Consider the following 144179-nt stretch of genomic DNA (forward strand, 5'->3'; position numbering starts at 1 on the left):
ACCATACAGCCTTGAAAAAAAAGACATGGGGAGAAGCCACTGGTCTTCTTCTGGCTGAAAATCAACTGGATAAAAAGGTTTCTGCGTGATCACATTTTTAGATTACCATCTTCTAATATTTTTTTACATAAATCAAAGGTAGCTAAACCTTTAGAACCGGTACTTCAAAATAATCCAGGTTACTTTAAATATTACTAGAAGTATTTGGTGGTTTTGGGTTTTTTTTTCTCTAAATGAATGCTCTTTAGCACAAATTTCATTAATACCTTTGTCATCAAATTATAGGGATCAGTAACCTCTGCTGAAGAAAAGTCAAGTCCGGATGAGAAACTAATGAATCTGCACTGGGGGGCATTAACCTCATTGCTGTAGTTTGCTGGAGCCTGAGTAGGGCCCAGCTCAGCAGCCTCGCTAAGGATTGGCTGACTAAAACAAGCCCTGCAATATGGGATGTGAAACAAGTCAGGAAAACATCCTTTACAAGGCTGCATGGAATACAGGCTATTCCCCTGGATGATTTGCCATCATTAACCATTTCATTAGTATGGCACCCTGCAGGGCCTGTGAGTGCCCACGAGCCCTCTCCACTGCTGCACAGCCACCAGGGAATGTTCTACATGAAATGTGTGCTGAGGCTGTGCCATGTGCGGCTTTTCAGCGTTTTCTCCTCAATAGAACATTTTCTCTGAAAACCTTTTTTGCTTAAGTTCCTGGAAAGAATTAGAGGGTGTTTTGTTTTTTCCTTTTCATAGAAGACAAGTTCCAAAGTGACAATTTCATTCTTGCAGTGGGTAAAAGGAGTTTGAACTTGCCCTCATAACTGAGTACTTTAGGGCAGTGTTCAAAAACTTTTGAGATAAAGATATAGATACAGATGATAGAGATAAGAGCTTTTCCAGACGTTTCAAAAGACTTAAGGAGGTTTTCAGAGATCACATGCAGGAGATATCTACTCACTGGCAATGAAATAACAGCCTCTCTTCTCCTGCTGTTTGCAACTGATACAGACTAAACCCCTTTCCCTCTTTCTCTAATGTCCCTTATATTCTTTTATACCTATATTACAAAAGAAAGCAAAATTCTTTCCAGTACAAGCCATAGGTGGATGATACACTTTTAACTGTCCTTGCTGGGAACGTCAAAGCAGGCAGTGCAATCCTTCTTACTTGAGCAATAGGAATAAACCCTTGTTAGATAGTTTGCTGATTCCTAGATGATCTCCTAGAAAAGATAAATTGTCAACTTTCTCCACTTCCAGTCACTGACATATTTGCCTATATCAAATGAGAATAAATGGAAAAATAATGATTAAAAATCAGACATCAGTGTTCTAGCATAGAAGGCAAGCAAAATATAACCTATGACAAAGTAGATCCCACATGTTTATAGTGCAACTTCTGGCCAAATTCCACTGGATGACACTGACAGCCTGGTGTTTCAAATCCATGTTCAGTACATGTGTGATTCATTTGTTTCATCTATATGGGGTTCTGAATTTTTATTATGAATTAACAACATATTTCCAGTAAGAAATAAATAACTAGTTATAACAAAAGTAATCCTAATTTGTGACAGGGTAGAAATGGAGGTGAGGAATTCTGACTCTTTGTCTATCAAGTCAGTAAAATTAGCCAATTAGACAAAAATGACAGGAAATCAGAAGGAACTAAATCCCTACTTGTGTCCAGGAAGGAATTGCACTGCTAGAAGCCCTGCTCATGTAACTGAGACCCTGAGCCACTAGAGAACTCAGCGTCTTTCTCTGGTTCACAGCTCCAGCTTTCCCCCCCTCTTTCCATGACTGTTTTATTTCTGGTCTGTGCACAGCAGCCGTGTTAACCAATTTGTAAGGTGGAAACTGCTCTTTTCCATGAAGAAGCCAATTCAAAGAGCAAAGAGCTGGGTAAGACTGGAGTTCTGGCCCACACTAAGCCACTCACCCTGCATTCCTCCTGCTGTCCTGGTGTTATGAATTCGAGAGTTATGGAGAATAAGGTTCTTGAAGCATCAGAACAAATATTCTTGATTCCAGAGGGTATCTATCTACTTCATTAGATCACATGGATAACACACATCTGTACTGAGCTCTCACTGACATCACTGTACTTCCTGTGTGGTAGCAAAGTTCTCAGGGCTGCTCTTGGGCTCATACACTGTATTAGTCGCTCAGAGGTATTCAGACTGATGGAAACCTCTAAGTATTCCCAAGACAGCACTGGAGACAGAGACAAGACCATTTCTGTAAACCATTGTGGGACAGAAGCAGAAAATATGTTATTTTAGAAAAAGCTGAATCTGGTGGTTCAAGAAAAACAGTAACAGCTTTTAAAGCAAAATTGCCAAAGTGAAATAACACATTACCATCATTCAGATTTGGTTCTTCCTCACAATTTTGATGGAAATACCACTTCAGGTGCAAATCTCCCAATGAGGGCAAAACGTTATCATCAACAAGCTTCTCCTGTATAGTACATTTCCATAAATACAGATAAATCCTGGTGAAATTAGTCACTCTAAACATACAGTACAGAGTGAAGAGGAGAATTTGACCCACAAATCTGCTTCTCAGATTTAATTACTTTTGCAGTCATGAAGAGAATATGATGGTGAAAAGGACAGCAAAGAAGTATCCAGGTACCTCTGCAGCTATTTCTGCTCCCGAGCCTGTAATGTTTCTACTGCATTCTGCACTTCCTTAGGTCACTGAGAGGCACAAATCTGCACATCATATCCTGTCCTGATCTCAGAAAGATTAAATTAAGGGTCACTCCCTGCCATAAAATACCTGCCTTTCACAATTCCATCTCTTTTCCGTCACTATGATTAATTTATTTCAAGGCAGCAAATAAGTACAAAACATTTTGCTTCAAATCTACAAAAGATGTGGGATTTTCCTGAGGAAAACCAAGCCGTGCAGTACCACCACTGTTGATTAAAAACACAACACCTACCATCCAATGCAGTTTATGACTTATCCCTTCTGTGGCAGGAGGGACATTATTTTGATAGTGGAGGTGATAAATTATGGAAAGAAATTTAAATCTTTCATCCAAACCTTTCAGATGTATCCTAAAAAACCCCCATCAGTTCTTCATTGATTTTCCTTTTTCTTTGGAGATTGCATTTGTGAGTTGCAGCTCATCCTTAACTAATAAAATTTTACTTAGACACAAGGTAATTGTAGCATGAAACATTTAAATTGATGAGATGAGAATAAAAAGTTAACAAAATTTAAATATTTTGGCTTCTCAAGACCAAATTATCTTTTCAATCACATTTAGAATCTGCTTTACAACTCCCGAAGTGAGAACTTCTGGCTCAATAGCCAAAAATACAGATTTATGGGAATGGAGCATAATTTCATGAATATTGTTGCTTATATGAAAAATCCTCCAGACTAGTAAGCAAAGTCACAGGTTTATCCATCAAATGAAAATCTATAACGTCTTGGCTAGCAGTAGCATTATGTAGCAGGCTGATATTATCTGAGATAGCTATCTGGTGGAAAGAAAGTGTCTTTCTACAGGAATATTCTTGGTGTCCACAAGACCTCTGTTTTACAAGCACATTCCCAAAGCACTAGAAAGTTAGGGTAAGAGACAGGTTTCCTCAGTGGGATTCCTGTCTCTGGGCACCAGTAGCTTTTTCTTCCAGACAGGATTACCCTGTGGGAGTTGCATGAACTTTCTTTGAAGGACACAACTTTTGCTTCAGAATAGCTCAGACTGTTCTGAGCTGCAGGTATTTTGAAAATAAAACTAGGTTTCCATACAAGGTTAAAACTATTCCCTGAGCCCTCTCCCACATCAGATTGCAGGAGCTGGACACTACTGTGCTATCAATACAGTCAGTATATTTTTCAGGAGCAAAATACAAACATTGAGTTAGAACACTTAATATAAGTTTGCTAAGTACTTTTACTTCCTTTCTTGGTCATGGTTCTGAGAGTGTTTGTTTAAATGAGGAGGAAAATGAATAGATTCCCCAGACTTCCCTCCACTGCCAGCAAATACAGAGCTCACCGTCGTCCTTTGCATAACATGTGGTAAAAGGAGAAAAATTAGATTCCCCTGTTAAAATACTCGCTGTCTCTCACTACTTTGCTTTTTACTTTTCCTATAAATGGATACTTATGGCCACTTCAGTTTGTACTGACTTTTGTAGAGACTTTGAGAAACATCTTTGGTCTAAATTCTGTGCTCTCATGAGCTGGCATTAATCCTGAGCTTTCCTACCAGCCTGACAGCAATGCTGAGGAGGAGTGTGCTGTGGGACTGGCCTGAGGGTCACAGCTTTTACTGGGGAGGTTTAGTCAACCACAGCTAAAGTGTGGTGTTGAGAAGAGAAGGATGCCACTGCAGCCCCCCCTTTGTGCTGGGCTGTGCAGCTGCCTGCATTGGCACATTAAAGGCTCTTTGAAGAGTGAGCTGTGCACTGTGCTCTGTGGGTAACGATCTCGGCCCCAGCACTGACAGATCAATTCCTTTCAAAGCACATTAAAACTCTCACATGCAAATAAAAAAGCTTCTGTCTTTAACTTCTGGGATATATACCTTCCAAGAAGGAATTTTAATGCAATGTGCATGTATTATTTCCTACCAGGTTCATGGAGATACACTTTACAGAGATAAAGACAACAGTATTAACTATGCATTAACCTCATATCCCTTTTGTATGAATTTCTGTGTCATCCTGGTGTGTCAGACATCTGTGAACAATTCTGCCAAAGCTCTGGAAGCTGGCTAGAACTACCAGGCACCAGGGAAAGCATCTGTGCTCAGGACAGCAGGGTGAATGAATGGTGCTTCTCCTCTGCCTGTGGACCCCAGGCCATGCCAGCTGTTTGACAGGATGAATTGGAAGGCAGATCAATGAGACGCTTTGTGACAGAGGCCATGGCACACTCCCAAACCAGTTTTTCTCCTTTCACTCCCCTGCTTTTATGCACTGCTCATATTGCTTCAGTTATTTAACTTCTTTAACCTGATAAACATTAATAAAGAAGAAGCAAGTTCTCCTTCCAGCACTGAATTTTTTAATCATTTCTTTAGGCAGTGAGCTTACAGTCTGTTCCTTTGCCAGGGTCAGACAGCTCAGATTACACAGCCACCTTCCTGCATTAGCACCCAAGGATTTATGGAGAAAGTTTCTATTCTGCTTTGTAGTCAGTGAAAATCAACAGGACTGGCAGCACAACCAGCTTTGTTGTAATGACCTGTTCTGAAGGGAACATTGTTGTTGATTACTCAAATGTTTTTACCTTTAATGGTTTTCTTTAAATTGCTTCATTTCATTGTGTTGCACTTAGCTCACTGGAGCTCACTAATCTGCTCCACTGAGGAAAAAAAGTATCAGTCGTATTTTTCTCATTTTTGAAATAAAAAAAGACAAGGTTGAATTCAAACTACCCATTTTGCCAACAAGGAAGAACATAAATATTAACAAAGCTTATCTCATCATTTTGAAGGCCTTTTCTTCTCTATTTACAGCTCCTTTTATTTGAGCTCCATGAACATTTGGGTGGGCAAAGCTGTGTTAGCATGAACAATACACAGAGAATTTCAGGCCTGTAACAGAGAGTTGCTATCTCCGAATTAGATTCTTGATTATATAAACCACATTTTGACAGCCTTAGAGTTGCCTTTTAAAGGTCAAGACATTCAGCCAGGGAACAGAGACACCCTGTACAAAACACAAAGGCCTGGTCCGTGTCCCAAGGACCTTTTTAAGCAGCACAGGTCTGTGAGCAGAACACAGCGAGATCAAAAGGGGAGCAACAAACCAGAAGCAGCAGCATGGTCAGATAATGATGGCTGCTGCTATTGACTTGTGTCTGAGTGCTGCCAAAGAAGAGTTTCCTGAGGGAGATGTGAACAGGAGAGGGTATTTTGCTCTTGCACTAGAGTGTAAGGTATTTGCAAGCACTGGTGATGATAAGAGCAAGAACAAAAGGGAATATGGTGAAATGTGGTGAGGACACCAGACACACCAGAAAAGAACTTGACTCTAGAGCTGGAAGCTGGAAGGTCGATGTGCAGAGGGACATTTCTCCAATTTCTTCCAAAAGAATCTAAAACTAAGAGGGCAAAATTAGGCAAGGTAACAAAGTTATGCGGTCTCCACACTCTTCTTGCAAGTAAGGTGTGTAAGCTCAATGTTAGCAGGGGAAAAGGAGCAAGAGAGCAGACAGAGTCCAGCCTGAAGCAAGAGAGCTGCTTGCTCTGGGAGCAACAGAATAAACCCAGCTGCATTTTTTTCTATTTGTATTTTGTGGCTGCCAGGTTTTTACTATCAATTATGTTAATATTAATCATATTAACACCTTCCTGGGACTGTGCAGAGCTCCAGTTGAAGCTCCAGCACCAGCAGGCTGCTGGTTCTCTGCTGCCTGGATGCTGTCCCTTCCTGAGATGGCCACTGACACCCTGACTCTTGATGAAGGCATGAAAACGGTGTCTCAACAGGACACCTATTTTTTTGGAGGTGCTCACAGTACTTTGCTATATTTATCTTTCCACTAGATGTGCTTGATGCTGGCTAGTGAATTTGGAGGGTCCTGGAGTTACAAGGAACTGATAGATAGTCAAAGACACAGATAAACACACAAACTGAAAGATATTCCAGCTATTTCACCCCCATCTTTTTTTTAATTACGTTGTAGTAAGAGCTTCAGAAATTATTTTATTTTATATTACTATTCATGAGCACAACTCTTCTGAAACAGCAAGAATCCTGGGGGAATTATAAAAAAAAAAAAAAGAAGAAGAAGAAGAAAGAAGCTCTGTTTTTGAATGAGGGAGGCTGTTTCAACCCAAAGCTTTCCTACTGAGATGTGAAGGGACCAAACTGTCCTAGAGCTTTGAGCTACTTGGAATGAAAAGCAGCTGGAACATGCAGGGACCCCTGAAGCAAGTAAGGCCTGTTAGCAAATGGAAACAATAGCACTGTGCATGTTTCAGCTCCATGCTCAGCTGGGCTGGATCTGTGGTAAAATCTACTTTCTGCAAGCTTTTGTGGCTGGAAAGCACTTGGGAGAACTTGCAGCGTTCACTTTCAATTTTACCAGCTTGTTTAAGAACAACTTGTATTCATTTCCTTTCCTTATTAGTAACTATAAACATTATAGAAGTCCAGTTCCTGTTCCTTTTGTTTCTATAGATATATTTATATCCTTTTTTTGTTATACACTTTGCATTCTAAATAATTCAACCTTCAGCAAGCAATAGAATTACAAAATTACAGGAATGCTAAAATTTGTTTTCCCTTTTGCAATATTAAACTCCATGTATCAGTTAAAACGAATATTAGTTCATAGAAAATCAACATCTTTCAACCTCACAAAAAATTCAAAACCACCAAGAAGATTGATTTAGTTTTGTGTTGTTTTTCTCCTTTTGATGGTTTTCATTATGTACAGTTCTGTATTCCCTTACCTCCCCCAAGTACTTTTAAGTAGCAAAACAAGGTCAGACTTTTATTCACACACAGAGATCAAGAAATTAAGAGTCAGCCACTAAGTATTTAGAAGGAAGAGCTGTGATTTATCTCCTACAAACGAACAAAAATATTTTCCCTAAGACAGAAATGCTGGAAGGATAAATCAATCCACATCTGAAAGACAGAGAGCAGATTAAAAGAAGACATAAATGTATCAAAAGAGCTACTCTGGTCAATTGGCAATGACATGTTTGGTTTGCTTTACACTGAAAGAATCTGTGGTGGCAAATGCTTCCCGATTTACTCTAGGTTTTCAGGGCCTTAAAGTAAAAGTAGAGGAAAAGATGGGATTTAGGGGACTGAAGTAGCTGTTTTCCTGTTAATATAGAATGCAGTCCTGTCAATACAAGTTTAATCAGCTGCAAGGTTTTCCTCACAAAACCCATAATTCAGCTGTCACAGAAAAAATAGATGTTGGCAGCTCTAATCAAAAGGCACACACTGCAAATTCTGATAACACAGTATAAATGAATCTGAAGTCTGTATAAATGTACTCAAGTCCAGTACTGCAATACTTCTCTGCCCATGCTTTTACCTTGTAATGTCACTATACTGGAAGTGTGTAGGCAGCATAAAATTCTCATAAAACCCAGAAACTTTTCTACATCTATTAACAAAGGAAAGCAAAATGGCAGAGATACTATGTCCCCCACACACAAAATCCTGCTTTTCAGTCCATTTTGCACCTCTGTCACCCAGTCTCACATGGAAAGGAGGAAAACAGCAGGGAATATCTATGTGCTCAGTGCAGGATGAACTGAGGAGTCAGGCTGCAGCCCTCAAGCACTCAGCTGTCCTCACAGGCTGGCCCATGCTGTGTCACTTTTCATTTCCTCAGGGGTGCTCGTATTTCTATTTGAGCCATGAGAACACCACACAAATTTGTTTCCACATAAACATTTTGCTCTGGAAATAAATAAAATTAAAATAAATTCAATAAACTCAAATTAAAAACTGGGTTTTTTTCAAGGCTCTATAAAGAGACCAGGCGTAGAAGCCAGAAATCAGGAATGTCAGGCACAACTGGTAGCTCACAAGCAGCTGGAAGAAGTTTTAGGCTCATCAAGAGCCTCCTTAATATTGTTCCATATTGAAACACTTTAGCAAAATTATGTGCTTATTTCCATCCTGCTGCCCCCATATTCCTCACTCTTTCTGGCAGCTTTCTTCTCACACAGTTTGATTCTGCCCTGCTTTAAAATCTGCAGTGAATGCCTAAAAATGCGGTGCCACAGCAGTGCACAGGCAGGGCTGAACCAGTTGCCTGGTTTTGGGGCTGAATGGCTGAGGTTCTCCTTCACCATGAACCCAGGGCAGCAGATTAGGCAGCCACCAGTGAGGTACACGCTGTTTTCAGATGCTCACATCATCCATTTGGGAGCAGAGGTGCCAAATGAAGTCTGCCACACTGTTGACACAACTCCTCCTGCCTCTCCTAGGACCTGGTGTAAGCTGCCAGAAGTGAGTGTGTAACCCTCATGGCTGTAGAAAAATAGATTAAAAATCAGCTCCCTGGTGATTCTGAAGACTAAATGTAATACTAAAACCGAGGCACTCATTTGATGTAATTTCAGCTGTGATAGAAACTTTTTCTATAACTGACGTGAAATCCCATAAACTTTCTATTTTGCTATAGCTACCTATAGTACAGTACCAGTGACAACTATCGCTGTCCTCACTGATCTAATGGAGGGACAAAAATTAATAAAAAAGCTCATGGATGATGCAAATGATATTTGGATTCCAACAAAAATGGATTTAATTCATCCCTTGCATTGGTTTTACAGCCTCACATGAAGTACCAACTATGCTAAAGGCTGCAGAAACACATGGCCATGGAAAGCCCCTGCCTCAGCAACCTGCCAGTGATGAAATGTAAGTAGCAATCTCAGAAATTGTGATAAGTACCACAATGATTGTGATAAGTACCACATTTGGCTCCAAATGTGAAACCAAAAAATTCTCATAAAATTCTCATAAAATTCTCATAAAACACAGAAACTCTTCTACAACATTAACAAAGGAAAGCAAAATCGCAGAGAGATATTATGTCCCCCACACACAAAATCCTGAATTTCAGTCTATTTTTCACCTTTGTCACTCAGTCTCACATGGAACCAAATGTGAAAAGCTAGGTACTTAGCACAATTTGGACCCTCCAGCTCTTGTAATACTCACTAATTTCCTCAGAAATACAGCTTCACTTCTCCAGGAAGGCAGGGTGATGCTGACCCTATGCTATTTGATGGGAGAATCTAAAAATCCATTTCATTGTTTTGCTCTAATAGTTTTCTTCTCTTATTTACCAGAGAGAAACTAGTTACCACATATTGAAGGGTTTTGAAAGCCCCAGGTGCTCACATCAGCCAAAGCTTTAAAAAAAAGAGATGAGAAGGAATGAACAGGCATTTCATTTCCCCACAATGAACTGTAGGGAAAAGCTCTCCATGAGCCTGCTGATGATTTGGGATCAGCAGTGGTACATTGTGAATACTCTCATTCAGATTCCCTTGGCCAAACAAACGTCAACACCACAGATGTCTCTAGGGATAGGTATGAAAAGTGAAGGAGAACATGGAAGGATCCTGACTATGCCATACCCCTCCAAAAAAGAAATCAAAGGGCATAGTCAGAAATGGACACACTCCTGTTTAACAACCTCTTTTCAGTCGGGCCGTTCTCATACATTTTCTTCTTGAGTATAATTAAAATTCTATACAAACCCTCCATATTCATTTAGCAGTGCTGCAGTGAGCCTTAGTTACAAACTAATCTTTTATACATTTCCCTTTCACATTGTTCAGAACAGTGAAAATTTAGTGGTTGTCCCTTTAGGTTATAATATCAATGTTATACATAAATAAACTCTATTCACTGTATTTACTGTTCCATTTTTTTGTTGCTCTTCCACAATGAGAGATTAACATTTTCCTTCAATACCAGAATATGTCTGTGCATTCCTAAAATCTCCTAAAAACAACTTTTATGTCCACTGCATAATACTTCACCAGCTTTGTGCCCCTAAAATATTCCTCATGCCATCCATTAAAGAAGAAATTCCTATGTTCACTACTAAGATTCCAAAATATCAGAACTAAAATAATAGCAGTTTAACAGGTATGAACCCTAAACTTAAACACTAAAAGATAAAATTAAAAAGAACCAAACTGAGCAAAAGATGTCTTGAAATTCCACATAAGATCCCCAAGACAGAGGAGAAACAAGCATTGTTCCATTATTTAATAAGGAAATTGCAGATCATTTTGCCTGACATCAACATCAGGGAAACTGATGGAGAGGCTGGTACAGGAAGAAATCAGTGTACAATGAAAGGATGATAGTACAATTAACGCCGGTCTACACAGAAAATTAGTTTTGTCAGGAATAAAAAAACCTGCCTATTTTCCCGTGAGACCATGAATTAGTTTGATAAAGTAAACTCCTGTAAGATTTCATTAGGGCTTTGGCTCACAAGTCTACAGGGCTTTTGATGAAAGCCCCAGCAATGTATACTATCAGTCTGGTCCACACTAAATGGACCCAAATCATACTGAATGATCTGAACAAAAAATACAAAATTATTGATGGAAAAAGCTGTGAATTACAAAAAGTTATAGAGATATAAATAACATGAAGGGCAGACCCTTAATATAGACCAATTCAGAATACTTAGTGCAGTCTGGGCTATATTTTAACATAGAGAAATCTACGTTGTTCATTAAAGGGACAAATAAAATCTCATTTAAAAGACAGGAAATTATTTTTGAAAAGGAGTTACTGTGAAAGAAAGAAATAGTACTAATAGGCCCAAGCAGACACATTCCCAGGGCAAAGTATAGGCAAAATTATTCTTATTGCCCAAGGTGGAATAAACCATGACACATGAGCTGGTGCTACTACACCTCTCTGGTTTCAAAAAGATCATTACTGGAGAATGTCCTGAAGAAAGAGCTCCAGAAACCCGAGGGTTTTACTGAGAGAAATTATACTTATTTGTGATGATAGGGGGCCTTCAGAAACTCCAGTTGTTACATTAATGTGTGAGAAGTTCAACAGAGAATTGTGGTATATGAGTACAGAAACAGAAGAGTGAATGCCCAAATTGCAGTGGTATATACTTGAAAAAACCCTGACTAATTTTTCATTTATATCATTTGCCACTGAGTCTCCATCTCCAAACAACCACAACTAGAAAACAAGCCCCTTATAATTTGACTCCATATTATCTGTTAGACTAGGTATAAACCAAATACTTCAATTTGAAATCACAATTACTAGTAAAAGTAATAGTAAGAGCAACTGCTAATTGAAAATTACTAAGTAATAGCTAAGAAGCTCTTTAAAAATAAGCTAAGTACCATTGTAAATGAAGAAGGAGTTTGATATGCCACTGACAAGGGCCTGGAATGAATCTGCCCTACACATTTCCTACTTACCCTCCATCTCCCAAGGAAAATCCACCAAACCCTATGCATACATTATCCACCTACATTTTCACCAACCTGCATCAAATCCAATTATTGCCCAGTGATCAAACCCTATCACAGACCAGTGTCCTTCAGCAACCCTGCACTCAGCTTGGCCAAGTACACATTACATGACAGGCACAGAATTCAGCTTGATAAATTGGAGATGTATTGCAAGCACAGGATGAAATTAAAAATGTTCAAGAGCAAGAAAATGCAGTTAGGCAGAGGTAAACATACAGGCAGCACCTGAGTACATGGCAAGTGTATAAAAAAAGGGAACAGAGAGTACAGAAGTCAACAATATCAGGCTGTTGCCAAGAAGGCATGAGCAAGGGTGATGGTATTAGCAGGAACAGAGCTTGCAAGGAACCCAAAATATGCCTTCCACTTAATTGGGATTTGATCTGTGTTCAGATGGATTACTTATTCCTAGCTTGGTGAGATACTGCAGGAATGGGAGAGACGATCTAGGGAATGCCCAAAGAGAAAATGAATGATCAGAGGGCTGGAAAGCATGATGATCAAGGAAAAACTGAAAGATGTGACACTACTTAGGTTAAAGGAGAGAAGGCTGAAAAAAAGAGAGAGACTTGCTAACAGCTTTCCAACTTATCCTGAGATTTCCAATAGAAATCAGAAAAAGTTAAAATTTGAGCATATTGATAGATTTACATATCAAATGCTAATATGTCAAACTCAAATCCTAACTTACATTTTTCAGGAGATAAAGTCTGACAGTGTTTTCCAGACAAATATCTATGCATTACAAACAGCATTGAGAAGCTGCTGCTTTCCTGATGTGAACAATAATTTTGCCTGGTACTTTGATAGACGCAAATGCTCTATCACATTTAAATCAAAATAGGAGGAAGCTACTGTTTTCCATGGCTTCCTGTAGGACATATGCACTGTTATCCCAGAGGAGAGGGCAGGTTATGCAATTGCTGAGCAGCTCTGGGGAAACATTTCCAGCAATTATTTGGAAAGGACTGAGAGAATAAATTTATAAGACTTCTCATCATTTAGTGTTTTCATCACTACATAACTATTAGATGTTAAATGAATTGAATTTTGGTTATTATTTCACTCTCCTTATGCAACAGAATGGAAGGAGAATGGAAACTTGCCTCACTAGTATTAGGATTCTTCCACTGCATGTGTGTGAAAGCGCTGGCTAATAAAGAAGTGAAATAGTTTCCTCTGCCTTATCATATTCTAGCCTTACTGGCCATATAGTACAGTCCTAAATTTGATTTAGGAGCCAAAATGGACCAACTGTTTTCCAGATTTAAGAGATCGTAGAAAGACAGCCAATTCCCACTTCATAGCAAATATAAATGCTGCTCCAATTCATCTAATGAATAAGTCAGGCAAGTTAACAATGTTGACATCTGAAATGTTATTTTTTTCTCTTTTAAAGGGAAATGAAATAGAATTATATTACTTTCAAATAGATTTAAATAAATATAGAGTTCTTTGAGCATAAATTATCACATAAATATGTTTCCTCTGGTTACATACTTCCTTATTTATTCTTACTAATTATCGTGAGTTCGCAGAATTTCTAATTTATGTGCCTTGAGCATACAGAAAACAACCCCACTTTTTTATCTCCTTACATGACAATATTTGCAAAACATCATATTAAAGATTTCAGCCAAATCATTTTTCCATCCACTAGTCCCGCAATAGCATGGCCTACTGACGGAAAAGCTTCCTGGCTTCAACACTGAGCTGCTCTCAAGCAGCTTCTAAACTTGAACTGGACATTTTTATTTGCGTGACATTACTACAAGCCCTTCTCAGGTTTAGAGCTACTCCACATCAATTCTATCCTCTGAGCTCTGGAAACAAACTGGAAAGCTGGGCGAGAGCTAAGATACACGGAGCTTTTTCAGAGCACTTTGGAAGCCAAAATTATGGAAGACTTTTTCCACTTTGACCATTCATTCTTTGTTATGCTTGGCCTTCATCCCCTCCTGTCACCTTAAAAATGAAAACAACATGTTCATTATTATTCATGGAAATTCATCCGATACAAGGAAGGCATCCCTTCCCCCCTCCCCCCCCCCCCCCCAGCTGTTCAGTTTTTATTTCTTTTGGGAAAGACTATGCTATTCTTTGCTTGGGTAGCAACCCTTTGAGCTGTTGCTTTGCCACTGAGTTCACCAGGATCATCAGGAAGATGATCATCTGCATTGGCTTCACTGATTCTTATCTGCAGGCTGAATAGGGGCCCCAGCAGCTGCAGCCGCAGGTCCCAGTTCCTTGTGGCATCGAGTACAGGGATGCTGGGTGCACCTCAGCTGGCCTGGTATTTAATGTGACATGTTTACAGTGCTCCTTGGTGCTCCTCTGTTCCTGACTGGGGCCTACTGGATGTTACCACAGGATAAATGCTTATTTCTATTAGTGCTACTCCTAATTACATGAAATGAGATGCTATCTATTGCAGCTGACATAATTGCATTGACCATTACCTTGTTATTCTCCTACGAGACAGAGAGAAAATACTATCCTACTTTTTAAATACCAGTAATTAAATTATATATTTGTATTTCTCCTTTTGTAAACAAACTCTTTCTGCCTCTTTACAAAGAAGATATTTCCATGTGTTTGGTCCTTCTGCAACTGCTTTTTGAGACTGGATGAGCAGTACCATGATCAATATTCCATACGAGACCATTCAGGGAATGGCACTTCAGTTACTTATAAAATCTGCATTCTATAATTGCATGTTTTACATTGCTATTATACTTAAGCATTTTAACACAGTGTCATTTTCCAAAACTTCTGCCTAGCTTAGGAGCTTTAACTGCCATGTCTACTGTAACCTCAGAACTCTTTTTCTGAAATGGTTAATGCAGAAATCTATGATTTACACAACGGGTTTATTTTATTTTTTAACCTAACATACCACTCTTTCCAGGTTTTGGCACTAAACATCTGTTTCATTTATTGCCATGTTGTCTGTTTATGCAGTTTGCTTGGTAATTCTGCATTTCTCTGCTGAAGGCAAAGATTTGTCTTTGCCTTGAACAGCAGCTTGACTCGTGCTGCGTGTAACTGGCTTATGCTTTATCTTCACATTTGCTCTCTGGTCACCACGCACAACATTTCCCCTGAGATCCCCTTTACAGCGGAGTAATGTTCACTTAAAACCTCCCTTTCTGTGTGCCTCATATTACACACAAACTCTCACAGCCAAAAGATACATGTGTCCAAGTCAGTGCTACACACAGATGTGACACAAAGACACAGAAGATAAAACTTTTCCCTCGAGCTCATGGACAGGCTCTGAATCCCTTTGCTGTGAAGGTCCTGCTGCAGCCCCTTCTCAAGCTGCAGAACCCCACTTCTCTACATACAGGAGACAGATCTCCGTATCAGAAGTCTACATACACCTGAAAGGGGGTTAAGAGCAGCAGAAAATATTTCATACACTCGCTCTCAATTAACTACAGAGGAAAATAATTTGCAAGACTCTGTAGATTCCCCTCCCCTGAAACATTCTGCTATTTGTTATCTTACCTTCAAAGACACTGCACGTGTGGCAGCACAGGAAGCCCCAGATATGCATTAGCCTTTGTGAAAGGTGCATTGTGAATGCAGAGGATAATTTGTTATAAATGTGCACATGCGCATCATAGAATGGAACTACAATACATGAAAGTGGTGCTCAGTGTTAACCAAAATTGCAGTCCCAGCTGTCTAATTTTGAGAAAGTAGGAGCATCCTCAAAGCCAGGCTGTGCTTTTTCGGAGCCTAAAAGGGATCTAACAGCCGCACTGTAGGCATGAACGACTGCAAAACCAGGGGTTTAGTACTCGTATCCAGGCTGAGGTCTGTCAGAGATCACATATTGACACCCGACAGCGGCAGCCTCTAAAGCGACACTCGATTTGTCAAAAAGACACTTTTTCGAAGCAGGCGGGGCCGCGGTGGAGGTGGAGCCGGCTCTGCCCGCTGCGGGACCGGCAGCCGGGCCGGAGATGCGCTGGGGTGCCGCGGGCCGGGCTTCCTGCTGCCCGCACACCTGGGAGCGGGGCGTGGGCGGGGGCCGGGAGCTCGGGGTACCGCAGCTGTAAAGCGGGCCGGGCCGGGCTAGGCCGGCAGCCGCGGCGGCGGGAGCATGGAGCGCTGCTCTCCCCCCGCGCCGGAGCAGGAAGCGGTGGAAGCGTGGCTGGACGATCACGGCGACTTCACCCGCTCTTACTTTGTTAGAAAAGCTACGAGGTAAGACCGGAGCGGCGGCGGATAGAGGTAGTTCCTTTTTTACAGGAAAACCTCGCTCTTTTCCATTTCACTTTGCTGCCTCCAAAGAAAATAAAAAGAAGCGACTCTTACCCCACCCCCGCCGTCCCCGATCTCGAAAGAGCAAGAACTGAAACCACCACGCAGCAGCTCCGTCCGGCTGCCACCGAAGGGCACATGCGGCGCTTCCCCGCCGGCTCTCCCCTTCAGCCCCCGGTTCGCGGCCGCTCTGCGGCGGGGAGCGCCCGCCCGGCACCGCGAGCTGCTCGGGAGAGCTGCCCCAGCCCCGGAGTTCCCCGTACTGTGCTTTTACTTATTTATTTTGTGTTCTCCTCGGTTCAAAACAGACACGGTCAACTTCTCGTGAGTAGTGAGCAACTGTGCATTTCCCCGCCCTGCGAAGTAGGTAGAAGCCCCAAAGAGCATCTGATGTCTTTGGGGAGGGCGGGTTATGTCAGTGCTCAGTCATCTCAAAACAAAGGGCTGCTCTTCAAGGGCTCCGTCACCCTGTGAGTTCATCACCTTTTTTGACACAAGGGCGGCCCCCGGAACGAGGGCCACGGGTTAAGCGCTGGTGAGCCGAGCGCAGAGTATTGGAGACCGGAGCTCCGCCCGAGGAGGGGGCTCAGGAGCCCGTCCAGTGGGGAGAGCGCCTCTGGGACGCTGCGCCTTCCCCCGGGAGGGAGGCGGGGGTGCAGCCCGGGCAGGGAGGGGATCGCTGCCCGGATGAGCGGGGCGCAGCCCGGGCAGGCAGAGATCGCTGCCCGGGGAGCGGGCGCGCTGCCGGCAGGGGGCGGCGCGGGGCCGGCGGGCGCCGCCGCTGCTCGGGGGCGGCCGCTCCGCGCTCGCCCCTTCTCGGTGCCGGTTCTTACGAAGAACCCAATATTGAGGACCTGAAGAGCTCGTCTGGGCATTTCCCCCCCTTGACTTGACATGCTGCCTTTTGGAGATAAGACGAGGTATTTGCTCATTGTTGTCACACACTTCAGGAGCGGGACTTCAAGTCGATTTGGAGTAAATTCGGCTATTTTTAGAAGTGGAGTCAGGTTTCCATTTTGAATATTTTCCGATAAACAAAGCCGTGGGGATGCAGAGCCCGGGCGATCTGCACTCCCACGGTATATCTTAGCAGGAGCTCGGGTTAGTAAGTCCTGCGGTTGGCTCCTCGGACACGGCGTCTCCGCGGGCTCGCTGCGCTCCCGCTCCCGAGCCGCTCGCACCATCTGCTCGCCGCTGCTGATTTGCTTCTTCCCCGAGTCACTTGGCGGGGATGGATGCATTTTGAATGAGGTTTTGCTGCTGCTGCTCCTCTCTGCATGGGATGGGGCGGTAAGAAGAGAAATCCCCATTAATAATTGACTCGCAGAGAGCTAGAAAGCTTCAGGGGTCACCTGCTTGCTTGTGACCATCTGTCAGGCAGTCCCCTTTCTTCTGCTGTTGCTTTCTTAGGTTCATTTATGAGGGGAAAAAAAAAGCCTTTAATATGTCTTGTAAATGTTGATTTTTTTAAGGCTGTACATTGGTGCAGGATGCATAGATGGAAGTCGTTAACCTTGGTGTTTGCTTTCCAGAACACCAGTGCATGGTGTGGCACTGAAGGGCAGCTTGTTTGCCCAGCAAATTGGGTGCTAGCAGCATTGAGAAGTAGCATTTTCCTAGTTCAGCCTATCACACTTCCTTTGGAAACTGGATGTAGTATTGAGCAAATAGGAATGCTAATTAATAGTAACCACTGTGTCAGATTTTTTTTCCCCATGGGCAGGACGGGTTAGGTTTTTTTTTTTTTTTTCCACTCTGAGGCACAGTTTTGCATTTGTGCCGTTCTGAAAGAGGCAGTACTTCAGACAATACAATTCAGTGAGTCTCCGAGATAATAATGCCTCTGCAGTTAGAGAGGGGTTTGCAGAAACACTGTGGACTTTTGAGCCCTCGCTTGGCAACAATTCCGTGATGTTTCTGAAATGACGGAAACATTGCAATTGTCTCAAAACTCTCTTCTCTGCTGTCTTGCATGGAATGTTCTTTGTCCTTATTGTATAAATAGAAAACTATATATAATAAGGAATACCTCTGTTATATCTAAGTTTGTATTTAAAAAGACAAATGACTTCACTGTATGTTGATACAAAGATGGTAACATGTAGAGCTGAGTGGTTGGAAAGAACAGCTGTACTTTTTAAAGAGGTTTAGTGTTCCACTTGGTAGCATTATTTGGGGCTTGACAAAAGAAAATCCTAGCATTTAATGCTGTGCTTTGTTTTAGCTGAATCTTTGCAGCGCAGCAAACACCGAACAAAGACTATGCTGTTAATGTTCTGCTACTTAACATTATATTTGTTCTCTCAAGTAAAGCAGGGTTCCCAGAACTAGTTTCAACACTTTTCTAATCATAATTTACTGCTTCTCTTTTTTGTTTTGTTTTGTTTTATAATATGCCAAACTTCTCACAGGTCCTGGAAGCAATAGACCAAGAAGTTAGTTAATCTGGTGTTTTGCAGAGCATGGAGGCATATTCAGCTGCATGTTGTGAGGCACAATTGCTAATGGATAAAGATAGTTTCTGTATTTGTTTCTCAAATATTTCTACATAGGAATAGGAAAAGATCACCTGCTCCATCACTTCTGACTGCGTAATACAAGCTGTTTTCACTCACATAAATGAGCTTTGAATTAGAACCTAATTTAGGAATTTTGTAATGAGTTTGAATAGTTAATATATTTTTTTCTGCAATTAATTAATTCCCACAGTGTTTTATATGGTAGTTCTGTTGGTAGTTTCCAGACATGAAGAAGTTTTAATTAAGTGTCTAAACAATACTTAGAGGTCGTATGCGTTGTGATTTTTTTTTAAGTATGGGGTTAGGGTTATAATCTCAGATAATTGAGTAGTTGCCTCCTGATCCAGTTTGCATAGGGCAGTGTGATATTAGTATCTGTTGCTGTGGTTTGAATAAAAATTCTTTTCTGGCAAGGTGGCACTTTAAAAGATGTTTCTTTCTATTCACAATTTGTTCATGAAGTGACTGCTGTTGGAATCACTGTGCTCCCCAGCCCAAGTGCTGGCTTCTTGGAGAGAAGGGCTGCAGGTCGTCGGCTTAACAAGTGTGCACCTGTGTTCCTCTCTCCCCTCTGATGTGTTGCAGAAGATGAGCACGTTCCAAGGGCTCACACCTTGTATTTGGATCTGCAATGCCTTGAGGCTGGCAGTGGCTGCAGGAAGGCCACATCCCAGCCTCCTTCCAGGCTGGGCTGCCGTTATGGATATTGTCCGATAAAACTGCGGTGATGATTGGCTTCCATGTGAGCAGTGTGAGGCTGCAGTCCTACAAGTGTGTAATCCAGGTGAATAGCTTGGAGTCCTCCCTCCTCTGAGGAGGTGAATGAACTGGGATCCCATGAGTAGGAAGGTATGGAATCAGATATTTATTACTTTATTTTGTACCAGGCAGGTGAGTGGCATGTGGAGGCAATAGAAATAGCTGTTATCTGTGAGGTGCTGTTCCAAGATGATCAAAGTGCAGCACAACAAAGGGGGAACTGGCACACTTGGGGATGGGATGAATTTGGTTCAATCAGTGAGGCTGTGCTGGCTGACAAAACTTCTGGCTGGAGAGTTTGGTACTGCACACCTAAGGGCCAAGAGTTTCTAAATGCCTTGCTCCTATGAAGTTTAAGCTTTTTTTCTTTTTCCCCATGTCTTGTTATTTTTCCCTTCCCAAAGTTTTAGAATTGCTTATCATATTCTGGCTTCCCAGAAGCAGAAACATTTTCAAGTAATTGTGAATCTGCTTTGTTGCTGCAACTATGGTTGTTCTAACTAGATGATATAAAGGCATCATCTCCTTGGTTTTAGGTCACATTTATGGCTAAATTCATTTGCCTTTTTGTCTTCCTGAAGTTTTGTCTTTTTACATTCCTTTAAAAAAACAACACATGCATTGCCACGTTCTAACAACACACTTATTTCAACCCGCTATGGAATATTTTTGTACTTCTGACTTCCTGTTTGTCCCTGTTTTAAAAATATGGGAGTGATTCTTAGTGCTCTTTGCTCTGAGAAGCAGCAGACTGCCAAAACAGCCAAAGTAAATTTTCTCTTCGCAATTGGAGGTAACTGTATTCTTACAGGCAGAATGTCATCTGATTCCCTAAATGTATGGTGTGCTGAAGACAAATTATTGACCCAAATCCTATATGCCCTTCAGTAGAAATAAGATTATTTTGTTATAAATGCGTCTTGGCTTATTAGCAGGTTTGAGAAATATTTACAAATTAATTAAGGTGGGGTTGTATTTGGAAAAATAAATGTTCTTAACAGTATGGTACTTCACAGTACTTCACTGAGGATTCCAGAACTGGTGTTTACTGGGAAACTGTGCTAAAATTCAGATATTGTGTTATTTGAATATATCAATTACCTTTATTACATGGAGAAAACTCAGGCAACTCAGGCACAGTTGCTTGGGGCTTTTTTTTTTTTTTTTCCTTCTTGATGGCTGGTGGACCATCCTTTTCTAATGTGCTGCCTGCTGTACTACATTAGTCAGGACATCTGCCTTCTAGTCTCTGTCTAGAGGGCTTTTAAAAATGTCTTTCTGTCTGAGCCAGCTATCTGAAGTTGAATCTCCTAAATATTATGTGTCATATGCATTTTGTGCATTGGTAATGCATGTGTGCTTATTTTCTCTAATTGAATGAAAATTCTGATTTTCAAAGATACAGCTATTAGATGTTTTCTGCACTGAAATGTGCTGTAGCTTGTGTTTTTTCTTTAAAAGGTGTTGCATACCAGAAAAAGTAATAATCCTAAAAATGCATAGGTATGAACCATATGTATTCCTAACATGAGCTTGGTGATTAGAGAGTGGGCTTTGAACTTCCATGATGGAAGGACCCCAGTAGCTTTCCAGTGGAGGCATGGAATCCTGTGCAGATAGTTGGGATATGCTGTAAGGGGACTGCCTTTTCTAAGTTACCCGGTGTAAAGCATTAATGGGAGGGCTGCAAGACCCACTGATTCTTGGGACCACAGCTTGAAACCCACAGGAAGCAGTGGTGTTAATGCAGGGGGTCAGAATATTTTCTCCCATTTACTTGGTTTTATTGGATGTTTACCAGGCTTTTCTGAGAACTAAGTACAGGAAAAAAATCAATTTCTGTGTGAGTCTTGCAAAGTTTCCTTGTTGGTATAATGATGTTCATAGTTATCCCACTTATAAATAATGTATCAATATCCTTCCTTATGCCTTTCATGATAACAGCAAAGCTTTAAGATGCTCCCAAAATATATTTAACTACTGATTCACAAAGCATTCAGGAAGCTGAGGAATGTTACCAGTATTCATCAAGTTGCAAATGTGATTGACTACTTCTGGCATTTGTTGTTGGAAATAAAGTGAGGTGAAAGCTGGAGTATTTTGGAAACAATCTCTAAACCAGCAATTACTGTAGACTGAAGAAATTGTCATTTGAGAAATGATAAGAAACCACTTAGTAGCAATTTACATCTTAAATTCCCCCAAAGCTCTAAATTGAACTCCTACACAGAATCTTTGGTATGGTGATGAACTAGGCAGCAGAAACTGTGAGTGGCTACAAGGAGAATGTGCATTCACTCGGTTCCACTTGCCCTGTGCAATAAAGAAACAAATGGGTGTGCAGGATACATTAATTAAAATACACTGGTAAGCCTTAGAGTATGGGTAGAAAATAAGATGAGGCCGACCACTCTGACAGTTAACATCCCCTTTTTGAATCTTTCTGTTTCAGGCTAACTATTACCATATTACAGTACTTTCGATCTTTTGATATCCTCAGCAGGAGACTCAAGAATTTCGACAGCTTTATTTGATTTCTAAGTTATAGAGGATCACAGAGGTTCTGTATTGGCTATCTGCTGAGGAATCCTCATGTAAAGAGGATATAGGCAATACATTCTTGACGTGAACTAATATGCTACCAACTTACTTTCATTTTCACCCTTAAATTGTTTTGGCGTTGTCATGGAAAAATGTAGTTAATAAAAGCACAGTATAGAAGTATTTCTTTTCCTCACTGGAAAAGAAACATACATAAATTTATATAGAATGCTTTCTCATTTATATGATTGACTTGAGAAAACTATCTTTTAAAAGGGCATTAAATACAGAAAGAGCTATTTGTAAACTGCCAGAAAAGAAGCCCTACTCAGATAGCCCTCATGTGTAACACAATGAGTGTGATTTCTCATTGGGTTTGGCATTGAAAATATCGCCACAAAGTATATTTGCTTAGTAAAAGATATGTATTTTCCCACTTATTTGTGCATTATGTGCGCTCACCCCAGCAGAGAGAGCCATCCCAGAGCCTCTGCACTTCAGTCATACTTAAACTCTGGTTTAGGAATTCAGGTGGAAATTAAGTAGTGCTGAAGATTTACGTGAGGTCTCCAAGCACATGTGAGCTTGACTCTTAATCCATTTTTCACTGAAATTACTGGTGTTGTCCTGCTGCTTTCCCAACAAAACCATTCGATACCTAGTTGTTGTTATTTTTTTCTTTTTTTATGGGCTGGGAACAAGAAGCAAACATAGGGAGGAGAAATAAAGGTCACATTTTAGAATTTTAACTTTAATCCCTGAGGATTTATTCTGTCTTTCTTTATAGTGCAAGTAGAAAGTCTCTTCTGTGGAAGAAAGCTTTCTTGTAATAAGTGAAGCTCGAAGTTAGGTTATTAAAGAAAACTTGAAAATAGCCAAGAATAGCCTGTCAGATTTACATTTTCCAATTTGAATACTTTTGCTACAAGTAGTAAAGCAATCTCTGCCTTCTATTTTTTTTTAGAATGAGCATTCAGACAAGATGAAAATTTCATCATTCTAACAAGTTATTTTGGTCTCTCATGAGCATGGTTTGAATCAAGCATTAATGTTCTAAATTAAGAACTGTATTCAAACAGAAGTCATTTGTGCCAATTGAAGTGTTTAAAGCTAAACGTATGCTAATATATTTGACCGAGTTGTGCTAAAAAACTGGCGCTGTTGTATTTCATATTCCAGAACTGCTTGCCTACCACTGTGAGAAATGGCACCTCCACTAACTGTAATTGGGAAGGGTTTAAGGAAAAACATCTAGTGTTTTGTTAATCTACTGTTTTAGTCAGTTTGAAAACACTCCTTTTACAGTCAGTTTACAGTCTGTTTGCTGTTGTCATCTAATGAGGCCTTATAAAATTTCTTTAAGTCTTTCCATTGCTAGAAAAGAGACAAAGCCACTGAGAATGTGATAGTGAAATAGGAAATACTAGACAGAAAATGGGAAGGCAAGTATAATAAGCAAGTAGCTTTGTATTTCAAACTCCTTTGCAAAAACTGACTAGTTTTGGAGTTTTTGCTAATGCTTTAAATGATTTCTGTGTCGAAATTCTGTCAAGATGCTGGAGAGAAATTTGAAGACATCTAGTGGTTATTTTATGGAAGACAATTGATGATAGTTATGAAGTTTAGCTTGAAATATTATTGATTTCAGCATTGTCAGGATTAGGCTACAGGAATTGAGACACTTGAAAGCTGGCATTTTCTAGTAGGCAAGTTTGTAATCCCTCTCCTGAAGTGTTACCAATAACTGCTGCTTTGAATGAAACATTAGCAGAATAGCCCACACAACTGCTAAAACGTCATACACTGTATGTATGAGTGGCTTATGAGCAACAAGGAAAACAGGGAATTATTTGCTGTTTCACTGAAAACTACTCATCGTTGTGTTCTTTTATGGAACTGCAAGTGTTATGTCTTCTTTGTGCAAGGTAAGTAACATTCAGTTTTTACTGTTGTTGTTGCATCTCCGTGTTACCTTTGCATTCTGTTTTTTGCACATTTCCTCCAAAGGTGCCAAGCAGTTGTGCTGAATGGTCACATTGGTGTGTTCTTACATAGGCTAAGTGTAAGCAAGACAATTGCAACCTGGCTGTTAAACATCTTCACTGGGTTGGGTTGTTGTTTTTTTGGTTGTTTTTGAGAAGTCTGCTGTGTACTTTGAAGATGATCACAAAGAAGCAAAGATGGGTACAATAAATTATTTAATATTCCTGGTGTATGAGTAGCATAGTGATTAGTGTTGTGTCAGTATGGTTTGATGCATACGGCACAGGAAATACAGCCGAGTTCTCTTCAGGTCCACATGTGCCTTCCTGCATGACCTGGCTCAAGACATGTTGCTTCCTTGTGTCTGTGTTTTCTCAACCATTGATTTTTTTGGTTTTATTGACTATTAATACTGAAAAATTCTTGCTCTAGGGACAGGTCTATCTGTGCAGCTTTTAACAAATTGGGGCCAAAGTCTTAATTCTTCTGAAGCTTGCAAGGTCTCATGTACTGCAGGTTACTTGTTCTTGTATATAAGCAGTGACAGAGAGGGGAGGATCACACCATCTTTTTTCTTTTTTTCTTCAATGTTTTGCCTGCCATTGCATTTTTATCCCCTTCTTAGCACTATCACTTCCAAATTCCTCTCCAGTTTTGTCATCTGCTGATGAAGTCACCAGCCAAATTCAGCAGTCACTACTGTCATGTTTTAGAGAGGGAAGATTGGATTTGGCTGATAGGAATGACTAAAAAATGCTATCCTCATATTCTACTATTCCTGTTCATGAGTTCTGGGATAAATTACGTCTTTCTTGAGTAAAGGTTCATATTAAAGGCTCATAGTGCAGTAAAGGATGCATCCCAGTCGTGAGGGATATGGATCCTATAGCTCTTCAACAATATGGATCCTTCAGCTCTTCAATGGTGGGATAGAGACGCTGCACTGAGTTTGTGTCTGCATGGATCACTGTGGATCAGTATCTGCTCCTGGAACCTCTAAACTACAGCCAGGGTCTTGTCCTTACAATCAGCTCTTGACAATGCCAGTGCTTACTGAAGACTGTTCCTATGAATAGGAAGTGTTGGTGTCTTCCTGCAGTCCTTTCAAATGACATCTTAATTGTACATGGCACTCGGTGCTAATTTCCAGGAGCCTCACTCGTGGCTCAGGACATGTCTGGTGTCAGGTATCTGCTGAGCTAATTCTGTGCTCTGAGAGTCCTTGTGTTAGCCATAATACCCTTCTTGTCATGCATTGTTAAATAGGACTGAGTGTCAACAAGCGGACGCATGTCAAGACACCGAGCGATTTTAAATAGAGTTAGAATACGTCAGCTCATGTGAAATGCTGGTTCTTCCACCCATGTGTGTAACCGGGTGAGTAAAAGGAGCTAAATAGTTTCCTTGTTAGAAGAGGCATTTGGTAAAGGTCACTGAACACTGTTCTTTTTCCAGTTGAATTTGAATGGCTTTCCTGTTGCCCAAAGTAAAATGCTTAAAAAGGCTTGAGGTTGAAAGCCAGGCTTTAACCACTTTAGTTAAGGATTTGTTGTTGGTGTTAAACCAAAGCACTTTCAGAGAATCATGCACTTTGTTGGCAAGTTATTGAACCATCACCCAAGAGAAATCAAAGGACATGAATATGTTACTCATAATTATGCAGCTCCACATACAGTTCTGTTCAATGTTTAAGTGCTTCATGAACAGTGCTGATACCCAACAAGTAGTTCAGTTCTTGTTAAACATAATTCCTTTCATGTGAAAGGTTCTGCAGCTGTGTTCCACATCCCTCAATAACCTCCATCAGAAATGGAGGTTATTTTACACAGTAAGAAGGCAAGAGGGTAAAAAATTAATGCTGTCACGGCCACAATTTGAGAACAGGTATTAGCATTCAGAGTACGCTGTTCTTTCTGATTGCTATTGCTACACCATTAAGGCCTGGGGAAATCATAACACAACACTGCAGAATAAACAAAATGACAGGTTTCTACTGATAAATCCAATTTCTGCTGTAGTTTTTTCTTTATGCATGAAGGCTAACTGATTCTTTCTCTGCCTTGCATCTTGTATCAACACATCAGTGTATGTAAATTCAGTGTACATCAGGAGGAGGGAAAAGGATAGCTTTTTATATTCTCCTTTCCTCAGGAGTAAGTAGGCAGTGAATCAGATTGCTCTGCAAATTGCAGTTGCCCAACAACAGCACAGGTTCATTTACAAACATGCCTTCAAACATGTGCATTTTCAATTACACGGGTTCTGAGCCTCATCAGTCGTTGGAGAACCCCCTCCATCTGGTACTATGTCATTACTGCTACTTTTCAATCTTACCTTCCATTAATGCCAGTCCTCAGTGCTCAGAAAGGAAGTCAGCACACACGTGAATCTGGGTCAAGTCAGCAATCTTCTTTCAAACTGTCAATTTTTCTATACCTATCTTCTGTCTGAGGTTTAAATGCCTCCAGCTGGCATTTGCAAGTTCCTTTCTGCAGCATTAGTGCTGGATGATAGTTTTGTTTTGGAGAAGCTAAAATTTCCAGGTTATGTTTTATTTTGAGGTGATCAGAGTAAAACAAAAAGGGCCCACACACATATAATGCACCTGTTAACAAGAGTTAGCAGCACTGATTTTAGAGGTTGTACTGTATTTACATACAGATTTTGGTACCTTTAGCTTTTTAATTTCCTTAAGGATATTTTTGGTCATTTTAATTGAAAATATTTATTCTTGCTCATTCAGTCTAATAAATGCAAATTCTAAGTGTAATCAAATGCAAGCTTCTTATTTTGACTCTCAGTGAAACAACTTTTGCACATGTGACACTGTCCCATGCAAATCATATTATGCATTGCAGTAATGAATGGTCACAGTTCCCACATTTAATGTTTATCCTGTTTAAGTAATGGAAAGTAATATTGTTGAAGTCAAATTTCTTGTGATATATTAGTTGTTCTTTGCTTCACTGCAGGAAACACTTGCATGAGGTTACTGCACAAAAAATAGGTATCACTGCTTTCATAAAGGAGGATCATTGGTTTTTAATAATTCAATGTTTTTATAGCATTTTTTGGTTTTTTCATTTTTTTATACCATTTTGGTTTCCTCCAGTTGAGGTCTCCAAATGGTGATGGAAGCAACTCTTTCAAGCCTTCCTAACAGAAATCAAATGAGTTTCCTTTTGTGGATGGCTTGCTATTAAAAGTATTATTGTTGGAGTTTAGATTTTAATTGATCACTTTGCTGTGAGTTAAGGGCTAATTGTGCTTGCAGTATTGCATCTTACAGCAAAGACCAAGGTGTGCTCTAAGGAAAATAAGACTATTGTGCAGTGCTTTTCATATGTAATGTACACTGATGTGTGTAACTGATCAGCAGCTGACTAACCTGAATCACTTCCATGGCTTCATTCAGCTTCACTCTCCAAATTCCTGTGGTCTGCTGAGCAAATAAAAAATATCCCAAATTTAAAACATGACCACCATGAAAGGTTTCCAAAAGATCAGACTTGTTAATAGGGTTTTTGCTGTTCCTCGGCTCATATGTTATGTAATACAGCGAAAACCCGTTTCTTCTGAGAGTAGGGCATTTGCTGTGAGGAATCCTTGACACTGAGCAAATAAAACAGAAAGCCCTGTATTTAAAAAAAACCCAACCAAACAAAAGACAAAAAAAAGCCCAAAAGAAAAACCCCTCCGATTTTGGATGAGAAAGTGGTAGTGTGATAAAAAAAGTAGACTCATGTTATGATATGCTGTATTTAGTGAGGACATTTTTAGGGTTGGCTTTCTGGTACTAAGTTAATTTGAGAAGCACAGTTAATTACTAGAAATGCATGGCATTTTTTGACTGGTGGTGAACACTTAAAAATACAGTTTTAGGGTTATGCAGTATTTGGGGTTGAATTAGACAATTAGTGTCATCTGCAAGGAAAGGCAGTAGGAGAGATGCATGAGAATAATCTGTTCTTACTTTGAAGGGGGTTGAATTGGTAATAATCATGTTTCTTTGATGCTTTTCAAGAAAAGCTTTCATGTTTTGAGTCCAACCAGTATTTTTTATTAACTTGGAGGGCAGGGAAGTTAACTTTAAAAACAGTATATTGCAACAGAAAAATAGGAAGGACTGCAGGTAATTGACTGAGAGAATTAAAGTTCGAAATTCTTGTTAGAGGTTAAAACCAGAAAGTTCTGTCTTCAAATGAATATATATACATATATATCTTATATATGAAATCCAAATCTTAGGAAGGGAAAAGACTGGAACATTTCAGTCACAAAATGATGTGCAAATTTCTGATCTGTGCTCTGAAAGCCACAGCATAAGTGGTCGTTCTCTGCCCTATTCTGGTATTTCCTCTAGGCAAAAATAGCTTCTTTTTTGCGGGGCAGAAAATGTTACTGTTTAATCTGGGCTAAGTGCTGCATAAAATTGGAGAATATTGATATAGAAGAGTCTAAAGGTGCATCAGTATCCTCTGTGTGAAAAGGTTTAGTTATCCTCTCACAGTGCTAGCTTTCAATATATGCTGGAGGATTTTCAATTCATCTAATTTGCTGTATTTTTGGTTTTGTTTGACAGAGAAATGGTTAATGCATGGTTTGCTGAGAGAGTTCACACCATTCCAGTCTGCAAGGAGGGAAGCAAGTCCCAGAGCGAAGCCTGTGCCTGTCACCAGCCTCCCTGTGCCGAGACCACCAACTCCGGGACACCAGCGAGGAAAATCTCGGCTTCTGAGTTTGACAGACCCTTAAGGCCTATTTTTGTCAAGGACTCAGTAGGAGCAGTGAGCTTCCTCTCTGGCTCCGACAAGAAGGAACAGATGCCTCTGCAATCTCCAAGGATTGAGACCAGTGCAGGGGATCAGTGCTCCAGACTATTAGAACTTGTGAAAGATATTTCTAGTCACTTAGATGTCACAGCTCTTTGCCATAAGATCTTCCTACACATCCACGAGCTGATCGCAGCCGATCGCTACTCCCTGTTCCTGGTGTGTGAGGACAGCTCCAACGAGAAGTTCCTCGTGAGCAGGCTCTTTGATGTGGCAGAAGGATCCACCCTGGAAGAAGCTTCCAACAACTGCATTCGCCTGGAGTGGAACAAGGGCATTGTGGGTCACGTGGCAGCCATAGGGCAGCCTCTCAACATCAAGAATGCCTATGAGGTAAGCCAAGGAAATTGGTCTTCAGCAACTCTTGAAAAAGTAGAAGCTGCCACATTATCAGCTGCTGGAATATTGCCATTTTAGTGCTTGTATTTGGAGCTGTATTGACTTAAAGTGGTCAAGATGCACACTTTACACTGGTTTTGGTTATAATGCATGTATTGTATGTGCGCACAGAGACATGAAGCTAGGACTAAAGAACTCAGAGTTCTATTGAGGTGATTACTGAGAGTTCAATACTGAGGTGAATAAATGAAACAAGCCATCTCTGATGAAAGCAAAACTACAAACCAAGTTTATGAAACCGTGTTCCTCTGTGGGCACAGATCTTTTAGTTTATTTCTGTAATTTCCTCTTGATGATAAAAGGTAAACTAGGGATGGTCAATCCATGAGCATATTTATTATAATGATGGTCTATGCTCAAAAAGAAGGCTCCTCCTAGGACTTGGGTTTTTTGTTCTTTATAGCAGCAGTCCTAATCTAGTGGCCCTCATGTTCCACACAAACGCTTGTCTGTTGTTATCACACTGATAGGAACACCTTTATATAATTATTGGCTGGGAATGAAACCTTTGCTATCCTGGGTAACAGTCAAATAAAATATTTAACTTGTCTTAATCTATAAACCAAGGAAAAAAAGAACGGGTCTTTAAGCTAGTAGTCTAAAAATTGCCTTTTTTTTTTTCTTGTATCAGGATCCAAGATTCAATGCAGAAGTTGACCAGATCACAGGGTATAAGACTCAGAGCATTCTCTGTATGCCAATCAAGAATCACAGGGAAGAGGTAAGTTGCAATCTTGGGATCACTTCATGTAATACTGTTTCCAGTCATGCTGATGCTCTAAACTTTCATTAACTGGCAGTCATCATCTTCCAACCAGTGTGTTTTGGGTTTTTTTTAGCAAGACTGCTGATGTTTGTTTAGACTGTAATTTTATCTTATCTACTTGAGTAATGTAAGCCAAAGGCAACTGTCAGGAAGAGTTGAATCCCAAATACAGCAGTAGAATATATGTATTTAACTCCACAAGTGCTGCTCCTGCTTCCTGTACTCAGTATCTGTCAGCATTAAAGTTCTCTGCACACTTACTGGTCTATCTCAAATTGTGATTAAGTTACTGTATTTCAGCTTAGCTGGTATCTATATTGCTTAATTCAGAGGGCACTAACTGGGTTTTTTATCATGTTCTAAAAACCTGATTATTTTTACACTCTCTTAACTCAACATGGTTCCTAATTTATTACTTATGAGCTAAGAGCCTGACATCAGGCATTGAAAAACACAGTGTCAATGTGATTCAGGAAAGTCATCCTCAAGTCATGACTTAAATCACTCCTAATTTGAAACAATGTGAATCTGCTCACTGAACTCTTGCCCATGTTTCCTGTCCATGCTGCTTCTCATGGGAGCTCTCTCATCCTGTCTCATGCTATTGCAGTGGGGAGAATTCTTATTTTGGGCTAACAACACCACCTTGCCCTGAGTATTTGAAGAGTGAGTTCAGTCAAGTCCATGAAAGCCGATGAACGGGGAAAAGAGGAGATGCCCTCTTTGAGAGGAAGTAAAGTCTGGCTGGATTTTCTTTGATCCTGACTGTAGTGGCCTTTAGCCACATCACCAGCTCTAGAATACTCATAAAATATAAGGCTCTCCACACAGTGTGTCAGAGTTTTGAAATGGAGATTTTTTTCTCCTGGAATTCATTTATTTTTCAGCATGTTCATAGTTTGCTTCCAGAAAGCTCAAGCTCCCAAAAAGAAATGTTGGCAAGATTGATTTGAAGACATCATACCTTTTTTCTGCTCTTCCATCTTTCACTCCTCTTTTAGAGTGTTACCTTGACTTCTACTGCGCTGAACCTTTTTTTTTTAATTAAATAAATTTATTAAACTCCTCCATTTACTTGTTTATTGGATCTTATTCTAGCCAACCCAGATGATCAGCCAGTATTTCCTTTCTTCATATTCTGCAAATTTCAGCTTAAATTATTTTGTTCCATTCTTCCAAGGACAGCACTTGATCCTTTCCTCCTCCCATTCCTGCTTACAAGTCTTCCCCTTTCCACCTGGCAGCAGTCACTGCTGGCCGTGGGCCAGGAGATGAAGAAAGCAGATGGCATGTGAAGGAATGTCAGGGATCAGTGGTCCATGTCAGGCTGATGCAAGGCTTCCAATTTCACCCGAGCCATGCCATTTTCTTTTTGTCAAATGGAAAAAGATGGCATGCCCCACAGAACTGGGTACAGAAGTGAGCTACAAAGCCCTGCTGCCTGGGGAGTGTGCAAGTGCTCAGTTCTCACCAGGTGCTGGTGGTGGATGGGGAAGGAATGAGAGCTGCAGTCTGTTTGTCCAGTCCACCATGACTGAAGGGCTGAATAAACTTGCAATGGGCCGTGTCTTGGGCCAGCTTCCTCCTCCTGAGTGCATCAGCATGCGGAAATGAAGCGGGAATTTGTTTTTTTTGACAAGTTCAGCCAACCTGAAGTTTGGGGAGTCTTATACTCACAAGCAATAATTTGAAGGTGTTAAACTGTAAGGCTTCTCACAGGAAAGGATGGCAGTTAGTAATTTTTTTCAGAGTTCTACAGCCTCTACCAGAAGGTTTTTCTCATTCTCACTGTAACAAATGACTGACATGTTTTTGGAGAGACACTAGAGTCAGTGAATCAGTCCTTAATTTTCCATTTGCATCCTGCTGCGTTTTCTGTTTAAAAATCCCCCAAACAAGAAAACCAGAACATTGGTTCCTCCCTGTTAAAATAATAAATAGATAAAATTGAAAAATTCCCAAAGCCCCTCTAGAAATATTGAGGCTTGTGAATGCTGCCTTAGCCCAGGATGTCAGCAGTCACAGTTAAAAGATGATTCTGGAAGACATCCTAAAATAAATACTGAGAAAGAGGAGCAACTGGGGCTTTCTGTTTGTTTGTTTAGTATTAGTGCTATTTTTTTAAAACAAAAGAGTCAGTAATTGAGAGGAGGAAAATCTCATACTGATTACCAAATCCTCTGGGCCTGATGAAGTACGGAGATTTTTCCAGTAGATGTTTTTCACATTTGCCTATATTTCCACGAGGCATGTGAGAAACCAAAGTCTCATTTAAAAATAACAGCTAGTAAAAAATTCCATAAATGAAAACAATTTGATTCACAGAAGAGCTCATGCAAAGGACCCAGGAATTAGTAACAATGAGACACATTGCAGTGCAGTAGAGGACTTTACCTTTGATACAGTTTTGTAGACACTTGTAAACAAACAGTCATTTTGACAAGATTGGATAGGGAATCTTACTCCATTCCTCAGCTTAAACCAACTTGTGGAGCTTTCCAGCAGGTTTGGGATACCTGGAGAATGGATGGCTTCTGAAGCACAGAGCCACCACAACTACCACACAACATCTCCAGGAGTGACGCAATTTTCTGTTATTGCTGCTTTTCTTTTTTTTTTTTCTTTGACCTGGGCGTAGTAATTTTCAGAAGAGGCAATCTCAGTTTATATTCCACTAAAATCTGTAGGATTTTCTCATATGGAGCTTTTAGCTGAATTAACTGAGACATCTCTCTCAGGTTGTGAGCATGTAAGACTGCATTTCCTAGTAATGGTCTAGAGAAATGTCAGGGGTTTTTTCTGGCAGTGTTTACTCAGTGGTTCAGTTTGTTCCTTACTGGTACCTACCTCCTGTAGGACCCCTGATTTTTTTGGGAAGCTTTTCCTGAAAAATCAGGGGTCCTACTACTTGCAACAGCCTTTGAAAATCCCCTGTTAATTTTTATGGTGTAAAATGGGACTGGGTATGTCACTTTTAGCCGCTAAGTTATTTTCTCCCTCAGAAAACCCTTCAGATAGCACATCCCAATCATTGCAGCATAGAGAAAGCCTAGCCAAGCTGACTTTAAACAAACTCAGTTCCAGCAGCAGTGTTGCTGCAGGATTATGGAGATCAGTAATTTGCTTCTTGGATGGATTTTCAGCTTATGCTGAGACAAACATTAGAGTAGCTGGACTGCTGCAAAGCGTGGGGGCTGCTGCTGGCATGAACGATAAAAAGGGATGTGAAATTTTTGTTGATAAAAAATGAATGTCTGTAAATACAGTTCTGTCACTGCAGGATAATTTTATAAGCTTGAATCCAACCTCTACAAAACCAGGAGAGCAAAGTAAAGTCAACACTACTTTGTCTTCTGTAGTGGGTATCTTCTCTTATCAAAAATGTCAGGTTTCCCATTTCTGTTACCATTCTTTGGCTTTAATGTGATTTTCCTTCACATGCCAGCCAAGTAAATAAAAAATATATCTCCTTAAGAAGCAATATTAATTACATCAGAAGTCATCTTAAGTAAGAGCCTACTGAAAAAGGTACCAGCTGCCTTTAGAGCTGGAACAGCTTTCACAGAGTTAGGCCTGTAGTTTTAATGTGCAGAAAATTGCAGCATGAAACCATCCATAGAAAATCCAGAGCACAGCCATCAGCATTAAAGCCATCAGTTGTCACCTACTGGGCACTCAAGGTAGCCTTCTACTTTTAAAGGCAGGACTCAGCTATTGCAAAAAACCAGTAGAAATGAAGTTCTGATAGCTAGAAGAAATCTCTCATTGTAATGTCGATCAGGATTTATTAAATTGGAAAAGTAGCACAGCTAGAAAAGAAAGATTAGAGAACAAGTAGAGCACTGCAAGATCACCTGTGTTACCAGCAAGAACAGAATCAGGAAAGCTGTGTTCAGATGGTAAAACACATGTGGGTATTGAATCAGCAATTGATGGGAGTTTGTTCTTCTTTGGAACAGAAAGTAAGGGAACAATTCCATCATCAAAATTGATTTTTGTCTTTGCGGTCTATGTCAGTGTTATGGGATGTGAATGGAAAAGAGCAAAATACTTGGTTTCTGATCCAAGGGGAATTTGCCTTCTGCTCACCACTTATGCTCTTTCAATAAAGCCAACCTGGATAAAGGCTCTTGTTGCTAACACAGGACTCCTCTAGACAGACTGTGTTCTATAACCCCACCTGTCTAGTCCAAACTGGAGGGAAAGCTCAGGAAAAGGAGCTTGTAGCACTCCACAGTACACTGCTTACTTCAGTGATTAGGCCATAAACTCACAGGTGCTAAAGCATAAGCAGATCCTAATGACTTCAGTCTTTCTCTTAGTCTTGGTTTCCTTCAGTCCAGAGTAATATCTTAAGATTTTTTTTAGTTCCCTGTCTAGCTGAGCCTAGAGCACTAGATCACCTTTGATGCAGTTTTTCTGCTGGTGCAATCATAACTCCCAGCTGGAGATCAGATTTGGCCTATTATTTGTGATTTGTTTAGAATGAGTTTTAAAAAGGAGGATTGGTTTCATACTGTGCTTAAGTTCTCTAAAATGCAGGCATATGTTCTCCATGGCTGCAAATGCTACCACATGATTGACTTTTGTCCTAATTACATAATTACTTTAATAACAGGAGCAGATCCTCTCGAGTTTCCTACATCTTCTCCTAATTACCTGGTTGCAGGCAAGACTCCAATGGCTAAAAAATGCCCCACTGAAGTTTTTCTCATTACTGTCTCTGCACCATATTCTATGGAATTCTGAAAAGTGCACTGAAATTTTAACTGACATAAATGAAGCCAGAATTTGGGCCAGTATAAGTTGTTTTAATTGTTCATTTTGTATGAAAAAGAAATGGCCATAACACGGCTGTCTGGAAGCTTAGAATGCCATGAAACAGCGACTAAAAAGAGGAAGGTTTGCATATGCACAAAATTTTCATCCTAATCAAGTCAACATGAATTTTTAGCAGGTTTATTCTCCTCATTACATCCTTCCCCTTCAGTTAAAATTCCTTATTGAAAGACCTTATCAAAGATCTAAAACTGACCATTGCTCTTAGAACACCTGCCTTTGTTAATGTGTCTGAAACCTGGAATGCTGATGAAAGGAGCCAAAATAGTCTTTTTTTTTTCTGTATTAATATGGTCCTTTTACTGTTTTCTTGTAGCTTTTTTTTAAGCACTGCAGACTTTCCTTTCATGGAGGGGATGTATTTAAACGACCAACATGAAAGTACTCACCTTTTGGGTGAAAAGCCTTTGGCCTTGCTAAAGTTGTCTTAGCTCATGCTGGATCAAAACTGGAAAAAAAAAATAAATCAGCACCCAGGAGAGACAGTTGCATGAGAAGAGGTCTAAGCATTAACCTCTGCTCATGTAGGTGAACATAAAAGCATAATAACTTTAATTCAAAGTCTGCCAGAGGAGCACACAGGCTGGTGGTACACTGTTATTACAGAAAGGAAGTCCACTGGATAAGAAATATTCCTCACTGAAGTAAGAGATTGACTGTGGGAAAATTGGGGTTGTATGGAATGGAGCTGACAGCTGAACTTTATTTCAGACAGACATTTTTGAGCCCACAGCTGGCAGTGGTTCATGTTAAAGAACAATGGCCTTACTTACAGCATCAGAATTTTGGGAATGCTGGACTGAGAGATAGTAAATTGTCTTCTTTTCCATTACAAAAATAAAACCACATGTCTTCCATCAGTTTACCAGTTACAGCTTTACCATGAATGGTTAAATTCAACTTTTTAAGCATGCTCACCACACAGTTTTCCTTTGATAGTGTATATCCTAAAAAAGCAAGATTAAAAAAAAATCATTAGCATTTTGCATTGGTTTTACACTAATTGCACTTCAAACAAAAGCAGTTCTTTGCAGCTTTTTCTATCAGTTGTTGTAATCACGCTAAAAATCTGAAAATATCTAAAAGCTTTGCATTGTACTTTGTCAGATTAATAACACTTTGTCTCAAAAGGAATGAGAACACAGAATTATATTAGGGAAAGGCTAAGGTCTTCAAATCCTGTAATCTAGGAAATGTTTCTGCATGAGAGAGAAACATTTACTATCTAACAATTTGATTCAATAGTCAACCAAGTGAATACCTGTAATCATCCTTTATTATCTTATATAATTATGCCTGGAAATGGAATTCAGTGACAGACCCCTAAAATTAGCTAATTTCTCCATTTTTAATACACTAGGTTGTTGGTGTGGCTCAAGCAATCAACAAGAAATCTGGAATTGGCGGCACTTTCACTGAACAGGATGAAAAGGTATAAAAGCTGCATGTTTGTCTCCTCTCTTTTCATAGGGGAAGGGGAAAGATATTTTTTAATTTTCCTGCTACTCAGAAATTTTTAATTATTTAAAATTAAACACCTGTGAGAACATGAACATTCCTGGAAATACTGAAGATATTTTTCTTTCTTTGAGGCCATGAGAAATGTGCCTGTGAAATAATTTAATTTCTGGATCACCATGTCATGTATTTCTGAAACACAGGCTTACTCTACTGAAATGCATTGTAAAACACTTTGATAGATTTCAATGGACATAATTTTTAATTACTTGGTTCTAACTCTCCTGGCAAGCCCAAGAAACACAATTTGAGCAATGATATTTGTGGAGCAATTCCCTTTTAAATACCATGTCACTTCTCAGTATAGCATTTGCAGGAGAAGGAAAAGCTTCAGATAAATTATGAATATATGAGAGAATCAGGAGAGCAGACAATGGAATGGATTCCTAGTTCTCCCAGTGTGTTGCTTTCCAAAAATTTCCAGACTTCATGTTCAGATTGGCAGGGCAAAGCCCAGGCTGTAGAAGTTGACTTAACAATCAGCAATAAAAGAATCAGAATTCATCCTTTCTCTTCGAAAACTTCCCCTTTAAAATAAAATGTACACTGAGTATTTTTAGGATATCAGAATTAATCCCATCCTGAATGAGGAAAAACCTGTGGGTTTGCTATTTTAGAAAATCTTTATTTTCACTTCACAAGAGACTGAACTCCCTCAGAGAGGCTGGTTGTCTGTGGTCAGTTTTTCTAGCTAAAATATGCATCGCTGCACAATTATTTTTTCCTCGAAGCTGCTTTTCAGATGAACCCTACTTGTACCAAGATAATGATCTTCAGATTTTAGCTAAATAAAAGGAGAAGGGTTTCTTGAGGAAATAAGAAATTATGAGTAGCTGAAAAAAACCCAGATCCTGAACGTATGGTTGCCAAAACCAACAAAAATATCAATTAGTACTTCAGAGTGTAAACAAAACGTTGCAGTAGCTTATCTTTAAATAGAGTTCAAATGCTGTGGGACATTATCTCTGTGAGATGTGGATGTTCATTTGTCTCCAGGATTTTGCGGCGTATTTGGCATTTTGTGGGATTGTTCTTCACAACGCTCAGTTGTATGAGACGTCTCTGCTCGAGAACAGGCGCAATCAGGTACGGCCAACAGGTTTGTCCAGAGATACAGAAATCAGGAGGGTTTGCAAGTAATCAGCACCTCCTCTTCCTGTGTGTGATGTGGTAGCTATTCCTTGGCTGCTTTTAATCCCTGAATGACTGAATGCTGGGTGGCTCTGATAAAGCTCTCCTGGGCTGCACTGGGAACAGGCTGGGTGCATTCCAGCCTGGGCTGTGAGAAATGGCCTGCCTAGGGGAAGCAGGTAGAGCCAGATGTCAGAAAATTCATTCCATGTTAATATACTTGATATTGCCTGCAGTTATCCTGTGGTTCACCGTATGTATTAAACAACCAGAGGTGTCAGACTCCAGAAATTCCAGGCAGGAATATCCCTGTAGAATAGCAGAGGGCATACAGACTCTTCCTTTAGTGTAACAGTCACTAACTATTTTCAGTAATGATCAAATGGAAAACTGAATTTCCTTCTGATTGCTATAGCTTTACTTTGCTGCCAACTTGGTTTTGATGGGTTGTTAATGCCATGGCCTTTATGGGTGAATATGCTTTCCCTGTATCATGTGATAATGTTTCAGAGAAAAGACTAGACAGCAGTTCTTTTAAAACTTTCCTAGTAGGTCTGAGTTTCCAGCTATCAGTGTCTGTGAATTGGTACAAATTTGGACAGTTTATTAAATGCTTTCATGTTTCTTGTGAGGAAAAAAAAATATGAGCATGTATGAGCAGCTAAATCTTTCAACAGCAGCTTTGAAAAACAGCAGACTGTATCTAAATGATGTTTTCACCAAATAAGTTAATTAGGATCAGTTAGAATTACAGCCAAGAACAACTGTGTTCAGAAGTCTTAAAAAAATCAGTGGTTTCAGAATGCACACATAAGCCAGAGGAAAATAGGTTTCCTAAGAGCAAGTAACTCTGTCTGGATTTCACAGGTTTCATTTGACCTATTAGTGCCTAAATCTCTTCTGCTTCTCTGAATGAAAACATCAGACAGCTTATAGTGCTATTTAATTCTTCCATAAAAAATGTCAAACTGGCTAACAGCCACTGTTACCTTGAAATCTCTGAGAGCCAAAACTTACTTCTGGTCACAGACATAAACATTGGCTTCCCTGATTCAGGGGAGAGGAGAAGACTCAAAGACATCAGCAGCAATAATTATTGCATGAATCATAATTAGTCAAACCCTCACAAATGACCTCTTCTTCAGGTGCTTCTTGACCTTGCCAGCCTGATTTTTGAAGAGCAGCAGTCTTTGGAGGTGATCCTGAAGAAGATAGCAGCCACTATAATATCCTTCATGCAGGTGCAGAGGTGTACCATCTTCATAGTGGATGAAGATTGTCCAGTGAGTATGTTTATTCTGTCTGAAGGCAGAAGTGTTTATTCCCTGGGAGTGGGCTTGGCTTCCCTTCAGTCTCATATGTTCCCTTGTCATTTCCTTTTCTATCTTTTCTTTCATGGCATCTGCTCAGGTTGGGTGTTGATCTGAGAGGTTCTGGCCTTTGTGTAATTACAGAATTTCTGTTCTGCCATATCAATTTGGCACAGCTTGTAAATCTTCTCTGGGTCATGAGTAGACATTCAAGACACTTCGATGATACTTCAAGTTGTATTAAAAGATACTTTTATGGTAGGATCCAGTATGCTAGATGACAGATGTGGAATGAAGCTGAATTTTACATTTGTCTGTAGTACAGAATAGGCCTTGATAACTGCGAAAAGGTTTTAATGATTAATACTGTTCTAAATAATGACAACCTTATACACCTGTGTATTCAAGCATCCTCTTGCTATTCCAGGATACGTTTTCTAGTGTCTTTCACATGGAATCTGAGGAATTAGAGGATTCAGCTGAAAGTTTGAAGAGGTAAACCAATTAATTCTGACTTTTGTTCATCCTAGGAGAATTCTGAAGAAACTTATGCTTTTAGTATTCTTTTCATAATAACAGACTTATTTCTGCTGGATCCCATGTATTACTGCTATATTTTTCGAGCAGCTTTTCCCCTGAAGTGGGCATAGACAAACTCTCTTGCTTAAAAAGGTCCCACTGAGCAGAGCAAGAGTAGGGCTTGATCAATTCACTTTGACAGTCTAAGAACATATTTGTATTTCAAGGCTGAGCTATGGAAATGCACAGAGGAGCTGCCCTAAAACTGATTCCAAAGAAATCTGTGTGGATGACTGTGTTGCAGAGGAGACATATGCAAATTAGTAGATAATAACCAAAATAATGCTTTTAATCAATTATTTTAATAGTTTTCCTCAACTCATAGATAAGGAAGATTGCTCAAAGAACATGTCTGACTAAATCAAGACTGGAGTCCTAAAGTTCTAACTCTTGCTCATCTTTGGGAAACCACTAAGGAGTTCAACTGGGATGAAAAAAAAAGAGATAAAGAGCTGAATTAAAATACCCAGATAAAATCATTCCCAAAGTTAGCCTGAACCTCTCTATTGAAGTTGGAAAATTACTGTCTCTGTCATCAAAAACAGTTGTTTCAAATACTGTCAGAAAGAGAGACAGTTGTATATAAAATACTCTACTACAGCTATTTTGTGCAGGGAGGAAACAGATTAGAGCCCCTTTGATGTTGTTTTGCAGTAAATATTTATCACATTAAGTTTAATTCCCTATGTTAGAGAATGATGTCCAAAGTGTGTGACTTGAGCAACTAAAAGCTGTTGAGCTACTTTTAGCCGGTGTTCAACCAGAAAGTACAGTGGTACAACAGCCTGCTAAGATCATAGGTGAAAAAGAAAATTCCTCTTTAGTCCTCTTCTTGTTTATAAGAATGGAGCCTTCTTCCTCATTATCCCTTTTATGGTGACTTGTTAATGGACTTAAAAGGTTATTTATTGCTTGCATGGGCTGCCAGGAACTAATTTCTCATACCTGATAGGGAAGAGGAATCTTGGAGCCTTAGCTGCCTATCAGACTCCTGTTCATGAGACAGCACAATTAAATGCCTAGGTTTGCACTGTGAGTCAAGCACTGCAGTTACAACTTCTGCTATGCTTGAAGGGCACAATTTCAGGCAAGAGCAGAAATATAATGACATGGATTAGATGGGAAGTATTACTTTACATAATATAACATTTCAGGCTTGTTATGCAATCAAGGACACAGAATCAAGCCCCGAATCAGACTGTTTTTCAAAACTGTGGGGCATTACCTTGTATGTGTGAAATAACAAAAGAATAATTCCTCACCTCCAGCCCTAGAACATCCTTACACCAGGAGAATAACGAAAATCAAGCCAAGTGTTGGAGGGAAACTACAGGAGCTTGATGGGAATAGGTTTATAAATAAGGTATATGTCCTCCTCCAAGGCAGGCAAAGGGTAGAGGAGAATTAAAACACCTTAAATAAATCGCCGTTAAAAAAGAGGAGATGATTGATTCTGTAAAGATGCTTTATGTCCTGATTTGGAATAGACAGTTCTATTTCAGTAACAGAGCCTCCATGTGACTGTCTTTACTTTTAGAACAAATTTGAAATTAACTTAGCAGCAGAAAATTCACAAGTGACACCTGCTGCACTCTCTTGAACTAATATGTGAATTTCACCCAACATTGGTTTTTCAGGAGTACCAGATTTGTGAATGCAGTTTGTTTTCAAATAGTTGTGTTTATTTCCATATAAACCCAGCTGTTCATTCTTTATCCTTCATCTGTGCAAACTGTAGGGAATTGTTTATTTCTTCAGTTTGATGTTCAGTGTTAATGTTGTTGAACATTAAAGAAATGGTGGAAAGCATGCACCAATCCATGCTGCAGTTTTGTGATGACAGCTGGATTAGGATACAGGATTTGAACTCAACTCCATTATATATCTATTGGTGGTATCTATATATCCTTCTCTCATATGGGAAAGATATTCCTATTACCTGCTTAACCTAATGAAATGACTCACTTGTATGCAGAGCACATAATAATAATAATAATAATAATGTTGTATCCTTCAGGGACTATGACACAAACAAAATCAATTACATGTATGCTCAGTATGTGAAGAATACGATGGAGCCACTCAACATCCCAGATGTCTGCAAAGACAGAAGATTTCCATGGACAGTAAGTAAAATAAGCTTAAGCTTGAAATTCAGCAATGGAAAATGTTTTTCTGTTTAACTTTTAAACCTTTTTTGCTTTCCTCTGATTTCTGTCAAGGTGGCTCCAGTTAAAATGGTGTAAACACACAGTGAGTGTTGGGAGGCTCTCAGAAGTTCCTTCCTTTTTATCCTTTCCTTTCCCTTCTCGTTCTGGCAAAGATAAATGTTATAGATGCAAGTTCTTTGCTGCAGTTGAGGTGGATCAACTTCACTTTTCTCTGGGAGCTTTTGCCTAACACTTCCTCAAGTGTGAGCTGGTGATGCTGTGGATGACTGAGCACAGGGATACTGGAGAGTGAGGAGGAAAGGTCACTTGGCAAGGCTCAGGTTCCAGTCAGGCTTCCTTCATGGTCATCATCAGCAAAAAGCAAATTTTTAATTATGTATCTTCCCATATTTTCAATGCACAAATTAGAAATCCGTCTGCTCTTACGATTTAAGCCTGTTGGCAAGAGGGGAGAGGAGCTACTGTGGTCCAGCAGATGGCTTTTTACCAAAATTTGTTCTGAGATACACAACAAAAGGATCAGAAAAGACAGTGCTCAGTGTGATAGTTCCAGTAAGTGGAAAGAAGGGGCAGGCTCCTGGTGGGGAGCTGGGTTGTTTCCCTTTCTCTTCCTGCGCAAGGCTTCTTGGATGTTCTGGAGTGAGTTTCTGTGACAAATTGAGCAACAAAGGAATTGAGTTCTCAGACTAACCCTGTCTTAACAGCAGGACTGGAAGTACAGACAGAATCCAATGGCTATACATTATAGATTAATAAGGAGGTGATGATTTTGACGACATTTAAAAATAATATCTTGAGAATCATCCAAACAACTGTTTTTTGGAAACAGGCTGTCCAGTAGGGTTAGAGTTATTTTGATTCTTTTCTTTTTCCTGGAATTCACCTTATGTATGTAAAAGAAACCCATAAAAAGAAAGCAATAGTGCTTTTAGTAGGAATCTGGAAATGTTTTTCAGCAACACAGAGACTGCACTTGCACTCCTGCAGGAGCAGGGCAGTAGGATAAATGTTTTGAAAGCTGATGCACCCTGACATGAGGGAAATCCCAGGTGTTGCCAGTGCCCTAGAAACCTTGCCTTGCCTCTTTCTTTGGAGGACATTGAACATTTCATGAGGCAGGCTTGCCTCATGAAAATCCTGCCAAGATACTCTCTATAGTCCTTGCACAGCAGCAGAGCACAAACCAACAATATAAGAAAAGGATAACCTTTTGATCAGAAATATTAGCATGTGCCCATTTCTTTTGGTGCCACACACAATTGGAGGTCAGAGCAAATCTATTTCTCAACAACCGCCACATGATTCGCAGGGCAGTCAGAGCAGGGCTGTGGCCTTTTCTCCCCAGGTGTTTGAAAAGGAGGCGTTATCTCTTTGTTCTATCCTTCCACTTCCCAAATAAGTTAATCTCCTTTTGTTGGAGCGTGGGACATGCTGCAAAGTCCTGGGAAGAGGGCAGAATGCTGACCCAGCTGTAGTAGTTTTTCTGCCTGCTGTTTGTGGGCAAACTCATTGATCACCTGGTTGCTTTTTGAAGGAAGATGTAAGCCAAGAGTAGTTGTAGAGCCCAGCTCTACAGCTTTTTCACTTCAGCCACCTGAAAAGCAGCTTTTAAAATTGTAACTGTATTTTTCTGTTTGTTTAACAGAATGACAGTGCAGAAAATCTAAGTCGGAGCATAAAGAGTTTGCTGTGTACACCAATAAAAAATGGGAAAAAGAATAAAGTGATAGGTAGGTATCTTAACAAAAATAATGCTGTACATTTCATAGATAAATTTATGTGCTCCGTGATAAAATCACAGCAACATGCAGTCTCAAGCCAGGAGAGAAGATCCTTAATTATCATGTTCTCAACTAATAAGTCTACTGCAACCTTGAATATAAATTGCTCACCTAACAAGCTGCTAAAGAGTAGAAAATGAGTGTCAGCCTTTGTTCCTGGCATCAGTAAGCCCCACAAACAAACAGAAAATAACATGTGCTGATTCTTAGATAGGAGAACGGATCCAATTTCATCAGCTTTAAAAAATTTGGCAAGTAAATATTAAGAGTTCTGAGAGTGACTTTTTAATGATCTTATAATAATTTTCTTTGAGAATGATGGCAAAACTGCATGGCCCAATTTATAGAATAAATATGATGTCCCTTTTTTGTGAAGACAGATTTAGTTTTTTAACATCTGAGGCAATACGAGAAACCTCATCTTTATCTAATGGAGTTCTCTGAAATCTCTTTTGAGTTCTCTGCAATTTCTTTTGCTATTAGCTTCTTTCATGAGTTCTTTTATTACTTTTAAATATTCCAACAATCCCTAGAAGACCAAAATAAGACTGAACTGTAGAGCTTTAATTAGGGATTTTTCACCATGCTGAGAGCTATTGATAAAACACTTGTATCTGCTTCTATTTTTCTGTTGAGATTTCCTATTGAAGTTCAAATTGAAAGTTTCAGTCAGGCCACCCATTTAGGTGAGCTTTTCAAATCTGAGTCATTCTCATTGGGAAATTTTCTTTGAAGTATTTTATAGTTTCACAGCTGCCTCATGTTCAATTATTTCATAGGGCAAGGTCAAGAAGTTTTCTTTGGGATAGTACCCAGAAGTTCCTTTACAATACTACATAGCATGTATGACTATTACTATAAGTCTGGTTTCTTTTTAAAATTATTTTTAAGATTAGGATGCCCCAAACCAGAATTTGGGAAGTGGGATGGGGGTAAGAAAAACTGTCCACATGAAACCCGAGCAAATCTTACTAGCAAGAAAGATGAAAAGAACTTTATTCTCCTGACCTGTACATTTCTCAGGTATGTGGTAAAAGCTTTACACAATCTTGCTGTGATTTTATAACTCTGTCCCAATGAAAGACTTTGGAGTTCCTTCATTTGTAATCAATGGACCTCTCAGTGCTTTGGGGAAGCTTTTGAAAGAGGTTCAAGAGTTTTAAGTAATACACAGTAAATTTACTGCAGTTCTCTATTTTTTAAAGAGACATTTATGTGCAAATACTGTGTCTTTTAAGAATTGATTTACTTTTGTGGCATATTCACTGTCTTCATCTTGTGTTCATTACATCACAGTTGCTATGGAAAAAATTATAATGTCATAAGATGTACTAAACAGAAATATGAAGGTCAGTTTCATGGGATTTTCCTGAAGAGTTTTGTAAATCAGCTTCTTTTTTCCCAGGGAAAGTTAATCTTGTTCCTTATTTGAATGAATTCTTTTCTAATGGGATTATGTGATTCAATGATCCATTCCTTTCCATCTCATTCCATAAAGGTTCAGAATTCTGTTTGCCATATTCAGATACCCCAATCCCTGCCATTACACTCAATGGTTACAGCTATAATGGTCTTGGTGTCTTTAGAGGAGACTCTGATACAAAGTTCCTCAAACAAAATGCAATTTGAAACAGGACAATGTTGTATTGTCACCAGACATCAAAACTTGTGAGGCCAACATTCTTCTAAAACCACAGTTTGTGTGTGCTACATTTTTTTCCTTAGTTTTATTATCTGCTGTAATAGGGAAGATGCACACGTGGTAACTTTTTCAGAATTTTTCATTTGCAGCTGGGCTATCTTGGTACTTGGCCAGGAAAATGCAACTTTTTTGCTCAGGGCAGTGAGAAAACATTTGGACTCTGTTAAGACAGTACTTATTGCCAAAGAAAATATATTCCTGTAATTCAGCTGCTTTAATTAATATTCTGATTTTAGCAGGTAAAACTAAGGGCAGGTGTATTTCTGAATTTCCCCCTGCTCACTGTGGTGTCAGGGATTTAAACTGCAGCAAGGTGTGGTAGAAGTTACCTGTCAGACTTCTTCAATGACATGTGTGCAGAAAGGCCCAGAAATTCCTAACACAAAATTAACAAATGTAAATATCAGCACATTTGAACCTAAGCTGAATTCAGTCAGATGTTTCTCAAGGAGTTCAGTAGTGTTTGCAAGAGGCTCTAATTCAACCACATCCTCAAAAAAAGGCCGAGTGTACTTCAGCTTTGAACCTCATATTGGGTATTCCCTGTTTAGCTCATTTACTTGAAAAAAAGCCTAGTATTGGCTCGAATGAGGAAGTGAAAACTCTGTCTACCACTGTTCTGACTTTGATAAATGTTCTTTTGGCATGGTTGCAAAAATTTAATTAGCCTCCAAAGGACAAATTGTCTTTAGGGATTATATCAATCTAGAATAGTATTAATAATAAAAGTTAGGATGAAAACAACCCTAGAATTTCACAGGGCAATCAAACCTCTAAAGCCCTACATTTTTGGTTCACAAATCCTAATAAGTACTTTTGAATTTATTATGTATATATAAAATTTTAACATTTATTTTATAATACATTGAAACTGCCCTTTGGGGGGGAAAAAAAGGGAAATCCTACAACATTCCTATGTGTCACTTATTTATGTTGGTGGTTATACTGTAGGCTTATCTTTCCTAAACTTAATTTTTGATGGTGATATGTTCTCTGTATCACTTCCTTTCGTTTCTGTGTCCTGACATAGGAGTCTGCCAGCTCGTGAATAAGATGGAAGAAAACTCAGGAAAAATCAAGGCTTTCAACAGAAATGATGAGGAGTTCCTGGAAGCATTTGTCATCTTTTGTGGCCTGGGGATCCAGAACACACAGATGTACGAGGCTGTAGAAAGAGCCATGGCCAAACAGATGGTGACACTAGAGGTGAGCCCAAATCTAGGTGGTCGTTAACTAGCCCCAAACAGATCCTAATGTTCCCCAGACCGTCTCTGTTCTGCATGTAAGTGCAGCTACTCACAGGGACACTCAACAGAGGTTGTTATCCCTCAGGAGAGCAGCATTTGGACCGTTGAGTTGCTCAGGAATTTTCTGCTTGTTTCTGACTCTTCCAGCAGACCCTTGATTTGGTATTGTGTCCTAACTTTACTCCTGAGATTGAGTGGGGAGCTGGAGGCATCTCTTCCTCTCCACGAGGCTGCATGCTGGCAGCACAGTGGGTGCATTCTGCTGCGTAGGGAGGGAGAAATGCTTTGGCAGAGGAAGGCGTTTCCTCTTCTTGTCTGAGCGTTTTGGTGATGATTTTGGCTCAGTCCTTCAGACCAAACCAGTGTGAGGAGTTAACTGCAGCATTATTGTAGGTTCTCAGCAATTTCCTCAGACTCCATCAAACCATATCAAGATGAATATCATCTGGTCGCAGCCTTTAAATTGGTTCCTGTTAAGCTTCACAGCTGAAGAGGGCTTTAGTCTGAGAAACTGAATTACTCAGTTATAGGGTGATAACTTGAAGCTGAAAGTGAAAAACGTGCAGACTTTGGATCTCCTAACATCCATTATGTAAACAGAGTGTTTTGCAGAGCTCCTAAAATGGGATTATGTGCCCTGTGGCCTCTAAAAGAAACATTACATTCTCAAATAAACCTGTATTAGGTCATGTTAAATAAAAAGCTGGTAAAACTATTGTCCAAATCATTTGCTTATAGGGCAAATTAGCAATTCTCTCTCCAACTATAGCACTTCATAGATGCTATAGGAAGTTCCAGCCAGATTATAGGTTAGTGTATTAAATGGGTTCTTTACAAAAAAATAAAACTCTGTAACATTTTCATGTTGTATGTTCTCAATAGTTAAAAATCTGAGCTTATTTTTTTAATTTAAAATGAATGTATTGTCTTTCAGACTTTTGTGCCAAATTTCAGTTAGTGTAAAACTTTCTTTCATGTCTGAATAAACTCTTAAAAGAATTACTATGGCTATAACGTCAGGCTCATACTAAGAGCTGGTTCATGCATTATTTGCCTTTGAAAGTGGGCCGTGAAAACTTTTCAAAGAGAAAATCAGAGTTCTTTGCTCTTTCATAGAAGCTATTTATGTTTTCTTGGCCTAATTATCTCAAGAAGATTCTGTGCTGTGGGAGATTTGTAAAAGATGCAGATATCTCCGCATATGCATTCAGAGAGCTCCCCTAAAACTTGCTCGGGCCCTGCATGGACAGAAAATTTCATCAGCAAATGCAGTGGAATGCTGAAAGTCTGCTCTAGGAAAAGTACCTTGTTATCATATGGCTTTTTTCTTTGTACTAAGGACTGCTTTTTCTTCCTGTAGGTTCTCTCATACCATGCTTCTGCTGCTGAGGAGGAAACGAGGGAGCTGCAGGTAACAGTGGTAATTGCATTTTTTACTATTACTTTAGAAACATTGCTTTAGTAGAACAACCAAGAGAAGTCCTGTACACAGATGTCAACCCTAAAGGGGCAGAAGCGTATGTGCCAGAAATAGAAACGACAGTGAAGCCCATACTGATGGGTTCCTGAGCTGAATCACATAAAAGGGAAATATTATAATGTCTACAGTGAGAGACAAAAGCTGGCCAGAGCACTGTGAGACCCAGACCTGTGCTAACTGATTTTCCTCAGGAGTTTGAGACAGTCACTGGTGCAGTGTCAGTATCAAACTCATCATGATGAAGTATTCCAGAAGCAAAATGTTGAGAACTCTTCCTTCTGCAGCTAAGTCTGAACGCTGTATATCTTACAGCTTTTGTCCCTTTCAAATATCCCAAGTATGGCTGCAGCTTTATGGCCTTACATATAAACTCTGTATTGAATTTTTAATGCAAGGATTTTAAATTTTTTTCTAGTTGCTTTTCTGTGCAGTGTCCTGTCTGCTCATGTTTAATTCTGTTTAGGAGCCACTGCCTAAGGAATAACTACAGCTAGGATTTCAAGTGCTTTTCAAAGCACAGCATGTGCTTAGGTTCTCCAAGCCTTCAGCAGCTATTCCAGGGAAATAAAATCACCCCTGCTGCACAAAAACAAACAGGAGGGATGGAGAGGAAGGCAGGCATAGGGGACCATGAGCTGGGTAGCATGGGATGGTCTGGCCAAGTGACACAACAAGGTGTGGGAATAAGGATATTTCTAGAATGGTGTCACATGGGTTTTTGAACCTCAGTCCTACCACACTGCTGCTCATCAATAAAGGGCCATGACAAGACCAGAGTGCAACTCCTCTCCTAAGGTTTCTCCTCAGGACTTGTGATGAAATCTTTGTGATTCCACTGTTACTGCTCAATGAAACAGAACCACAGCAAAGAACTGGGCCAGTGTCCACTGGCATGGCTGAATTGTCCACAGCTTCCTAGCACGGTCCTGGCCTGTGTCAGCCACTGCTTCTAAGGTGATTCCAGAGCACAAGCACAGGCCTTTTATTTGCATTCATAAAATTTTTGTTTTAGTTTTTATTTTTTGCTCTCATATTGTCATATGAAGATGGCCAAAATAATGTGAATTTTTTTCTGAATATACCTTTTGCTTCTAAATAATCTGAAAATATATACTTATCAGGCAGTTGGACTAGAAGATGGTTGCAGGGCTCTTCCAACTGGCACTATTCTACTCTATTAATTATCTGCCTTATTGAGTAGGCTGCAGTCAAATTTTTTTACTTTAGTCATCATTTCCAAATACTGCAGAACTGTCCTATTGTATCAGTCACCTCCTTTGAGCCTGGGTACTGTATACAACCTGTGTTTTATCATCCAAAGCAGATGAAACAAAGCAAAACTCTTTGTAGTTGCCACACAGTGGTCCCACATTTTCCATAGGCTTCTTTTTGCTGCCAATGTATTTAGAGAAACCATTTCAGTAAATTGAAATTAAAATAGCTGATGAACTTTCATACTGTAAAACAGGAGGCATAAGGCTCTAGTGGCTTCATTAAGTGAAAAAGGAAATAGGCTAATCTGGTTAAACAACACTATAAACTGTTATAGAGTGCAGGGGTTTTTATATTTCAGCTGAAATGAAACTTAATGTTGTGGCTGTAAAAGGCAGGATATCAAGGAAGGGAAAGGTAAATTATGAATGAAGTGAGGTGTGAGGTGTTCTTTTGAGCTCCTTCTGTGTCCTTGCAGCCCCTTTCCTTGTGAAACCCCAGCTGCAGTTGCAGTTTTTCAAAATTATGTCAGTAGCTTTGCTGAACAGTTGCATTATTTACCACTGAACATGCAGGCCTTTCATGTGCTCACAGCTGAAATCCCACATGAATCCAAACAGGGACATAAAATTAGTGGCAGAAGAAATGTGTAACAAGAGTGCATTTTTTCCCTGTGTCAATATTCTTTTTCATAATCTTCTGTGACTTCCTGATTCTGACACACAAGGGAGAGGACAGCAAACTGCTATGGAACAGAAGCTGGCAGCCATAATTCCATGGATTTGCATGTTACATGTACTAATGTTGTAGATTATGACAAATGCTTCCTTTTCAGTACCTCAGCCTTCTGGGACACAGCTGCCCACACTGGAGAAATGTTTTCCCCCAGAATTACAAAGAGGAAGATAAACACAAAGGTTCATTTCCTTCACCATTTCAGATTTACCTGCTTTTCTTTGGACCACACTCATATTGAGGTGAAACAGCTCTAAAGCAGTAGCAGTGAGAACCCCACATTTTGTTCTACTGCAGTAAATGATACTACATTTTGTTCTATAGTATAAGATGTAGCATTTATTTTGGTAGTATGAGAGTTAATATAAGACTTAGCATAACCTCAACACTGGTATTTTGAGGGGCAACAGGTATAAATACTCTGTATTTTATAACTAGAAGTGGGATGTAATACATGGAGATAGTACTGACAATGAAAAACTCAGATTTAAAAATATGCAGGATAGTGGGTGTATTGTGTACCTTGTAGTTTCAAATTTCACATTGAAGATTTATGGTTGTATGCAAACTGCACCAAAACCACTGACCACGGGTTTTAAAGATTACTGATCACAAATGAACTCTAATTTTTCAGGTTTCTAGCCCTGAGAAAGCTCTGCCTGTGGACGTGTTCTGGCTCCCATCGTGCTGAATATGGATTCTGTTAGCAAATCTGTTTTACTGACATCTCTTTCCTCACCATTTTTAGAAAAATGCCAACAGTTACGAGTTACGGATTTTGCTCTCTGCATATCCATGAAAACAAACATGTAACTCCACTGCCTTATTTTCTCCTTCTCTCAATTTCATCCATATTATTGGTTACAATTTGCCTCTGGTGATGTAGATAACTAGACTGACCAGGTAATTCTACCCTTGTTCTCCTGATCTATTGCAAAGTGCTTGTTAAATCCAAGGTAATGTTAAACAAGAGAGGCGTGGGGAAGTAAATGAGAAGCAATCATCAGTTTTCAGTATCACATGAAGGTAAAATGGAGTGTCTCTTTTGAATTAGTCTGTTGAAAAAGCAGGTATTTGTTCTGCTCTCTCTGCCCTAGCGCTAAGCTGTGTTCTCTCATTCTTCTCCAGGCTGCTGTAGTGCCATCTGCACAAACTCTCAACCTGACTGACTTCTACTTCAGTGACTTTGAGCTGTCAGACTTTGAAACAACACTGTGCACAATTCGAATGTTCACAGACCTCAACCTGGTGCAAAATTTCCAAATGAAACACGAGGTATGGTTGCTGCCGAATACTGCCCCACAGAAAGAGACAGCTTAATTATAAGGAATTCAGAGTAGTGAGATGATCTCACTGTAAATAGAATTGGACACCTGTATTAAGGAGTAATTAGCAAACCAGGAAGACATATGAAGAATTGGGGTCTGTCCTGAGATTGGTTCTACTGAAGGATAAATCGTTTTACAGTCTATGATTAATGGACTGGGAAACAGAATTCTGAGGAGAGAGAGGATAGCAACTCCTCAGGAAATGAAAAACTCTTACAAAGAGGACAATAACATTGTTCACTATGTCCATATGAGGCAGTAATTGTCTTAGTCTTTCCCTACAAAATGATAGATTAGAGATTAGGAGGAACTTCATGGATATGGAGATAGTAAAGATTGAAGCAGATGATAACATAGATGGGCTGTGAGAATTTCACTGAAGGTTTTTACCAACACATCTCTCTAAGGTGATCAAGACAAGTAAAACAGAAAAATCTCTTCAGCCTCTTCCACTCAATGCACACAACATCTATTTGTAGAAACCTTCATTTCTAAATACCTTATTTTTGCTTTATAACATTTTCAACAAACCCATCAAAATTTATATCAAAATGCAAGATCAATTTGTAGGGCTTCATAGGCCCTACAGCATTTCTTTAACATTAGTTAAAGAAAGCATATATTTATTGTCTAGATCAGCAGTTTATAGACCAATTTAGATAAGTAGTGTCCAAGGGCCAAAAGTGCTGTATTATCTAATCTGATCCCTTGAACATCCTAGTACTTAGCTTCACCTCTGTACTAAGGTGAACAACCTTAAGGAATAGGTCCCAATATCAAAGTACTACCTGACCTTCATACTGTCACTTCCTGACAAAAAAACAGGTAGGAAGAAAGTGTGTGTATATGTGTGTGTGTGTGTATATATATATATATATGTATATATATATATGTATATATATATGTATATATATATATGTATATATATATATATGTGTATATATATATATGTATATATATATATATATAACCCACAATTTCTAATACTGTTGAGTAAAACATCCAGGACATGCTTTCCTCCTGCATAAAAAAGAAAATACCCTGCAATGTAGTAATGTTTCTATCATACTTATTTGCTTTCCAAAGTCCAATTCTGCTTGGGTTTTGGCAAGCTGATAGGAGGGAAAAGCTGTCTGTTTATTTTCAAAACAGGTCTTCAATAACTATATAAATTTTCTCTATCAAATATGTCATGACAAACAAAGATTTTTTTCTTCCAGGTATCTCTACATATAGTTTCTGAATTAACAGCAGTGCTTCTGACATTAACATTTAACCCTTAGCAATAAAACTCCAAGCCTACAAGTATGACACACTCAAATAGGAGCTGTACTAGTGGGTGTAAGCCTATACTTATCTATGTTCACAGTTACAAGCATGTAACAGTTGAACTTGAAATTGAGTTAAATGGATTTATTTTTTTTTAGTAAGAGAGTTTTCAAGTGGGATTAAGAAAGTCTGAATGTATTAGAAATCTGTTCTTATGAAAATACATCCATGTGATGCTGTTTCTTAAAGGTTCTCTGCAGGTGGATTTTAAGTGTGAAGAAAAACTATCGGAAAAATGTTGCTTATCACAACTGGAGACATGCCTTCAACACAGCACAGTGCATGTTTGCTGCTCTGAAATCTGGGAAAATTCAGGTACATTTCCAGTTCCTCTATTAAGACAAATTCTCTAATGATGCACAGCTCTGACTGTCAGGTCAGTAAGATGTTCATTATTCCATGGTATTGCCAGTGGAATCTTCTGCTGAAGACTTCTGGCTCTGAGGGCTTGGTTTGTGAAACTGCTGCTGTGGTTTTTCGTTGCCTGTTTCAGTTAAATCCTCTGGAAGCGGTTATTGGGATGTTCCCAACGGGAATATCTCTAATAAGGCATGTATGTGGTTATGTCCTTTTTTAAAGTTAATGCTTATGCTACAAGCAAGTCAAAAAAGTAGAGAGAAAAAAAGGCTGACCCATTTTCAGGATGTTTCCTTAAAATTTTCAACAGGAATTTTTAAAGTTCAAATGCAAAGCTGAGTACAGCTTTAGATACAAAACAGCACATAAAAACATAGAAAGAAATATTTAAATGTTCCTTCCAAAGCTTTTGAACAAATTTTCAACCTTTCACTTAAGAAGACATCTAATAATTTAAAAAACAATGTAATCATTCTGATTAGGGCTAGATGATTCTCTAAAGAAATAAAACACTGATTCTAAATTCTTGCAAAACAGGGTATATGTTTTGGTTTTATATTCTTTTAGGAAACAGAATGTTTCTGTTCATTCTGAATAAACATGTCTTTTAAACATTTGTATGTCAAAACCCAATACCAATGAGGAAGAGACAATTTTTCCTCTACAAACTTTATCTCACTAATGAAAATGACAAAAGGTGCTGAAAAGAGGCCAAGGCAAGGACATCCATCTTCCCTCCCTGTTGGAAAGGACGTGGTAGTTTAGCTCTGTGTGCGGTCGAGCCATCTCTGATGATCCTGATAGTTTGCCTGCTATTTTTGGAATCCTGACAGGCTCCACTGCAATTTCCATAAATTGTTTATTCTTAACTACACTGGATTCACTCCCTGCTGATTCTCATGTCCTAGATTCTGGAGTCTGAACAGCATTGAACATAATTCAATTTTTTTCTAGTTTGAGGGGAAAGGCAAACACTGGGAGATGTATCTTCCTAGCAGAAATATAAAATCAATCATTTCCAAACTGAGTTGTCTTTTGACTGTACTAAGAGCAGGTCCCATTATTCAGAAAGCAGATGTAAAACACGTTGTAGTAAATCAATCCACAACTCACTTCTGGCATTATTCTTTGCATACAGAGCAAATTGACTGACTTAGAAACGCTGGCTTTGCTGATAGCAACTCTGAGCCATGATCTGGATCACAGGGGAGTGAACAACTCTTACATACAAAGGTAAGTGGGTCTGAGAGAAGTTAAATAAAAACAAGTGAGTGAACAAACACGAGCACAGAGCTAAGTTAGATAAACCCTGACTGCTTTGATACTGTGGAGCTGTGCAAAGGAGCAGGTTTTCACAAAGCAGGAAGTGTAAGAACAGGCAGAACCATTCACAACTTCTTTGAAGTAGATGCACTGTCTCAGTTGCTGACTAACTATGATGGCAGATTAAGTGAACTCTTTGCTGTGCAGGGACAATGTTTTCCTGCTCCCAAAGTCCCCTCCCTGATTTCCCATCAAGTGACAGCAAAAGGCTGCAGCTTCCAAGTGACAGTGTGTAGGAAATATGCAGCTTTTCAGATCACTCCCTGCCCTACCCAGCTGCTCACTTCTTGTCCAGGCCAACACAGCACTGAGGTCTGCACCCCTCTGGTACAGAGGGGTCTCCCATTGTTTTGAACTCAGATTGTTTTACTCTTGGTTTAGCCACGTTTTTCCAGAATTCTAAGTTGTTTAGAATAAGTGACATAGTTAAAATCACATTAAAAATGTATGGTTGTTTTGCATTGATTGTGGTTTATCTGTACTCTTTAACTTTGATCCAATCTGGAATTACAGAAAGGCCTTTACAATACAAAAAGGCAAAATATATTTAAAACACTGAAAAAATATTCTTACTAAACAAAATAATTTGGCTTGAAATTATCAGAATGAAATATCAGAACAAGTCTAAAATTTTCCCCATATTTTCATTTTTAACTAAAGCTACTTAGAATTTATTAGTAGTTTAAAATCTGCCCAATCAAGTGAATTTGGTATCACTTCAAATAACAACATGTGAGTCTTCAGTTGATTTCAAGTGTGGCTTAATGTGATTCCTGTGATATGGCAGTGTGTCCTGGGCAAGAGATGGGCAAAAGATACCCAGAAATGTGCATCTCCTTCTGGCAGAGCTGGAGAATGGTCTTGAAGTGACCTGTGAAGAAGTGGTCTGCTGTTCTCACTATGTGTAAAGTAAGATCACAGGGGAGGAAAAACTTGTTTAAGGTACAGAATACTGAAAGGCAGAAAAAAAGTAAGCTGAAGCAGAACTCTTGCATTTCAGATGTGTTTGGAGTAACACTGACTGATATGTAAAGGAAAAAAAAACAAACTCCACAACATTAGAATAGTGATCTTTTTCTAGCTTGGTAATAGAGGATTCCAGCAGTAACTGTAGCCTCACAGCGATTGGAACTAGTTAGCTATTTTTTGCTTTATTTATTTAAAAATAAATTTCCTGGAAGACATCTGGAGATGCGTCATCTCCTCTCAAAAATGTCCTGGGAAAGTGTCATAGACAGCAAAATCTAACATTTACACACGCTGTAAAGCTGAGATGGCTATAGCTTAATAATTCCTTTCTCAACAGAAAGTTCCATGAATTTTTTTTTAAACCTAAATACAAAAGTTATTTCTAGGAACAGATCCCTTTTGTTTTTTCCTTTGAAACAGGGAGGGTGGATATTCAGTGTATGATTTTTTTCTTAAGCAGCAGGGTTTCAAAAATTGAAATGGTCCTGGCAGTACAAGTTACAGAAAGGAAACTGCTTGAAAGCCTTTTGGTAGTTATGCAGGGGGGGTTATTTTCTTTTTGCTCCAATCCCACATGCAAAGTAGGAAGCACAGAAAGCTGCGTAACCAAACCCCTGTGTTCAGAAAGCCACAGTGCCCTTTGGCCTGGAGTGGGGGTTTGACTGAAGTGCCACTACAAAAGTCAGACCTGAATTTATTTCCAGCCCCAGTTAGGGTCTGCGAGTACTAAGCAAGCTCTAGTTTGGAGCAATACTTGGGAAGATAACCTAAGAGATTTCTCACATATTTCTCTCTCCAGTCAGGATGAACTCTGGGACACACAATATGCATCCCACTTCATTCAGTGGGAATTTCACCCAGCATGTGTTGGCACCATCCTGTGGTTTGCTTCCTTAAAGAAACACAAGAGTACATTTGCTCTACGCCCCTTTTGTGGTGGTCTCAGAGGAGGTGCTGGGCAGCCAGCCCATATTCCTCAGGGGCTTGCATCCTTTCATCTTCCTTTCTGGGTTTTTGTTTGTCTTTCCATCTTTCTCTCCACATTTTTGTGCTTCTTAAATCCCCAGAGTCTCTCTTATGACTTTTATTTGAGCCTCTGTGCGCTCACTCACACAGGGGCCCAATCCTGCAGCCATTAAGTCTTGTGAATGGTCTTTAACAACACAGACAATCTCACAGAATTATATGCTAAAAGAGCTACTGACTTGATTAAACATTTGTAAGTCAGATTATAATTAAAATAATAGATCCAGGATCATCACCAAATAGACTTCCAAAAACAATCCAGATTTAGTTGAAGAGACTACATGAGCAATGTGGGACCAGGGGTTGAAAATTAAGACAGAGCAGCAAAAACCAAGAACTGTATTATGCAACAAGGAACAGGGAGAAATTGGAAATTCTCAAGAGAGGAGTTTCCCTATTTTGACTAAAGCTACTCAAATTCTACTCAAATAGCAAATTCTATTTTCTAAACTAAGATGCTTTTAAGTTTTGCCTAAGATATTTTTAGGTTCTGTACCTACACAATTTGGTTTCCTGCTTTTTTTTTTTTCACTGCCTGTAGAACAGTCAACATCACTGTTGGCCTGTAAGCAGCTTCCCTTTTGGATTTTACCCTGGGCAAAGGGTAGGTAACGATGTTGCAGTAGTTTGGTCATGACAACAGTGGTGATGAAACACCAGTATAGTTACGAACACAAGGAAATTACTTGATCAACATTTTGGGCCCAGCACCACATTGCACTGAGGTCTGCAGGAATTTTTCCATTTGGTATCAGTGGGTTTCCTATTAGGTTTGCATTATTACTTACAAGGTCAGCAGCTGAGCTGACTAAATATGACAGGTGGGTTAAGAAGATTTGGTTTAAGAGTATTTAAGAATATGTTGCAGAAACCAAAACTGTCTCCTAAACTGTGCTTGTGAATGAACTCTTCCTGTTGCCTTTGCTTTCTACAGAGGAACTTTCACTCCTTATGTAACCTTTTAATTACATTGTCACTCCTCGCATGCAGCTGGTCTCTACAGGTAGAGAAGGCAGAACACCAGAGCTGTAAGTGCTCTGACAAAGGAACAGCATTATCTTTTTATCCATATTCCTACAAAGAGGATGTTAAAAAGGAAGTTATATCTGGATCACTAATATGTTTGTCTAATTTGATTTCTCCATCTCTTTCCTCCTCAGAAGCGAACATCCACTGGCTCAGCTGTATTGCCACTCAATCATGGAGCATCATCATTTTGATCAATGCCTTATGATCCTGAACAGTCCAGTGAGTGCCACATTGCTCTGTATGCTGAAGGAAACTATTTTACTTTCTATTTTTAGCCTCTGGATAGAATCCCACCCTTACATGTTCTAAAGTGCTCTTTATTCCTTTTTGGGTAAAGAAAGCAAATGCAGCAACATGGAAATCACAGTTCTGTTGCTGAGTGCTACCAAAGCCTTCCAAGTGCTGCCTGATAAGGGAAGCCTTGCTAACATCCTTCTGAGTACCTGCTTCCTTGCACCAAAGGAAACAAAAGGCTTTGTGCCATTTTCAGGACCTCTTACAAACTACCAAACAAATCCCAGTCCTTCCTCTCATTTCAAAAACATTCCAGCCTACACATACACAAAGCAGCCCTGATGAGACCAAACCAAGCACTGCTTGTGTTGACATTCCAAAGTGAAGCCAAACCTAAGTTTAGTAAATATGCAAATAAAACTACATTCTTCTTGTTTGATGCTATTAACTAATTCTCAAGACCAGTTATTTAGCATTCACAATCCTTCCAAAGGACTGCTTCTTTTGTGCCACAGGTTGTGGTACTTCTGGCATCCTTTGTAGTATAGCAATCCTTTCCTATTCAGGTAGGCAAATATGGAAAAACAATTGAGGCAAGTTCCTGCTCTGTAGTGCTTTGGTTTAGTAGGGGGCTGCTGAGTTCATACTTCTACTAAATAACTTGTTATTTATGCTGCTCCATAAAAGGAAAATATTTTCGTTTACTAGAGGTGTATGGGCAGGTACGGGAATAATTCCTCTGCTTCAGGGCGGGGAAGGATGAGGAAAGAGAAGGTGTGATACAGCCAGTGACAAATTTAATTTTAATGAATAAAATGGACTTAAAGGCTTTGATGTTGCTCTGCTTGCCGTTTCATTTTGTAGTAGTCAGTGATGGTGTTGCTGCTGTGCAGCTTTCTGCCATTACTTGGGAAGACTGGAAGTTTTGTTTTTAAACTAGGCAATCTGCAAGAGGAAGGGAGGGTAAAAGAATGACCTCAGATATCAGCAAGCAACTCATAATGATTTGGTGACTTGGAGATACTTAAGCAAACTGGTGTGCTGTTGCCCTTTTTACTGATAGCACTGGTTTTGGCTTTTTTTGTAAAGGGAAATCAGATTCTCAGCAGCCTTTCCATTGAAGAATACAAGGCTACACTGAAAATGATAAAACAAGCCATTCTTGCCACAGACCTGGCACTCTACATCAAGTAAGTCAGAAGAAACTTTTGCTGAATAATCACTGCTGGATATTAGCATCATGTCAGTATCCTGCAAAATCTTTTGTTTTAACTTCTTTTTAAGGAGGAGAGGAGAATTTTTTGAACTTCTAAGGAAGAAGCAGTTTAATATGGAAGATCCCTCACAAAAGGAGCTATTTCTGTAAGTTAGAGCAGAATAATCACGAAATCAGTTAATATTACTGGGTAGCCAGTTTCCCATGCCATGTTGCTGTGAACTTCATTAAACCCAGCAGGTCTTTGTGCTCTGGGCCTGTACAACCTGGCATTGTCACACGGGTCACTGAACTCCCAGGGTCTGAACTACTAAGAGTGCAACCTGTATAAAAAACTTTGTTAAATAGCATGTGGAGTTAGATTTATAACTTTGCTCTAATTTCACTTGTTTTTCTGACTTGATGTTCCTTGAAATTCTATATTCTATTTTACCAGTCCCTTGACTTGGTGGCTACATACATGTCACGTAGAATAATTTAGCCCTTTCTTTCTGTTTGTTCTGCAGAGCAATGCTGATGACTGCTTGTGACTTATCAGCCATAACTAAACCATGGCCAGTTCAGCAACGGGTATGTGTTTAATTTTTAAGGTTTCCTAAATGCTTTAAAGTTTGTTTTGTCCACCCAGTCCTTACTGCAAAGGCAGTGGTGGAATGCTGAACTGGAGTCTCACAATGTGTGTGGGGGCTCATATGATATATCCTAAGGAGAGATAGGAACCACTCTTGTTTGTAGGTAGCAAGCAAATTTTTAGAGCTCACAATGAGTGAAATCTCTTACAGATTGCTGAGCTTGTGGCTACTGAGTTCTTTGATCAAGGAGATAAGGAGCGGAAGGAACTCAACATAGAACCCACAGTAAGTGGCACCTCTTGCAAAATGCCTTTTGGAAACGGCACTTAAAATTTCTCCCACTGACCACACTGCAGGACTAGCTCCTTCCCTGGCTTCCTAGAAGCCAGTTTTGTTCTGTGGTTCCAAAACACCAATAGTGTGTCACTATTTCTGAACCAGAAGAACAGACAGGATTATTTCCTTTAAGTCAGTGTTACTAACTGGGCCAGGAAATAGATTGTCAAGTTGGTACCTTTATGTAACGATCCAAACCCAGTAAGTTTGCCTGGATATTTGGGCTCTGTCAACCCAAAGCCAGTCTTGCGAGGGAAGTCATGCAGTCCAATTCCCTTCCTTCTAACACCTGTAATGACACCCCACTGTGCTGAGCTTGCTGTGCTGTTTAAGGTGCTGCTTTTTAATTCCACACTCTCTTCGGTTTTGGTTGGGTTTTATATTGAATACATTTAAACACAGAACTTGTTCTCTCATTATCTGCAGGATCTAATGAACAGAGAGAAGAAAAACAAAATTCCCAGCATGCAGGTTGGATTCATAGATGCTGTTTGTTTGCAGCTGTATGAGGTATGTATGGTGCCTAAGGAAGAACCGCAAATATCTGAAACCAGAGCTGCTTGCTGGTAGACACAGATTTACAATTAGGATAAAAATCAAATTAAAAACTAGCCCCTTAATTAGAATTTTTTTAATATTACATATGGTTCATTATTCTGTTGAAGAAATTATTATTTTAGTATTTGTAATTAGTTGTATATTTGTCTGATTAACATGTTTTGTCACAATTTTTTTAAACCTAGTTAAAATGCTGTGCTCTCTGCAATTGGTGTTATGTCCTTGGGTTATATTCTGGATTATCAGGGAAAGTCGCAAAACTAATGCTTTGACCTCTAGGGAAAGAATGGTATCCAGGTCGTGCATTGACAGAAAGTGTTTACAAGTTTATAAGAATTCAGAATTCGTTATACAAAAGGTGATATGCTATGTATAGGAAATTGACCCAATTTTAACACTTCCCATCCCATTCTTTTCCTTCTCTTTCATCACACACCAAAGCATTGCATGAGATAATTCACTGAAATGCTTTTTTGTCCTGGTCACAAACTGTACAAGAAGCTGCTTGGTCAAATACAGTGTGAAAAACAACATAATGATTTCTGGGGTTTTTTTAACCCAGTACAACATTGGAGCAAAGGTCTGTTTATTTGAACTGTACCGACTATTTTAGAGAAACCAAGGTGAGAAAAAGAAAGGAGATGAACAGAAAACCGAATTCTTAAGAACCTTCCAGTGCAAGGAACAGGATGATTACTTGAATTTTTCCCTCTGACGCAATTAGCTTTTCTGAAAAGAACGCACATTCACCAGTTCAAAGCAAACAGGGATAGAGAAAGGGAGCTACTAGCTGCTGTCCCTGAAAATGAAGTGCTTCTGTGCTGTAGAAACTGTCAGGAAAATAAGGCAGCCTTTGCTTTGAAGCCCCAGAAAACTGTCTCCAGCAGGAGGTAGGCCTGAAACAAGACTGAGTGTCTCTGTAAAGATACAGATTGGACAAACAGAAAACTTTACCAGAACGCCTGAGCAGACTTGAATGCCCACAGTTCTAGAGCCTGAACATCTGTATTTCTTCCTATTAGGAGAAGAAATACAGATGTTTCTATTTATGAAAAGATCAGAAAAACTGAAATCATTTACTCTAAAATATTCACTGCTGCTTATATCTACAGTTCCCAAGTGATCCTAGTCCAAATTGTACCCAGCTCTTGTGTTAACTAACCAGTGCATTTAATGATCCACAAGTCTTCCTTTAAGTTCAGAAATCTGAAAAAAACACGAGATGCGTTTCATTCTCCATTTTTAAATTAAAAATTGAATGCAATTTGTTTTCCATGTTTTCAATGTATTTCAGGCCCTAACGCATGTGTCAGAGGCCTGCTCCCCTTTGCTGGATGGCTGCAGAAAAAACAGGCAGAAATGGCAAGCCTTGGCTGAGCAGCAAGAGAACCTGATTAATGGCGAAAGCAACCAAGGCAAACGGAACTGATGTGCTGATTGCACCACCATAAGCCCAAGTTCACGTAGGAGACACAGTAATAAGGGAGTACTGCATTTTGCTAAACACTGTATGAATTTGGCTTGTGTTTTGCCACTGCTGTATTATTTTTTCCCCATTTCAAGATATAGCATGACTGCGTAGATGCCAAGATTATCTGAAGACAATCTGTTTCTCTTATTACATCTGACTGAGATGGAAGAAGACCTGCAGGGGTGGTTTTTGCTACCCCAGCCCACAAGAAGGTACTGGTGCAGGCACTGACTGTGCCCAAGAGCCTGTTGCTTTACAGATGTACATAGTTGTTTGTGATCATGTTGTGGCCAGTATCTGAAAGACTACTGCATTTTGCACCTTTGCTCTCCCTCCTCCCATCTTGCTGTATTATGTTATAAAAATACTGAGCAGTCTTGCCTGTTCTGTTTCCAGAGGTTCAGAGGAAAGACTGGACTCGCTCTGGGGAGCCTATTCAAAATAAATTGTTGCTAACCTCTCTCAGACAGCAGAACTGGGCTCTGAGGTGAAAAACCCCCAAATCTGTGCACCCAGTAGAGTTTGGGTTTTTTCCATATTAGATGGATGTCTTAGCAAATGTGTTATTCCAGCTGAAGAAATGTCTAAGACCCCTGTGAATGACTAGGCAGCCAGAGTCTCAGAAGTTCTGTGCTAGAGGTGGCTGAGGTCTCCATGCCCAATGGAAACTGCTTGAAGACAGATGAAATATCCCAACATAACTGACAGGCTGCCACGGAAAGCTGCAAGAAGTACACAGAGAAATGGAAACAAATCAGGATTGGTTTTGTACGCTGGTTTTAACTTCATTTGGAAGTTGATTTTAACATCATCTAACCAACAGACTGCATCACAGGCAGAAGAGAATGACTGCAAGAGGTGAAAAGCTGAATCAGAATGATGCAGGAAGGGCACACTCCTGGTGACCACCAATGACTGATTCTTCAGGCCAGTGTTACTATGAAATGGCTATGACCACTTTGAAGAAAGTTTTATGTAAACATCTCTTAAAAATCATTTTAACATCAGTTTAACATGATTAATCACAGTGTCTTGAAGAAATAGGAAAAAAAAATACCAAAAGCAAAAGTGGCCAAGAGTGCTACAGGGATTTGCCATTTGTGTGTGAGGCATTAATGTTCTGTAAAGTAAGAAATCAATTAACTTGCACTAGTAAAAAATAAAATTGGTGCATTATTTAAGTGAAGATAATTAATAAAAATGGTTTTGAATTGGAAACAATTAAAGAAAATATACACATTGGACAAATCCCAAAAGAGGAATACAAGGAGAGTACTATTCTTTAGGTGGACAGGATAAGGAGACACATGCCAGTAGTCTAAAATGCATTAGCAGCACAGGTAACTTTGGCTGCACAGAGACACACAAAATGTTCCAGTTTTTTAATCTGTAATCATTATTTTTTAGTTAAAATCATCATTTGGCAAAAGTAGCACATTTGGCACGGGACTTCTAAGTGTGGGATTTTAGTTCTATCACAATATTCCAGGAAATTCTAGTTAGAAACTGCAATAAATTTTTCTTCCGAGGAGATTGTCAACCCAAGTCATAAGATCTGGTCAAAAAGGGAAAACTCCCCCTTTTTATCAATTTCTTCATTTAGACAAACGATGCCAGGAGCTAAGAAAAGATGAAGCAAATGTTTCAAAATGTTGGATGATACTGAGTTATAGAGTTGATATTTTTTTTAATATAGAACAAGGTATTCTGACAGTCAGCAGTATTTCTGCCATGCTAAATTGTTTGTCACTGATGAAGTCCTATCTCAGGCTTCTCTAGTGAGCACCAATAATAAATGATTGCAGCTGTGAATTTGAAAACATTTTTCTACAGAAGTATTTCTCCTTATTCTGTCCCAACAAATTAAAAAAAAAAAAAAAGGATGGATTGCAACACTCACTAAGAATTCCAGGACTGCTGTTTTGCAGTACTCTGTATATGTATTTCTGTGCATACACAGTATGCAGGTGACAGCAGCCTGACCCTGCCAACACACCATCCCCCCAAAAAAAAAGGTTTTAGGTACTTTTGGATCAATAGAAAACTTTGCTTCAGGATTTGCATAGCCCTTGTATAGTCTTTTTCTTGAGTGCTTGAGATACTGAAATATAATTATTATACTGATGAGATACATATTTAATATAAATAGGAATAAAATATATGTATATAAAGGTGTATTCTTGCTATTATGGTTGAGACTAGTAACTCATGGTGACAACACAGCAGATAAGTATGATGATATCACAGTGTAGTGATGTAACTTTGACATTAGTATTCCAGTATTTCTTTGCTATATTGTGTGTTCAGCAAAGCTTTATTATAAGTAAATTTATAAATGCTATGAAGGAGTGCTGGATTCATACCTTTGACTTGAAAAGAAGGGCATGATGTTACATTTTTTTAAAGGTTCACTTAAAATGAACAGTTATACGGTATGTGCATATATTTAATTATATATCTGTACACATTTATCCCATAGAATCTTTTCCACCACAAATGTTGGAACCTACACATAAATACAGTTCCTAGTAAATAAACATTTAAATATCGTAACACACCTGTATCTGTATATATTTATATAAAACCAAAGCCTTTAAACTACTGGTTTAAGAACCTTAAAAGCATAGAGTGCTGTATTTCATGAGATTCAAAGCCTTTACATAGTGTTTTTCTCTGCCTGAAGGCGAAATCCAAGTGTGTCATGGCTTTGTGTGACTCAATTGCAGAAACTGCTCCCTCCTTTCATAATGTAAATAGGGGACAATATGGGAAAAAAAATCCAAACCTAACCTGGCTACAGCAGGTTCCTGCTTCAAGTTCACTGTCTTCAGAATTGAACCTTGTGAAAGCCAGCTGGTGGATTACAGCTATGCAGCTGTCATTCATTTCATCATGAGCTGTGTATCTCCTTATTTCAGTCTGCTCTCAAAGACATGATATTGTCTAGCTGTAACAATCAGTGTGGCTTACACAAGAAACCAGCTGAAATGGAGTTTATCCCTTTGACAGTTCAGCCTTAAGTCCATTGAAAGCATTGTCGCATTTGAGATTTCAATTCTGGGGACAAGAACTTGTCCCACTAATTCTTAATGCTTCTCTTAATGAGGACAACTAAGTTAGTATCCTACTTGATCTCAGACACAAATGTGATTTCTTTCAAACTCACTCCACAGCACAGTTTAATTCTTGAAGTACACTTTTATTTCTGGATTTGTTCTGAAAAAAATTACTTGTGTTAACACACACAAGATTCCTGATTAACCCTACCTCTTCTAATTTCAAGTAACAGAGAGGCTCTTGAGCTGAATTTTCCAGGAAATTAGCCACACATGCAATATTAGCTGAAGGCCTAGGTTTTCTATTATATCATACAGTTAAAGCAAGTGTCTGACTTTGGAGATATTGTGAATTTTTAATTAAGAAGCAGTTTATAGTTAAGAGCAGATTACTCATATCTTCACTGTGCACATACAGAAGGGAGCTACTGATAAAAGAAAACAATTAATTTCACTGATGATCAGCTGATTTCTCCTCAGAAGAGAGAACCAAAGCCTCTTTATATGCATCACCCTCTGACAATTGCATGCATCTTTTGAATTCCAACCCAGTACATTTTACCTGGTAGTGGTATGAACTGACAAATTCAGGGCACTTAACTAATTCATACATAAGGTTTGTCAAAATTAGCAGATAACTGATTTTCCAACTCATTATACAGAAAGATAATGAAGAATCAGGTCTAGGCCCTTAAAATTAGAGGAGTGATCCAGCTGCTGTCGCTTCCAGTCATGCATAAGAACATGGCAAAGACTTTTTATGGAAAATAATTGCCTTGCTTATAATAAATTCACATGTTTTTAAAGGTTTTTATAAAGACCTCATTTTTCAAGCAAATTAATATAGTAGTATTCATTCAGAGTCTTATCTCTGTGATGCTGCAGGTTTTTTCTTCATGTTAAATTATATGCAGTTTACATTCCACAAGGTTTCAGCTATATTTCCCAGTTCCCTGCTGTACCTTTTCAGGGGCTTGCACTAATTTAAAATATAAGCTTGAACAGCAGAATGAGTATGGCCAGAGTATGGTAAATAATGAGGGCTGGGTTTTTTTGCTTTGGACTTTGACAAGAAGAAGAAACACCACAGATTCTGTGCTGGTAATTAGTGACACTTGCTAAATGCAGCAAATTGTGACAGCAGGATATTTCATCTTGGTCATTGTGAGGTGAATGCAAAGTCTCTTCACATAAGGAAGGGTGTTTGCACACAGAAACTCCTATCTGAGTACCAGTGTTTGCAAATGTGTATTTATGTGACAATGCTCTGTAATTGCTGGTTCCCACTAACTCCCAGAGCATGAGCTTGGCATGCCATGGCCTCACGCATGCCCAGATGCCCACCTGAAGTCAGTATTGTGATTCCCATTTACCTCAGGGGAGCTGGGCTGTGCTGTATAGAAAGTGAAAGAATGGGTCAAATCCGTCTTTTCTTACCTGTAAAGAGGGACCAAACCCTTATCCTTGGTGACAGCTGCCTCACCTGCTCTTTACTGGTTCAGCTATTGCCACCGATGCCCAAGGTACCTTACAGATGTAACTGAAGTTAGAATTTGAGTCCTCTTGGTGTTCACATGGCAGACACCTGCATGTGTCTCTTAAAGAATGTAGTTTGAAATGCACTGTAAATAGTTTTAACATACATTCCTATTATAGTTTAATAAAAACCTTAATCACAGTCACTAGTCACTGAGTTTGTCCATTTGTATTCTTCTATCTTTTAAAAATACCTGAACAAATATATAGTTTCTGGGCACAGTATTTTTGTACTAGATTAAGGGGTTTCTCTGTATATTATGTTTGCCTTTAAACACTATTAAAGTCTTCTGAATGTCATGTGTTCTCTCTTGCTTCTGTCCTATGACTTCTTAGACTAAAGCCAGTTACATTACTTAAGAGAATCATTAGCCCTACTTACCTTACAGCTGCTAGAGAACATAAAGGTCAGCTTATTTTCTGTGGTCAGACTGCTGCTTATAACTTATTTCTTCTTTCTTCTCTTTGTACTGTTTTCATGCTTTTTAAAATAAAAAGGATGATGTCAAATTTTACTGTTTGTTATATTATTGAGGTGTAATTTTAATGCCTGATTTAAATCATTGCTTCTGTAAATTTGTATTTCATAGCAGCTTTTCTCGGTCCTAGAAATCCTGAAGAGAAAAATATCCGTTAATATCAAGATACTTCTGAGTACTCCTGAAATCAGCCAGCAGTAAAGTAGCTCTTGTTTCAAAACCACAAAAAAATAATTGACCACTAGAGAGCACTGGAGCTGCACCTCCTGAGAGCTGTCAGAAACCAGTTCATTTCTGACAGAAAGCAGAATCAGCAAATACAAGAGTTACACAGAGGAATCCCTCATCCTCTGCCCCCACAGATCAATTGCCAGAGAGATAGAAATAGTCAGTCCTGTGACTTCAACAAAACTGTGGAATTTTTTTTTTTCTACAACCAAAGCCTCATCTTGCACAAACTGCTGATCCTAGAAGTAATTCTGGACCAGTGGGCTTCTTGGCATTTTCTCTTCTTTGCCTATTAGGTCCTTCACAGCAACACTTCTGGCTCGACTTTTTTTAGCTCTAGGCAAAACCAAGAAGTATGTACAGCCCTGACAGACAGCAGGCTCATTCAAGAAGTTATGAAGGGCCAGATTTAGCTCAGCACAAAACACAAGCACTGTTTGCTCGAACCAACTGCAGTTTACGAGTGCAACTGCACAAGTGCCCGTGCATATCTGCAAACATCAGGTCACTGTTTGCTGCTGGGACTACAACATTTCCACCCCCTCACCAGCCCAGGCTGGTGCTGCTCAGCCTTTCTGGCCTGCTGGAGGTTTGAATTCCCTGCTGAGAAGTGGCAATGTTTGCAGCAGGAGCCCTGGGATCCATTCCTTACCCAGCCCTGGAGCGAGGGCATTTTAATTGAAGAGGTGAACGAACATCACACAAAGTCTTTCTCTTCTTGTACAGATGCGATGCCTCATTAACAAATGGAAAAGACAAAGGCTCTTTCCTCCAGCCACATTTTTAGCAGCAGGTGCTGACAGCTATTGCATTCCACAGTCCCATGAAACCTCACCCTTTAATATTTTTAGGAAAAATCTCACATGACTGAGTTTGTTCCAATAGTAAGCTTTAGGGACAGACTTATGGAATCTAACAGTCACTGTGTTTTAGAACAGCACCATTTCTTAGCACACACAGAACTTTAGAACCACTTCAGTTGAAAAATACCCCAGGCCACTGGCGTAATACCCCAGTTCATAATGGCTGAAAAATCCACAGTTTACACAGGTTTCTCTTGTTTACCACCATCAAATTCTGGGAGTAAAATCCATGGTTCAATCATACCAATAGTTTACATGTGATACATTTGCATATATAAGCATTCAGGATGCTTTTATTGTAGTAGTTAATGAAGTCACTGGCAATTTATTTTATGATATATAGAGCTCCTTAATGAAAGTTCATTTTACAGATAAGTAGAGGGGTTAATTTAGTCAAGGTCACATGGAAAGTCCATTTCTGAGCTGGAAAGAGCACCAGAATCTGGGTGTCCCTTCTGCTTTTACCTGAGACACATGATGCCCAAACTAAGAAAGGACTTTTAATCTGAAACCATATTTTCCTTTTGCAAATACAAATATTTAAATATCTTAGCCATACAGGGTGCTCTCGTGCTAGAGAGCAAGATACATAATATTGCACTTCAGAAGAACTCTGAAGCTCACTATTTTACAGATTAAATTAGATTCAAGCCACTAATCCAGATAATCACAAAAAACTTGTGTGGGGTTGGGAGCTAGATAATAACTAAGAGGAAAAGTTCACAGCAAGTAAAAAAGTTATGTTGAAATAAGCTAAAAGTGCAGCTCAGATTTGGGAGAAACTGAAATGACTGATGCAGACTTTCAATACTGTACATTCTTAGCTCACTGGTCTATAACTTGACCCCACTCTATGATCACATTTCATATTCTAAAAAAAAAGAAATTGGGGAATACAGGAATATTCAGATATAAATTTAAATACCTTTAGAAAAGCCAGACAAAAAGCCCCACAGGGCAACTGGCATATCAGTCTCTGAGTGGCAAGTGTCAAATGGCACCAATACTCAGAGATTCGTTTCACCTTTTCTGGAAAAGCACACTTACTTTTATTGGCAGGTGTTCACTGTCGCCCTTTTTCACTGAAACAAGGCCAGATTCCATGATTCTGTGTAATCCTAGGATTCATTTTAGCATACAGAAACTGACAAAGTAAATACCAGGGTTGTTGCTCTTTTAATCCTAAATTTTGCTTCTAGATTTTTTCAACCTGGATGTTATTAACTCCTGCACTTCAGTTCTCTCCAATAAAAAAACTCTCAAAAATGCAGCACTTTATGGATCAGAGCCACTACACAGGAATCAGAAAGCAGTGGATACAGACAGTTAAGAGCAAGCTTTAAAACCCACAGCCCACTACTAACTAATCACACAAATGGATCTATACTCACTGGAAATTTCTAAGCAATCCTCAAATGCTGAATTCTCTTGCTGAACAGATTTCACAGTAGCAGCATCCAGGAGATTCTCCTCAAACCAAAATAAAAGCAGAAATTCAGCTAACAGGCAGCTGGAGCAGGACAACATCTAGCTCAAGCAGGATCTAATCCTGCTGCAATGCAACACCCAACTGCAACATGTACTTTGAAATTATTTATCCAAGACATGGCATTAGTTAGGCTCCATCAAGCTCCTGGTTGCTGGGCCACCCACTGTTAGGCTTAAATTGGCTTTACTGGCATACAATTGTCTATTTACCACATTGATACAGAATTGAGTATTGTGGCTCAAATGCTTAGTGAAACTTGCCAGTAAGGGATCCATCTTTGCAAGACATCATGAAGAATCATTCAGTAGAAAACACTCATAAGTACTGCACAATCTGCATGGTTTTATCAGGGATTAGTCTCTTATTCTAGACATCAATATTTTCATGAGTACATCATGTTTATGCTGGCACCAAGCCTTAACCAACCCAACAGTTCTACTGGTCTGGCTAATTTTAGTCAGAACAACTTGAATCCGAGCCACAAAACAATAAACAGGGGAGATGAATACAACCCACTGCAAAAGGCTTTTTATCACCCTGATCTTTGGAACTGCACTGCCATCACAATGCACCTTGCTACAATGATCACAGATTGGCAGCATGAGGTTGGCATAACCATATAAGTTAATAATTTCTTGCCATCCACCTCACCTAAAGATCAAACTTCAAAGTTAGTAAGTTTGTCCATTTGCAATGTTCTGCAGCTGGCACGTTGGAGAAAGCCACAAAGCCAAGAACACACCCTCAGCTTTCAAAACTGTCATGAGAACAGCAATACTAGAAAACAAGATTTCAATGCACCATCAAAGAAAATGCTGTAGTTCTGAAAACCACACAGGGTAGAGGGAGACAGAAAAAGGAAAAATGTTGTGGAATGTTCCAACTAAGAAAATCTACAAAACCAATTTTAATTGTGATTTTAGAAGGAAAACCAGCTACTATAGGAGGACAAAAGAACACTAAATGACGTGTAGATTGTATGATTCTAAAACCAAGGCCATATTTTGTCATATTGAGCAACTCACAGTATTTTAGACCTGGATTTTGGACTAAATACAGCAGAAGGTGCACTACAACCACTGCCAGAAGGAACCTTTCTGCAAAGCCTGTAAAGAGAGTTGCCAGTTTTGTTATGTAACAGCTCGGATGAACGATAACTCAGCCCTGGGTGTTTATGTATAGACACTACACAGTCAGGTAAGACTGCCAGTGATAACTACAAAGGTCAATATACACATCAGTGCAATAAAAACACATAATCTGATTCTCAGAATAAAGTCTGGCCATTTTCTGAGCTGGCAGATGGGCAAGCATTATTGGCACAGCACCGGGCATCAGCTAAAACATTTTTTGAGTTATTCAGGTGATCAAAAACTGCATGAAATTGTGGGAAAAAACCTCCATGGGAAAACTACACAAAGACCTAAATGATGTTGTGAAATGCACATTGTGAGGTAGTTCCCTCATCACCCTTAGGAGTACACAGCCTGAACACCTTCCATCTGGCTGGTTTCTTCACTGAATGTGTTATAATGAAGAAAATTTGCAGATGCTGCTAAGAATTTAAACAATATATATATAAAAGTGGTGACATGAATAGAGACTACCATCCCAATTTTCACAGCTCAGTGTTAGGACAGGCAGCAGGTCGTTTTCTGAAACAACCTGCAGACATTCAGTAAATCCTCTACCCCATGCTTGTTGTGCTGAGCAAAACAGGCCCCAAACAAATTATAATGGACAAAGTAGAGACTTGTGTTTGTTTTGTTGGGTAAATAATATCACCTCCAGTTGCCTGAAGACTCTCCCACAAGCTCACAGATGCAACTGACATAAAAAATGTCAAGCAATGCTGTTAGTTTAATTATTACTTCCACTAGACACCTGATTTTTATCCCACATTGTGGATAGAATGAATGGAGTAGCAATTCTTAATTGAGATGAGCAATAAAGATTCTGTTATAATCTGGAGGCCATAAGAGATATTCAGCAAGCAGCGGGGTCAGGACTGGGAATGTGATTAAACACCAGGAAAGCTCTCCTTGGAGAGGTCAGTGTATCAGCTGAGTCAATTGCCCCCAAGATAAGGCAGAGGATAAATTCCCTGCGCACAGCCTCGGGCGTGCAGAGCAGCCCTCCTGCAGGCACAGCCATGGCATTCGACGGCACTTGGAAAGTTGACAGAAATGAGAACTATGAGAAGTTCATGGAGGCCATGGGTAAGGCTCAGCTTTCCAATCCCTTCTGCAGGAAAAACATCACCCAGCTGAATACAAACCCAGACTGCCTGACAACTGCCTTCGGGCCATCCTGTCCTTTCACTCGTGGCTGCTCCGCCCCTGCATTTATTTGCAAAATATCCTGAGCTGGGGGGGAAGATGCTGAGAAATGTTCTGGTTTTAATTACACTGCATTAATCTTGAGCAATTCCAAATTTATTTCAGCAGAAAAAAAAAAAATCTCTAAGTCTAGATTTGAGGAAAAGGCTCAGACAACTTGAATGGATAAACTTTAAATCTAATTCTATAGCTGGACTATTATTTTGACAACATCAAACCAATTTAAACATTCAACAGGGAGGAAATCATAATTCTTCAATTTCAGAGAAACACTTGATTCAAGTAATTCTAACATCCTAATATTTACTTGAAGTTTGTACAGAGTGTGCATTATATGGACATAAATCTAACTACTCCAGTTAAGACAGTGATTTTTTTGTATTATATGTGTGCTAGTGAACATGGCCTCGATGAAAACTGAAGGACAAATATTTGGGTCAGAACGCTGCAATAAACTCACTTGGCCACATAAAATTGATTAAAAAAAGACAAATATGACGCTCCAGAGGTTTGGGGGGTTTTTTTCTGATTATGTTAACTGATTTTTTTAGGTATTGGCATGATGAAAAGAAAGCTGGGAGCCCACGACAATCTGAAGATCACCATCCAGCAAAATGGGGACAAATTTAATGTCAAAGAAGCCAGCAACTTCCGAACCATAGAGATTGAATTTACTCTGGGAGTCAGCTTTGAGTACAGCCTGGCTGATGGGACTGAACTTACTGTAAGAGTCTTCCTACATAGTTCAATGCTTACTATGTGATAATGACTTTATAACGTGCAGTTTCAAAAGGAACCATTTGTCTTCCTAGTTTTTAATTTAAATTCTCCTTCTGAATTACATGAAATTTTCCTGCACCTGACTGTTCAGGAATGCTTGCAGCTTATACACCAAAGCATAAGGGAGTCTTTACTGTTAAAGGTTCAAGACTGCACCATGGATCTCAGGGTTCCAGAGAGCCCAAAAAAGCAGAGCAAGTAGCAATTTTTACAAGATGAAATCCAGGTGATTTGCCTTTTTACTTCTTCTAATACTCAAGTTCACCTCATAGAGTGCAGAGTGAGTATTTGTAAGAAATTACAAATCTTGGTTGATATAATTATTTAAAATAAGGTGTATTGACCAGTAAAAAAACACCTAGGTTGGCTATTATGCATTTAAATAAGCCAATTGTTTTATTAAAATTTCATTTTTGCAGCTTTTCTAGAAAGCATCATTACACTGTTTTAATCTTTTTTCACTTTTAAGCATTCTTCACCCTTTAAACCAAATCAGTGTCATAACTGTTGCAAAACATTTGGGGTTTTTTCCCATCATAGGGTGCTTGGACCCTGGAAGGAAATAAACTTGTGGCCACATTTACCAGAAAAGACAATGGAAAAGTACTTAAAGCAACCAGAGAAATCGTGGGTGATGAACTCGTTCAGGTGAGTTAAGAAGTCATTCACACACAAGTTTGCAATAGAATCAGCAGAAAAAGTTTTTAAAGCTTTTCTAAACGTAGAAAATATTTTCTTCAAGCCAAATAACTTCATCTATCAATAGTTAAAATTCTCAGTTGTCTATAAAGAATTTAAAACTCTCTGAACCATATCTGGGAAATGAAACTTTTCAATTCCAGCCACTGATTTCTCCTTCCTGATTTTTTAACAGACCTACCTATACGAAGGAGTTGAGTCCAAGAGATTCTTCAAAAGGGGCTAAGCACTTCACACAGAACTGCACCACAATGAAGGAACAATAAAAGACCATTTTCTACACATCCTCTGCGTGGTTTCCTTTCCCATTCCATCCCCTCACAACACCTCCCTAGCAGCAGTTACCTGTGCTGAAAACGTGGGCTAGCTCTTTATGCTCCTGTTTTGCCTCGAATGAACAAACTCCCAGTACCGAACGCTTTTTAAAATGTCTTTTGTACCAAGTCCTGCTGAAGCCTCACAAAGGCTGCAGAAACTGTTTTGCATAAGCAGAACTTCAGTATTTTTTGCACAAGCTCTCAAATGGAAACTTAGTTTCCTTGCAAAGGCATTTATACTGAGAAACAGTTTCTCTGTGTATTTAATATTGCGCAAAATTATGGGAAAACCAAAAAAAAAATGAGATAGTAGAGATGGGGACTAGGCTTAAAAGGGAAGTACTGTCATTGTTTTGCCCCAAATCTCTAACATGCTTCATCTACTACACATGCTTAACCAATACTTCCTATATAAAGACAAATCCATCCTTATTTCTACTGACAGAACTTATAAAGGAAAACTGCTACCCTTAAGTGCTTGTTTAAGAAAAGTAAGCTCTGTTCAGAAGCACCTGCTTGCAATCTGCCTTATCTCTTAATATCTCCTAATATTGAGGCTAAAAGGGGGTAATAGCTACCAAGAGAAAGGTTTTGTTTCACACACTCCTGGGTTTCTGGTCATTCTTCTGGACACAAAAATGATAGCCCTGGTTTCAATACGGAGTGCACTGGAAGGGCTGAGGGTGGCACATCCCAGGTGTGAGTGTGGCATCAGGTTCTGCCACTTTGTTTATCTTTATTTACTCCTGCAGCTGGGTGTTGTGCACATAAAGCACAACAGAATACACTATCTACATGAACTTTTCCACGTTCGTTCCGTGCACAAGCTCCGACTAACCTCAAGGAGAGGAGTGTTATCTTAAAACAATTTTAATTTTCCTAAACTTCTTCACAACGGGATTCCCAAAAGGTCTTCTTGTTTTTCTCAGAGCATCATCTGCCCTCCATGAAACCGCATCGGGACGAGTTGGTCAATTTTTATTTCCACACAAGCCCCGGCACAGGTGGCAGGACAGGACCAACTCGGTGTGACAGGACTGACCGCCTGCTCTTCCCCACTGTCCGCATCTCACCTGGCAGGGAGCGGCAGCCAGCAGCGCCCAGGAAGGAATGTCAGCCACCAGCACTGGGGAATCCACAACAAGCATCGCTAATCCCAAAAACAGAGGGACAAGCAGAAATACTCTCCGCGCCCAGCGTCTTTACCTCAAGAGCCCACCCTACAAGGCAGTGCCTGAGGCGGCAGGGGCGGGGCTCTGCCTGAGGCGGGGATTGCGGAGCTTTGGCCGAGGCGGGAACGGGGAGGCGGTGCGTGAGGGGGGAATGGCGGAGCTTTCCTGAGGCGGGAATGGTGGGAGTTTTGGCTGGGAGGAGCGGGCCGGTACCTAAGGCGGGAATGGCGTAGTTGTGCCTGAAGCGGGGATTGCGGGGCTTTCCTGAGGCGGGAATGGCGGGGCGGTGCCTGAGGCGGGAGGGGCGGGGCTTTGCCTGAGGGGGGAGGGACGAGACGGTGCCTGAGGCGGGGATTGCGGGCTTTCCTGAGGCGGGAATGGCGTAGCTGTGCCTGAGGCGCGGATTGCGGGCTTTCCTGAGGCGGGAATGGTGGAACCTTGCCTGAGGCGGGAGGGCCGAGGCGGTGCCTGAAGCGGGAAAGGCGTAGCTCTGCCTGAGGCGGGAGGGGCGGGGCTTTGGCTGAGGCGGGAGGGGCGGGGCCGCCGCGCGTGACCCCGGGGGCGTGGCCGTTGTACGTGCGCTCCGTTCCCATTGGCGCCACACCCGGAAGAGCCGCTGGCGCCTGCGCGGTCTGGGCCGCGGCCCTGCATCCCCCTTCAGCCGAGGAGATGGAGGCGGCGGCGCGGCGGCGGCCGCGGGAGCCGGAACGGCAGGAGCGGGAGCCCGGCGATGGTGGGCGGGTGATGTCACCGTCCCTATCGGGACAGTCCTACTGGCTGGACCTTTGGCTCTTCATCCTCTTCGACCTGGCGCTTTTCCTGCTCATCTACCTGCTGCCCTGAGGGCGCGGCCCAGGTGAGGGGCGGCGTTCGGGGGCGGTCGGTCGGTAAGCAACGACGGGCTGTGCCCCCTGGAGGAAAGGGTTCGCTTCAGGAGCGGACCCCTGGGAGCAGCCTCGGCATTCCCACAGCCCCGCCTCCGAAGGAGCACAAATGCGTCTCAGGAAGCTGGAAACTGATTCCAAACTACCCCCAGCTTTGTTTATTTGTTTGCGAGATTTATTATCCGCTCTTTGTTCAGGAGGTGTAATTGATGCTCCTGATGTCAGTGTGTTCTGAAAGGCTGTGTAGCGCTGCGAACATAACCAGACCTTTCCTGTTCCCTGTAGGGCCATTGCCACCGAAGGAATTCTCACCTATTTCGCACCTTATGAACACCGGCGGTGGAAGAGGACGACCATTTGTGTAGGATAAGCAACGGGGAACACGGCTCCACTTGAGTGTGGGTGGAGGAGGCACATTTCTGTACTGTACCGTGATGGATCTGGGTGTGTCACAAGTGTTACTGTTGCGTTTTGCTCGTGTGTCCTGAGCTGTGCCTTAGAGATCCCGTACGACAGACTGACTGTCCTTTGCGATTAGTGCCTAAAGGTTTGTTGGGCAGACATGGAAGCGTGCACTGTGTGAATAAAATCCACTGAAAGGACACCCTGCAGAGTGGCTGAGAATAAAACCCAGCTCTTCTGTACACTGAAGTTGTAGCTCAGACCTGTTCCCTCAACAGATGAAGCTTGGCCAGCTGTTCTGCTTCCAAAAAGTTAATCCTGATGGGTTGATGCTGGTTGGTTTTCTATAATACAACTCTCTGTTTTTTCTTTCTTTACTTTCAGCAGTTACTGAGCCCTCTCAGGCTCAGTGTTTATAGATATAAATATTTACATATATAAACATGTCAGTGTTTAACCCAGCAGCAGTGTCTTGTCCTCACTTTCTGATTAAGATAAATCAGGTTCTGCTTTCCTTCCTAGAAACTGGGAAGGAGGAGCTTGCAAAAGCAGCCTTGAGTCACTGGCAGATGACACATAAAGATCCCTCCTCCTCCCTGCCCATGAATGGTAGAGGTAGACAGTAACAGGTAATTAAAAGGTTTCAACATCAATTTCCTCTGTCTCACTAGAGGGAGACTGTCAAACTTGTGTTAAAGGGAGGAGTCTTTTGCAGTCTTCGGAGAAAGAAACAGAAGCTGAGCACAGGGAGTGAACTTTTTGCCAGGGCACAGTTGGGGGATGACAGTTTTCATGCAATGGATGAAGGGGATTTGGTTTTCTTTAGCATTTTTCCCTTGGGAATACTAATTTTCAATTCTGAGCAGTACAATCCATGCTTGGTGGTTATTTTTTTTCCAGGAGTACATAAAACAAAATAACTGGATTGCAGAGACTTGGAATGCTGAGTGGGTCAGTGTCTTCTCACACAATAAATGAAAATGGGCCAGAATGAGGTTAAATAGGATTTGAGATGTAAAAATAGACAGATGCTCTTTCTTTTATTCAATTGTGAAGACAGTTTTGCTGCTGGCAGTGGTTTGTTCCATGTGTCAGCCCTGTGCTGTAAGAACAGGGATGCTGTGCCCTGCTGGCATTTCTCATCGTGGCTACTGGTACCTGGGAGATCAGAGTGGTTCCAGAGATCTTGACTCAATGTGCACAGGAACCCTGAACTGTGACTGCATTCTCACAAACACCAGGATGGGAGTTCCAGTTTTTCCCATCAGGCCAATAAAAAGACAAAAGACAAGCTCACTACATTCACTACCTTGTTTTACCCCCCTTCTGGCATGATATCATAAGTGAAATCTCCACGGATCAACCTACTGGGAAAAGACTGTAATGTTACTGCATTTCTTTTTTGATAAGGGAAACAGGTGAGATTTAAAGGCATTAAAGCTTAAGAAGTTAAATTTCAAGCTATTTTCCACTAACTTAGTTTTCTCCTTCAGCCAGATCCGACATTAAAGGTTTTGCTTATCTCAGAAAACCTAAGAGCTAACAAAGTGCAGGATGGTGCTGCACTGGGCTCCAGCTGTTCCATAGGCACATGGAGCTCCTAAGTACAGAGATCCAGGTAAGTTTTGCTTATCCCTAGTAAAGATAGTAAGATAGCCTGTGTATCTGCAAATCACTTGTCACCAAATCTGTGGGATTAAGGTATAAAAATGGCTTTATGCATTTCATAGCTGTTTAAAAAGTTTAATCTATTTAACAGCTTTATGTACAAATACTTCAGAAGATGAATTTTCCTGTTCAGAAAAGGTGACCAGACCACCATCTCCACAAAAACTTTCAACCATCAGTTAGCAGCATTATCTGTGAGGTTAAAAATCTAGTTCTGGAAAGCCAACTGTTTTTGTTTTTTTAAACAAGAAACACAAAAAGAAGAGACAACAAAGATTTTAAATTTTTATCTTGATATTCTGAACAAGTAGAACTTTACAAGTAAATATTCCTAAAGACTGAAAAATATATTAATTACAAGACTCATTAATATCTTTACTGTTACAAAAATTGTCTAGGCTCTTATACAAATCTATAGCTGGGAGGGGACATTTATAAAAAAATAAATAGGCACCCTAGGTAAGTTAAAACGAGTTATCACGTATTAGTTAGCAAATATTACATACATACATGGAGTGCAGAGGCAAATATAAAAATGAAGGTGCCTTGATTAGCTGTCTGTTTAATCATGAAATACCTGGTAAACATGGGTCACAGAGGAAGCTGTCTGGTAAGATTGCTCCAAGCTAAGCAAGGAAACTGAAGTACACCTAAGTTACTGCAGCTACTTTAGAGAGGAGTTTACCAGTTGTGCTTACTGGGAGCAGAGTTCATTGGTATCAGTAAGAGGCATTCATATTGCTCGTGGTACAGAAGTATCAACATTGCTATGCATGTTTAAAAATAAGTGTTCTAACATCATTCACAGTTGTTGCTGTGCTATCCGTACATAAAAATACTGTCATTTCAAATACAAGAATTTTTTTGTTTTTTGCAAAACATAATTTTACAAATTATACATTATTTACAAATTCCAATAATCTCGGTTTTTACACAGGTATTAGAGGACAGTTGTACTTAACTGGCTATGTATATTATGTAACATGGCTAGGTGAACTAGAAAAGTTTAATTTACAGGTTCTGAAATCTCCCTTAAAAATATTACAATAGGAATCACCCAAGTTCTTACATTTTTAGTGTTCTTCTGTATTCAATTTATTTTCCTACAAAAGGATCATTGTTTAAGTTGCTGTTTACTAGCAGCCATACAGAAACATGCATAGTATTTTCACTATAAATTCTAGAATTCATTTTTTCCCCAAGTGCTACAACAAATTTTGATCAAGAAGGTAGAAAGGTTAATCTGAGATACCTGGTTTGTTGCATATATATAATGTTCCAGTTCTACTGTAAGGTACATGTTACTTAAAAGAAAAAAAAAAACCCTGACCTTGCCACAGAATAACCAAAACTACTGTTTAAATGTTTACCTTGGATAATTGTGCTAAACAATTGCCATGATTTGGTTGAAGCACTAAAACACATGTACATAACGTTATGAACATGACAAAAAGCTTTTCTGATTTCTTATTATTTTCATAATAAAAGGCATTGATGTTTAGGTGTAATCAGCAGCACCCCAAGTTAACACTCCAATGTGAATAATGGAAAAATTTTACCTATATAGGTTGTGCCAGGCTTTGCTATGCTGCCTCAACACTCAGTAGATGGTTCTGTGCACTGATTTAACTAACCAGATAAAAGCCAAATAAATCTTCCTCCTTGTTACTGAGATAAGTCAGGTTAACAAAAGACAAGGTAAATTCCAGAGCTGCCAAAACTGGAGAAGAGTGACAGAGCAGAGAAAGAGGAACCTCTTCTTTCCATGCCCCCTTAGCCACCAGTCTGGCTGCACATTCAGCCTGACCTGCTAATGTAGGACTGATCCAAATGGGAAAACATGTTAGTTAAAAAAAAAAAAATTGAAAAAAAAAAAAAGAGTCAAATGTGTGATCCCCATGAACCTGGAAAGTAAAGGGGAGTTGAATAAATAGCAGCATTGACTTCGCATGCAATTGTAGAATAAGTCAGAACTGAACATAAGTAGGAATTACTTCTAAAATGTTACAAAATTCATCTTTCATAGTTGCATAACTCTGTATTTAAAATTAGCATCCTATTCTGTTATACTGGTTTGTAACTTAGGAAGTTAAATTTAATAAGTTAAAGGATACAGCTTAAAGGAAAAAAATCTGATAAACATGTTTAAAAATGTACACTAACAGAGCAGAGGTATTAATAGGAAAGCATTACTGCAGTTTACTTCAATTCCCTTTGAAAGTCTAATTTAACACTTGCAAACCAAAATGGTTTTTAAAGAAGTATTATTATTAAGGCTTTTCAAATAAAAAATAAATCCTCTGGGTAAACTTGCATTAAAGACACTTGAAGGTTTGTGAAAGCACAGACTCCGAGAGACATCGCTTGAAAAAACCACGTCACCTCCTGCTACCTCTGAGGATAAATACTGCTCTGTTATGACTGCATGTACTGCATTACTTGTGGTAGCATGCTTCTCCCTTTTGTTAGCCTAAGAACAGTGACCACAGTCTGCAGGAACACTTCTTACGCTGCAGCTAACCACATCTTCTTACAGAATTAGTGATATCCAGCAGATCCTGCTGCTGCAAGGTGTGCACGCCCAAGGGACCACATGGATACAAACTGAAGAAGACAAGCTGAGTAACAGAGGTAAGCATTAAGGCAACTAGAGTAACAAATCCAAGAACCACAAGTTTAGCACCTCTTCTCTTCGCCTCTATTTGCATATTTGTTTGAACAGTCACAACTCCTAAGCAAGTACAGCCAGCTGGGTACCTGGTTATCACACACACACACAGATTTGAGGTTGTGCCCCTTTACAGACATCATGAAATGCTGAAGTCAGATCCACGTGTGGGCTTCTTGAAGAACCTATCGACTGCAGTGTATTCCTTCTGCATTTGCCTTGTACCTCTGTTCAGGGGTGGGATGCCTGGGCTCCAGAGTGGGGGGGTATGTGGCATTCAGATCCACTGCAGCTGCTGGAGAATGCTTCTCCTTGTGGAAGCTTCCACTCTCTGTGAAATAGAGCTTGGGTCTCTGGTGGTACTTGAGCCTGTAGGTGTCAGTCATGCAGCTGTCTACTGAGAAGTAAGTGGTTAGGGACACGTTGTCGTTCCCATCCGCATAGGCAGGGCTGGGTCCCGTGTGACGAGATCCTTTCTTCAGCATGTTCTCAGACACGGTCCAGAACTCATTAACTGATAAGCGAGGTGGAGAATCTGGTTTATGAACAAACACTTCATTCCCTGGAAAGGGCTCCTTAAGCCTTTGTTCAGCTGGGACTGCACTTGCTTCTGCTGCAGATTTTGAAGGTGCGCCTGTTTGCCTTAAGGGACTATTTCGCAACGTTTCCGTTGATTTTACATCTGCTACCGAGTTATTCTCTGATCCTGCCAAAGTGCTCAGAGCGTATTTCTTCGGGGGTAAGGGGGGAGGAACGTTCTGGTACACGGCTTCAGGCACCCAGAGGGGATCTGCTCTCCGGAGCAGGTGCCCCATGTGCTCACTGGGAGGGGCGGGCGGCACTGCCGGCCTTTCCTGCAGGCCCTGAGGCACACAGGGCACCAGCCCTGCCTTGGGACCCAGAGTGTGATGGGACAGACTTCTTGGGTGGTGGGACTGCGGCTGGGCAGGGGGGGGAAAGTCACTGTGGATGGGCTTCCTGCCGCAGGCATTGTCTGGGAAGGGGTGGGGCACGCTGTCTGCACAGAACACCGGCACGCTCAGCTTCTCAAACCTCTCTGCGTGAGGCCACTCGCAAGGGCTCGGCTCGTTTGCCTTGTTCCTGCTGTCTGACTTCACAATCTCTTTGACAGCTGGCTGCAGAGCTGATGATGGGAAAAATTTCCTGTTGGTCTCAGGCATTTCAGCTCTAAAATACAAAACCATGCAGGATGTGAGTATCCATAAAAACATACGAAAAGGCTCAGATAATGGAAATTTTCAAATACACCCTTGGTAAAACTGCTGAAATAGTCAAACTGACAAGAGAATTAGGATCTGTTCAATAGGATACAGCCCTTGGAGTTGTATTAAATTACTCCAGAGTTTCTTTCATTTGAAATGAAAATGTTCCCCAAGAAGGTAAGATAAATTCCTTCAACATTCAGGACTAAGTCAAATATGTCCTCTGCTCTCTTCTCAACATCCTTGTGACTCTGATACATCCATTTTTCAAATACTGGATGCTACCTTAAGTTGATACATTTGTATTTAAATTTTTGATTTTTAGGAGATACTGAGCACGTAGAGTTCATATAAGAACAACAAGATACAGCAGTAGCTTCTAAACACAAATAAACTCTTCTCCCTCTTCCAGACAAATCTTTCAAAGCTTTATGGGGTGACTGCACTAACCACAAATTGGTTAATCACTGCATGTTCCATAAAATTCCAAACAGGAAAATGTTAAATCCCTCTGCTTCTTCTAAGGTGGTTTCAAACCATCTAAGCCAATTGGTGACATTGTCAGCATCAAAATTAAAGACAGAGTTTAGACCCATCAATTATGCAAAATTCAAAAGGAATTGCCTGTCAAAAATATTGAGTGCTTTAACTTGGCAATGCTTAATATTGATCATTGTAACATAACAGAAATCAGTATTTCTTAAACTATTACAGAGGAATAGGCCAGTACTGGTTACCTCTTTACTGGAGGACTGGGCACCTGCAAGTGTAATTCTGTTGGGAAACCAACATGAGGATGAGGTCTGTAGTTAATTTCAGAATTGATCTGGTCTTTCCTCAAATCTGGGGCTAGAAAAGAAAATATTTCACAATTAACAGATGTAAAATCCAATTCCTTCTTTGTAATTCCTCAGAGATTACAGAAACAAGAAGAAAGAAATACAACAAGAGAAGAAAATACAACAGGACAATCTCTTTCAAGATTTGAGATTAATCAAAATAACCATTTTGAAGATAATCTGCACAGAAGGTCAGATCTTAGAATCTGGAGGAAATTTTTTGCATTTTCTTGTTACCAGAAAATAGGTAATTATCACAATTTTGAAGTCCTGTAGACATATTTTCAAGATCACCTTAATATTTAATGTGGCTAAAGGCACATTTTCCAAGGAAGCTTTTCTTAAAAGGGTGTTTATTCAAACATCCAAAGTCATTTAAATGACAAAATGACAAAATAAGAACTAGGACTTCTAAAAAGTCATTATGTGTTACAATAATTAAACAGAATGAATACTGCAGAGATTGGGGGTGTTTGAGGTTGTTCTGTTGTTTGTGGGTTTCAACAGCTCAAACCCTAGAGCAGGCTGTAGGCTCACAGAGACACTGGGCAGACAAGGAGCACTGTCACCCACGTGCCCCAAACACACAGCACTGAGTGCCTGGGCCAGCACTACTGCACTCCCACTCCTCAAGCTCCTTTTATTCCCAGGCAAAGAATCATTCCCTGAAAATACTCAAGTTCTGGACAAGGCAGCTCCTAGTGAGCAGGAAATAAAGGAAGCATTGAAGTATTCGTGTCAACACCACACAGCATAACCCACTCACTTGGCAAGTGACAAGCAGCAGTCTATTTGTTTAGAGACAGACACTCCAAATCTTCCTAATGCCATGATTAGCCCATTCATATCAGTCACCTGCTCTGAAGTCACTTAAAGGAATGGCTTCTTATTTTTATCATTATTATCATTACTAATACAATGGCTTATTTTGGCTATGTACAGACTACACTCATAACTGCTACACCTATTTCACTTGTTATTTCCCTAAATATACATATTTAAAGTCATGGAACTTTAGACTCATGAACACGTGAGCCAAAACCCCAACAACAGAGCAGAACTAAAGTGAAAACTTGGGTGTTGCTCTTTGTGATACTTGTTTGAGGGTCAGTATCTGCCCTATGTTTGGGTGACCTGAGACTAGAGACATGAAATCTTTGACCAAGAACACAGGTAGTAGAGGCTAAAGCAGCACACAGCTCAACAGACAAAGCCACCATATGGCTTTCCTCAAGTTTTGAGATGAAAAAATAAAAGTCACAATAAACAATACCACAGCCTTAGAAATAACATTTATGGGAAAATATTCTTAGTGAATGAGATCATGCAAGGCACAAGTAAGTAACCTGAGAGTTCAAAACAGCCTGTGTGCCACGGAGCTGCCTAGCAGGGAGATAACCAACACTGAGGTAGTATTTCGCACACAAACATTTCCTTCTGCTGCAGGCTGGGATGATTTTCCCTCCAAGCCCGACTCCCGCAGGAGCCGGGAGGTGGCAGCAGAGGCCAGCGAGCGGCTCCCTCGGGCACATCCAGCAGCGCCAGGTGCTCTGTGCCCGCGTCATTCCAGCCAACTTAAAAATAGATGTGTTATTTTCCCTTCTGCTGACAGGACAGCCATGCACGGTTAAAACCAGACGCCGGCTCGATGGGGAATTTTGGCTCTACGTTCTCTGCAAACCTAAATATGGGACACACAAGCCCTGCTCAGCTGGAGCCCAGCATCCTTATCAATGGGTCATTAAGAGCCGAGCAATAAACGAAAGGTAATTGTGTTCTGATGTATAACCCAGTCTGCTTTTAAGATTTACAGACATCTATTTTCACAGCTGGGTAGTCAATCCAGATTTTCAAGAGATGAACATCCCTTCTGCAGGTAGGACTAAGCCCACAGATAGCACCAGCAAGGTCTTGTCTAATCTATCTCCATTTACACAGACAGAACATGTGCAAAAATCTACCAAGTCCAGCTTCTGTGGGGGGAAAAAATCCCAAATGAAAATAAACACAAAACCCCTATGGAAACCTCCAACAAAAACTCAACTCTACAGTAAATTCAGCTTCCTCTTTAGGAGTTTTAACTGCATGCTTCCTGGATTTTTTTTTAAGATTTCCTAAGTTGTCAATGAAAAACCCAGCAACAAAGCAGAATACTTATTGTAACAAATATTTGTGGGCAAATTCCTCTCTCTTAGCCCAGACATTTTCTGTATTCAGTTGAAATAACAGGCAAACGTATTGGAAGTTTTGGACATGTGGAATAACAGCCTCTCAGTCAAGGAAGTAAGTATGTTATAACTTGTCCAAAATGCAATATTATTTCTGAAATACAGTGAGCAATCTTTTAAAAAAAAGTTTAAAAAAATCCTTTTATTCTAGAAACTTTACTTTTGGAGCAACATTCAGTCGCAAAACCTTTCATAGGTATCTTTATTTTATCATTTGAAGACACTCTAGTAAAGCCTTGATTTGTTTCTCTTTCATGGTAAGTAAACTAGCTACCAAGCTTTAATTCTTTACTCATATCTTTAAACTTGACATTAATGTACATTGACTGCACCATAAGGGTAACAACTGGATTTCCTTAAGAGCAGTTGCATGTTTTACATTATTACTATAAATCTTCAGTTTTCCTAAGCATATGAGCTGTCTTCTTGAGTTGTGGTTGGTTTGTGGGGTTTTCTGAAGTGACACATAAGCAAAGGCAATTTGGCTTCTTCTTACACACTAGCCAGATCTTCAGAATGATTCTAGATTTCAGTTTGAGTTGGCACATGCCATTGAACTGAACAATGGGAAAACCATTAAAAAACAATGGGAAAACCATCAAAATTAGTAATCTTTCTTTAACTTGCAGAACATGAGGTTGGAAATTTTGCCGTCACACTGCTCATGTCTCAGGTTTTTCATACTCAAAAAAATTTTTCCTCCTCAGCTCACTGAGTTCAAACTTTATAAACACAAAGTGATTAATATAAATAATGGATACTACATCTGCTTACTCAATGTTTACATTTTCCTGCCAAAATCTGACCACACGATTTAGGGATTGGCTTTGTGGGACCTTTGTTTCAGTACTACAGTTATCCACTGCTTACTGCCCCGTAAGGAGCAGCCACTTGCTCTCCCAACCACCATGTGATCCAGTGTTTCCATCTTTATAATGTTCTGACAATAAGTTTATTTTGGTTAAGTCAGGGACAGAATTCCACAAGTGCTGAACAGTAACCTCATTGAGCTCCAGTAAAAAACAAGGAGCTGGTAAAGCACAGTTATACAAACCGTGGGCATAATTACAAGTCCAACATTATTTCCATAAGAAGTTTTCCACACAAGAAAACCACTCAGACATATTTTTTTTGGAGTTGCCATGAGAGCCTAACAAAGATTTCTTACATTGCACTCCTCTCTCAGAAAGGACTAAGCATTTGTTTTTTAAAGTCCTATTTTCTGGGAGTCTGTCTGGTATTTACCTACCAATCCATGTCTCGCTCATGATATTCAGAGGTGGAACACAAGGTAATATAACTGATATATTACACAAGGTAATATACTGATAGCTGTAAATGACTGCTGTTGTCCTTGCTAAAGGTGTCCTGACACTTTTTCACAACCCAAAAACTGAGTCCAAATCAATTCTTAACCTTACATAAATGTAAAATTATCAAATGCTTCAGATCTCTTTTTGGTCCATTGATCACTTGCATTAGAAGTATTATTTTCCAAAATGGAGCTCAATACATGCAATTTTTAGAAGAAGCTATTTAACCATTATCTACTGAATTAGAATAATTGAATAGGTGGGATCCTAACATAATTTCTTTATGGTATCTTGGAGGATCACACAGAATCACTATACTTTTTTAAAGAAAATGTCAGATGCATGTTGAAAGCTTTAAGTATTCTTAAGTACTCTCTCCAGAGAACAATTCATTGCTTTAACCCACTCATTTTTAATGCCTAAAAAGTATTTAAGTATTTTTCACTGGTTTTTTTCCCCTTTTTCCTATCCAACTGTGTTTGATAAAAATGGTACAGTACAGAACTAAAGCAGAATAAATCTCATGCAAATCAGATCTTGGCATTCCATGCTACTCGTTTTTGGTTGGGTTGGTTGTTTGTTTGGTTTGTTTTTTTTTGTTTCTTTGTTTTGGGTTGTCAAAATAAGCAAATATGAAATTAGTTCTCTTTCTGCACTAAAAACGAAATTAGAATAAGGACAGAGAAGGTAGAAGTGGCATGGCAACATCCCCACCCCCACTTTAAATCCTAGGAGAAACTATACTATACATTATTTGAAAAGAAGTATGATATCTATAAAAATCAAATGTTTCCTGAGGAAGTGGCCTAATATTTATTGCCCCTCTTTGTACAAGCACCCTCCCATTGTTTCAACAGCAGCAGATAATGATTTTGGCTGGCCTCAGGCTGACCTATAATATTTATATGCCAAAGCATTTATCAGCTTTATAAAACTCTAGCAGACATATTAGTATGTAAAAGGAAGTAGACTTCCTTATTACAAGTGTTTCTTCCTGATACTGCTTCATATCTAGGAGGAAAACAAATGGTGCCACAGTCCACCCAGACATTTTAAAAAAAAAAGTCTTGCTCAGTATCCACCAAGAAATCTCCTGGAGAAGCTTCTGGGGAAACCACAGGGAGTGAACCCAATTACCATGTCATCTCTGTTAGGGATTTGTGGGGTTTGGGGCTGGGGGGAAGAGAAATTCTGGTGTAACTACAATAGTTCTTGAAAACTTAATTTTTATATGGGTTCTTACCATGGAAGCTTCTGTTCTGCTGGGGTACTGAATGTACCACACTGTCAGCTTTTTTGGTTGGCAAGTTCTGTTCACTGTAACAGAAGCATATATGTGATTACAGCACTGAAACTGTTAAATAGACACCACTGGTCATCTAATCCAATTTATTTGTAGGTATAAATACCTTAAGTGTAACCTGTTAACCAGCATTCCATCTTGTCCATTTTCCTAATTTGATAATTGGCTATTCATTTATTCTTTGTTTTGGTAACAAATATTATTCTAAGTTTTGATTGCCACTTGGTATCTTGTTCATAGGGATTTTCATTTGATTTTTTTCCCCCTCAAACTGGAATAGAACTGGAAGATCACAGCTACAAACCCAAAAGGAGAGGGAAAAAAATTATCAGTGGATTTAGTAAATCTTGCTGGTTTAGATAAGCAGAAAACATGCATTACTAATCCAGATAAGAAGCTGACAAACACTCTGCCAATTTCTACCTTCTACAAGAGTAAGGCAGGGAAGAAGATACATGGGGGCAAAAGTTCAATTTAAAAAAAAAACACTGTTATTGAAAGGACACAAAAACAAGAAAAATACTGAAAGAAATATGAAGAATTAAAAGCAGTAATATTTCCACTTTCTAAAAGGACTTTCAAGTAATTGATTTGTATTTTTGGGGGTTTATGAGACAGAGTCTGAGAGGTTAGCAGGGAACTGGTAGGTACTGCCAGCCAGTTGAAATTACCAGTCATATAAAGCATGTCTCCAAGTCCCAGGAAGTCAGTTATATTTTGATAAAGTATGATTCTTCTTTTCTGTGATGTTGTTGTTTAAACAACGATGTAAGCAGCTTCTTAATGAACTACACTGTTTGAAATTTATCATATTCTCTCTCACAAAATGATCCATTTGGGTGCCCCATTGTCTCTTGGGCATGCTTAAAATGAGCTTCAACTGTGCAAAATCACTGTTTGAGGCAACCATCAAACACTGAAAATACAACCATGAGTTGGAGTAGCTTTATACATAATTATGTCATTAACTAATAAAAGCCCGTCAGGTTTTTGCATAATGGGATTTTGTACAATTTGGTGGGTGGGACAAAGGGGAGAATGGCAAAAAGCAGGATATGAAAGGGCCTTGACCTTTCTCTTTTCCTGTGAAATAAGTTGCCATGAGAATATATATCTGAAAATTTGCTTGGATCTAGCAAATCAGATCTATCAAAGAGAGTTGGGCTTGGGCTCCCAACTGTGCTCTTCCATTTTATGGATGCAAATAAGATTTGAAAAAAGAACAGGGTTATAGAAGTATCTGCATTCTACACACAGTTTGAGATACACAATACTGAAAACTGCATGTGGAAGGATTCCAGCTTTCTATTTCAAGCATCACATGAATTTAAGTTGGAATGGACCTCTTCAGCTCATCAAGTCCAACCAGTTTGAGTAACTTTACACTTTTCAGAAAAGATTTATTTCAGACAGGTCAATCAATTACCAAGCATTCAATACATATCTGAGGTGAACTAGAAAACTGAATTTCTGCACTATGACTGGTAACAGCACCCAAAATTCACCTACTGCCACTCCCATCTCCTTTGTCAGGGCCTGAACCAGTGTTACAGGTGTGATTAAAATGGACACTGTATTATTCCACAGCAGACGGAAAGTTACACACAGTCTAAAAATCTTGTAAGTAAAGGAGTGTAGCAATTACTACAAATGAACACACCCTGCCCCTCAGCAGGGCTTAGCAGTTCTGGCTCAGAGCCTCAGTAACTAGCTCAGTGCCTCCCAAAGAGAACCAGAGTGAAGGTAAATTGAACATTTAACTGCCCACACCCTTATTTCTAGATACACTTTAGCTTTCCACATACCTGACTTCAAGCAAGTTTCAATGCATGTTCTCCTGGATGGTTTTGGTTTTGAAGAACACACAAACGTTAGAACAGGTTATTTTTCCATAAATACAACCTATGCAAGCTCTAAGAGAACTAGCATTACCTGCAGGAAGCACTTTCCTTCACATTCTTGGCATCTGCTGTATTGATTCCTTCAATAACAGGGGAGTCTGGATTTGCGGAGCCGTTGCTGATATGGTCACTGCTTTCGTACCCAGATTCTGTCCTCTGAATTTGCCAGTTATCACCATGGATTTTCCTCTCTGCAAATCCCTTGCTTTTTTCAGCATTCCCTTTTCCCTCAGAATCCAGTGAACTTCGACTTCCTGTATCCTGTTTTGTCTCATCTTCATATATAGTCATTAAACCCTTCTGCATTTGGTTCTCCTTGGGCCAGTGGTTAAAGCCCCGCTCCTTTTCGTGCTTAGATTTACTGCTCAGGTTTGCTTTGTGCTTTGGGCTGTGCTGCTTCTTCTCAGTCTCACTGAAAATGCTGTCTACATTCAGTGTCTCTCTCATTGGTTTCCAACCTTTGCTCCTGCTCCTCATACTTCCTCTGTCCCTGGAGTCTTGGCTGGTGTCCGTGTCGTAGCCAGTGACGCCATCGCTCCGAGTCCTTGTCACTGGTTTGTCCCCTGCAGGAGAAGGTTCTGCTTTGTTTGATCCAAGCACATGGGCAGAAAGCTTTGCCTGCTGAGGTGCTGGGCTCTCGTGCCTGTAAGGGCCCCTTCCCTGGCTGCCGTAGATCCGCTGATCCGCGCAGTGCCTCAGTCCATTTCCGACCGGAGGAGACCCTGACTTAGCACTGGAACGCTCTTCCCCAATCAAGTCTGACGAGAACAAAAGGAAAAAAACTTCCATTACAGTTCTCATTCATGTTTCATAGAATGATTTGTGTTGGAATGGACTTCAGTGTTCATCCAAGTTCCAGCTGCCTTGCCACGGGCAGGGACACCTTCCACCAGACCAGGTTGCTCAGAGCCCCATCCAACCTGGCCTTGAACAACTCCAGGGTGGAAGCAGTCATTTAACTGATATTGTTTAATGTTTCTTACAGTATCTCTACAAATCCACTATGTATTTTAGCATACTGAAAACTGGGAAAGTGTGATCTTACAGTATGGTCTCTTAAAAGGAGAAAAAAAGTCTGCACAAGCAGCATTGATGCTAAAAGTTATTTAATCCATTGGTTTTCTGGTTATATTTTTAAAATGTACCTCTTTGTCTCGCAGACTCTTTCCTTGGTCCTCTGTCTGCATCTTTCCGTAAAGATGTGAAGTTTTTCATGTCAGCAGCTTTCTGGGCACACTCTCTGGATAAATCCTTCAGCCTGTCCTTTTGCTCACTGTATCCCAATTTGGCTGCAAAAAATACTTCTTGTCAAACATCCTTGCTCAAAAGTCATTCATCACCAAAACACATGAACCTATTTATGGACAGTAAGATCTAGGTTTTAGTGTTAGGACTACTTAAACTGACTAATGAATTGTTTGACACAGATTAAGAGTGTGAGATTTCTTTCCAACCATAAGATCAAGTCCATTTACATCCAGGACTATAAATCATGCTGATATCACAGTATTGCTGGGGAAAAGTGTACTCAAGTAGCCAGTGACCAACAGAGCCACACCTCAGCCTCAGGTCACTGATGTGCCTTTTAATCAGCAACATCACTGGAAAGCTTGATCGTGTTTGAGAAATGGAACAAGGCCTCAAGAGCATAACAAAGGTAATAAATATTCTGCATTTAGAGCTCTCTCTGGAAAAGTTAACATTCCATGGCAGATATTCAGATATTACTTAAACATTGAGAAAATCTCTGAATAACAACTGAGTCAATGATGGAATTTTTTCCCTTAGAAATAGCTCTAGTCCCAAGGTTAGAACCCCCCTGAAATGCTATCAACTGAAATGTTTCATAATAAAACAGATCTGGTTTGGCTTTTTGGGGGTGCTAGTAGGGAATACACACCTGGGCCTCTACCACCACTTGCTTGAATATGGCTTCTAGTGAATGCTGGATTATCTGGCTGAAGTTTTTTATTACTCCTTTGATTAGTGGAATCTCCAATTCCATTCTCTTTCACGTGGTCTGATTTAGCAGCCGAATGCTTTTCAAATCCTATCAAAAACATAGTTATCTTTAGAAATAAAAAGCTTCCTAATTTAAATTTCTACTATATAAAATTATAAAAAGAGAGAAAGCTTTTTCATTCTGGATTAAAAAGCCAGAAGAGAAGCATCACCAAAAACCACACTACATTTCAATAGACTAGGCAATAAGGTTCTCTAATATTTTATATACTGCCATATTTACAGTGGTAGCCTGCAGTGAAACAGGGCCCTCAGTTCTTTGCTGTCTGAAGTAATCTATGTTCTATTGCTGCACATGTTGTGAAGAATAACATGTCAAATGCAATTTGCTTTTTATTTAAGTTCCTTGTAATTAAATGAAATTTTTTAAAATGAAATTAAAAAAGCCAACCTGAGACAGCAGTACAAATTACAGAACCAAAAGACTGGATTCTTTTTCCCATTACCCATTAGTCTCAATTTGTATCCCCTTATTAACTGGTCTAATACTGAGTATACACACTAATCTCTTTTCTTTTGAGACTCTTTGGATAATTATTGATAAAAGTATTTCAGAACAAAGGAGCCAATCCATTTTTTCTCCTTTATAATGCCCATTTCAGAAATACAGCTGATACTGTTATAATAAAAACCCATATATCTAATTACCCAGGTCTTCCCCATTTCCTCCTGCTGCTTTGCATTGAGACCAGTGAATAATCTGCTTTGGTGCATCTTCTGGAGACACAGCTGTGCCATCTGGGTTAGCATAAAATAGCAGCAATGGTTGGAAGTGACACCGAATGCACCTGGACACCACATCTTTCCATTTGGTTCCAATCTAAGAAAAAAAAACAGGAAAACAAAACCCCAAAATTTTATCAACAGTGCTGAACCCAAATATGGAAAGAGTAATTCATTAAGCAAGAGACACCAACTGCCTAATTCCAAATGTACATGAAGATACAACATTTGAGCACAATGGGTTGCATAAACGGCAACAAAAAGATAGAACTAGTACTGTAAGGGCTAAAAAGCAGATCATCTTACCTCTTTTACATTAGCATCATCAAACAGCACCCATTTGCAGCTCTTGGTGTGAAAGGCAAAGGCACAGTAATGTCGGCTCGTGTAGCAAATCATTCCCACCAGGAAGAGCTCACTGTTTTTGGCATTTTCATCTGTAACCCTATAAAACAGCTGTAAAAATGATTACATATTTTAAAACAGGTGTAAAACACAGCCTCAATTTCCTGACCTACTGCTAGCATTTCACCAAGGCAACTGTTACTTAATGTCCTGTCGTATTATACAATTCTTCCTGAGCATGAATACTGATTTTTGCACTTACTATGTCTATTTTAACTTTATTGGGTTTTTTGTGTTTGAAGGAGTAAAGTATACTCTGGAATAATTCCACAAATTTGAAACTGAAAATTATATTCCTAGATTTTCAACAAGGAAGTCTCCTAGATTAATCATTGCACTTAGGAACAAAACACTTCCAACAGGACCTTTTTCTTTCACAGAAACTACATCAAGCAGCACACTATAAAGAACTGTAAAAGTAGACATAAACTTCATATATTTATATAAACTTGATGTCAAGTTAAGTCGTGCTTATAAAAAATACATATGAATATCTCTATTTTTTATATATTCACATATACATAACATTAAAAGTAAAATTAAATTCTAGAAAAAGCAAAGAGTAAGTTTTAGGTCAGATACCCCTGGAAGATAAAGTTGTGTTGCCAGATTCCGCATAACCTCTTCTGTCAGGTCAGAGTGTTCTGAATCCCAGACTAAACCGATGGTGACAATCTCAGGACAATTCATAAGAACACGACGAATTTTTATTTTTTGACCACAATTACTCTAGAAAAAAGGAAACAAAAACCATGATGGAAAGGAAAACAAAAGTGTTGAAAAATTCGAAGTCCAAAGGTGAGTTACTGCACAAGAATTAGTTCAAAAAAACAACACTGCAATGTCTTTAATACCAAAATTTAGTTATGGTGTTTGTTCCTAACAACTTAAGGATAACATTCTTCATCATAAAAACACTTGGATGAAGGAAGACTACAGCTTAACTTCCATATCCAATCACTACCTTAAAACAAATCTCTATAACTGGAACAATAAAACATAAGTGTTAAGACCTTTGTTTGCCCTAAGCTGACTGCTCTGAAGCAGCAACACAACACATAACCCTGCTTTTAGAGGAACACTTCTAGCCTGATTGAACATCCCAGAGTTCTCCCTTGTATCCCAAAGTCATGTAACCTTTTTGTTTACTTACAGGACACTTTCTGTAGTCATCAGCAGTATTTGCTGCCTGCAGCAATTCTGCAAACATTTCTGGCTTGAGACGTTCATGCCTCTCCATCATTTTTTCTACTTCATTACTGCAAAAAATAAATTACATACCTATGCATCTCCCTTCTGAAGAGTAACAGATTTTAATTACCTGTACTGTATAACTAAAAAGAAAACACACAGTAGTAAAACAGTAGCAATACAAATTTTTTTGTCAAGCCCTTTCTACATCTTGCTTTTGAAATCCAATTGCTATTTTTGAACAGTATCTCAAAAGCATGTTGCAACCAAAAAAATATATGTTAATTTTGAACAATTAAAAGCCTGGGATGCTTTTGCATATTATTACAAGGGTGCATATAGAAAAATGAGTAACAAAAAAAAATGTTCTTACCACAGAGCTGTGGTGGAAATGTAACGCACAAATTCCGTAAAAGGCAATGGATCTGATGATGCTCCACAACTGCGACACACACACTACAAAACAAAAAAAAAAAACCAAACAAAAAACAAAACCAACTTCTGCTTTTATTTACTAAGCAAAGAGAAAACAAGGTATTCGTTAAACCAAGCAAATGAAGGTCTGACCTGCTCATACAGGGTCATAGCGAACTTCTGGTGAGAAATACAGGATTTCGAAGTGCACATATCTGTTTCACTGTTTGGCACTAAGTGGAAATGAATCCTCTCAAGGATATTTTCCTAAAAAGAAAAAATAATATAAATGTAAGCTGAACTGATGAAGTCAGAACACGTGATGAACATCACAATGTAGTACTCTAACTATGCCCCTTGGCTCCAAAATGCTGCGGCTGCAATGAGTGTGTCCCCTGAATTAGCAAGGCCGTTTTTTCCTTTTGTCAAAAATATCCAAGGGAATGGAAAGAAGTGAATCTATTAAGGTAGATCAGACAGATGATTAGTTCAGGAGTCCAAATGCATTTTGAGTAGATGGAACAGTAATAAGAGGCTCTCTTTCATGACTGCAATATCTCAAATAGCCTCTTTCAGGAGTTCTGCACTGAATTCTCCTACATATGTGAAGCCACATCTAGCAGGTAGGAATTAATTTGTGGTTACTCCCAAAGAATGTCCAAAGCTGAAAGTAACTGAAGCAGCAACCATATTTCCTGCCCCTCAAATCCATGTCCAAATGTTAATACTGCAGGTGTTTCATGGTGAACATTTTCACTAACACAATAGCTCTTAGGAAGCTTTCTTTACCAGAGTTCTGTGACATCTGGAGTCACCTTTAAAGGCCACAGCAGTGGCTTGTGTTGTTCCATAAGACACTTCACTGAAGAAGAAAGTAACTACAGCAAAATCTTCCAGTATTTATTTCACTCTTGAGTAAGACAATGGAAATCTCTTCTGCAGCAGATTTCAGCAATGAGCTGGCCAGTTCTAACACACTGTATTTCAATAGCTGGTGACCCAATACTTCAAGGAACAGACAACATATTCAAATCCATAGGTGCTTCTTCTGAGAAGACAACCTTTCTCTCCATCAAAATATTTTTAAGAGTCCATCATCAGCTACAAAGTTAAGGGAGAAAAGTATGGAACAAATGCAAGAGTACTCCATCGAGTACTCCATCCCCCTTACCTGACACTTCTACTCCATGTGTCTGTTGCCCTAAACAGGCATAAAGAAGCTCAGCAGGATTATGTTATTTAAATCCTAGCCATGAGCCCAGAGCTAACAAAACCCCCAAACTAATCCTACTAGAATTCTACTGAACTCTCATGAAGACGCTTACAAAGCATTCTGCTGCATCATCCATGAATCCCAGCTGGAAGCGCTGCTCATCCTTGAAGCTTTCGGCGAGGGCGTGTCTCATGTTATCCGACGGGAGGGCTTTCTCTCTGCTGTGCTGGAACTGGGAAAAGATGGCCTAGGAGGAAATGCAGGGATTATTTAGCTTCATTAACCACTTGGCTAGACACTGTGCTTCTACACAAATACATCACTTCTTGCATAAACATGCGAAATGTTTATATTTACAATGCTTATAAATTTCAAAATTACTGTTTTCTCTTCAAGTTACTACATTTGTATTCTGCTGATTCCTCTACAAGAAGTTATGGTACCAAACTAAACACTGAACCTGTAGAACAACTACATACAAATACAAAATTAAAAGTGATGGACTTGAGCTCCCAGAGGCATCACAAGCCCTGTTCTGTAATTATACCGTTTTTTTAATTTGGCCCCTGGAATAGCAGTTCATCCATATGTATCTCATGTCTACAGATGGTGTGTATTTCTTAGGGCATAATGTAATACCACTCATGATTCACTAAATAATGTGATATTTACTGCTTAGGAGGGGAGTATATCTTTATTAAAATTATAAACCTCCCATAAATTAGATAGAATGCCAATAATCCTTGCTATGAAATTAGCTCAGTGCTGAACCAGTGCACACAATACAAGAGAAAAGGTCAATATCTGCAGTTCTGGGACATGATAATAAATTGCACTTGGTTTTTAATTCATTTCCCAGAAGAGAGAGTTGGCTGCTACTTTTCTTTTTGGCAGGGATATCCATCCAAGTGAGCTCATCATTTAGCAAGTAAAGGAGGTTGATTCTGAAAGAACTGAAAGTTAAAAGCTATTAAATGAATTACAGATTTGCAGATATTTAAAGGTGTCTTCCCCAGACAAGAATTCTAAGTCAAACTTTACAGAGAACCAAAGAGACTAAAGACAAAGCAAGTCAGGAGAAGCCATGTAAAACATAAATAAGGATGGGCATTCTTCACATAGGCTTCCTCTGGTTAAAATCTGTTGGACAGAAGGCAAAGATAAAACAGAGAAGCAAAGTTTCACTGCTAACAAAAAGTATTGTTTTAACCATGATGCATTCCAGAGTGTCTCTGAAGTATTTAATCTTCCCTCTCAAAACAAAAAGCAGGGACTACTGACAAAAATTGCAGCCATTACTATCTCCATGCAAACATTCAAAATGAAGTTTTTAACAGATTGCTTTGAAAGCATTTATCACTCCTTATTTTGGCTGCTAGGTCATTTTTTGTTATGCAACATAGCTTTTTATTTCCAGCTTAAAAAAAAAAATTACAAGCAGTACAGATAAGGATGTGTGCAGACAGGTATGCTCAGTTTAGTGGCCTGCACAGTCCAAGTCCCAGGATTTACTGGCTATGCTTTTAGTTCATAGGAGAAACAGAGAGATAAAATATCCTTCATTGTTAAACAGGTAAGAAGGGTTACAATAGCCTAAGAGCATAAAAAGAACCCCAACCAAAAAATCCACTTAAGACACAAACAACTCACTGTTGATCCTCATCCAGTGTATGTATTGCATGGAAATTAACATGTCCAAGATTTTGAACACTGAACAAACAGAATTACTCAACCAGTGTCTTACAGAGCCAGGAAAGCAAAACCAGAAGTGCACAGAACAGCTGGGGACAGACCCTTCCAAGTGAATTAACTACTCTTTTTTGAGGTGAGTACATAGGGCATAGAGTCAAATATCACAAATACATTGTTAAAAAAATAACTTATGCCATTCTAACCAACTCCAGAATCCTGCAAAATTTCTTCTTTAAATACAAGAAAATATTTCTCTAACAAACATTTGTTAAAAATGTCCTTAAAACTAAATTGCTTCTTTACAAAAAGAATGACTCGGTCACCCAGGGATAGGTATGATACAGACCCACACTTCCAAAAAAGAAGTTAAATTGGTTTTTCCTCATTGTGAAATACGATTTTTCTAGAATTTATCTACCTTTAAAGCACAAAATATGCAGGCATCTCCTTGACACACGTGCCCAGTTAAACCTCTTAAACTTCGTCGAAATATGTCAAGTTGCCATAATACCTAGAAAAATAAAGAGAAAATCAGTAATCAGTTCTGAAGGTTCTTTGCTTACACAACATACAGTGGATTTTAATTGTTTTTTTATTTCACATAACATACAACTTAAGTATCAATATTGCTGCAGGAAATATGGGTTTTTTCCATTATTTGCTAACTTATGGAGGTGGAAATGAACGTTTTACGTTCAGCACTTGAAATTTAGATTTGTCTTTTAAACTTTTTAACACAATGTATTTTGGAGAAAGAGCTGAAGTACTCTCAAGGAAACAAGCAGCAATGTAAACCCTGTACAGGGCCTGCAGCTGTTTTCTTAAAGCTCTACATAAGAGTTAAGTCCTATATGATATTCTTAAAGTCTCTTATCAAAATGATTGCTGAAATACATTTGTTTTTCCACAGATCAAAATAATCCTGGTGCTTACACAGGTATGTTTCTACTTCTTATTTGGGTAAATACCCCACAAAAATGTAATAACAGCTTGGCTACACCCACTGCTTTCAATATCTAATGTCTTGGGTACACACAAAGTAAAGCAGTTGAGAAAGTTGTCCATAAAGAAATAAAAATAAAACCCCTAAAAATGAGTTGTCAAGAGGCACAGTAAGACAACAGCTGCAAATTCAGTGGGGAAAAGATATCATACCTATAAATATAAAAGCTAAAATGAAATAGGATGTGTTGGAAACCCAAAGTCCAAAGCTCAGTTCTGAAAGGGGAGCAGAGATTAAAAGAAAAGAAAAGAAAGGAACATATTCTTCCTTGTAAAAGGTCAGTCACCAACCATCTGCCCCTGCTTGATAAACAGCACTGGGTTGTGAAGTTGTAGGATTGTCTGAAAGTAGAACTAAAAATTACTTAGGGCTTCATTTTAGGGCACCTAAGTGAAAATAGCAGAACTGCAGGAGAATACGGGTCATGCTGCTCCCATTGGATGCAAAACAGCAAACACTCTACTAAAATCACAGTACAATTCAATTTGAAATCCATGCAGATACTATACACACCACATAGCTATACCTCTCAAATCTCCAAGTTTTAAATCCATGCCAATTTTAAGTCTTCCAATTTTTAGGAAGACTTTAGGAAGTCCATGTCTATTAAGTCCTCTGCCAGTTTGAGAAATCATTCTGTACAATTGAAAAACATTCAGATCCAAAATCTGAGAATTACAACAAGTACCTTAGAAAGTAGAATTCTTATAAGAATTAGTCTTATAAGAAGAACTCCAAGTCATATTTCTTGGGTACCAAGTGTATCTCCTACTCTAATTCCACAAATCTTTCCTAAGATTAGAATCAAAGCCCTTGCTATATACGCATATTCTGATATATCCCAGCATCACAGGGTTGCTCATGTGCTAATTCTGAGAAAATGAGATTTTAATAAAAATAGTGTCCTAGTCAATACAAGTAGTAATTGTTGCCCCACATAAAAAAGTGTCATATAAATTTTGGAAGTTATTTTGCTATGCTTGACAGAAACATTATTTTTAAAATCCAAGAAGAAAGTTTTAAAGTTGTAACTCCTACATTTTCAAATACAAAAGGAAAGTTTTTCAGATATTCTTGATGCATGCAAATAAAATTTTGTGCAAAATAAAATATTAAAACTCTCAACTCTTTACAGCTAAATGCTGAATAAAATCACCTTCATAACAGTGTCTTATTCCTACCAAAATATTGCCATTTTTATTTCCCACACACACTCAGGAAAGTCTACTCAAAACATGTTTAATAGATAAAGTTTTTTCTTACCTGAACAGCACTATTAAGAAAGCAGCTGTTTTGTCCAGGTTCATTTAATAAGCCTTTTGTAGGGGCCAGGGACAGGATACTTCCAGGCTGATAAACTTTTCCAAGGTTACCCCCAGGTTTTCTTAGGAATTTCACCCATGCCATTATTTTTTAGAGTTTATAATCACAACGTTCACACTAAAATATTTAAGGATATGATGGGTGCAAGGCAAAGAAGGTGGTTCTACAATAATTTTTCCAAAGTCATGGCATTCCATTCAACTCTGTGCAGTAGTAACCATTCATGGGCTTAAGTCCATTTTCCATGAGCAGCTGTGAGCCATCCCTCAGGAGCAGTCTCCCAGTAAAAATACAGCTGGACAATGTTTTTAGCCTTCAGTCTTAAAAAAATAAATAAATAAAGGTGTCCAGTTAAGGTTAAAACATGTTAAAAGTCGTTAGAATACAAGTTCTTATTACATAAGTTGCACAGTAACTGACTTCTTCCAGGGATATCAATAAAGTATTACTATAAATCATTAGCTGTATTATATTGAAAGTTTCTATGTGTGTGTGTGTGTATATATATATATATATATCACTGGACTGGAAAGTTCTTGTCAGGTGTTATACTCCTGTTCTCTCATTTTGTTCCATCTTCTTTTTACTTCTAACTGTAACCCATGAAATATATTCCAGTTTAGAAGATGTCATGCTTATTGCATTCTCTTTCCAGTGAACCTGAAATAAGAAAAAAAACCAGAAATTATTGAAAAAAAGAAAAACCCAAAATGTTCAAGAGCTTCTAAATTAAAAAAAAGATCACAGCTAAAACAACCTCTAAATCTAAAGGCAAGATGAAATAGCCAGGAAAGAGGAGAAGAAAACATCCTCACATAATAATTGTTTTTAAGGCATAAAAGTTATTTTATCTATCATAATCTATTATCTTCTAATTTCTTACACATCTCCAAAGATCAAAATAAAATTGCTGTAAAGATTCTCCTAATAACCAGCAACAGCTTATAAAAAGACCATATAATACATGAGTTATTCAATCTTTGAAACTCCAAGTCTAATAAAAATATTACCAAGAAGAAAGTCATTTTATTCAACACTCCAAAAGCTAAGCTGGTTTTTATTTCAATTTTATGGATGGATTGTCAGCTAGTACTCAGCTTTTAGAAGTTTCTTCTGCCTACTAAACACTACATCAATGTGTCATTAACCTGGCTGCATTCTCAAAGCAACCAGAAAAACAGTGCTAACAGTAAGGCAAGAACATTCTGGTCACTGCCCCAATTCCAAGATTTTCCAATTCCAACAATAAGGGTTGTTTCTCCAGCTCTTGAAGGAGCATGCTGAAGGTTAAATGAGTCCATTTCCAGAACATGCCCACAACCGCTTGTAAAGCCCAAGCCGTGATCCTCTCACAACAATGGATTATTCTGTCTGTTTGGCATTACTACACCACCCACACAAACATTTGGAGGAACAGAACAGAATAAATTTAAATAAACCAACACAACTGGGGTTGCATGCATGGAAAAGAAAGAAGGAAAAAAAAGGGTGAAATTTGGGCCTCACATTTCAACAGAGATATTCACCTTAGATTTCACAAGCATGTGAGATACTAAAGACACATCAGTATGCTTCAAAACCTGCAGCTTCTCACTACAGTTTTTTCCACTGTGTAAGCTTAGCAAGATTAATGAGGAGTACTAAAAAACAAAAATTAATTGTGTAGTTGGAATACTGTATAACTGGAAGAGAACTTAGCTCAGCTCAGAACAAGCAACACCACATTGACAAAAAACCACTCTACAGCTCTCTAATATTGTACAGCTGGGATATGTGGCTTTCAAAAATACCCACAGGAAGTCTTGCACCCCTAAAAGCATTCCCCTTTATTCAAGACAAACATTGGTACTTGCTTGTATTTTAAAATAAAATCAATAACTGGAACCTAACCAAAAGTCTCTTTTGCGCCATGAATAATCAGATGAGTTCTGTTTGTTTACTGATGTTACTGTATCTCACCCGTAAGTAATTTGATTTAATAATACTGGAGATAGGAAGTGTGATTTGTAGCAGCGCTGAGCAAGGAATCTGAAATGTAGCTGGAAACTGACCTTGACAGAACATCATGTAACAATTTTGTTTTCTTTATGTTCACTTCAGTTAACCCAGGAAGAGAATAGGAAAAGAAAATGTAGCTGGAAATGTCTACCAGCTTCAGATCTTATTAGAAATATAAAATCTGTTTTGGAAACGAGCTCATCCAGAACAATTTAGGATAATGACAAGGAGCATTCATTTACTAAGAACTTACAGGAAGTAATTTTCTCTTGCATTTCAAGGATGCCCTACAACCAACACTCCATGCACCAAGCATTTAGCTGTTGAACTGGCTGTCAGGAAAAGCTATAAAGATTCAGTGCAAGAATTTAACAAAAAAGTGTTTCTGGATTAGCTCTGTGTTACTGTCCCATTGCATTAAAATGCTTCCTGCTGAATTTCATATCCACAAAGCTGTGAACACAAATAATTCCATCTATCACACAATCTTCATCTAATCAATTGCAGAACACATTAATTGCAGTTTTCGTATGTAGAAGTTCCACGGCATCAAATACTAAGGTTCATGGCTTCTCATTCATTAGTAAGAGAGGCGCTGTAGATGAGCCTTCAAAGAGTGCCAGGAGCAATGGGATTAATTTGTCATCACTGCCTCTCCATAAGGTGAGAAAGCTATAGTAGCATCTTGGTTTGAAATTTATATTGGACAAATATTTCAGTTTTGATTTGGAAAAAAAAACAAACAAAACAAACAAACAAAAAACTAAACAAAAATAAAATAAAAACACAAACAAACAAACAAAAACCCAAACAAAACCAAACAAAAACAACACCCCAACAAGAATATGATTGCTCTGCTGACAAGCCTGTCCCCATCACAGATGGCTCTGTAAACCAGAGAAGTGATGCTGCTGATCAGTTTTGGTTGCTTGACCTCCCATGTGTTTGGGTTAACTTCCAGGTGACTGGGACTTGGACCAGACTCCCATAACCTAAATTCAATAGTCAATAGCACTATAATTAGGACCTGAAGGCTTCTTCCTTGTCTGTGGTGAGCCAGTGCTGCTAAGGGCACTGTAGCACTCATTAACCACTGGGGTTTACCAGATCTTGTTAAGTTCTTGTCTTGCCAAAGGTGTGAGTGACAGAGTGACCATCAGTCAGCTGTGGCTGCCCCATCCCTGGCAGTGTTCAAGGGCAAGTTGGATGGTGCTCTAAACAACCTGGTCTAGGGCCAAGTGCCCCTGCCCATGGCAGAGGGTTTGGAACACAATGATCTTCAAGGTCCCTTTAACTCAAACATTCTGTGATTGAACCATACTGAGTCTACAGTAAGTGCAGTATTTCAGGAAAAGAGTTATTTCACACAGCGTCACTGATATGCTGCAGAAGATTTTTTAAGAACTAAAGGAATACTTTTGCCCTTCAGACTACAGGAACTGATTGTGGACAACTGTTCTCAACCAAAGATACTAAACAAGGGCTATAAGTTCTCAAACCCATGTCTATTTACCAGCCTAACTCCTTCTACCTTGCCCAATTTCAGTCACAGGTGATTTCATCAAGCACCTTGCTACCCTTAGCTGTGCAGCCTTACAGGACAAAACACATGCCTGTCAAAAATTTCTGGCACTTGCCTTTACAGCTTCCAGAACAACAAATCCACTTGTCAGCAGAACTGCACGTTATCACCTGCTTGGTTGGTACACCCCAGCACGTAGCTGTGCCTGGCACAGACTCTTTAGTTTAAGAAGCAGTGTGACTAAAGAAGCTTAGAAATCAGTGCAGCTGATATTTTGCCTAAACAATCACTTTCTACAAACACATTTGGGTTTAAGCACCCCTGATATCCATCAAGATAAAACTGATGGGATAAACAGTTGGCTCTGTGAACACTGGAACTACCAATGCCTGGGCTCTTGATAATTTTCTGCCTCATGGCTGAGTTCTTGCAGTTTTCTCCCTAGCTGGGGCATAAGCCAACTCTGCTCCTCACATCATCTTACAAGGTCTCTCTCTTCCAGCCAGCTGCCTCTTTTCATGCACTTTCTAAGTACATAATCATCTTTGAGGCTTCTATCCCTTCTGTCAAATTGAGTGGAAACCTGCCAACAAGTTCAAAAGTTGTCCTGAAATTTGGCTAAAGAATAGTTCTTTACATCTTCTCAGCTCCACTTTGGAACTATTCTCAGTGTGTTGCACAAATTACTAATGGCAAACCTTTCTCATGCCCAGTGCTGGGGTTGCTTTTAAGCCACACAGCATTTTGCTTCTGCTTGCAGTTCAGGCCTCCATGCTGAGCCTAGCAACCCCACCCAACACACTAACAACTCTGGGAAATCAATTCCTAAACTGATATAACTTAGGAATTTAGACACAAGACAACAAAAATTGTGAAGGAAGAGTGATGAAATATATTATGAGGGAATAAAGCTATGATAGGAAACCACTAACATTCTCTGCAATGAGCCAATATTATTAGGACTGGGGTTACTGTCTCCTCCTTAACAGAATGAAATTCATCAAAATTTCAACCACTTGCCACTGAAAGAATTTGAGTGCTTTCCTCAGTTCAAAAGGTTGTCGTTTAAAATTGACAAATATTGTTAACTGAACAAAAATCTGATTTGTATTGTCACAGTGCTGAAGGTTGTAATGATTTTTCCCTACATTTGAAGAAAGAAACAAACAGTGAAGCAGCTTTAAAAATGCAGAAAAAGACCAAGAATTGAAAGAAATAATCTCTTACACCCACCTCAATGAGGCTGAATCATAATTTTGTTATGATTCAGATCCTGTCCCCTTCTACCTTTAGTCCCCATGTTAAATATATTTGCCAACAAATCTCATGCACCATAAGATACATGTAAACGTTTTTAGTAGCCACCAGTCTTCCTGCTTGAAAGTTGTCACAGAAATACATTTATAGGAATGCAAATTCTCACTATTTTAAACATCGGAGAGGGAGAAAAACTTGATTAACAGCACGCACTTGCAACACACATGAGGAGAAAGAGGAGCAACACTACAAGAAAAGGTCAATACCAGTATTTTACCACTGGCTGGTATTGGTCTGACACATTCTTTCTCAACAAGTAAGACACATTCTGATTCAACAAGCCCCCAAGACACCAAAGGAGCATTTGATGGTATCTCCTCCAGAAATTCTTCCAAACAATCCCTGTAGATTTCCAACGCAGACTTTTTCTTTTTTCAGAATCTCTATTGTCTCTTCTGGAGCCCTTGCCTATTTAGCTGTCCCTCCTATGCCAAACCACTGCTCCTGCCTGTCACACCTCTCTGTTCCCTTCCAGGATGGAGAACCAGGAGTGTAGATGCTATCCCAGAAAGCTTTTGTACAAGTGCACAATTTTTGCTTTAAGCTGTTCCAATAAAAACTTTCCTGTTTGCATCAAAACCAAAACAACAGGTTCACAGCTCAGCCTCCCTCATCTGTCACAAGGGGAAACCGACTTTAGAAATAGCTGCAATGGGAACTCTGAGTAAAGATCTTGGAGAACACAAATTCCCAGCCCATGACATGGGCCAGCATTTACAGTGAATCATCACACAGACACCACGGAGAAGATTTTTGTTTCTCTGCCTTCCTACGGCTTTACATGTGATTATTCAAAGGCTACAATGTACCCTTTCCTGAGCCTCAGAAAGATAGAATGTATCTCTACAGTGATACTCACACTTGCCTTTTTGACTCAGATTAAATGTTTGATCTGTGCAGATGTTTGATCATTAACAGAAGCACAAAACACCAAGTTCTGCTCTGCCTCAAAAAAGCTTTCTGATTTCTTACATCACCAGGGAAAAAATGCAAAACTGAGTTACAAGGAATGGTAATGTCAGCATCATCTTTAAACCCACACATATTTTATAGGTCTGTCAAAAAAAGAGTTTGAATGTCTGAATCACTACACCTCATATATTTCTTCATTAACATATCCTGTACAAACCTTCCTACGAACACTTCACTCAGTCTGCACAGCTAAAATCCTGATCCAGCCTCAACCCAACATCCTTTAACCTGGCCCCAACAAACTCCTACTTGATTCTGCTCCAACCATGAAGCTTGTGAAGAACTCTGTTGAATGGGTTTTGCTCCCACCACTACATCCCTCCGTCACTAAACTGTTTTACTCTATCAAGAGGCAAGGAATAAGCAAGGACAGTGCCAATACCCTGACACCTTCTGGGTCATACATGCAAATAATTTTGTCAGTGGCACATCATGCATACTCTATGACCAAAAAAGATTCTGCACCATCAAGGCTTGATATGAAAGTCAAGTGCATATTTTTCCTGTTTTTAATGTCAACATCCCACTGGTCAAGAATAATAACTTTTTACAAAAGTAATTTGATACTTCAAAAAAATAACCAGTAAGTACTTTTTACTTTGCAACAATTTGTTAGGGGAATAAAGGATTATTTACGCTTTGACAGGGCTAATTTACAGTCAGATTATAACATGAGGTCTCACTATTTTGACACCAAAAAACACCCTTTCATTCTGTAAGAGCAGGTAACCATAAAATGAGTGAAGGGATTTTCCATTGCCTTGGGGTGGAAGGCCACATGAATCAGGCACATTGCTGTTTGCACGAATGAGTTCTTGTTCTTAAAATAATCCTAGTAGCTTCAAAGTTAAGAAAGCTTTAAATGTTTCAGGTGTTGGGTGGTTTTGGTAGGGGGTTGCAAGATCAAAATAAAGCACTAAGTAGAGAGATGTAAAACTCACACTTATTCTGGGAAGGGAAAAATGTAGGTTGAAAGAACAAGTCATGGTTCCTCCGAAAAGCTGATTTTAAAATATTTGCATTGAAAACCAAAGTAAGGGATATAGGTAAACTTAGACCCGATCCTAAGCATGTGATTTGCATATATTCGCATACATCTACCCACATGCCTCCGAAACTCCATCTGTACGAGAACACACAGCGAGCAACTCTGCCACCAAAACGCTGCAAACCGATTAAATTTCCAACAGCTCCAGCACTACCTGTACTGGCATTTCCTGTTCCAGGCAGACAGCCTCTGGAAGCACTCCTGGAGAGCTCGCTGCTGGGCTTGTGACGCCCGCGTTGAACATTAACCGCGCTCCGCGCCCGCACCGCCGCTCGGCTCGGGGGTCCCGCTCCAGCTCCGCGGCCCCGGCTCCGCTTACACAACGGCGGGGGCAGCGCCGGCCGCGGCCCCGGAGCTGCCGCTGACCCCCACCCACGCAGCCCCGGCAGGGCTTTAACCCCAGCCGGGAGGAGGAGGCTGTCCCGTCCCCCGGCACTCCGCCGGGACCGCGGCCACAACCGTGCCCGCTCCCCGACCCAAGCCGACCCCTGCCCGCTGCAATTTACCCCCCGTCCCACGCCCGCCTCAGTCCCCGCGGACCCCCGGCTCACCGGCGGCTCCTCACGCAGCTCCTCTCCCGCCCCCTCCCGGCGGCGACTCCGGGCGCGGCCCCGCCCTCGCGGCAACTTTTACTTCCCCCGCTTCCCGCTCCTCCTTCGCGCTCCCCTCCCCAGCCCGGCGCCGCCGCGCCTGCGCACTGTGGCGGCAGCCGGGACGCTCTCCCGGAGCGGTGTCCCGGATATTCCCGAGCCAGGGCAGGGAGGGAAGGAGCGGGGAGAGGCGATTGGAGGCCTTGGCCGCGCCCTCCGCCGGCGCGCGTGCGCGGTGCGCGCGCGGGAAGGTGCGCGGGGCCGGGGGGCGCCTGAGGGGCGGCGATGGCGCCTGAGGTGATGGGGCGGGAGCGGGGCTCGGGTCCCCGCGTCTCGCCGAAGGTGCGGGGGGGATACGCGGCCAGGTAAGGGGCTGATCACAGCCCCGCTGCTCCCTCCCCGCCTGGTCTCGGTTCGAGGGCACAGGCGCCCTTGGTTGGCAGGGCGCAGCGGGTGCCCCTCAGGTGCCCCTCAGGTGCCCCTCAGGTGCTCGGTTTGGAGTCAACAACCCGTTAAAATGAGCGCGGCGGCGCTTGTTTTTTCCAGCAATTGTTTTCCAGTTCTCATTCCAGGATATCTGGCCGTGCACGTTGGCTTTCCTTGAGATGCCCATGGAATAGCACTGGCGTGGAGTGGCTTGTGAGCCAAAGCCCGCACAAGTGTACGTCCACCTCAGAGTTGCGTTTGGCTTCCATGCGGCCTACGAAGGTCCTATGTGATTATTAATTTATCTATCACCCGCCCCAGAGTCATGGCCCCAAAGTAGTGTTCCCTCTGATTTTTATCTAATCTATTATGTTAGCCAGGGAGTGGTGTTTCCTTTTGTTATTTGAGATAGGAATTCCGTATCCACAAATGCTCATATTTCTAGTTGCTCAAGTACCTTTTATATTCCACTATTATCATTTTTTTTTTCCTGGATAAACATGTAGATTTCACTAACACAGTTCATTTCTAGGTTAGCGCTGGTATTTTAGGTCCTACCACACCCAACATCAGTCTTTGGCACATGCTGATGGGTACAACTTGTATTTTGTGTCTTCCAATTGCCTTTCTGATAGTCTTCTAGGAATGGAAAAGTGCTTCTGTGCCTAAGAGCATGTTCAGTTTTCCAACAGCATTTTCTGCAATAGTAAATAAAATAATTTCCCTGTAGAGTTTCCTTTCTGCATCTACTTCAGGTCATCCAGATTGCAAAAATGACTGCGTGGAATACAAGGCACTGCATCAAATTAGCTCACTGCCTTAAATACGACATTTTGTCGTTCTTGTATCCCTTTTTTTTTAATAGATAGATTTTCCTCAGATTACTTTTTGCTACTGTTTCTTCCATTATACTGCCAGTGTAAAAACCCCACTAGCAAAGCGATTTTAGCAGGTACACTCTCCAATGTTTTCCAACAGCTTTTTGATTTGGTGATTCTTTGGCAAGATTTTTATTAAGTTTTCCAGACTTTTGTCTTTACATGTATATATAGATAGATCAACAGATAGATAGCCACATTTTTCAGTGATCTGTAGTATCATGTTCACAAACTGGAATTACTTACTGCAGGATTTGTATAAAATGTTTCTTCTTGAGGCATTAACATGTTTTCACTGGATTCCTTTTAGTTTTTGACAGATACTATATTTTTTTGTCTCTTGTTTTCTTAAAATTTCTTAGAACTTGTGATTTTTTTCAAGGGAATTGAATATCTGATCCATTGTTCTAAGATTTATACAGTATCCTGGCTCTACGTTTTTGCATAGCTCTTTCTTAACTGTTTGTTGAGAGATACTCACTGGAAATTTAAGGGTAAAAACCTGTTGAAAGTCAGTGTGTTAACATGGCAATTAAAAATCTAATTTTGTGTTTGTGCATCTTGTTATTATATATTTATAAAAAGCATTCTGCTTATTGTCTTGGGTGGTGTCAGTTCAGTCCTTGATCCCTGCATTGCTTCTTTGCAAAGGCATCTGTGTATCCCAAAGTGGGATTATGACCTCATTTTGATATTTTTGCTTTCCCTGAACTCTGCTTTTCATGTTTGCCTCTGCCCTTTCTTCAGCAGGGATTTGTTTTTCGCCACTAATCTTTAGAAGTCCCTTAGGATTTATATTGGTTTCTTCTGTTCCTTTTTTTTTTTTTTCCTCTCAGAGTAAGTGTGGTCTGTGAGCTTTAATTATAATATATTTTAAGATTCTCTAGCACTGAATCTTAAGAGAGCAGTTCAGGCAGAGGGTGACACAGGTGCAGCACAGGAAGCCCTAAATGAGGTAGCAGAAGAATTTTAAAATTAGAATAAATGGTACAAAACAATGCTACCAGGGCAAATGCCCTAAATGAGGTAGCAGAAGAATTTTAAAATTAGAATAAATGGTACAAAACAATGCTACTAGGGCAAATGGTTTCCTGCTGCCTTTTGTGGCAGTGCAGGATATGTGCTGGGCATGATGCAGAAGAATGTTTCTGTGGGTTTATGAGTGTACTTTGGTATTATTAGTGAATAGATTGTTACACTGGAGAGTTGATGGAGAGCTGGAGAGGTGCTATATTTGCAGGAGAGGGGTTGAAGCAGGAGTGTTCAGGGTGTGACACAAAAGACCAAGCTGGGAGGGCAAGGAGGTGAAACTTATCCAGATCCTTGAGCACATCCAGGGCACTGGGGGTTTGCCCATGTCCATTCCAGGGTTAAACACATTTGTGGATAGCTACATGCCAAAAGAAAGGTCTAACATAGTTAGGAGACATCCAAATGTTCCAAGGTAATTGCATTAAATATTTTTCCTCAATGGTGCAGGAGTCACACATCATTTCCATCACTGACTGAGCTACAGATCTGTGTTTTACAGATGCACACAAGGGTTTATTTTGGTGGTACCATTTTCCTGCCTAGGGTAATCTCTGATCTTGTTGCCAGTGGCTTTTCTGTAAATATATTCTGACTTCTTCCTCTGAAATAATTATATTTTGTCTTTTTTATGTGCATTTTCATGAACATTTTCATACCTGTAGCTGTACTGAAACAGCTGTTCTCTAATTTCTTTCATATTTCTTATTAATGCTTGGAATATGTTTACAACAACCTTTTCAATCAACTGCTATCCCCTTCATGTTCAAATGTTTCATAAAAAATTATGCCTACTCTAATTCTTCTTGGAAGGGTAGAATACTAAGGTTTGTGGGGTTTTTGAAAAATGGTTAAGCAATGTTTTGAGTCATTGATTTTTTCATTGTTGCTCTTGTCTTCTGCATGGATCTTTCTCCTTCTTCATGAGCTGTTCATCATGTGAAATCAACTTTGTGTATTTGATAGGAACTGTGTCTTCACTTACTGGAGTATTTTGCAAAAAGTAAATTTTCAAATTATGTGTAAGGTCTGAGGAAGAAAATTCCAGTGCAGAATTTAAGGTGTGCTTTATCAGTTGCATCTTTCTCTGTAAGTGTTTTCACTGCAATTAATTCAGCACTACACTCTCCTGCCTGTTATGGTCCAGTGTGTTTTACTGGCCTATCATGAGCAGTTTTTATGTGATTAAGGACCATTTAGCACTGACTTTAAGACACTTATGAGATAATGCCATTTTAATTGAAATCATGTTTAATTCCAGTGGATGGGAGCTGCTGTCGTGTTGTTGTGAAGTAATTACTGAGCTCTGAAGAGAGTGTTTGAGGCTGTGCAACCCTTCTCAGGAGAAAAAGGATAAAGAGAATCATTCTTCTAGAAGAAAATGTAGTTTGAAAGATACCAGGGGCACTGGGCCCTATTCTGCATAGGCTGGAGCAGGATAGAGTTTCATGAAGGAAGGTAAGGGTTACTTCAGAATATGTGCACATTCTCTAAGCCTTTGGGGTATTGTCAGATCCTATGTTTAAACAGTTCTGCCTGAAGAGGAGAAAAAAATCTTTCCAATTCCAAGATGTTCTTGCAGTTTGCTTGTCTTCAGGAGCAGTGCTTTTTCATTGAGTGATTGGCTCAGTGCTCTGCATAATTCTGCAGGAGTTAAGGAAAACACCCTGGTAGGATGGAGTGCCATAAAGGTGGAGAAGAACCAGAGAAAAGGTAAACAGGATTTTTATTATTTGTGACATCAAATAGCAATCATATGCATTTGCTATGGCTTCTGAAGGGAAGCCCTTTAGCCCAAGTTCTCTAGGCTGTATGCTCAGCTGTATTGCCACAAAATGATCCAAAGCAAGGGCAGAACAAATGAGAAATGTATCTTCAGCTTGCAGTAAGCTGCATGAGGGTGTGTTTTCTTGTGGGGAACTTTACCTAACTCCACTCCAGTGCTCAAATCTCCCCTGCCATGAGCACCTTATTCCCACAACCTTTCTTTTAAACACACTCCAGCAGTGTTTTCCTCATATAGTCTGTAGCAAGCAGTCACATGAAGCTTACTCATCCAATTGATCTCATTCCCACATCCTGCATAGAGCCTAAAATTTATACATGTAAATTGAGGACATTACAAGGCATGAATGAAAGGAGGAGAAAATGGATGCTGTCTGAAAAAAAAAAAAAAAAAAACCCAAAACATATCACTGGCTTTTTTCATCTTAAAAGCTCCAAGTGAGGCTTCAGAAGCAATGAGAGTGTTAAGTGGTGGTTTATTTTAGCTAGGTTAAAAACACTGCCTAGCATTTCTGGTCAAGTTTGATCTTTTTTCTCCTCCTTCTCTCACTTATCTGTGGATACTTTCATAGAGCACAGCCACCTTTTTTCACCTTTTTTTAAACTTATTTTCCTGTAGGTGCAGAAATAAACACAAGATATTTTCCTCTTATTCATTGTACACTAGCCTGACTATACAATTTTTCCTGGTAGCTTTTAAGGGCTACAGTGTTCAGTGGGGTGGCAAAAGCAATTTCATTGAAGTCATCTAGGATTTCACCCTTAGAAAAAGAAACATAGGTTTGCATTCTTCTCCAGACTTTTTGATGATAATGGGCTTGGAACAAGGTCTCTGTGTTCTTGATTTTTTTTTCATTCTTTAGGAACAAGGAAAAGGGTGGGGGTTGCATAAGTCTTGCAACTGAATATTTTTCCTCTTGGATAATCCAGTTTCCAGTCCAATAATCTACTTCTGTGGAACAACAATGTAATAGAATAGTCTAAAATAGGAAAGGATTTCAGTTTTTAAAGTCAGTTGCTGAAACAGTTAAAGTGTAAGAAAATTCTGTGCATGCTGTACATATCTGACAACTGTTAAGAAATTGTGTCCTCATCTGGATGCTCCTGAAAAAATAAAGTTTTTATGATGATCTTTGTGTTACATCAGTCTTCAACAATCCTCGCAAGTTTCCAGGTCTCATTTATTGCTTCCTCCTAGCATGTAAACCAATAAGAATGGATGTCTGTGACAGCAAAAGAAAAGAAAGAGAGCTCTGATTTATACAGAAAACTCTGTGGTTGAATTAAACTTTGAGGGTGAAATCCAACATGAAGTAAAAGGAAAACAAAAGAGAAGAATTTAGTGAGTATAAAATCAGAAGTAACATAGTGGCTGACATTGCATAATATATTTTCTGTCTCATTAAAAAAAAAATACATTGAATATTTCAGATAATAGAATGCAAAAAATATTTTGTATTTTGTCCTGGGTGAGAAACTGGGCATGATTTCATTTGAAATACATGAGTTGAGTCCCTTCCTCGTGCACCTCAGTCTATACCCAAGTAAAGATCTTCATCTTTGTATTTAAAGATGATGGTGACTTCTTAGAGAAAAAATGTGGAAGTAAATAGGATAAAACTTTTTTTTTTGCCATAGACAGACCATGCCAGACTTGCCTGCTTTCTTTCTGTGATACAGTAACTGCTTTTCTAGATAAACAAACTCATTACACTGAAGAAGAGGGGAATTCTTAAGGTAAGTGTCAGATGGGCAAAGAAATAGCCCAGAGGAAAAGGTGGCAATATGTTACACTTAATGACAGGGGAAGTTGTTGGAGCTCTGTCTGAAAATTGATATTGAAACTCATATTGTTGAATTTTTTCATTTGTGATCCTGACACAAAAAGTGGAACTTGCTGATGAGCTCTGTTGACATCCCAGAGTTGGCAAACAGTCCCTGTAGTGTGGTGTCAGACCGAACTGATTGGATGAGCTCGAGCAGTAGAGAAATAAAATGGGATACAATATAAAGTACAGGGTTGTGTGTTAGAGCCTAATGGGAAAGGCTCCCTGATAAAAGCTCAGAGTTTGTCGGATGGAAGATGAGAGGATTTTAAAGAAGTGGGTGTGCAAGCCAAAGACAGAGTGGCTGTGAGTCACTGATTGGATGCTACTGTGGAAAATGTGAACCCAGTCACAAATAATTTCATCCCTGTACTTCTTGTACAGATAAAACAGTATTAATGCTGTGGGTTGTACATGTGGTCGGTGAGACCTTGAAACAGAACAGATCTGGAAATCCACATGCAAAAAATTGAACTTAAAAGAGTTGTAAAAATATCTTTTAAATCCCTACTAAATGAGAAGAGTGAAAAAGAGACTAAAAGGACTTGAATTTTTTAGTCTGGACAGCTGAAACATAAAAGACCTTACAGTCTTTCAATGAACCAGTTGAAGAAAATGTGACAAGATAGGAAGCAAGTATTAATAAAAAAAAAAAAAAGTTGTAATAAGAAATTAAGATGGATATGACCAAATTTAGATTGAAAATTAGAGGAAGACTTCAACTATCGAGGTGTCTGAACATTGCTAAAAGAACATGTCTTGTGCAAGGAACACATTCTAGAATAGCACTGTCTTCATCTCACAGAACTCTAGAGCTGCAGGTTGCTTTACTGCTTCCCACTGATGCTTTCCATTTCCACATTTTCCTTTTTTTCTGCCTATTTTATAAGCCACATCTGAGATAAAGTGACATCACTAAATATAAGGAGACTTTTCATTTTGAGCTGTGTGTAGTATTGCTTCCTTTTCAGCATCAAGACATTAATGAAATGGATTTGCATCACTGCAAAACCCGGATAGGAAATAGACACTTCCATTTTAGTTCAGCTTGCTCTTTTCCTTCCTTTTTGTACAGCATGTTCCTGTTTTTACCTTTGCCAGCAAATAGTCAAAATGTTCTCATTAAGGACTTGAGGAATGACATAGTGCTGGAATTAAGCCTTACTTGGCTCCTTGACGTACAGTAGGCTAGTCTAGGAAGAGCCTGTCATGCCTCAAATGTTTGTTTATAATCATTTGTAGTTATCTTGCATAGTCATCTTTCAGTAATCTGGAGGGTAATGACCACAGTAAGTCCTGTTTCAAGTTACTATTGGCCTAGATTAACTTGGCTCTGCAGAGAATCTTCTCAAAGGAAAAGGAAGCGCAATGATACACTCTGGATTTCTGCATGGCTGCCAGCCTTCCCACTGTGGGGACTGGGTATGGTCAGCCTCCTGGCACCCAGGATCTCCTTAAGATTTGAAATTTTTAGCTTTTTTGTTTTGGAAGATGACTGTCCATATGTCCTTCAGAACTCTAGAGAAATCCAGTTCTAAGTTATACCTTCCATGCAAAGCAGCCTGAGGGCTTTCCTGTGCTAATGAGTACAGCCAGCTCTGAACTGGCAAAGTTCAAGCTGTTCTTTGTACAAACACCATCGAATATTTTAATCTCCATTTGCTTTTGAAAGAATAGTTGGCTCAAAATACCAGGGCTTATTTTCACTCTTACAGTGATTTATAAATCCTCTGCCTCTTGCAAATGTTATTTAACTTTGTCTCACAGTGTCTTTGTGCAGTAGGGAAGTATTGCAAATTCTGGGCCAGGTATTTTAGATGAATAGTCTGTTCTCAGGAAATCCAATTTCCATCTGAAAACAAAAGGGTTGTGAATTCATCCTGAATTTAGTTTAAAGTTTTGTCCAAAAATAACAGTAAGAGAAGTTATTTGGACTTTTTAATAGCTAAACTTACATCTTTATTTTAAAAACATCAAATACTGATTTGTTGATACTTTTATTAGTTAGAGCCAGCCCATTGTAGAATGAAATCCAGTACTTCAAGCAAAATGAAGTAGAATGTTATTCTACTTGTAATGTTTCTTGCACTTATTTTACACCCTAGCCAGGAATATTATGTATGTACTCATGCAAGGCCATTTTTTACTTTCTTTATTTTTACCATGAAATTCATTCTTCAACATGAGAAAAAAACAAAATGCAGGAAAAAAAAGGCAAAGCAAACCAGAACAAGCACAAAACAAAACGAACAAACATAAAACAAAACAGAAAAAAAAAGCAAACAAAAAATCAAAACCCCAACCCCCAAACGTACAATAATAAAAAGAAAGGTTTACACAGCCTGCATTAGTATTTCTATTTTATTAAAGGGAAAACTGAGGAATAAGTTTTGTGTGTTGTGTCCTAACCTGAGCTCTCTGTATAGGATCAGGACTTTTGCCAAAGGTGTAGCTGAGGTCAGGCTTTTGTGTTCCCTGCAGTGCCCATATGCTGTGTGGAAGGTTTAAGTTAGGCCTGGCTCTCTCTAGTCCCAGCTTACATTTAAATGTCCCCATTTCCATGTGGGAATTGACTTTGCTTTCACTGCTCTCCTAGTGGATATTCTGATGTAAATTAATGAACATCAGTACTAACGGCACGTGCTAGAATTGACAGGGTATTTTAATACATGTTTTTGGGGAGATAGAAAGTATTTCATAGGACTGACAAATCCCTCTTTCCCAGATCTTTAACAGTGCCCAGTAGATGATATTTATAGAAAGAAAAGGGGTAAATATGGGGTGATCTTTGTAACACACTTCCTATGTTCCAGGTGCAGATCCCATAGTAACCATTATCTATAATAGGCATGGTTACCACTACGAAGTTGTTTATCCTATTTTGAAGTTATTAATAGTTTTTGACCCATAGAATCTTATAGCACCAGGTTCCACAACCAGGCATTTCTTGAAAAAATATTTATTCCGTTAATTTTCAAGCTGGTTCCTTACCATTTTATTAAGAGTCAGTTTGTTCCTGTGTTATTGTTCCCTCATCCCTCATCATCTTTTCCATGCCGTTTGTTTAGACCTCTGTCATAACTTCCTTTATTTGTGTTGAGATAGTTTAATTACTGTGTCCTTGCAGTAAAGTTTTATTTGTCTTTTTGTCTTCTGAGTCTCCTCTATTGTACTCTTAAACCATGATAAAGTTTTTTTTTTTTTTTGGGGAGAAGGGTTAGAGCTCTGAACACTTAGTCAGCAGGCTGTTTAAAATAATACATTATTTCCTTGAAAGGATTTCACCCTTTCGGTGCCTTCTTTATTTCCTTTTAGTAAGAGTAATTTATATGCAATTTTTTGTTTCTTAAACTGTATCAGTATTCTGACAGCATTTCGTAACTTTTTTATAATCTATATTCTAACACCCAGTTACATAACAGCTCTGTGGCAAACACACTATTTATAAATCATTTAGATCACTTTTTATTTGGTTTTGAACAGTGTGTAGCCTCTGGGAATAATGAAGGAGCCAGTGCTACGTGACTTGTCAGCCTTATAGGGATCTTCTGGTGTTTCTGTCTAGTCTGCCTATAATTTATGGGCCTCCCAATGAAAAATACAAATCTAACATATATGGGGGTTTATGCTTCACAGTCTTAATGTATTTCAGGAAGGCTGTTTTATCCTCTTGGTTTAGCTGCTGCCCAGAATATTTTGTGCTGGTTAGCAAGGCCATCTAAGAGCTGAGGTAGAGTGCAGATTATTCATGTCTGGTCTGAAAATAATTTTAAAGAGATCAAATTAGATAGGGGCTCATTTTCCCCTGCATTTCCAAGCCATTTCCCAGAGTATTTCTAAGGCATGATTGGGGTTGTTAGCACTTCACCATATGTAAAAATGGAAAACAAACTACCTACATAGTTAGGCCCAGCTCTGTGATCCAAAACATCCATTCTGATGCTGAACACATAGTATAAATTCTAATTGCAAGTACATGTTTGAGATGAAATAAATACCATGTAGAAGTTCTGTCTGCACAGAGGACAGTGCCAAGAGCTTTGTTTGATTTCATTGGGAGTAGAATTCTGTCTCCAGTGTGTTTTTCCTGCTTCTGATTGAGACAATGTGGATTAAATTAATTTAAACATACTTTGAGACAATAGAATAATAATTTATTTCCACAATTGTCAGTTGTATGGATCATACAGGAGGGAAAGCAGCCAAGATGTGCTGATATATTTCTGACTTCTAAGAAGGGAGCATGCTGTTAATTTTTTTTCTTCAGAGCAGACAGTGCAGGCCATGGACTCTGTTTTTTCATGTCAAAAAAGGTTTAAGGTTCATATGTTTTAAAAATCCTTTATAGTCATGGAGCTATTTAGAAGTGTACACCTCTTATTTATTTTTTACATACTGTGATCATAGGGTATTTTGTATAGACTGGGAAATAGCAAACCTATTTTCTCAATTCAACACATTTTTTAGTGAAAACACTTAAATTAATTTTTGAATTCCCTTTATACTGCTGCAATGAGTACCTTATTATAAATAAAAATGAGGCAAAAAAGCCTTTGGGAACTAAGACTTGTAGGCCTTTTTATTGTTTATTTGTTCTCACCATACTTCTGACTTCTCACCGTACCCTTGAGTGCCTTTCTCTTTTTGAAGCAAATACAAGTCTTGTGATAAAATGTACATGATGTTAAATGCAACTTTCCTGAAATATTTATAAACTTGTGCTTGCTTCTGTTTGTGTAAATCTATCACTTGTGTGTTTTCCCATTCAATCTGTCCTTGCAGCTGTATTTGTTACAGCTAAAAGAAGCCTTTAGGAGCCCCCCTGCAGCTTTCCTTTAGTTATAGGATATACCTCAAGTGCAATATAACAGTCGAAAAAAAAATTCAGGTCCTAAAACCCAGTGAAGGTAACAGTGGACTTCTGAATTTGCAGTCTTAGCAAGAGATGTTCCTTTGTGGCAAACGAGTTGGATTTTGGCAGAGGGATTTGTTTATTGCAGCGGGACTTGCACAATGAGGCTCCATGCAGGCTGATGCAGCCAGGGAACATTCCTGGACACTGGCACTGGCTCCTGCGTGCTGTTGAATGCTTAGCACATTGCACAGTTAACACTCTCCCAAACCCTTCCCAGCACAGCTCAGCAGTTTGTTGGGGTCTCTTCCCAGCAGGCGCTTTGGCCAAGCCCCTCGGGACGGGAAGGTTGAACCGTGTGGCTGCGGACTCTTCCCAGCCAGCCGGCTTCCACGGAGCCCATGGGCCCTGCGATGGGCTGCTGTGCTTGTGGCTCTCTGCTGGCAGAGCTGGGGACAGGAGGCACAGGGCTCCTACTCTGCAGCTACTGACTGAGCTGAGAGGGGCATCAGAGCTCCCAGGTTTGCCTGGACACGGCTCCTCTGAGAAGTGTCAGACAGAACATAAGGACTGCTGTTGCTTTCTGTTGTTCAGACCATCAGCTGAACGTGTCCATAGCAGGCTCAGCACCTCTCAAACATCTGAAGCCTCCTAAGCCCGTTCTGCTCCAGTGGATCCACGGATTGCCATTATGTGTGCTGTGTAAGAAGCAAGGTGGCACGCTCTGCATGTATAGGTTGTTTTTACAGAGAATACAGTAAAAATGATGTATCCCCTCTTCACAGTTCTCGCTGTGTATGTGCTATGCACCAGTTTTCTCATATTTCTCTTCATTTTATGAATGGGCATAAAATGCTAATTCCTCCAGAACTTGTTTGCATTATACCTCACCATAGTTTTTTTTTTTTTTATTTAGTCTTGCGTCTTTAACTTTGAAGAATTTGTATTTTTGTCATTGTCCATTTAATGGTTGTACAATGTGCACAGTTAAGATTCCCAGACTAATCCCTTGCTAGGTGTTCTCAGTCAACGAGGTGGAATTTTTTAAAAATTTATTTCTTTATTTCCTAAATTTGTTCAACATCTGTACATTTATTTGTGAAAATTGTGTGACAGAGTTAATGAAAGGAAATGAATGGCAAAATTTCCTTTGCCAACTACCTTCTTTGAAATGACATTTGAAAAACACGTATACTGATATTTATAAAATATCAGAGCCTGTCAGTATATGAAGACAAAGGACTCTCTCATGCTTTTAAGTCCCAGTATAGATGTAGAGGGAAAGATCTATGAAATTTCCTTCTAGTAAGAAAAACATTTGTGGTAACAGAGCTTGGTGATACTATTTTTGTGTTTGACATAACCAGTCATTGCTGGGCTTTTTAGTTGTGAATAATACAAACATTCTAGACATCCAGGAAATACCTCTGTACTTTTTCATCCCAGTACGTAATCCTTGTCATTGCCAAATCTACTGAGTTTTCTGTAAGCAAATCCAGGTGACACAGGCACTGATGTACATCATGACTGCTGAGGAAGAGTCAGAAAGGAGGAAAATGGTCTGAACCTGCTGTCACTGAAGTAATAGCACAATTCTTACCTTGGGCCCAAGGCAGGTTTTGGGAAGGTTGAATTGTTAGAGTTTATCTACAGCAAGCAGGACTTGGGGTGCATTGAGTGCAGAGTTTGCTTGGCTGTTTTCCCTAAATTACTGTACCTTTCAAGTCCCTTGAGAGTAGTGTCACTTCTTTTTTCATGGTACACCTGCTCTTAAATGACATGCAAATGTTTCAGAAAGTAAAAGAAGAACATGTAAACACAAATAGAAAACATCACTGTCATATTTTCCAAGTTACTTTATTTAGCTCATGTTTACAGATGAAACCGGGTGCCAGAAAAGAGCCACTGCATCCCACATTATTAATTATACTCCGGCTTCCAAGGAAAAATTTTATCAGTAGACTTTAGTAATATTTGGACCAAAAATACATGGATGTGCAGCTTTGAGCATTTTGTACCATGTAGGATGCAGCCTCTCTCACAGGTCCTCTGTTTCTGGAACGGGGTTGGATTCCGCAGGCTGAATGAACACTACTGGGATATTCTCGGATGTCCATCCTTTGGGAGTCCTGTTGAAGGATCTTCTGGCAGCAAGAGGGTTTGCAAGGATCATGAATCTGGGATCGTTTAGCATCAGCATATTATAATCTGGTACCTTGAATTTAACCAGCTTTGATGCTCTCTCAAAACCACCAAAGGGAGTGGCAACTCTGTAGATATCAGAGAAATAAAAGTTAAATGTGATTTTAAAAATACTTGTTTTCTTTCCCTCCCAGAAACTGAAAAAAACAGATTTTTGTTCCAGTTTCTTGTTTACATTTTCAAGCTCCAGAAAAAAACCATTATGTTTGTTTTTCTGGGAAATGCTCTTTAAGATCTGATTAATTTCCCCTTAGATAGAGCTTGCAGCCTTTTCAAAAATTCAAATGGATTGAAAAGCCAAGAGAAAAAGACATTACAAGAAAACCGTGTAATTGGTGAGTCACAGTTACTAAACTTATTTTGTTGGTGATAAGTTGATAAGTCTGAAACTGTAGCTCAACACATTCTCTCTAGCAAGTAATTAGTTCAGAAACTTCTCACCCCATTTTCTCCTCTCCTCAGCTGCTTGTTCCTCCCACTACACTGTGTTTCAGCACCATATTGTTGTACCAGTTAGAATGTATGTGGGTTGTGCTGTAAACTTGGGTCACTTCTGTGATCAGGGTTAAAAAAAGACCCTTCAAAACAGAGGAGCACTTCAAAATCCAAATTATTTCAGCAATCTAGTTTATATCAGTATGCTCAAACGATTGTAGCAATACAAATGAAGAGGAGTGGAGCTTAATGAGTGAAGCAGAAAGGAACAGCCAAAGACAACAGGCTCTGGAAAGGAGGGGAGGGGTGAGGACTTGATACACCAGCTTTGTTTCTGAAGAAAATGTTTATGTAACTAAACCTTGAAACACTGTTCAGCCAGTATTTTTCATGTTATTTGAATATAGATTTCCCCCCAGGCAGTAAGCCTGAGAAACTGGAAGATAAGGAATACTAAACTGGAGTTGACTGTTACATGCATTTGCAAATACTTTAAAACAACAGTATTTCCAAATACCTCCCCTGATCTTCTGTATATACAGGTTTCAGACTGAAAAAAACCCCTTGAGTTTTCCTGTCACTTCTTCCAGCCTCCTTTGGACAAACAAACAGACTATGGTATGTGCTCTGCATTTTGATCAGCTGCATAACTTTGCTGGAATATATTCTAGCCACTGAAGAGTGTCAGATTTTTAGATTGCACAAGAGCACCTGGTTTCTGCAAAAACCAAACATTTCATAGCACGTTTATGGGAAAATGAATTTTTGTTGAAATGGAATTTCACCAGCCTTGGTATATTTGGTGTGTGGTACAGAACAGCAGATCTGATGGAATGTATTTCCAGTGGCTCCAAGTATTTTAGCAGAAGCCCAGAGCAATTAATACCAACAGAAACTAAAAGAGATCGTTTGAAGATCTGTCCAGGGTTTTCAGCAGGATAAAACCCCTAAGTTTTGTACTAAGAATGAAGTACATGCACAAAAAGAAGAGATTAGTTCAGAAAAATGAATTTGTGACATGAAAGAAATGGTGCTGCTCTCTGATTACATGGATGATTCACTGCATTTTGGTATGAGCAGCATTTGTTGAAGGGGATGGTGTTAACTCCAAAGCATCAATCCTGGGAGATATAAAAAATCATGCAAGCTCTGGGCATGCATCCTCACTGAGAGAAGAACACTGCTTTAGATTAAGCTCTAAAAATGTGTCTCAAATTATGATAAGACAAGATGTTGCAGCAGCAGCAGCCAGTCCAGGCATTAAACTCTTTTGAGGTCAAAAGAAATCGTTTGTCCAAAGTGGGTATCAAGCCTGTGGTATCAAGTTTTTCTTGTGGAGCTGTCTTCTAGGTCACAGTGTCAACATGGATACCGTACGATACCGATTGAAAATAATTGCTTGGTAATTGGCACAGAGTGAATGTAGTGATCTACATCTCACCGGATAATAAATATTGTTTTAATTGCTGCCCTAATTACGATACACATTCTCACATTGTTGTGATGTTTAATTATCACTGATGTGTATATTAAAAGGATAATCAAAATAAACAGAATTGTAATAGTTTTATAATTTGCACAACAATTCTGTTGTTTAAAACATCCTCTTTGCAGTGTTTATGGGTTTTATATAGAGCATATTCCTGTATGTAACAGAAACAGGAGGGCTTTCTTTGGAAGTTCAAGTATCTTTTTGTGGCAAAATACACCCCCCCCCCCATAGTTGCTATACAAAGTCTGGCCTCAGAGAATTCTGCATTCCTGCCTTATAGGCAGGGGCACATGACGATTGACAGAAAGGAGAGTACAGTAATTGGCTAAGAGATGTTGATTTTCCTTTACAGCAGCAGTAAATATGGTCTTGTGAGCAATAACTTGTCTGACAACATGGTGTTGTAATGACCTCTCTTGTGTGCACATCAGCTGCGCTACTTGAGCTCTGATTCATTGTATAGAAGCCTAAATCTCATGCCTAAAAAATTCCAGTTGTCGTTGCTCATAAGGGCGGAAATGCTGGTTCAGAGCCATAGGAAATAGTGCCAGGAAGTGTAACAGATTGTTTAGTATTCACTTTGCATATTCCTAAAAAGTAGATGCTTGATTTAACAATAGCAGGTACAATCATGTTTATTTTTACCTGTCATTTTAACAGGAATTCTTTTTCATTTTTTACCCTTAGTCTTTCTTATTGAATATTATATTGTCTCAACATAGGAGACTGCTTGTAGCTAATGATTTGGGAAAGTCTGAAAAAATGTTTTAACTGCATTAGATTAGCACCTCTGGTTACATAATCACAAAAAATGTGAGTTTCACATTTTGAAGTGGGATCATCATTCATAGAACATTTTGTTTATCATTAATTCTGCAAAAAAATGAGATGTAGGAGGAAAGAATCTGACCCTGCAAAATGCTCAGAGCTTCATAGGATCTTAGTGCAAGAGCTAATGCTAATTTCACAGAGGTATTTGGGTGCTAAGGAACTGGCTAAGCACCCAGCTCCCACTAATATCACATCACTTGAAGTTAGCACCCAAAATTCCTGGGAGACTCTGGATCTTATATACATTTTATAATAGACTTCAAGATGCATGAACCAATGAAAACAGGGCCCAGTCTGGATGGACTGAATTCCTGTTGGGCTTTTGAATGAGTAGTCTTTGGGAATTGAGAAAGCTGAGTAGAATTTGTCTGGTAGGAGAGGCAGAACTAGTCTGACTTGCTTGTCCTAAGTGAGTAAGATGTGGTGCTTTGTATGTTACTCATAATCCTACCTTTGACATTTTATCCAGCTCCAAGAAAGCAGATGGAAAAAAGGTACTAATTTAAGTAATATTATAAACTCCTTAGCAAATGCAGATTCATGCTGCTTTCCCACAGATTCATTACTTGGTGCTTCCATACTGGTAAAAGAGACAAGAAATTTTTTCACTAGCAAATGCTTCCTCAATCCTAATAGGAATGAATCTCCAAGAGAAGCCAGATGGCATGGTCTGTTCTGCTGTTTTTCTCTGCTAGCACAGATTGGTTTTATCTCTGAGGGGGACAGAGAGTAGCCTGGTGTGCACAGTGTGTTGTTCAGAGCCCCTCTGAGCCCCACTCGCCTCTGCCCAGTGCTGTGCTGTCAGAGCACCGCTGCCAGTCTCACAGACAGCCCTGCCTCCCAGCACAAACCCTCCTGACATTTGCTGCCACAGCTCTTCCTCCAGTGATCTGCCAGCATTGCAAGGTCCCTGCAGCTTAAAATGAATACTAGACTCCAAAAAAATTCCTCTATGAATTCCTTATGTGTTTTTAAAAACTCCTTAGTGTTATAAAAATTGCACTGCTGCAGGGTCCACAGTCACCTCTTCACTGCTGGACAGTGGGGAAAACAATCTGGATGCTGTTTAGTGCTGAAGTGCTTTCATCTGTGAACGTGTGCCTCAGTCCCAACACATCAGACCTCCCTACCTGCTCAGGTTGTGCTGCTTTTCCAGTTTGTTGTGTAACAAGGAAAGCTGAAAGGAGCCTGAAATGATTTGTAAAGTCTGAGTGCCACTTCAACAGACGCCAGTGAATGAACCGGGAGGGATCCCAGGCCCATTTCCCTTGGGAATCCTATGGCTCACACTTGCTGCTAACCACACCCCTCCTGACTAATGGTGACTGTAGCCGTGCTTTGCAGGAGAACAAACACAATGGCACTTTACTGGTTGATTAAGCAGGATGGAAAGCCTAGATAGATACCCTCACTGATAACAAAATGGTGCCATTATATCACACTTTAATTGTTTAATACAGTATAATTTGCTTTCTCTCCAAGACTGCAATTAAGCAAGCCAAGGATGCTGTGACCTAGATACACAGAATGACTTAATAGGATCTAGACACAGAAGTCCAGCTGGTCTTCTTCTCTTGGATAGTTTGGCATGGCAGTGTGCTGTTTTAAATCCCATCATTAAACACTCTCCTGTGCATTTTTAGGAGTGTAGACATCTAAGTCATGGCTGTGAAATCCTCTCCAAGAGATGAGTATCTTGAATTTTAATTTTTCAAATTCTCAAAATTTTTTTGAATCTGCTAGAAAACATAAGTCTGACTGTAGCATGTAACTTTTCTAGGACTACCAGGCATCCTTTTCTACTGGATATCAGTTTTTTTTCCATGGAAAGAAGAGTTGTGGTGGACTATGTTATATATTTTTTGGTTTGAACTTTACCAGTTTCACAGTCTGTATCTGGATGTATGTGCCAAATTTTAGAGTTTTATGGCAGTTACAAGAGAGAGTATTTACTTTTCCCTTATAAGAATGCACATATGTTCAAGAAATTCAGACTGGTGAGCCACAGTTCTGCCATGTCATACTCAGAGAAACTCCATGTCGAAAGAAATCCACATAGTTAGTGTTGTGAAGAGGGCAGCTAACAGAACACAGGGCCACAGAGACAGCCTTAAAATCCACAAAGCAGCCATCAGACACCATCTCAAGGCAGATATCCCTGTTAATGGAGTCTCTGTGCCCTGTCTGATGCTGTCCTTCACAATAATGACTAGCACCTCTTGTGAGAGGGAGAACTGATTCTGTCTCCATGCATTTGTATCTTTAGCATTTTTTCTTGGGCTCTTTTTTTTTTTAATTTTTTTTTTTTTTTTAGGTTACAATAAGCACAGTACATAAACTGTGCTGTTACTGTTCTGATGGTGGCAGCTGTGGCACTTCTCTGACTTGCATTTGCTGTTTTGTCTGCCATGGCAATGGATATTGCTGCTAGGAAATCAGAGCTAATGCAGTGTGTGCAGTGCCAATTTTGATGTTGAATTGTGTAATGTTTTAGTCCTTGCACTCATAGTTGGGGCCCACATCAACATCAGGAACACAAGCGATGTTTGTGGATATTTCTCTAAGTTTGTATTTGTAGGGGGATAGAATATAAGTAAATAAAGGTGGTATAGAAAGTAATCTTACACCCTAAAGAGTTGCAGCTGGGTTAATTATTAAGGATTAGGAGCAGGCCTGAGTTTAACAGGCCACAGCTGTAGCCAATAAGAAGAGTGCTATAAAAGAGTGGATTGGTGGGTTGAGGGGATCTGGAGTCAGTTGGCTGCTGTGAGAAGAAGGAAGAGTCAGTGCTTAGAGGAGCTGTCTAGGCGAAACATCAAGAAAGTAGGAACCTCTAACAATATGCAACCTTTGCAATATCGTGACAATAGAACTCTTGCAATATAATAACAACATGTATTGCCTTGAACGATTTTGTTTTTCAATAGATTGCTGTCTGGCCTTTTGAGGAGGGGTTTTGGTTTGGCTCAGCTGTCTGGAACTCAGCAGGGTTGTCCATTACTTCAATAAATAAAAATAGTGTAAATGGAACGATAGAAAGCAAAAGACATGAGGAAGAATTTGCTTTCAAGCTTTAAAAACCCAGTGTTGTCCGTGTATCTAGTTCTACTGAAAGCCATGATACACTAGTTACTATGTAAGTAAAACAGTGTTGAAGCTGTTAATTTGTTGCTGAGGGTTGTCAAATAAATGAAAAATGTTATACTGCAATAACAGAGAAATCTTCTAGTCATTTAGCATGAGGGATTGGTTGTGGGATAAAGTTCATTGCACCATCATTGCCTAAAACAAAGCCGTGTGAGTTGTATCAAAAAATGAAATAGAAGAAGAGTACTTTGCATTATACGACTTAGAAACAAAGTTCTGACTGAGAGATCTGACAATACCATGGTTAGTGAAGTCAGCAACAGGCACCCTGAAAGGAATTTTAAGCTCCTATTTCCCATTTATTGAGTACACTGAATCACAGGATCATAGAGTGGTTTGGGTTGGAAGGGCCTTTAAAGATGATTTAGTTCCAACCCACCTGTCATGGGCAGGGGGACCTTTCACTAGACCGGGTTGCTGAGAGCAGCCTCGCCTTGAACACCTCCAGCAATGGGCATCCACAACTTCTCTGGGCACTGGATTCTGATACTTTCTTTCTTTCAATACTTTTAGCAATTTATCTTCTGTTCCTAGTTCTAGAGTTTGAATTTGGGCCCATACTTTAGAGATAGACTAATTTGCTCCTTAATGCTCTTGTTTACCACTTGTAATCTCTGTTTGTGTTCATGTTTATGCATACACTTGCAAACACCGGTGGTAGGGTTTTTAAAGCTGGTGGAAACATTTTATTTCATAGTAATTTTCCTCTGGTCAGAAAAAATTCCGTGTTCATTTAGGATTACCTGTTAAAGCTCCTGTAGTCAGGCAGTTCTGGCTTTGCTTCAGGTGCAAAAAGTTTAGGATATAAAGCTTCCAGCAGTTCTGGATCATCCCTAATGGCTTCTATCCAGGGAGACTGGTAATACTTTGGCACAGCAGTAGTGTTAAACTTTTCAGGAGGAATTTCTTTCAGTGGTCCAGAATATCCTGCAATGTGGTCAAGGTAAAATGATTATAATGATTCTTTGTGTTTTCTGCTTCCTTGCCACGATCCTGTGCAAGCAGGAACTAACACAGCAGAACTTCCCAGTGAGTTAAAATGAACAGTTGGGGCAAGTCACCAGGCTAGAGCTATACAGAAAGAGAGATCTGGCAGGGTAAATTTGTAGCCTTTTAGACAGATAACTCCTCCAAAGTATTCCAACTTCTTTTGAGGCTGAGTTTATTTTGGTCTTTTTTATAAATTTGTTCCTATTGTTTTCAAACAATCAATTTGAAACCAGAGAATCCTTAGGCTAAATTAACAGATTTTAAAAGAAATTTTAAAACAAGACTGTTGATTAAAAGTAAGATAATTCTACCTCTTTGAGTGAAATTTTCTACAAGTACATCTACATCTAGGTCTCTAAATGAATGCTGTTTCATTCTATAAGCTTAAACTTCCCTGTGGCTTAATATCTACTCTGACCAGACCTTTTTTGCCTAAAGAAAGGCTTGAAGATTTCTATCATGTCTTAGCAATGGAAATTACCTCTGTTTGCATTGTGTTTGGCCAAAGGATGCACAGAGTCTCAGCAGACACCAGCAGAGCAGGACTGACCTAGTTTACATGGACTGGAAAAGGTCTGCACAAAACATGCATTGAGTAATTCTGAACAAAGAATGAATTTGTAAAAACCGCGGTCTGCTCATGGATAATTCATAAACAGGAAGAAGGGCTATATCACTGAATAAATTAATTAAAACAAATTAGCCTTCTCTAGTCTTTAAAGAATACAAAATAAGGCCTTCTTGTAACTCACTCCTTTAAATAAAGCCAAGAGTACCCTCACAGTTAAGGATTTAAAAAAGAACAGTTTATGCAGCCAGAGGCAAATTCCTTCTAAAGTTACTCCTCTCTAAAGGGTTCCAGCAAAATTTAGTGGCTTCAGATTTACATTTATGGATAATTAAACTACAATGGATAACTTGCTGACTGTTGAGCAGGGTGTTGCATGTTGGAAACCATGGTTTGACAAAGAAAAGTCAATATATAAATGTAGTTTTAAATCAAAGGATCTCTTTCTCAGTGTTTTTAAGACATGTATATATAGGAGCAGCCTCTCTTGATATTAAGTTATATTTTCAGTTTAGAGAGAAGTAGTACAAAAGGTATATCAAATCTTTTAAAAATGAACACAAGCAGCTAAGAGCATCCCTTTACATTTCTGGGAGAAGTTCTGATTAGTTACCTGACTCAAATGTGTGTATTTTAATATTAGTCCATTATCTTCTTATTGAAGATACTGCCTTACTGGTCATTTCTTTGCTGGTCAATGAGGCTGAGTGTAGTCAGTGTCTGCAGCCTCCCACGTTACCTGGGGCGATGTTGTCAGGGTGTGGAGGGCTCCGGGGGTCAGGTGTGTTGGGAGGTGTCATTGGGGCGTGCTGGGGGATTCCTTCCACACTGAGGCCGTCCATTCTGACACTCTGGATGGGCTCTCCACGCTGTGTTCAGACAGAAGAAAATAGCACTTCAGGCATGGCATTCTCTGGGGAGGCTGCACCAGTGCTCTGATTTACAGCCCAGGTCTGATTTCTAGCATGCACAATACTAATGCACGCTGTGCTGCTGTTTGGTAGAGTATTCCCTTCACACTTACATTGTCTAAGTAACCAAAAATGAGCTTTTTTTTGGTCACTAGACACTAGAAGCTGTTCTGTGCCAGACAGAGCACCCATGCTACCCAAAGGGTCAAGAAATTTGGCAAGTTTGAACCCTTTGAGTTTCAAAGGATTGATTCTTCAAAGCGTCTCTTCCCATATCAGTTGAAAATTTGCTGCATTTGTTGAACTGCTTTTGTTTGGGATTGTCTTTTCCTTTATTTGTAGTAGAAATAACAACTTCAGTGCAGGTCACTTTCTGGAGATTCATGATATGCTGTTATTTTCCACCCTCCTATTGGGATATCGGTTCTAAGGAAACATCTGAAGGCTTAATCATTGTTGCATAAATATAGAATTAGAGTCTCATAAGAAGTCAGCATCTTATTTTAGCCATGACACATAGGCTAAAAGCAATTTAAATATAGACTGGTTTAGAGTAAGAATTTCTTGAATAGGAAAACAAACAAATAATACTTGTTTAAACTTGAAGCAACAACAAAAAAAGATCAAGGCAGAATGTTTTCTAGTCATCCTGAAGTATGTTAAAAAGATTAACTTTGGCAGGCAGAACCCTAAAGATGATGCAGACACCACCAGCAGTGCTAAATAGACACTTAGGGGAGGGAACAGGAGCCAGAGGCATAGATTTTTCATGTGTTGGAATGTCATACTGACTGTACACCAAGTGTACCCTGTGGTTTTGAGGGGGAAAAGTGGACTAGAGGGAAATGGATCTGTCAGACTGTAGCAAAATCATGGAATTGCATACAGAACTCTGACAAGATTGATGGTGTGCTCAGAATTTATCTGTGTAGCTTCTAATACTCAATAGAGGGAGAAATGGGGGGACAGTATTAATAGATAGGCTTTTAAATGATAGTGTTTAATAATAGCCTTGGGTGCTCAGTGGAGTTATTCAGATTTTTTATATGGGATTTCTTTTGTGCCACTTTATTTTAAAAAGGCAGATGAATCAAAGCTCAAACTGGATCTCATTTTATCCCAGTGTAATTTAACTTCTGTTGAGCAAGTGATCAAAGACAATGGAAATATCTATACCATATGAAAATAAATGTAAATTTATTTTCTTGTCTATAGGATCTCATTTAATAAAATACAATTGGCTCATTTCTTCTTGGCTTCACTCTAGGATTTTGCTTTTATTTTTCCTGAAACCACTAGTAAATCATACAAAATGTGTATCATGAGCACCAAAGGAACCTGATGTAGAACCACCAAGAAGCCATTACAAAATACTCACATTTCTTGGCTTGTTTGCCACATAATGATAATTTTCATATGTGTATTTGTCAGATCTCCGCTGGCGGCGCTTGAAGAGCCTGGCCCCTCTGTTGCTGAGCGTCGACAGCTCCTCCACCATGATATCTCTGGGCGTGCTGACCTTTTTCCCAAGGTTCAGGGTGGGTGAGACTGCAATGCCATGGGTAAGTACAAACCTCTGTTTGTCTTAAATGTCTGATATTCCATGCTCTGCCCCTGAAATCCAGCAACTTCTTCATGCATATTTAGCTAACACATAGCACAGTGTCACATCGTGTTAGTGAAATTAAGCCTTCTTCCTGAATTTTGGAGGAGATTATTGAACACCACAAACCTGTATTCTCAAAGATGATAAGCACCTCAAGCTCCAAATTAGATCAGGTCTACAGTGTCCTACACGTTAGGACACTGGCTAATAGCAGGCTAGTAAAAACAGGCTTCTGCTAAAACTGGGAACAAAATTCCTTCTGATCCCAGGTTCCCACATCAAACCTTCAGTTAACTTTCTGTGTCCTGCATTGGATAGATAAGAGATAATCCCCTTTAAACACACCTACCGGTTTCTATTAAATGCTATTTTTAGACTGACTCTCAAAATAAAGCTCAAGGTGTGGAAAATGAGTCCTAACAAAGAATTGCAACATCCTTCTAGAAATTGATTCATTTAGGACCTTTTGGGTTTTATTCTCTTTAAGGGGAAACTGAAATACTGGATGCGTATTTCTTTATTCACTACTTGGGGAAAAATTCTTCTATGTCTTTATTCACATCCTGTGGAATTTGAAATGGAAAATGCATAAGCAAGGTAAGGGGAGATCAATAAGGATTGTAAACAGAGAATTCTGAATGTCAGAATTCCCATGGTCATGTTCTGGAAGCTGGGACGCTGGTGGCACTGAGCAATCTATTGCTTAGTTACTGAACTCTCACTGAATGTCCTCAACCTAGAGACAAAACTTAAACTTTAGAACACAGAAACCTAAACGCTGAATAAACTGTTTTCTATTTATTAATTTTTGCTTGGAGCATTGCAGAAATTAAGAAATATAACAATAATAAGACATTCAATGTTTCACATATTCTTATGGTCTTCAGGATTTAAAATTCTGAACTTTGACATGTATTTTAATACATTAAAATGAAATGAGGACAAATTATGCATAATACGTATCCTGCTAGCAGAGTAAGCAGACAGGAGAGCCAGTTTGAAATTAACATTACAAATGAATTAGCTGCAGAAGGTGCCTAATGCCAAAGTCAATATTGCATATGAAGGGTTTTGTTTTTAGTAAATGGCATGTTCAGCCTGGCATGTGTCTCCTAGTAACTTTATGTTGGAAAAACAATGTGATGTTCTGACATTTAGGAAAACTTAATGGAGACAGTTATATTAAATATTTAGCTGAAGCTGGATGGACAAGAGTTTTCCACGTAGTAAATCAAACAAGTAGATGGGCCCTGGAGTGCACCCCTGTTGATCCATTTCTGCCCATACCATTTCAACTGAACGCTTGCAGTGGATTTCAGTGGAACAAGAGCAAGTTAACTGGATCATAACCTGGATTGTGCACTTCTGCTTTAAAAATAGTGTGTGCAAAGAATCCTAACAACCTCCAGTTATTTAAGAGCTAGTTACAAAACAGAGCGTTCTTAACATGGGAGAAAATGACTCAGCTTGCCCAGTGTATCCCTATCAGTGGCTGATAGTGGTGGGATTTTGGCTCTGACATGGAGATAACTGTACTGGTTATTGGCCTGTGGCCTGAAATTTAGACCTCAAGTCATATTTTGATTTTATCGTTTCTCAAAACGACTGCAGCGGTAGAGACTGCTGGATGGTTTTATATCAGCACAAAGAAAGAAATTGACCCCACAATTCAGTAGCACTTTCACATAGAAGAGCTTTTGTTGTTCGTACACGGAATGGGGAGCTTGAACATCCTTCAGAGACCGGGGAGCCAAGGCAACTGCAGAGCTCTGTCCAAAGCACTTGGGGTTCTTCTGGGACACTCTGGGTGTTATCTATTTTGGGCCTTGCTGTTCCCTTACATACACACTGTTCTTGTTAATGTTAACTGAAGGCTCCAAGCTACTTTGTAACCCACAGTTGTGTACTCTTGTGTATCCAGGCAGCATCCCAAAATCATAAGTGTAAAGTTCATTTGAATTCCTTGCCAACTAAAATCTAATCATCTGTCTAGCTTTATGATGTGTCTAGGGATAGTTTCAGTGTCAGTGCAGATAAGGTGATGGAGAATGAGAGAAAGAGGACATTTAGGGGATGATAGAAAGAGAACATTAATGTCTTAGATGGACATTGAAAAATAATATTGAAAGTTTAATTCATAGTTTAATCCTAATCTTAACCTTTTAGCTTCATTTCTTTAATTTGCTCCTGCCAAGTCCTTCTTGTCCTGTGCTTAAAATCACAGCAGATTGTATTTAAATATGATTTACACAGTCCCTCCTGCATTCACTACCTAATATTCCTTTAATCCTTCAGTTTACAATCTTCTAAATAGCTTAATCTGGACTATAAACTTTAATGACAAATATTAGAAAGTGTGTTTGCTGTAGTATCAGAAATAAGGTCTATTAACTCTATCAGGAAAGACAGTCAATGACGTAGATACTGAAGAAAGCATTTAAGAAGTAGTATAGAACTGGATGTGGGATTTAAGTGGTGAACTCCAAGGGCTTCCTTAAACATATGTATTTATATACATCCAAGTTTATCAAGTAGTCTTAGAAATGTTCTTATTGGTCCAAGTCTGCCAGTGACAAACCCTGGGCTTGAGGAGGTCACTGTATGCACCCACGGATTTACTCATGCAGTTTCTCTTTGAGACTGTATAAGAAGGTTTACAGTTGGTGTCTATTCCTACAGCATTTTATGGTTTGTCTACTTTCTCTAAAAAATAGGACAAAGTCATGTCCCACAAGCCAACAGCAGAGCTGGACTTTCAGTCTTCACCAGTCTTGCCCAGAGATTGGTGATCTCAGACACTGGCAAAAATCTTGGCTGGTTTTGGAGTCTACCACCAACTGTTTCTGCTATGAATGTCTTTTAACAAGGAGGTGGAGAGTCACTGTTTACCTGAAAGCATTCTAATAAAAAGAGTCTGAAATAGAAGTGGAGTAGGAACACTTGCACCATTCCAAGGTGCTAGGGTTTATGGTACAGAGCCTTCTGTTATTGTGTACCTGTGCTGGCAGTGGAGAGTTTCACAGGGCTGGGACACTGGCTGGAACTGTACATTTAGTTTTGATGTAATCACCAGTTGCAGGACTGTCATTAGGAATAGTGATTCCAAGCCCAGAGAGACAGCAGTTCACCTTCTAGATCTCAAATTAAGCTCATTGAATTAACAATTCAGAGCAAAACAAAATGTCAAAAATTAGTTAAGCTGAATCTAGTCAATTAAATGCTGTATTTCTCCTTGGTTTTCCCAAGGCTTGTTCAGATTTGGTCCCAAAAAACTGGCTTATATTTTGTGTCACCACAGCTTTGGTTATCCTTCTCTTTTCTATCTGGCTTCACTGAACTTGTACAGTTATAAATTTCAGTCTCTTATCACACCCAATTCATGGACTTTCATTTTTTGTTAACACATAAATATCTCAAGCACCCGAAGAAGAGGTTAAAATAGAATTTTACTAAGAGTTAGAATTGCCCTCAGTGGCCACATATCACAGCACATCTTGCAGGATAAGCTGCCATAACTATGAGTATGAATCTTGACAGCAAATCTGATAGTACATAAATAATAAAAGGGAAGATTATGTGAGGCAAATGTTAAGCATCAGCACAGATTATCCAAATACGCCAATGATTTCAAGGGCTGTATGCTACATTTATTAGTATTGCTATGAATAGTAGCAACATTTACCATGTGAAATGCCTGGTTCCAAACAAACATATGAAAGACTTTTTTTTCCCTTTTGCCCTGAAGAGCTTACAGGCTATTTCAGGCACATGTAGTGCTTGGGTTTACAATACCAAAAAAAAAAAAGGGGTTGTAATGAAATCTGGAAGGACAGACTGGCTTGCAGATTTGAGTGCATGTTCAGTGAAGAATTGAAAAAGGAAAGAGGTATTTGTTTAGGAATAGAAACTTCAGGAAAAAACCTCTGGAAATATCAGAAGGAGTAGGACCCAGGCAAACTTGTAGCTTCTTGTTCTAAAAATTCTTAAGTCCCTCAACCTACTCTTCATGTAATCACAATGGTCATCAAGTGAGTGCAGAAACCATCCACAAGTTTTTTGAAACAAAAGCCCACTGGAAAGATTTTCAAAACTGGAATTCCATGTTTGATATTTCATCCCATGAAAGTGGTATAGCTTTCATAAATTCTAAATATTAATGCAGCTCCCTGTGGTTGCAGCTAGGCTTGAGGGGTGCTTATCACTTTTAGAAAATTGATCTTTTATGTAAATGGTAAAAGAGGCTTCATGGGCAGGATTGGAAGGCTCTCCAAAAGCATCCAGCACATGCCTAATGAAAGGCAAGCAGATTTTTATTCCCACTGGAGTTAATTGCTTCTTAAGGTGTCATGCTAGAAGCATAACTTCAAGAACCTTTTTAGAAAATCAAACAACCTTCTAAAAAGTGCCTGCATTTTCATCAGTGCAACTACAGAGAAGTAAAATTTCTGTCAAATAAGGTTATTTGGTGGCTGTGCATTAGAGAGAATGCCAAATGCTAGTAAAATGTGTTAGTTACAAAAACAAGATCTGAGAGGAATGGAGATGTAAACATTTGTTTCAAATTTTTTTATCATTTATATAAAAAGCAGAGAGAAACAGAGCAAAAAAAACCTAACAAACCAAGAGGGTACAGATCATTATGTTTCTTAGATGATAGCCTTTTAATGTGGAATGAAGTCATGTTATTAACCCCAAATAATGTTCTGAAAGGCTATCCTAGCAGAATGTACATCAGCTGTTAGATTACTTCATTCCTCCACAGCAGTTGTTCATCTGAAAATAGCTTTCAAATGAAAAGAGGCAACTACAAAAGGATTAGTTACCATAGGCAGCATGATACTCCCACAAGATTATTTATGGCAAAACACCCAGAGACAAAGCTGTAAAAGAGTTAAACTCTGTGATTAAAAAAAAATGTATTAGGGAGGGCTAGAGGACATTGCATATGCAGTAAACTGGGTTCAGTGCTATACCATTTCTGTGTATTTCATCCATAATGGCTGATGCTTGCTCTTTCCTCTCTTTGGCCAGGGCAGAATCTGATAACATTGTGATTTTCTGATACGACTTTTCCTTGCTGCAAAAAAACAACACATTTTTATATTGTTGAGCCAGCGCACACAGTTTGGCCGACTTTCATTTCCAATAGCCTGTTTAGAATGGCTGAACAGTGAAGTCAGGGGTTTCTGCCTGAGAAATACTGCACTGCAACATGCACTGGCAGTTGTTGCTTGCAGACAGATGTTAGGACATGTTTTGATGGATAGAAGATTCAAAGGAATGGACTTTGAGTTGGTTACATAAATTCTTCAGCAAAAATCAGTGTCAGTGGAATAGGCCTTCTCACATCTACTTGCTATACCTCAAGATGTAAATTCCTAACTAGTTTTAATTTACATCTTGGTTTATGTATTCAGAAATGCTACATTTTGAAATTTCTTAATCTAATAAAGAATCTGAGGAGTGAAACTAGTTCCTCTGGCATCTTTAAAGGAGGTGCATTTCTGACTAAGTAAAAATATAAACATCTGTTAAGTTGCAGCATCAAGAGGTTACATAAATGTCTTGTATATGACAGTTTGTAGGACAGACAATGTCAAAACATTTCAGGAAACAATACACTTACCCTACTGTTTTGTTGTGCAGATAAAAAGCGATGCCAACCCTTTAGCTGAGGCTTCAGAAGTTAGTTATGCATGGGGATGACCTGCCTGGTCCTGGATGGTTTGTACCCTTGTGCTGGGATCTGCATGGTACCTAGTACTGAGACAAACTGGGGGGCTGATCCTCTCCAAAGGGGTTGGCATCCTGCTGACATCAACCAGTTATATATAGAACCAAACACTCCAGCCACTCATATCTTCCTGGCAAAAGAAGAGAACAGAAAAGATTCAACTGCACCCACAACAAAGAGAGGTTATGTCCCTTTCAGAGCTTATTGAAAATTTGGTGGAATACCCCCCCTGATGTACAGATCATCTCCTCATCTTCTCATCACCCCTGAGAATTATAATCTGTGTGTTATAATCAGGAAGGAGACATTTAAAAAGAAGGTGTTAAGTGTATAGATAGGCAAGACTATAGCAGATGAGAATGGCATGGGCTAATCCTTCAGTGAAAGATGAAACCCTGCTCCTGTAGGGGCCGATGGCTAAAGTCAGTGGCAGATGGCTGATATACAGAGGCTGCTCTGCAAAAGAAATGAGATTTTCTTCAGCATTATACGTGCTAGGGAGTAATTGCTCGACAAGCACGCGCCTCGCAACTGTTACTCAAAATCCCTTCACTTTCTTTGAGCACTGGGGACAAAAAACCTTCAGCAAATTGAAGCTCACTAATATCCAGCATTCCAGGATAGTGTTGTGTCAGTTTATCAAAGAAATGTGTGATTTGTAGTGCACAGATATTTCTAGACAGCGACCAACTTTGGACAGAATAAAACAGCGGCAGAAGAGAACATTCCCCCCTTGCCCTCCTGTCTGAATGCAGATAGATGAATTTTGGGGCAGCAAAAACAAGGTGAAGTTCTTCTGTTTCTGATTTGGATTTGAGTTTGTTCTAGGAAGTTCCTTTTTATCATGGAAAATTATGATCTAATTTGGCTTGGAGGATTGATGAGAAAATTGCTTGTATTCTGACTTTAAAGAGAATCTGGAGAGTAATAAAATAAACCAACACAACCTGCAGACCTTTTCCAGCAAGAAGCACTTTGAGGTAGATAATATTTATGTGCCTGATCCAATGTCCTGAAAATCTGCCTGTCCAACTGAAAAATTGCATTATTTTTCCCTCAAGCTTTCTATTCCCTTTGCTTAGCTTTGCAAAACATATTTCTGAGATCCTGGCCATCTCTGCCCAAAAGAAATGTTCATTTTAATCCTCACCATCAGAACTGACCTGCTGTTATTGCTGATTAGTGATTTTTTTTCTAGCTTTTGTGCCTGGATCAGACACTTTTAACAGTGCTAACAACCATCGTCTTGGTTGAATCTTACCTATTCAACTAGCAACTTTGAATAGTCTCAGTGCTTCATCACCAGCCTGTCAAATGGCACCGAAGGGAAGAATTTTAATGTCAAAATAGCCTGATGAATTGGGGGGGGTGAGGTGGGGGGGGGTAGAAATCAAATGCAATTTAGTAAAGCCATATCCAAAAGCAATTATAAAGTGGGCATTCATCTGATTGGCACTGACTTAAATGTTTAATCCAGGAGGAAATATCAACAGGCATCCCCAATGGGATAGTCTCATGTTTAGTCTATTCCAATTCCCATTAACTAATTATTTAATACAATTAAAAGTACATAAATGTTATTGTTTTGAAGCTGAGCATTAAAAAATCTTTGTAGCGTGACTATCCTAGAATTTAATTCACTACTTAGTAGTGTGTGAAGATTTAATAGAAAGTAGAAATAAGCATGTCATTGCAGCTCAAATAAAGAATGTGTATCTGTCATGACTGCAAAACTAGAACTGTTCAATGCTTCTGTCTTTTATAATGCTCAACGAGGGTCAGGACACCATAAAATACACCAAGTTGCTGAAACATCTTTCATATATAATTGTGAATAGTAAAATGTCCATCATTATTGGTAAAGGCTAAGGAAGGTGAAAGAATTAAAGTGCCATGTGACATCATCTTAAAAATTAAACCCTGCATGTCAATGAGAAGAACTATTGTATTAGTGGCAAACTAGGATGTTTAGTCAGCCTGGTAACAGAGGCAATATTTTCCTGTCTTCTTCATTTAGGGCATTTGTATTTAACCAAGTAAGACTTGGTTAAACTGCTTTTATTTGACTAAAAGACTTTTCCTTTGAGTCTGGTCTTTTCTGACACTTTGTGGGCTCTTTCCCACCGCATGGCTTCCTCTAAATTGCATAATTGACCAGAAAGGACACCCAGGCTGGCAAGTGGAAAAAGCCTGAACTATTTCTCCCTCATTTTCTCTCCTTTTCCATCCTTTGCCTCTTCTCTCATCTCCACAGAGACAATTTAAATGCTGAATAAAGCCCCAGTTCTTAACAGGTGCTTAAATTCAACCTGAGGCTGTGACTGCCATGTCTGCCTAACTTCATGCCATGAATTTAAAGCAGTTAACTACTCAGGCTCTTAATGTATCTGTCGTGTATAATTCACAATATGAGCAATATCTGTTTGTAGAAAGGGGGCTATAATTACTAGACAACAGCAAAGTTGCTGTTCAACTAATGATGAAGCTGATGTTTTTGTATTCTGTGTCCATCTGTGCTTCAGACAGCGATTTACAGGTCTGTCTTATTGTAAAATACCTGGTTGGAGCCAGGTAGGCCCAAAGTGCCAACTATTGCTTTTAAAAATTAAACCAGTCCTTTTTTTTGGAGATAAACTGCCAACAGTTGCGTTTTTCAAATGAAACTGGCCCCCATACATCTAAGTGTACTTGTAATCTTCTTTTTACTTAAATTCTGAACCTAGGCCTCCTACATGTGTTGCAAATGAGACCAAGTGCTGTTGTCATCAATTGTTTCATGAAATACGTCTTGCAGTCTGACTGAGGCAGTACAGGGTTCCCTATTTCCACTTCTAAATTCAAAAATACTGGAGTGAAAAAAACACCCATTATAGAGTTATCTGGAATATCCTTCTCTGCCTATGAAAATTGTGGGAAAAGCCTTTTTTTAAAAATAAGTCCAGTTTGATTTTTTGCTTAGGGAATTTTTTTTTTCAGATGAAAAAGGAAGTATTTTAATTTCAATTATATGCTTCATTGGTACTTTTTCTGTAGCTACAATGAGCAGACTAACAAAAGATCATTGCATTTGAGGTATTGATGTATTCAATAACATATAATCAATAATTTGATAGGCTTTAAAAAATATTGTTACTGTTGTCTTTCTGTTCAGGATCCAAACAATATAATTTTTTATCTGGAATTCATAGGAAGACATTCTATAATTTAGTATATGATTTAGTAATCTCATTATCTTCAAGTTTTTTTAAAACAAATGGGATGGTCTATTTTGTAGAATTTACATTTTCCACATCGGGCTCAGTAACAATTGACATAAAAGCCTGAGAAAAAAGTCCCCTTGTTTTACCTGCATTTTCTGTAATAGAAGAAGACCTAAAGGAGGATGACAGATTAATACTGCTCTTGCTCACAGGCTGTCAGGCTGGTTTAATTATCTTAGCTGTTAAATAATACTTGTCACTGAAATTCATGGTTCAATAGGTACAACTCATTGGAGACTCTGCTCTGTGTTTGACTGAAGTTAAATAATCCGTAAAAAATAGGAGAATTTCTTCAGTGGCATTTCTTCCATGCTGTGGGATCTTTCTGCATTTAGTACAGACACATGGGAAATACATTTTCTGTGCTGAGGTGGGGATGGAGCTTCATTTTTGGAGACAAAAATACTGTGCCTCTACTCTCCCTGAGAGTGGGAAACCTGCCCCAGCCCCTGGGCTGGGCTCCTGGTGTGGGTATGGCTGTAATCCAGCCTACAAGGACAGCAGATACGGGGTGACTCCTCAAGCTTTATTACTTCCAGTTGTCTGCCACTTTCATGCTTCATTCCCAGTCGAAATAGGCATTTTAAGAAAACATAAAGCCGACAGCCTGATTTAATCCCCAGGGCTAAGGCCACAAGCAGCAGCCTGTGCTGTCAAAGACTTAATCAGAGCCAGCAGCTGGCCAGGGAGCTTTATTTCAGTACGTGCATGTTCTGATGGTCACTGATGGAAAACTCCTTCATTTCTGTGGGTGGTCCACCTCACTGTGAGCCTGACATACTCTTTGGGGTTGTTTTATTCTTCCATCAAAAGGATACAAGTCTTCTCCCTGCTTGCATCAACATTGCAGTCTGACATTGTGTCACCAGCATGGAGAGTGCTTGAGTAAGGGGCTCTTAAAGAGAAGATCCTTTCTTCTTAAATACTGCAGGGCACGCACATCTTTCTCACAGGTTCGTGTTTGTTTAGAGATAAATCCTTTTCATACTGCATTCAATTCCAAATTCTTTCTCCATACCTAAAGAATCTATTTAGATGCCTTCACCACAGGATTTGGATACCTGAGAATTTTATTTTGTTGTTTTTGAGGTGGCGCTGTGATTTTAAAAGGAAACATTCCAAATGAAATAAGAGTTCAAAGAAAAGACTGACTATTCTGCCAAGTGGTTGAACTTCTGTTTGCTGGGGAGTGCCAAATGTCAAACTGGGAGAGTATCTTGGGGGGTTTTGTTTTTGAAGGTGAAGGGGGAAATTTTAGTCCAAAATACATGCCATAATGGTTAATGTATGTAGAATGTTTTTAAAGTACTTGAAGATGCAGATCCAAGGCAAACCTCACTGTATATCTGATTTTTATGAGCTCCACTGATACTATCAGATCAGTGGGTTAGTTTCATACTTCTTTTCCTAACTTTCTATTGACAAATCCAGCCATTCAGAATGAAGAGCTATCTTCTGGACAAAGGTTTATAAAGAATGTGTGGTTTTAACTGCATTGTGGGGGAAGTACATAATAACTTTTATCTGGCATGTCTTTCAGACATCTTTTCAATTTTCTGAAAAGAAGCTATTGGAAGGCTCAAGTTCTTATGAATGCAGGAGCTGGAAATAAACAAACAACCAAAAAAGCCTTAAAACTTTATATTAAATTCTGACATCTTAACAGCACTGCTGTTCCTTACTCAGAAAAAAGCCAAACTTGCTGCCTTCATATGCATTGAATTATTTTCTCTCTGTTAAGACAGCTACAAGCTTGGCTTGTGATGCTGCAGTACTCATGATGCAACTATCTTCTTGATCTAACTTCTGTAAACTAGGTAGTTTGAAACTAATTCAGAGAGGACAAGTGACTTTTGTTATGAGCAGGGTGAGTTCCTTCATATGTGGCTTGTAGTTCATACATTTGTTTTTAAGTCAGGACAGTGTGAACTCTTCAAAATAAACAAAGAAGAGATCAAAATGCCACCACTTAAAATCAACCTTAAAGTGGTAAACACTGGTAAACAAAGCCGAGAATACTGGGAGTGAGGGAAAATCATTTTTGGTTTAAAGATAAAGAAGCTCCTGATCCTACCAGTAAACACCTTTTCAATTTTATGTGTGTTTGGTCTACTGATCACTGGGGGTTACACCTCCAAAGCAAGACTGGACTAATTGAAGCATGTTCAACAGAAAAGTAATCTGAAAGAGCAAATAAAAGATTGTGGACCTAGAAACAAATTTGAACAGAAAGAAGAGTATTTGGGCTATCATTTTTACATTCAAGTATGAGTACCATCAAGCCCTGTGTTTGTAAAGTATGGTTTATATAACTTTTCATGCTGAAATAATTTAAAATGAAACATAAGTCTGTCAAGCTGAGAACACCATGTGAGTGTAAAGGCACAGAGGTTGAGATGGAGTTATGGCTAAGTAGGAACACTGTTGTGCACACACAGAAACTGTGCTAGCAGGAAATAGTCAATAACATATTGCAAGAAGGAATCAGCTGGCCAAGTGTTTCCATAGGAAAAAACTGGCAGGAAAATAGCCTTATATTAAAAAAGAAGAAAACAAAAACAAATAAGGTGGAAAAGCTTACTTTGGTGTTTCCCTTTTTTCCCACACTTGAGAAAGAGAACAGTTATTAACATTTGGTTGAAAAACACGGGTTCTGTTTGGCTGCCAGCCAAAGGTAGCCCTGCTGTGAAAACATTTCTGTGGCTGATACAATACCTTATGGTAACCACTGCCTTCAGCAAGGAGTGCTCTGCAGCAGGGTAACACAGTATCTGTTTTATTGCTGATGTGTTTCAGCTGTTGTAAACACTTTTTCCTGAAGCAGGTCTATTAAAGAAGCATTTTCCAGTACTATTTCTGTTTCTTCCTCCATTGTTTCATCCTCTGTACAGCTCATCATCTTGCCTGGGACCTCTGCATAGAACTTCAGTGGACTTCTGGTTTGACTACCAATGTCAGGCTTCCTTTAGAATCTCAGGTTTCATTTATCACTTGCTCCAATTCTTTCCCCCAACCAATACACTTACTGAGGTGTGAATTTATTCATGTTTATTTTTTGTTCTCCAGAAAGGACAACCAGCATTCTTGTATATTAACAAACTTTATACAAAGAGTAATTGTATCTAGAGATTACCATCTTCTGAGGTAGAATTTTTTTTTTGCTTTTGGTTTATTTGTGTTCCAGGCAGATGCTGTTTTCTAAATGAAGAATGCAATCTAATATAATTTCTAATTACTTATTTTGTAAGGCCCTAGACTGTATCAGCATCTATTTTATTATAACCATTAGATGACAAGCACTTTTCTGTTTTGTGTTGAGGAAAGTAGCTCCCACAGCCCCTCACTGGACTCACAGCCTGGAAGCCTCTGCCCATGCTTCCATGATAGAGAAAGGATGAAGAGACAGTTCTCCTTGAAGAGTGGCAGCCTGCAGTAGAAGGGACATGGATAATTTTGCATTCTTTTCCTAAGTCACTGTGTAGGCCATAATACAAGTTTGAAGGCTGGCCCCAGTGCCCCATAAGACCACAGGTAAAAATCCCATTTCTTCATGCAGACATGTGCACAAGTGTCTAATCCTGTTTCACAAGAAAAAAAAAAGAGAAATGATGTGATACTCCTGTGCTGCCCTGAGGAAAAATTTTGTGAACATGGCTTCTAATCCCTAGAACTGAAGTGAGTCTGTCCTGGAAACTTCAGCACGGTTCCAAGAGAAGTGTCATCCTAGGTAACAGTGGTTTCTTTCCAAGACACTTGTTCCTCTGGGTACAGTTGCTATTTGTAAGTGATTCAGACTAATGTCTCATAGTCTGCAGGAGCCTTCAGTCCTGACACAGGGCAGCTGTGCTAACCTTGCTTTATCCTCGGGGCTTTGGGGCAAGGCAGCTCTGGTACTCATCGGTGTCACTGAGTTTTAGGCCTCCATGTCACAGGGATGATACTGTTCTTTTTGAGATGGGAATATGTGATGCAGTAGATATTCTGGTGTTGGGTATAGTAGCTTTTGATGGACATTTCACCATAAGTTAGAATAAGTTAGGGGGAATTGGTTTGTGAGTTAAAGCCACTGAATTTTCCCTCAGTGGCGAAGCTGGTGTTCACTCCAGAGATGGCAATTCACGTCTCCTTTCAGAGACATGAAGCATATTTCAGTAAGTACACATTACATAACTTGTCCCACATTTCTTTCTCTTTTTAGTATCCCAGTTTGTTATGAAAAATTATGCTCCCATTAATCATTATAGCCACTCATATTTTTCTGTGAAAATAAATCACCATCCTCTGCCCTTCCTGCACAGGAACATATTTCAATCAAAACAAGGATATATCCACGATTGGTTCAGGGAAGGGAGTGTCGGCTAATGTGGCTTTGCTGCTGCAGAAGGATGAAAGCAGGATTTGTCTCTGTACTCAGTGGATTGCAATGCTGTGTGGTAGTGTCACTTGCCAAATAAGATTTCCCCTTTAGCACATGCAGAGCTCGGCTGAACGTCAGTGGAAACTGCAAGCACTCGGCACAGGGGGACCTGCAGTTGGGTCCTGAGGGGAACATTGAACCCTCCTTTGTTCTCCTGCATCTGAAAACATTTGGGCTGGCAAAGCTAGAAAGCATCTGTACTACTGGGAGAAACCAGCAGGCCTCTAAATTCCTGATTTAGGTTGTCACCAGCTTTATTGAGACTGTTTTTAGAAAGCATTTAAATCGAGGTGTCCAAAATTGCATATGCAACACCATATTCAGGCTACAGAGCAGGGGGCTGATTTTAAGACATTTAGGCATTTACTGTTTTCAGATCTCAAGGCTTCTGCAAAGTCATTTTTATTTACATGCTTTGAAATGAATTTAGGGACTTACTTTATCCAACAGTGTAAATATAGAGGCTAGGCTATTTTTAGACTTCACAATGTGATACTGGGCAAAAGGACTTTTGAAGCGGAGATTGCTGGTTACCAAACCACAAACCTGGACCAACATTTTTCAGTAACTGTCTGTTTCTCTCTATTCAGGACATGTGAAGCCTTGGACAGTAAGTTAAAGGCTGTAGATGTAGATGATTCTCAGGGAACACATTCTCTCTTGGGATGTCAGTTTTCTCCAGAGAAGAGGTCTGAGGAAAATTCACCCTTAGGACAGACTGAGTTTTCTTTTACAGTATATATAAGATGTTAATTCTGTATTAGTTGTACAAGGAAAATCAGTTCCTTATTTTGCCTCTGAAGAGAGAGAAATTTACTTTGGTCTTCTGGAAGAGCACAATGCTGTATTTTGGAAAATGAATATACAATACAAAAAAGACAGAAATTTTAGTGCAAAATGAATCAGATTCATTCAGACAATTGACTACTTAGAAATTACACTTTTCTGTTGACTTGTTCGATTTTGGTTGAGAAATGAAGTCCTTTCATAGGACTTAGTGGCAGAAATAAAGAAGTCATCCAAATAAACTCTGGTCATTTTCAGAGCTGACAATCATGTGACCAAAGCAATGGATGTTCCCTTTGCAACCATGCAATATTTGCTGACCTTATAGGCATTGGGTGTCAGTTAACAACCAGGCTTGTGAGGCAACCTGGATGTGTTTTAGAAGCCTTCAGATATTATTTGTTTAATAAAGTCAGAGAATGATTATTTATTAGTAAGGGGATAGTCCTAAAACTCTAAGTCTGCCTCTGGCATTTGTGAAGGTTCTTCTCTGGGTGTTTTTTCACAGGCAGACTCAGTATTAGCAGAGAAGATGTAGAGTGTATTGCTGTTGTGATTTTTTCCCAATAATCAGAAATGAGATGAAGACCTCGCTTTAAGATTATAGTCTGGCTGAACTTGTTTTCTGTTTGATGCTTTCATTATCAAAGAAGGTTCAGCGTTTCTCTCTTGT

At 39.4% G+C, this 144179-nt stretch overlaps 4 protein-coding genes and 1 long non-coding RNA gene across 7 annotated transcripts; 3 read left to right on the forward strand and 2 right to left on the reverse strand.

Moving 5' to 3' along the window:
* The first annotated feature begins 9355 nt into the window (after nucleotides 1-9355).
* On the forward strand, nucleotides 9356-66618 carry PDE5A (phosphodiesterase 5A). Of its 3 annotated transcripts, none has more exons than XM_036382522.1 (21): nucleotides 9356-9372; nucleotides 28644-29226; nucleotides 29924-30013; nucleotides 36258-36329; nucleotides 37412-37501; nucleotides 38692-38829; nucleotides 39284-39351; nucleotides 41453-41561; nucleotides 43252-43336; nucleotides 46120-46295; nucleotides 47697-47756; nucleotides 50892-51038; nucleotides 52610-52735; nucleotides 53916-54010; nucleotides 57256-57343; nucleotides 58448-58548; nucleotides 58643-58720; nucleotides 59081-59144; nucleotides 59357-59431; nucleotides 59909-59992; nucleotides 61335-66618. In XM_036382522.1, the coding sequence occupies exons 2-21, from the start codon at nucleotides 28648-28650 to the stop codon at nucleotides 61467-61469; spliced, it is 2460 nt and encodes an 819-aa protein (XP_036238415.1). In that variant the 5' UTR covers nucleotides 9356-9372; nucleotides 28644-28647; the 3' UTR covers nucleotides 61470-66618. The 3 variants fall into 3 exon arrangements, with proteins under 3 accessions (XP_036238415.1, XP_036238414.2, XP_054370687.1); XM_036382521.2 differs by lacking the exon at nucleotides 9356-9372 and adding an exon at nucleotides 16099-16202; XM_054514712.1 differs by lacking the exon at nucleotides 9356-9372 and adding an exon at nucleotides 16099-16202 and having other exon boundaries at nucleotides 47697-47747.
* Nucleotides 66619-71314: 4696 nt separating this feature from the next.
* On the forward strand, nucleotides 71315-73206 carry FABP2 (fatty acid binding protein 2). The gene is made up of 4 exons (XM_036382761.1): nucleotides 71315-71381; nucleotides 72053-72225; nucleotides 72822-72929; nucleotides 73156-73206. Exons 1-4 carry the CDS (start codon nucleotides 71315-71317, stop codon nucleotides 73204-73206), a joined length of 399 nt encoding a protein of 132 aa, XP_036238654.1.
* A 1806-nt stretch (nucleotides 73207-75012) lies between these two features.
* LOC118686080 (uncharacterized) lies at nucleotides 75013-76216 on the forward strand. The gene is made up of 2 exons (XR_004980099.2): nucleotides 75013-75325; nucleotides 75639-76216. It is a non-coding gene; the product is annotated as an uncharacterized LOC118686080 (long non-coding RNA).
* A 1479-nt stretch (nucleotides 76217-77695) lies between these two features.
* USP53 (ubiquitin specific peptidase 53) lies at nucleotides 77696-106349 on the reverse strand. The gene is made up of 16 exons (XM_036382044.1): nucleotides 106293-106349; nucleotides 98825-99544; nucleotides 96977-97069; nucleotides 94979-95113; nucleotides 93807-93920; nucleotides 93613-93695; nucleotides 93202-93307; nucleotides 92631-92777; nucleotides 91950-92099; nucleotides 91569-91740; nucleotides 90799-90948; nucleotides 90044-90187; nucleotides 88930-89656; nucleotides 86938-87011; nucleotides 82052-82163; nucleotides 77696-81279 (listed from the first exon to the last, which is right to left on the reverse strand). The coding sequence occupies exons 2-16, from the start codon at nucleotides 98966-98968 to the stop codon at nucleotides 80277-80279; spliced, it is 3354 nt and encodes a 1117-aa protein (XP_036237937.1). The 5' UTR covers nucleotides 98969-99544; nucleotides 106293-106349; the 3' UTR covers nucleotides 77696-80276.
* A 12638-nt stretch (nucleotides 106350-118987) lies between these two features.
* Nucleotides 118988-135042, reverse strand: MYOZ2 (myozenin 2). The gene is made up of 6 exons (XM_036382282.2): nucleotides 134936-135042; nucleotides 134283-134386; nucleotides 129082-129251; nucleotides 127532-127661; nucleotides 125978-126161; nucleotides 118988-119397 (listed from the first exon to the last, which is right to left on the reverse strand). Exons 2-6 carry the CDS (start codon nucleotides 134356-134358, stop codon nucleotides 119166-119168), a joined length of 792 nt encoding a protein of 263 aa, XP_036238175.1. The 5' UTR covers nucleotides 134359-134386; nucleotides 134936-135042; the 3' UTR covers nucleotides 118988-119165.
* Between the last annotated feature and the right edge of the window lie 9137 nt (nucleotides 135043-144179).

This window comes from Molothrus ater, chromosome 4, assembly GCF_012460135.2.
Source record: "Molothrus ater isolate BHLD 08-10-18 breed brown headed cowbird chromosome 4, BPBGC_Mater_1.1, whole genome shotgun sequence".
Lineage (NCBI taxonomy): Eukaryota > Metazoa > Chordata > Aves > Passeriformes > Icteridae > Molothrus > Molothrus ater.

Bases quoted from the DNA above. Each gene is read 5' to 3' on its own strand.
- MYOZ2 (XM_036382282.2), bottom strand. From the start codon at position 134,358: ATGTTATCAGATTCTGCCCTGGCCAAAGAGAGGAAAGAGCAAGCATCA. The intron at 127,662-129,081 runs GTGAGTATTTTG...GTCTGAACACAG, and splicing joins TGGCAAACAAGCCAAGAAAT to CGTGGAGAGCCCATCCAGAG. The intron at 119,398-125,977 runs GTAATCCTAAAT...TGATATCTACAG, and splicing joins GACTACAGGAGCTTTAACAG to AGTTGCCACTCCCTTTGGTG.
- FABP2 (XM_036382761.1), top strand. From the start codon at position 71,315: ATGGCATTCGACGGCACTTGGAAAGTTGACAGAAATGAGAACTATGAG. The intron at 71,382-72,052 runs GTAAGGCTCAGC...TGATTTTTTTAG, and splicing joins GAAGTTCATGGAGGCCATGG to GTATTGGCATGATGAAAAGA. The intron at 72,930-73,155 runs GTGAGTTAAGAA...ATTTTTTAACAG, and splicing joins TGGGTGATGAACTCGTTCAG to ACCTACCTATACGAAGGAGT.
- PDE5A (XM_036382521.2), top strand. From the start codon at position 16,099: ATGGAGCGCTGCTCTCCCCCCGCGCCGGAGCAGGAAGCGGTGGAAGCG. The intron at 16,203-28,643 runs GTAAGACCGGAG...TTTGTTTGACAG, and splicing joins TTTGTTAGAAAAGCTACGAG to AGAAATGGTTAATGCATGGT. The intron at 30,014-36,257 runs GTAAGTTGCAAT...TTAATACACTAG, and splicing joins TCAAGAATCACAGGGAAGAG to GTTGTTGGTGTGGCTCAAGC.
- USP53 (XM_036382044.1), bottom strand. From the start codon at position 98,968: ATGGCATGGGTGAAATTCCTAAGAAAACCTGGGGGTAACCTTGGAAAA. The intron at 92,778-93,201 runs GTAAGTAAACAA...CCTTTTTTCTAG, and splicing joins ATGACTACAGAAAGTGTCCT to AGTAATTGTGGTCAAAAAAT. The intron at 82,164-86,937 runs GTAAGAACCCAT...TTTCTTTTCTAG, and splicing joins GCAGAACAGAAGCTTCCATG to CCCCAGATTTGAGGAAAGAC.